The 127969-nt window shown below is 46.1% G+C and overlaps 1 protein-coding gene across 2 annotated transcripts; it reads right to left on the bottom strand.

Moving 5' to 3' along the window:
• Positions 1–66544: 66544 nt before the first annotated feature.
• LOC135909446 (Na(+)/citrate cotransporter-like) lies at positions 66545–126925 on the bottom strand. 2 transcript variants are annotated; one of them, XM_065441405.2, is made up of 16 exons: positions 126804–126925; positions 125148–125356; positions 117637–118016; positions 113063–113487; positions 112241–112390; positions 107368–107483; positions 104839–104981; positions 101251–101398; positions 95101–95223; positions 90637–90756; positions 87995–88069; positions 85955–86050; positions 82427–82607; positions 81322–81483; positions 70033–70170; positions 66545–67765 (listed from the first exon to the last, which is right to left on the bottom strand). In XM_065441405.2, the coding sequence occupies exons 1-16, from the start codon at positions 126843–126845 to the stop codon at positions 67574–67576; spliced, it is 2700 nt and encodes an 899-aa protein (XP_065297477.2). In that variant the 5' UTR covers positions 126846–126925; the 3' UTR covers positions 66545–67573. The 2 variants fall into 2 exon arrangements, with proteins under 2 accessions (XP_065297477.2, XP_065297478.2); XM_065441406.2 differs by having other exon boundaries at positions 125305–125356; positions 126804–126857.
• Between the last annotated feature and the right edge of the window lie 1044 nt (positions 126926–127969).

Below are 127969 nucleotides of genomic sequence, written 5' to 3'. Positions count from 1 at the left end.
ATTGCTACGATTGGGTTAGTCTCATTTTTCTTTAATTATTTACTTCTCTCCACCTTGCGGGTTTCCGCAGAACCATTACGTCATACCATAGCCGGTATCACAAGGGTCTTCTTGTCAGAAAACTTCTCTGGAAGTTCCACATATGAATAGAAGGCGCCACCAGAGTTCGTATAATCAAACTTAAAAAAAGAAACTCCGAAATTGTGTTCGCAAAAGGAAATTGAACAATACGCGCGTTGAGTTTTCCAAGACTAAAACCCGGAAACACTGAACGCTAATTACAAGAGCTTCTCACCGCCCCGAGAGAGGCTGCAGCGCAACAGCGCTTCCATTTTTCGAGGCCTGCCAGCGAAGATAACCGATCACGGAAGTGAGAGTTACATGCGCTAGATGGCTCAAAGCGATTAATAGATAACTGCAAACAAGCATCAAGCCAGTGATTCTTAGATAACTTGTCGGCAAACATTTTTCTAATGCTCTGCTTTTCCGGCAAAGCATTACGGGCTAGCGACCCTTAATTTGGCTTATAAATAGTATTAGTGACTGGCTGTGAAAAAGAGTTACATGTTCGTTTCCCCATTACACCACAGCGCGACGTTTTATTACGCACTTCACTTGCGGAAAACAATGGCAATCTGATTGTGAGAGTTCTCTGATGAAGGAGATTTTCCAGGAATCTGGAAGACCTGTAGAGCATACCACATGCAAATAAGAGAAAAATCAACTGTATGCATTTGGATGGCTGAGTGACAGAAGTATAAGCGTATTTGAGCTTAAAACCACAGTAGGTCAGCCAATAAATTGCACACTTGGGGATAATTTTCAAGACACCTCGTAGGAGGTAATGTGTGGCAAAGTAAAAAAAAACGAATGTAGGATTGGTTTGCCCCAGTGGTGACTTCAGTACTATTGCAGATCTCACAGACACGTTGGTTAGAAAACCAGGTGAAAAACACATACCTGCATTACGCTTCACGTGTGCTGTCTCGTTTCCTTGTGCTCATCTTGGTCCGAGTAGTTTTCTAATGCTAGGGCAAAAAAAAAAGATTGACACGAACGAACTAGCCTACTTTCGTACGTTGCAAGCACTGCGTGCGTTTAAAGATGGCTGATTAGTACCTGTGCACTACATTTTGCTTTATGTTGTTGAATGACATAAATAGACTATTAAAGCTTAGTCTATTGCGTTTACGGTTGTATGTTGGGCAAAAAAATGTGTTCTCGCTCGCACAGGAACAGACGAAAACCACATCAAAAAAAGCCAAGTTTCTTTCTTGTACCCAGATACAGACCTATTTGTCAGCGTCTTGAGTGGCACAATATCCTTTGCAACATTTATCATTGCGGCACAATCAGCCTCGGGCACGTTGAACGTTATTTCTCGAACGCTGGGGTGCACCTATTTACGAGGATTGGGATCGTGTGTCACCTGCAGCGTGATGAATTTCGCGTCCGGCATTTGTAATGTTCCCTACACCGGTGCGCTATCTATGCGCATAAGCTGTGGAGCGTTGTCGAGTGTGCTTAAAGTTATCGTCGCTAAAGTCAAGCTCGTGCGCGGATGTCATGAGTGCATCAGCTGCCTCCTTTCCTGAGATGCGTTTCCTAAGGATCGTGCATCCACTCAATATGAGGCTCACAAAGCTGTGCTGCAATTCTGATCCACCATGGCACTGGACTCTCGTCTGTAATACTCGCTCTCTGAGTGTGGCTGTGTGATGTCTTCTGCTGTGCCTTCCATTGCTGGTTTAATTTTCCTTTCTTTATCTCCTTTCTTTTCTCTTTCTCATTTTTTTTTACTTCCTCTCTAAGTGGCTGAACGTGGTGTACATTTTGGGAGACAACTGCTAGCCTGCTTCTCTACCACTCTTTCTAGTGTTTATGTATGTTTACATGATCAATAATGATAATAATAAGTGGTGCATTTTGCCACAACACTTTCCCGTGTGGCAGTCAGTCGTTCAGTCAGTCGGTCGGTCAGTCGGTTTTATCTTGACAGGTCAGTTGCAGACGTGATTCCTACCCAAGAAGAGGCCAAAAGTTAAAAAAAAGAAAGGAAGGGCTTGCTATATTTCAAATCTAAAAGATATTACTTTCAAAAAATCAACTGGATATGCCTAGGTAAGAAACATTACGTGTTACTTAAGCATGAAATTGTAATAATAAACACAAAATATGAAATAGCTCATCACTCATTACAAATACCGATATGATACACACGTAGCTACGCAGGGTAAAATGAAACAAATACGCACACTTCCACCGAAACGGTTTTAATCGACGCAAGTCGCAGGAGCTAGCATGCTCTAATAACCTCATCCTTTATTCTTCGTGTCTGTTAGCACTTGCATTCTGAAGCTTTTAGTTTCGGCCGAAATATGCATACGCTTCAAATTTATCGGCTGCTGGGCATGGCATTAAAAAAAACCTACCAAGTACCTCAAATCAACGTACGTATATGAAAAAAAGCGTACTAGAGCCTATCCTAGACAGCAATAGCGGCTCCGGCATCTGGGATGTGACGTTGCGCAGCGGGCCGAAGTGAGAGGCAGTGCTACATATCGAAGCGTACGGAAGCCATGGAAATTTACGACCTTTATTATGCGAGGCGTGCTCGGGCACCCAACGACTCTGCTTCCCAATTTCGTGCTTCCTTTTCCGCGTACGCTGCAGCTGGCACTTCCTGACCGCCTTGCTTGCGATCGCACGACGCTGCTCGCCGACACACGCTCGACTAGCTTGTTTATTGTGACCCACGAAAACGGGATGCAGAGGGAGAGTCCGTGTAGACGTAATGCAAATGCGAAGTCGTGGAGACACTCCTGCGCGAGCCGGTTCCCCGCTGTGCCGGACACACTAACATGGAAAAGGGATGGGAGCGTTACGTATACTTCTACGGAAGGCGTATTTTTAAACCAGATTTTGAGCACTTGCCTACTCTCTCTCATCAGCAATGCGGCTCGTGCCACAAAGTGTGTTGATGTAAGAGGTAGTTTGAGAAGTAGGCAACGAAGGTTCACGGGGCACGATTTTCCAAGAATGTGCATTTTTGATCTATTCAGTCACGATGCTTCTAATTTATTCGCTCGCTATGTAAGTCACCAAATTACTACAGAGTGCCACTTTCTGTTGAAGGCGCCCTGGTTTTCCGAGGGTTAACATTTTTTTCGCAGATCCCGTGTACCGTATACGTTTGTGGCCGACACTGCGTGCATACCTTTATACCCTTATACGCGTAACGTTTGCTGGAAAACAAGCAGTTTGCAATCATTCGTCACACAATGACGAGACACTGTAGCGCTTAAAGCTACACATGAACATTGTAGATCAAAACAAGTGTGCGAAGCGCCTCGGAAATTTCATGCGACACATCTGTAATTGAAACACCTTGACGTTGCCGATTGCCTCAACAGTCAATAATCTCAACAAGAAATACCCTATCCTACGTGCACAAATGTTGCCGCGCTACAGTCCCTTCGTCATTGTGGTGGTGCAATTAACTAAAGTTTAACCACAACTCTGACGTTTCTTGCCTTACCACTTTCCCTTGCTTCATATGCTGCGTTACGTAGCATTGCTGAAAGTTGGCAAATCCTTAAACACTATGGTCGAATATATAGCCGATGCAATGCCGTGGACATCATTCATGATACTGCGCATTTTCACAGCTCTATGAAGCACTAACGATTTTCTGCTGTCAATATGTTGATGCGCAAACTTAAATGTTATTTCTCTGCATTCACATCTACTTACGTTAGGTGCTGCAAAATACGAAACTCTTAAAAGCGGCGGATATTTGTTGCGGCTGTCATGCTTACGTTACAAAAATAAATTCAACTTTTTTACTGACGCAATATGGGCCGTATAACGTAAAGCTATTCCAATCCAACCTCAAATTGACGGAACCAACGACGCAAGCATATAGGGTGGTCACTCCCAGCGTTGTTTGAAAAGGCCAATCAAACGCGCTTCTCGTTTATAGGTTGTTGCTTTGTTTTGCTTTCCAAGCGAATGACATTGAATAAATTGAGCAGTTCTTCTTTTCTAACTGGTTGAGAAGAGGCGAGCAGCACGCTCAAGTGGAGAAGGCTTCGACGGGGCCGAGCCACAGCAGTGAAAGCCGACAACCAGGTTAGGAGGTTGGTTCCTGTGACGGCGATTGGTCCACTTCCTCTTAGCTTGCGGTGGCTGGTCGAAAATTGCGGCGGCCTGCAAAGGAAGGTTGGAAGTGCCACTAAAACGGTTTCTCAGCAAATTATAGTTGGCAAAGCACTGTCGTATATGGGCCAAAAGGTCTCGATAACGATATACGGCCACGCAAAATATTTTATTGTACGCAAATAAATCCATGTTACCCAGCAGCTCCGAGTGGTCAGTGGCACAGTGATCGGTGGGCAGCCATCTTCTATTCCTTTTGGAACGGGGCAGCCTCCGGATATTCACAAAAAAATACAGTTTTGTTAGTCATGTCAATGCATCTTTAACACGCCCAAGTTACTTTGATGAGGTGGGTATTCGCGGTTTTGTCAAGTCGCGTGACAGCCAGGCAAATTGGACGCAGCCCGAAAAAGTTTGACCAATAGCAAGTGGCCAAACGACGTTTTGTTCGCTAATGGCTAAAAAGGCATCGAATCCGCAGTTAATATTTTTCTTTAAGGTTGGTCTAATCATGCATAATTAGTGCCCGCATATTATATCAGATGGGCGTTTGCGCGGCTTTCGTGAGGTTGCGTGACAGACAGGCGCAATAGGTGGCGGCTCCAAAATTTTTTGACCAATCGTGGAGGGCGGATACCAGAATTTGAACAGAAAAGTTTTGAATAGCTTTACGTTATAGCGCCGATAAAAAGAGAAGTCGGCGGCTTTAGGTGGCATCGGCTACTCTCCGTTAAACGGAAGTCAAGATGAAATCACCAACAATGTGCCGAAGTACACTAAATACAGTGAAAAAAGCAATGACACATACAAAATACGGTATACAAGTCCAGAAAGCTGGAAAAGATATTACATAAACATGCAAAAACGTGTACGAACATGCAATGCTCCATCTACACACTTTTATTGTAGCCACGTTCATCGTAATTTTTAACGCAGCGCAAGACCTTTGCATGCGTACTTCATCCGCCCGAAATAATTCACTCACATTTACACTACCGTGATGTAAACTGTCACGTTAGCCAGCAATGTAGTCTTGTACCACTGGTTTCCCTAGCTCACCCACTCCTAAATTCGAAGTCAGTTTTCAGCATTGACACTGGAACAAACTCAACAGGTGAAAAGTTGTCCATGCCTGACACCAATGTGAATCTCTTAGCCAAATTATTCGCTTGTATGTAAATTGTAGGGATACTGTTTCATTTAAAATTTATACTAACCTGCTATTTATGGCCCGTGCCGGCACTGGTCGTGTTATGCAAACTCTATTCATCAACACTGATTTCAAGTTGCAGGCTCTAATACGCAGAAGCAGCGCAAGTTCCAGCGAGCACGAAACTAGAAGTTCTATTTTTTAAGATTTTCTCCGTTGAAGTGGAAATTAACTTTTAAAATTCGGCAGAGACACCTAACATTGCTTATGTGTGGAAATTCTGCAGCGCTGTACCATTCATAGACCTCAGAACACCATGAACGCGCTCACCTTACACACTCATGACGTCGCACCACTTCCTCCCCATTGGCTGCGCCATGACGTGCCCAGTGACGCACGCACTAGGCCACACTTTTAATCAGCCAGAAACACGAAGCCGCCGCGGCGTTGGAGAAGCCTGCTCGTTTCGCTGCCCGAGGGCCCGAGTTGGATTCTCACCCAGACAGAAGGTTAACAAATTTTCTTTTCAAAGACATTAATTTATTTGTTTAGAGGAACCTCCCTGAAAAATTTCACCTCAATCCGAGCATCTTTACGTGTTTTTACTTCTTTCGCCGCCGGCAATTTTTGGTAGCATTTTTCTGTCATGCCGACTATGCCGACGGATTTTCGCGTAATGAGGCATATAATGATTTCGCATTATAAAGGGTGTACCTGTTTCAATCACACCTTGTGTCTTCCCGTCGCTATACCAATATAAACGTTGATTGCTTCTTGAATGGTGAGTTTCGTGGTTTGCTTCTGTATATGGCTCACCTTTCGGGGCCTCAATGAGTTGAAACATCGTTCTAGAGTGTTTTTTTTTATTTAATGCGATTAGCATTCTTAGGGCATTTAACAAACTTTCAGGGAATATCTATCTATCTATCTATCTATCTATCTATCTATCTATCTATCTATCTATCTATCTATCTATCTATCTATCTATCTATCTATCTATCTATCTATCTATCTATCTATCTATCTATCTATCTATCTATCTATCTATCTATCTATCTATCTATCTAGTAGTTGACGGTGTCTGGCCAACCTGCGCTACGCATTCGGCCATGGTCAAATGGGTAGCGTGTCGGGCTGATATACTGAAGGCACACTGTTCAAAACCTAGCTAGACGAACTCAGGCACCACTCGTCATTGAATCTCTGACGCCGACATGGGTTAGACCAACTCGGGCACCACTCGTCATTGAATCTCTGACGCCGACATGGGTTAATGCGGGTGCGGGACTGGATACGTGGAATGCGTACGTACTGGTCTTCAATGACTATCTTTCTTGCTGACATGGAGCACTGTGTGTATGCCACTCGGTCCGTGCTGCCCTTCAATCAGTCTCGCTGATACAAACTTGAGTCACGGGGTATGCGCTAGTAGGTGTGTACCACTCTTCAGCGAACGCCTTTAATGCCAGCTTCAATAACTGCGTAATTTAAACTCAGAATTTTTCCGTTGCATAATGACAAAAAAGTTCCTGTAAATTTCCTATCCTCTAAAGATCCTGTGGATCCCATAATCATGATTATGTAGGCATTGGTAAACTCATTAGTAACTTTAAAATTTACTTATCGTCTGGCTGTGGTTCATTTACGTCAAAATTACTGAGTATGACGGACGTGTGCTCCTGTGTTATCCTGTGCAATACCTCTGCTCAAACTTTAGAGTGCTCCACGATTCCCAGAGTTTGTAACGCAGGGAAGTTGGTTCCTGTCTATACGTCATGTATTGCACATCTTCCAAAAGATTACAGACCCGTCTTACAAGCATCCTATGTACGCTTTTTTAGCACGTCATTTATTATCATTTATTCGAATTTATTTATTTATTATCATTTATTCGAAGGTAATGTTGTTTTCCGTCGCTTCGATGTACTCTATTGATTTCATACCACCGAATGAGATAATTACCCTTTATTAATTAATCAACGTCTCAAATATTACAATTAGATGAAAAGGGTCAATGATAAAATTGTAGAGCGGCATAAAAACTCCCGATACATCTTTCTGTTGCTCACTACGTGCTACATAAAAGTTTTCCTTTCCGAGCGTGAGAGAAGCCCGCGAATGGACGCAAAATTGCTGCGCGACTGGCCGCTCGAGGCACTTTGCGTGTATTCGCGGGCTTCTTTCTTGCTCGGAAAAACTCTTTTATGCGGCGCGTATTCAGGAACGGAAATCTGTATTTGGAGTTTTTATGTCGCTCTACAATTTTCTCATTGACACTTTTCATGTAATTGTAATATTTGAGAATTCGATTAATTAATAAAGGGTAATTATCTAATCAGGTGGAATGTAAAAAATAATTTGAGTCTCTCCAGGCGACGGCAAACAACATTACATTCGCTCTGTCTAGCTACGTGGCACTTGAACATTTTTAAACTCTGGCCAAAGTTGGATGGGACACCCTCTATACAAAACGCTTGTTCCAGCTAAATTAAATTTGCAGCGGTGACGTAGAGGTAGAGCATCCGCCTCGCACGCAAGAGGACCGCGGTTTGAATCCCTGTGCCAGGCAATTTCCCACCGGATTAAAAAAAATATCCGAGTGTTGATAAAATTGCATAAACAGGCCTAGAGTGCGGCCTGATCCCGGTGACCAGAACCGGCACTGCACTCCCTCACCCGAGAAGGATTAGCCACCCTGGTGCAGCACTTGGCCACAACCTAATGTATGAATACAACAAATTATATTGAGCATGCTCTATATGGGACGCCCGAAACCATACCATTTCTGCAATTATTGAAGACGTCCAGAATCGCACAGCTCGTTTCAATCTATCAAGTTACTCTCGGCACGCCTGTGTATGATCAGTGAAAGGGACACTTGCCTTACCTGAACTATCTTTGCGCCGTAAATTATTTCGCTTTCTTTTGTTCCCCGAAATCTATCATTATAAAGCGATTCTAAAAGCCGTTCTTTCTTTCCGCTCCCGTGTATGTATCATCCCGTTCAGACCCCAACTACAAAGTTGGTGTGCCATCTTGCCGGACTAATACCTACAGCAAATCTTTCATTCCGAAGACTAGCAAAGAATGGAACCACCTTCCCGCTTGCATCGCCACCACCACCGACACCAACAGCTTCGAGACTGCCATTCACGAACCCTTTTGTTAAGACGTCTTTTTTACTTGCTACAACTGTATTTGTTCTTTTACTATGCAAACATTTCTTATTTACCACTCCTTCCTCTAATGCCCTCGGACCTTGGAAGTGCGCGAAATAAATAAATAAATAAATAAATAAATAAATAAATAAATAAATAAATAAATGCATTTCTACGATACTCGGTGGATTTGAACCCGTGCCAAGCAAGGACACACTAAGAGCTCCGATAGAGGGCGCCGAGTGTGCAGTGGGAAGCAGCGTGCAGTAGGCAGCAATGCCGCGGGAGCGTAGCCCAGCTGCAGTTCGAGCAGCCGATTTCGTGATGGGCGATGTCTACCAGCCGAACGAACTATTAGAAAAATCTGGAATTTCTCCCGTGTTGGCTAGAGCTGAACCCACTCCACACCGGTTCCGCAAGGACAGCAGCCCGATGCTTTAGCAAGTTCCTGCACAAATTCACTAGGTATGTGGTGCAAGACTGCGAGTCGGCCTAGTTGGAACAAATTCATCTTAAAACTTATTGTGCGCAACAAACAGGGACGAAGAATAGAAGAAACACAAGGACGAGCTCGTCCTTGTGTTTCTTCTATTCTTCGTCCCTGTTTGTTGCGCACAATATGTGGTGCTTTTCAATCAACGCATTTCACGCCAACGTTTTAGACAGCTGCGTCATGAGTATACACTGGGTTTACGCCGCTCTGCAATGAACCACTCGTCAACTTGGATCGCTTATTATGTGCCACTGCGTGTGCGGCCACGCGGGGATCAATTTTCAGCGTTCGCACGCACCGGCGCGCTACGAGTCTAGTTTTAGAGGCCGCGGGCGCACTTCCCGGCTGCGCCAGTAGATCGCACAGCGCGTCCAGAAAAAAAAAGCGCAAGAGAGGAGTCTGGCTGCCGCATGACGCGTTTCCGAGCGCCATGCACCAGCGCGCTTCCGAGCCCACGCGCATGCTGTGCGGCTACGGCGCTAGAGGGCACAGGGCGTTCACAGGAGAGCCCGAGAGAGGAATCTTGCTGCACCCTAAGAAAAGTATACACCTTTTGGGGTGCATATTTGCCACACAACGATAATCATCATCTGTCTTGCCGGCATTTCCTTTCATGAAAACGCTGCGCTCGTTACTTTCCTATCAAGAATGCTCTGACATGCTGATAACGCGCATGCTGTTCGCGACTTGGAAGTATCGGGCTCAGGACGACCATCTCGTGGTCATGTGAACCCGACTGCTGGGGTAGCGGCCATCATCCGACTCACCTTGGCTTATCTTCGGGCGGAACAGGCCGCCTTCGCCGACTATGTCGAGTGGTAGACTGGGATCGATACAGGGAGGTATCAGAAAGCACCCTATCCAACTTCATGCGGGACCCGTCCCATTGCCTTAGGGCGGCATTAGTTGAGGCAACACGTACGTCGTGGGTTGATGAATCGCGAACCGCTCCTGATTTGCAACTTTTGCGGCTCTGGGCGTCGTGCTGCCAAGCATAACTTGCATCAGAACGTGACCCTGCATAAAATACCCTTCGGTTAGAGGCCCAATGCCTTACTGCAGTAGCTCGGCCCCATGAATACCGCTTAGAACGTGGCCGCTGGATTGACTGGTGTTCTTCTCTCGGACCTTCGTCGTCCAATGCCTCTATTTCGCGCACCTTCCGAGTAATGGAACGTGGTCGGTGCCCTCCAGAACCCACAGCCTGCGCCCTGTTAGCATCGGGCCAGACACCAGCAGTATTTGCAGAAACTGTCGCCCAAACTTTTTTTACGGCTTTGCACGCAGCACCGCCTCCTTTCGTTGTTCAAAACTGCCTTCCCGTGGACGCAGGCACGCCGCCTATGCTCTCCGATATCGAACAGGCCGAGTCCCAACTCAACAGTGTATCGACGGACTCGTGCACCAACGTCGATGCGTGCGCGCCCTATGCCATCAAATTTCTACTCGGCTGCTTCACTGGCCCGGTACATAGGACATGAAATAGACAATCCAGCATCTACGAGACCCGATGTAGCTCCGTAAAAGCGGGTACAATCAATTGACAATAAGCCTCTTGGTTATCTGTGTAACCCGGTTCCTCGCCAGGCGAATGCCAACGTTTCCCGCCTTCGTCACGCCGATGATAATCAAGACGATGCGTCTCTTGTAGCATACACTGATGCCAGTGTTAATGACACCATGATTCACACAGCTCTCGTGTGTCCATTGATACCAGAGGCAGGTCAGAAGTGCTCGTATGTTGCCGATCCTGCACCACCGGCCTATCTTGCCGAGCTTGCTGCCATACGAGACGGCTTGGTCGCGCTGCTATCTACTGTTCAAGCTGCTCGATACTCTCAACTCATCATTCGCACAGACTCTACTCAAGCCATCCACGAAATACGTAAGGTATCTCGCTCCACTCTATTCTCAGATAACATTCACCATCTTGCTGCCAGTACGAATATCCCCATACGCGTCCAGTGGGTGCCTCGAGCAGCCCTGCCGGGTCTCCTTGAAGCAGACATGGCAACCCAACCACAGATTATAACATACCCACTTCCACATTTCCCTGATGACGCGTGTGTATAACTGATCCGCGAAAAGGAAAGCCTGCGACGTACCACGCGATCTCTCATGCCTCCGTGTTGGTAAGATCTCCCTGGTGGGTTAACGCGCCGAGAGGAGGTTACGTTAAGGAGGCTACGTGTCGGGATCGCGCTCACCCCGTCTGTGACCGCTCTCTGGCCACAACAGTACCATGGTCCTTACGGCTCATCGTGCCCATTTCGTAATACAGAAATCCAAAATGTGACAGTGACACACCTACTATGGACGTGCCCGGGACTTCACCTAAGCCGTCTCCGCCACCACCGGGCAACAGGCCTTCGGCCTGGCCACCCACCCGACCTTGAACGTTGGATTCATGGACCACATCATCGTTCACTCCTAGATGTTTTGCACGAGTTGAATCTGTTCATGTACTCTTAACATCCTTTGTATTATGCCTAAGGGCATGCCTTTGAATTAAAAAGAAAAGTAGCGGGCTCACAGCGTTAAAGAAAGGAAATACGGGCAAGACAAATGACGATTATTGTTGCGCGGCAAATATACACCACAAAGGGTGCAACTGTTTTTAGAGTATGCAGTACACGCCTCATTCATAAGGCGTTTCGACGGTGGCAATAAGTCGGGCCGCTCTATTGCTTCAATGCTAAACGCGTTATTGCCGACAGTAATAGTGAGACAGACTGGCAGTTTTTTTTTCTTATTTTACGATACGATTTTGAGCATATTGCTGCACTTGGCTTTATTATCCTTGATGCGAAAAATATTCTATAGCTTCATTTTATGTACGGATGGCCATAAATATTACAAACCTGCACTTCTTTTCACAAATTCCATGTTCGTTTAGCTTTACGCGCGTTCACGAGGATAAATGTCGCGCTGATGTGTTTTGCATGGCGAGACATGACACATAAAAAAAACGTGGCGTGCACACCAATAACAAGTCTGGCACTTTCGTCAGACTTGTTATTGTTTCGACGTTAGTGCCAATAACAAGTCTGGCACTAACGTACAGCGTGCAGTTATAATCAACAAGCACCGAAAATAAAGAAAGCAGCTGCTCGGAACACTCGATTTATTTGTTCTTCTGCTGCGAAATGCAAACATAAAATGAAAATAAGATAACGTTATATGTAGCTAGATTGGAGCAAGTCTATTGTTTCGTGTACGTTAAAGAGCCCTCAATGGTCATAATCAATCTTCATGCACCCCGCTACAGCATACCCTATAATTTACTTTCTTAAACCCCACAATTTATTTACTCTGTGCAGCACTCAATCCCCAATACAGGTGTGCGTACAATGCATACTTAAATTGTGGGCGTGGCCCCCTCTTCGCAGTGCAATGCCCTGAAAAACCACGTCACTTCAATGCAAGGAGCACGCGCCCGCGCATTGTAGAATGTTTGCCTAGCGACAAAACCAACACGGAACGCGCATCACGGTTCTTACGACTGCGCCTAGTTTCGTTACGCGAGCGCGATGATAGCTACACGCATCGAACGAACAGCGACGAACGTCCCACAAAGATTATGCATGCAGCGGCAACCAGTCATTGCTGCAACCGCGTCTGTTCGGGTTGACGACCCTATTCGAATGGCAGCTCGAATAACGCGTATATGCATACGTAAGCCTGCGCTTGAATGGGGCATTCGTCGTGTCCTGGGGAGTGAAAGGAGTCATTACCGCCAGTCCAGGTGTATCAGGCTTCACGGTTAGGCAACACTGTTTCGTAGTTCGGCCCACGGGGTTATAGCGACGCCGATCCGCACCCGATTCGTACGGAAATTGGCCGAACAGCGCCTTCTCTTTCACGTCCCACTCCGTTCTCGGGACTTGAGAGGCCCCACGGGGCAGCTGGCGATGACGAAACGGGGCTTGCGCAACGGCGTGTTACTCCGGTTCGGATCGGAAAGTTCTACACCAAAGGAGGTGCGTAGATTACAGGACCCCCTCGCGAGCCTCCTAACGCGCCCCTATCGAGGCAACATGGCTTTGAGGCCGCTGCGCCAGCCGCGCTCGGCGCTAGCTCTCCTCCCGCTTGTTGGAGCTGTTGCTGCCCGGGCTCGGGGCCCTACTATGTAACGGCGTCATGCTCTGTGTAGTGGAGGGCTGTTTTTCACGCATGGGTGCTGCGCGCCCTTGTGAACCACTTTTGGCGGTCACTAGGATGGCGGCTGCAATGAGAAGCCTTCTCACGTAGACAACCAAGCGGCGAAACACGCGTCTGCCGGTTGAAGTATTCCAGATTCTCGATACCTGCCACTCTATATATGTTAAAAAAAACTATTGCTGCAAACTTGTTAAGGAATTGCAATTAGCTTGACTTAACTTCTGTAGTTATAGACTATATACTGGTGCTGAAGTTGAGAGAGAGCGTAAACTTTTATTTCAAATCAACACGATTTGAGTCCGGCGTCTCTTTAGTGGGTCTGGGCACCCGCCGCGGACGCGGTTCCGAGACCTTGTCTCGAAGCGGCTTCCTCGGCTCGCTGGACGGCCCAGAGTTGTGCTGTCAGGTCACAGCTGAGCAGTGCGGTCATCCAGCGTGACCGGAGGCTGGCGGTGGAAGAGACGGAGGGGTCGGCACTGTCCGACTTGTTTGTTAGGTCCCGACACTCCCATAACATGTGATTTAGTGTGGCAACCTCGTCACACGATGTGCATCTGTTTGTAGTGTACATGTCTGGATAAATGGCGTGCATGAGTCTGGGGTTTCTGTAAGAGTTTGTTTGTAATTGCCTGAAGTGTACTGCTTGCGTCCTGTCTAACTTAGCGTGAGGGAATGGATATATGCGTCTTTGTAATTGGTAGTGTGCCGTGATGTCGTGAAAACTGGTCATACGATCCTCCCATGCGCAGACGTTTGCAGTACCCCGCGGGGGCTCTTCCTCCGATGCTGCTCAGTGAGTCAAACCTCGAGCAATGCCGTGAGCCGCTTCGTTGGAGGTGCTCATTCCAGTGTGTGCCGGGATCCATAGCAAATGCCTTCGGTTAAGGCGGATCCACACGACGGACCAAGTCCGCGGGCCGCTAGGTCACGTGATGCGACGTCACGGCCCGCCGCGGTCCGGTCCGGCGCAGAGCACATCCACACGGCGGACCGCCACAGCAGACGGCAGAGCAGACCAAACAGCTTAACTCTCGGCCAGAGTGTTATCACTGTTATGATTCCGGCTCGAGTCCCACAAAGCCGTGAACTGCTCAACGAGGCATACAAAATGAAAAAAAATCATCCTCGTCACTCCAAGAGGACACGGTGTTTAAAAATATATCTGCTGCACGCACGTGTAGGCGGAACGGCGGACATGAAACGACTGGCTTGACTGGCTTTTGCTGAGCCGAAAACTAGATTGAATTTGGCTAGTACACTGTAATTCAGCTGAAGACACTCTGTTGCCGGACAACATTCGTTGGCTGCGCCAAAATCACTGCGGTTTGCATGCGGTCCGCCGCCAAAACGGAAGCGGGAAAAGCCTCGGCGATTTGTTGGACCGCGAGGGCCGCGGTCTTGCGCGGGCCAACGGTGGTACGCACGAACTGGTGACGTCCTATCACGTGATGCGCGGACCGCGGTCCAAAAGAGCGATTTGGTCCGTCGTGTGGATCGGCCTTTATCAACGTCGGCCTCTCCCTGGTGTACGGGATGTCGCTGGAGTATCTGATACGCCTCTCGCGAGATGCGCCCATTTGCAAAATTGCGAATTGCCGTTTGCGAGTCGCAGATCACGTATGTAGCTTTGGTTTGTGTGAGGGTCAGTGCTATGGCCGCTTCCTCTGCCGCTTCGGCATGTGCCGTGTTCACGGTGACGCTCGTGAGGTGGTTGCCTCGGTGGCTAGTAACTGCCGCCACGAAACTCTTCCTGTCTCGATAGGGGGCTGCGTCGGTGAAGACCGCCTCCTTGTCGTTAGAGTAACTTTTGTTCATGTGTTTTGCCCTGGCTTTACGCCTTCCCGTGTGGTGTTGGGGGTGCATATTGCGAGGCAATGGGGGTACGTATAGTTGCTCGCGTATGGGTCTTGGAATGTCTACTTTGACGCCGTGTTGCGAGTGGTATGCGATGCCGAGATATTCAAGTACGTGTCTGCCCGGGCGGGTCTTGGATAGGCACTCAAGTTGGGACACTTGTTGCGCCTACACGAGTTCTTCGAGCGTATTGTGTCGGCCTAGTTCTAAGAGCTTGGTGGAGCTCACTCCAGGCGCAAGTCCCAACGCACATTTGTACGCCTTGCGTATAAGCGCGTTGAGCTTGTTTTTTTCCGCAACCGTCCAGTTGTGAAACGCTGCCGTGTACCTTATCTGAGAAATGACGAAGGCTTGTATGAGTCGGATGACGCTGCCTTCGCGCATGCCCGCGTGTTTGCTGGTGATGCGTCGAATGAGCTGCATCGTGCTGGTGGCCTTTGCCGTTATCTTGCGAAGTGCTTCGCCATTGCCACCCTTATGCTCTATCATCATTCCTAGTACCCGGATTTTCTCTACCATCGGGATGGGCAGGCCGTTCGATGCCGTTAATTGGATCTTTTACTTTTCCAGGGGGGTGTAGCATTTAGGTCGGCGCCCCTTTCTGACTGGTCTATATAGCAGCAGTTAAGATTTTTCGGCCGAGCAGGCGAGTCCCGTGCCCACGAGGTAGTTTTCTACGCATTGGATGGCCTGTTGTAAACGTTGCTCGATCGCTCCGTCGCTGCCCGCTGTCGTCCAGATCGTAATATCATCTGCGTATAGCTTGTGATGCAGTCCTTCGATTTGAAACAATCGGTCGGGCAACCCCAGCAGGACGAGGTTGAAGAGCATTGGAGAGATCACCGAGCCCTGCGGTGTGCCCGAGCTACCGATGTTGATTTGCTCTGGCTGTAGTTGTCCCACTCGCATGCGAGCGGTTCTTCCCGTGAGGAAGTCTTGGACGTAGTTGTACGTGCGCAAGCCGAGATTTAGCTTGTCTATTTGTCGCAATATGGCATCGTGGCGAACGTTATTGAAGGCCCTCTTCAGGTCCAGCCCGAGGATGGCTCTCGTCGAACGCCCCGGATTGTGTATGATTTGGTGTTTTAGTTGCAGAAGGGCGTCTTGCGTGGAGATATGTCTTCTGAACCCAATCATGGTGGGTGGAAATAAGTCGTTGTCCTCGAGGTAATCCGTGAGTCTATTGAGAAACGCGTGCTCCATTAACTTGCCCCCGCAGGACGTGAGGGAGATGGGGCGCAGGTTCTCCAGCTGTAATTTCTTGCCGGGTTTCGGTATCAGTGTGATATTTGCTTCTTTCCATTGCCGGGGTAGCTTGCCGTGCGCCAACACTCGTTAATGCAGTTTGTTAGTTTCTCGATCGACCCGTAATCGAGATTGCGTAGTGCCCTATTGGGTATTCGATTGCGGCCAAGGGCCGACTTGGTGTTCAGCTTTACGAGGGCCGCCTGGATTTCGGCAACGGATAATTCCTCGTCTAGGGTGGCGTTGCTTTCTCCTGAGTAGTCTGGATATATTTGCGGTGGCGTTCGAGATATGTAAAGGCATTCCGCATCCGGTAGGAATTGTTCTTCCGTTCCCCCGTAAGCGTGCATTATTTTGTATATGCCTTGCATGTGTGTGGTATTGGTGTTGGCGGGGTCGATCAGGTACCGCAGTATCTGCCGCGTGCAACGCGTGGTGAGTTGACCATTCATCTCCGCGCATTTCTCTTCATTTCCCATTGTTGATGTTGCAGGTTAAGCGCACGCTTTTCTATTTCTTTGTTGAGCTGTGCTATCTGTTTACGCAGTCTTCTATTGTGTCTCTGCTGTTTCCATCGGTGCTGCAGGTCAGTTTTCGCTTCCCACATGTGCAGCAACCGGGAGTCTATTGTCTCGAGCCCAGCTGTCGACGGGATCGTTTGCGTCATGCGCTCGATATCCCACCGCAGTTGGTTGGTCCATTGTTCTATATCTTTGATGTCTTCTATCTGTTGCTCATCACGATGTTTGCGTAGCCGATTCCAATTGGTGATCTTCATTTGATGACCGACATTGTGTTCCTGCGAACCGCCTTCTGCTTCTATGGAAATAATGTAGTGATCGCTCCCCAAGTCTGGCATGGTGTTTGTACAAGTGACTTTGCGTGTGTTGCACGTGAAAGTAAGGTACGGCGTCGTGTCAGTGCTTACGCTGTTGCCCTGCCTTGTTGGTGCCGCGGGGTCGGTTACCAGCTAGAGTCCGGCGTATTGCACCGTTGCCCATAGATGGGTGCCTTTGGGATGATCGTGCTTGTAACCTCACGCCGTGTGCGCCACGTTAAAGCCCCCCCCCCCCCCCCCAATGAACAGCTGTTGCCCCTTGGCGATGTCGACTGCCCGTTTGAAGAGGACATGGAAGCGGTGCTGGCGGCCTCTGGGACTGCTGTAGACGTTGAGTACGAAGATGCATTTGCGGGTCTTGCGTGGTGGAATTAATTCTACGAGAACGTTTTCGATGTATCTGATTTTGGTGTCGTGTTCGATAGCTGTGTGCGCTCGCTTGACCAGTGTGGTGACGTTTGGTTTCTCCGCCTTACCTGTTATAGACTGGTGCCCCGTGAGTTTGGCGGGACCATTCGTTTCCTGCTGAAGTTGAGAATTTATCATTTTTTTTTTTGCAATGGATTATTTCGGCCAACAGAAGGTAGTGTGTAGCTGCGGTATCCGGTCTTATTGAAGCCCTCCAGTAGCGCGTTGCTTGGAGAGTTGCTTAGAAATAAAGGTTATCTCTTCTTTCTTGCTCTCAATTATTCGACGCTTCCGCCACACATATGGTAAATTAGCCGACACGTAGTGTACGACTAGCAGCGTAAATGAAGCAAAAATCTGCGTATCAGCGACGCTAATGCTCAACTAATTTACGAAGTTATGCCCCCCTTTGCTGTTTGCCGCTTATCTCTTCAACTGCGCACACAGTCGCAGGTTGACGCTAGGTGAAACAACACCGACGTTTTTGCTCCATCAGTCGTGTCTCAATAAAATAACGAGTGCAAAGCATTAGCCATCTCAGCTCCTTTTACTAATCATGGAAAAATAGCAATAGAAAAGCATGGTGCGAGGTCTATCGAATTTTGTCACGCCGGGTGTCCGTTGCTATTGCGAATTTTCAGTTCTACTTCTTCCAGCAAGAGCAAAAAAAAATATTTTGCGGTGTAACGAGAAATCAAAATGTGAACGATCATTTAGACGTTTACTACGCAAATACTTGTTTACTGTAAGGGTCCTAGCGTCGTGACGCTTCAAAGTAAGCTTTTTGTTTGGTCAGCAGCTGTTTATTACGATAAAGTGGACTGCATCAAAATGGTGAGGGCAGCCGTATAAAATTTTGTGGGGTGTCATAATTAACGATGTTGCGCAATGAGACGAAGGGAGAGGACTCGAGTGAGAAAAAAACACAGGATACCTATCGTGTGTGTGTTGTTTTCTCGCTCAACTCCTGTCCCTTAGTGTCTTTGCTCAACAGTGTTAATTATACGGAATCAACTAGCCCATTGCGGAACTTTCCTTAATTTGGGGTGACATAAAATACAACAATGCCGCAAAGAGCGTCATTCAAGGTGGGATAACTAATGCTCTTTGTAAATGGAAAATACGCTGCTTTTATTTTATTTTTGCTAGAACAATATCCTTCCGGAGAGGGTTGGTCTACCGCCAGCGATAGCTGTGAGCTTGAGAGCTGTTTTGCAGAGCACGAGACCGAGGGCTCGACTTCCAGCGGCGAGGGATGGCTTGACGGGATGGGGGTGACAAAAAAGAAAAGCTAAAACAAAAGAACATCTGCGCACTGTATTCGGGTCACATCTCACATATACTGTGGGCAGCTTTACAAAGCTAAATATTCATTAAACGGAAATCAATATTTACGTCGGCGCATAATAGCTATAGTGGGTCTGACAGCCGACGGGGGTAGCCGATATCCCAGTTCACAGTAAGGGAAATTAATGGAGCTGGGCAGGCCATGTAATGCATAAGGGCAGATAGCCCGTGAACCATTAGAGTTATAAAATGGATGCCAGGGAGGGGAAGCGCAGTCGAGGATGATGGAAAATTAGGTGGGGTGAGGAAATTAGGAAATTTCAAGGCGCAAATTGGAATCAGCTAGCGCAAGAAAGGGGTAATGCAAGATCACTGGGAGAGGCCTTCATCCGGCAATGGCTGTAAAAATAGGCTGACGACGACGACGACCACGACGATGATGATGATAATAATGATAATGAAAGTGAAGTTCGAGATTGTGACGAGCGTGCCTTCTTCTTATAAGATAATAAATATGACGTCATGCCGACAAAGTTCATAATGCCATGATAGTGAAACAATTTTGAGCTTGAGAAGAAAAGAGATAGAAAGAACACGAGGGATCATGGACACAAGTTTGTCGCTTCGGTACAACGTGAAGGAATTACACATTAGCAATTTTTTAGATCTTTAAAGAAGCCATTCGTATTCACATGGTTGTGCAACTTCCAAGCTGGGAACAGAGCAAGCAACTTTATTGTCGACTTTGAGTGTGGGCGAAGAATATAGCAAAAATATAAAGAAAGAGAGAGAGAGAAGGAAATGAAAGACAGGGAGTTTAATGGCAGCCAAAATTCTGATGAGCGTTCCTGCTTAGAACATAGCCCTCCAATGACAAATCTTCTCAAGCCCATATATAATCAGACGCAAACTGTTGAGTTTGTGGATATGATTTCGGTACGAATTTATGTAGGAATCTGTTGTGTGGTTGTACGATTTGTAATCTTGGTTCGATTATATCCGGTGATGTTTGACATTTCACGCCGTCCTATAATACACTTGGTCCTTATCAGCGCAACTTCAAGTGTCCGGTTTTCGAACAAACTATGCAGCTTTATCGGTCAGCTATAGTGATAGTAAATTACAAAACAGATGATCACAAAGGAACCTTAATGAATCCTTTAGAATAAAATAAAAACAGTAATAATTTGTTGTAATGGAATATAATCTGAAGCTACTTTAGTACCCATTTAATTCATGTTCCTTGAATTCATACTGTTGCGCATACCTGTGAGAAAAACGAAGACCAGGAAACGGGCTTGCGGTCCCAGATTGAAAAAGAGGCAAAGGACGACGTTCAGTTCTTCAACCAGCTGGCTGCTCTTTAGCTCACTTTCGCGACCTAAAATAAACGTCCCCCTTTAGCCGTAAAGGTGATGAACGTTCTCCTTCGCGCGTAATGGTATCTGCCTTTTGGGGATCAGGGTGGATGCCGTCCTTATCGATGACGTGCCCAAGCACAAGGGTTTGGCGTTCCTGATGCAGTTCAGGACAATTTTCAGACGCGAGTTGTGTTCGGAGAAGCTGCGGCCAAAGATGACGTCGTCGAGGTCGCACATGCAGATGTTCTACTTCAAGCAGCGCAGAGTAGCGCCTATAAATCTCTGGAAAGTTGCCGGAGCAATGCACAGTTCAAATGGCACAACATCAAATTCAAAGAACCCATCAGAAGTTACAAAGGCAGTCTGTGACTTGTCCTCAGGATGCATCGGAATTTGAAAGTAACCGGATCGTAAGTCTACTGAGGAAATGTAAGAGGCAGAATGAAGGCAGTCTGTTGCGTCGTGAATACGTGGAACTGGGTACACGTACTTTTTGTTACAGCATTCAATCGGCGATAATCGACACAAGATCTCCAATATTTATTTTTTTCTTAGCGAGAGTCACTCAAGCTGCCCACGGATTGGCTGACTCATGTACGACTCCTTTTTTACCATTTAGTGCACTTTCTTGTTGATAATCTGCCGCTCTGATTGTAAAACGCGATATGGCTTTTGTTTAATCGGATTGGCTGAACCAGTGTTGTTTGTATGAGTGTTGGAGACGCCGGAATTTAAGTTATTTTGTTCTTCTGCGCAAAGTCGAATACTGAGGCGTGCTTTGAAAGCGCACCGACTAAGTTCGGCCTTCACTCGTGCTGAACGACTTATTTACCATAGAAGAAAGGGCCGTTTCGTAATTGCGGTCGTCCGGTTCCTCAGTCAAATCTGTAAGTTCAGCCATCGATAAGGAGGCGTGTTTGCGGATGAAGGCTAAATTCAAGACATCTGGTAGTATCACGGGTTCCATAGGACAGTTTACGGTCCATAAACCAGCACGTGCACCTTTGATCGACACCACACAATGTGGAACCAACACATTCTTCTTCACACAGTTAATGTGCACATATTCTACGGTAGTATGGAAACTGTCAGAATCGGCGCCATAACAGAACCGGAGCACAAATGGTAGACGATGCAGGTACGACCGTATCGGAAACAAACACACAGTGTAGTTTCCTAATCTTTAGGTTTCTCCTGAAGTCCTGACGGCATCCTACCACCTATGAATGCCTTCCCTGTGCGGCAGTCAGCAGTGGCACTACAGTTGCGCAAGAAGTCCATGCCCAGAATAAGATCATCGGTGGACCTAGGAATAATTGCAAACTGTCGTAGTAACATGGCCTCCCAACAACACGTCAGCACTACACGCACCAATAGGTGTCAACGGCTTACCACTGACTTCACAGAACTTTGAAGCTTTAGCCAAATTTAAACACAACCTTTCGCCCTAACACCCCTTTAAAAGAGACACTCGTAACCGAAATTGTTGTTCCTGTGTCCACCAAAGCCTTCACAAGCACATTATCCAAAACAACGCGCACTTTGTTTCTAGTGCAGCACAGGAGGAATTCCTGCCAATAGCACATCTCCAGCGACCTTATCTCCATCGGCCGCGGTAGCTAGTATTTCGGTGACGGAGGGGACCGAGTGCGACGCAGCGGTCAGGGAGAACGAGGAGCACGAGGACGCGATGGTGGCGTCAAACCCCTGTCAGAGGCCGGGGAGTGATTCCGGGAGCTGCTCGGCCAATATTCGTCGCCAGACGATAGGTGCGCTGGCAACGGGACACCGCGGGTCCGTTCGAAGGGTCGTGAAACTTGGAGGGCTAGCCATACCACGTGGTCATACGGTGGTTGCAAAACCCCGATATATGATCCGGGGCACCGCAGGAGTAACTCACCGGGAGAGGTCGAAACCTTGATTGTTCGCCGATGAAACTAATATTATCATTTTCCCTCGTGTAGTGGGTTGGTTTATCGCGTGTGACATGACGATACATCGGACGTGGCGAAGACGTGCATTGAGCGCGTCGGTCATAGGACGGAGTCAAAGAGCGTGTTGTCGTCCTTGACTCTGGGGCGTAAGTCCCTCGCAGACACTCTGTCGGATGCCCGAAGGAAAGTCGAGGCAAGGGTTCGTGTCCACACTGGCAACCATCGTAACGTCTGTCAACCGACCAAACTTTGGCGTAATACGACGCACATTGAGCGTTTCAAATGTTCTGCAATGCCGAATGACATCGGACACAGATCATTGTGTCCGACACGAGTACGGACTACCTCGTGCGGATTTAACACTTCTTCGATATATGTAGTGCATGTTTCACCTGGTAGCGGCGCCCATTGCAGCAGTGTCTGCTCAGCACGCTTCTTTTTTGCGGCTGAGTCCCCAAAACACGCGTTTAGCTCGTCATCAAAAAGTTCCCACGTCGTGAGGGTGTCCTCGTGGTTCTCGCACCACACGAGTGCGGTATTGGTCAGGGAGAACCCCACATTGGTGAGCTGAGCGGCTGCATCCCACCCGTTGAATTTGCTCATTCCTTTGTACTGGCCGAGTGACTCGGTGGCATCTTCTTCCGTTTTTTCTCCGAAGGTGTGGAACTCAGTAGTACTGCAGTGTAGTGCTAGGCGCTGCCCTTGGAGCAGCTCATTCTCCGGGCATGTCGAAGACGGTCACGGCAGATGGCGGGTAAGTTGACGGCGTCGACGAAGCGGCAGCAGTAATGGCTTCATTATTGCGAGTGCTTACCGAGCACCTCCACCAATCCGTTATGCGCGAATGAGACCGCTTGTCACCTTTACGGCTGAAAAGGGCCGTTTATTTTAGGTCGCGACGGTGAGCTCAAGAGCGTTCAGCTTGATAATGATGACGATGATCATGATGACGACGAATTTGATGTCTTTGGCGCATAACCACTCACGGGGATATGCCAAGAATCGGGCAGACATTACATATGTGTTCAGGTAATAAATTTATAAATCTTTGATGTTGATGAATAAATTAGAGCGAGGAAAATTAAAAACGATTCAGTAGACAGTCATTCAATAAAAAAAGTATATATGATATAGATGAGGCAATAAAAGAAGAATGAAATTAATAATACGGTCAAGAATGAAATCGGTTCGATTCAATAATGAATTTTTCTAAGGTGATGCATACATTCCTCTGTGAGTGCCCAATCAGATACGCTCCGAAAGACAGCAGTACCGGAGTGTTCGATGGCTTGCCCAGCTCTCTCTCTGTAATTTCCACCGTCATTTTTCTCAGGGAGGAGAAACGCCAGCATTCCAATAAGTAGTGGTCAGTTGTTTTTAATGAGTTGCAAAAATACCACAAAGGGGAAATTGACAGACAAGATCGGTGCACGTATAAATTTGGTGGCGGGAGTCGACAATGTCGTCTCGTTAGTGTCACTTCCGTCTGTCTGGTTTTGCAATATTTCCTGCTCCAAGGCAATTGTAAGTGGCGTAGTTCGGAGGATGATGTTAAATTTGCTTTTGATGTTAAAAGGATGTGTGTTGTAAACCTGACAGACGTGATAAAACCAGCTTGTTGAAGAACTGAACGTTGTCCTCTTTCTCTATTCCAATCCGGGACCGTAAGCACGTTCACCGGTTTTCGTTTTCCTCACACATATGTGTAACAATACATTGAAGTAGAAGATGCTTTTCTGTCACTTTTCTACAATAATACCAGCCTCCCTATACCTTCCCCTGCTCTCTTTATTTGTAGTTATATTATTTACATCAGCTCCTTTCAAAATTTTTTAATGTTTTGGTGTTCACATGCTTTAAAACGTTGTGAATTTTTAGTCTTTATTTGAATAGGAATTCACTGAAATTGTGAAACTTCCCTCTCAAGTAATTTCTTTAGGTGAGCGTTTTATTCGCCCCGAAATTTTTCTGTTGGACTTCAACACATGACCAGTTTTACAAAGAAAAATGCCTTCGTGAGCATAGTCAGAAACCTGAGTACTTTCTAAACCTCGAGCGTTATGAAACAGCGGCAAAACGCCCACTCGGTGAAATACTGTAAGAAAGGTGGTTTCAGCGAAATTCAAGCGTTACGGTAGTAGAACTCGGCCCAGCAGAATTACGTAGACGGCCGACTGCTCATCATATTGCAACAAGCTGGGTGGAGTTGGTGGAAACCAAAGTGCAATACACTCTGACGAAGGAACGCCTACGCTGTTTCTTTTTTTCCCCGGCCGGAGAGACTATCGGTATCACGCAGATGCAGAGCAATGGAAGTCCGTTGAGCCGTATATCTCACGCGTTCTAGAAAACAAACAAGAAGGGCGAAAACAAACCTGTCTCGAGACGAACGAGGACTGGGTGAGCCCACTGACCGGGTCCCCTAGATTCGGCCTTCGGGCGCAAGGACAGCTCGTGCTGCCGGAAAGAAAAAACGTGTCCTGTTCGTCGTTGGATCGGCGCTGATATCGCGGCCGGCATCGCCTAAACATCGCGTGCTCGAGCATGATGAAAGAAGGCGAACCCTTTGACACCGATTGGCGGCAGCGTACGCGATGAGGTGGCTAGCCGGCCACTGACAAGCGCTCGGGCCGAGACAGGTGCACCTGCACGAACGAGAACGACGATGGAGGAGACCGAGGAGGAGGCGTCTTTCCGGTTGATACAAGAAATGCAGAAGCAGTGCCTCCACCAATATAGTGAGCTTAACACTGACGATGTTCACTGAAATGCCGTGACTCGAGTTTGTCCTTATGAACTCAATACCCAACGAATGTAGGGGAAGCATAGCAGAAAGGGGCTGTTCTTTTCTGTTGCAACTTAGAATGAGAAAAGAAAAACGTGGACGAAGAGAAAATTTGCAGCTTGTCGGAGTTGAGCCTAGACGTTTCGGACTACGCCTGTGATGCTCTACAATTCAGGTACCGCGGTGCTCGCCATCCCGTTCTCTTACTTCGATATCACGTCCTGGGATCGTCAGTCAGAGCCACTAATGGCAATCGCAGCGGGTGTAGAACAAACATTCGACAGCAGGCGCCCCTTTTTTCTTGCTGGCTCATTTCGCCGACGTGGCAGTTGTTTGCTTTCTTTTTGCTGCGGACACATCTATTCTCGTCATATAAACTCTCAACCACTGGTCAATGGACCACGCCCTCACTAAACCTAGGTGACCTGCCGATTCTCTGCGCACATCCCTGCGTACAAGCAGGTTTATTCTTACACGCAGAATGCACATTTCAGGGCCATGTATCCTGAAAACTTCTCTAAGACCAGCCAAATTGGCCGGCAGCAGATAGTATACTATCTTTCCTTCTTCTATGTTTTGTTAATAATAATAATATATGCGGTTTAACGTGCCAAAACCACTTTCTGATTATGAGGCACGCCGTAGTGGGGGACTCAGGAAATTTTGACCACCTGGGGTTCTTTAACGTGCACCTAAATCTAAGTACACGGGTGTTTTCGCATTTCGCCCCCATCGAAATGCGGCCGCCGTGGCCGGGATTCGATCCCGCGACCTCGTGCTCAGCAGCCTAACACCATGGCCACTGAGCAACCACGGCGGGTTATGTTTTGTTATGCAAGCGTATTGCATTTAATTACTGTAACTACTTTAGCGGAGTGATCATGCAGCGATACGGTTTACAACATCATATTGCCTTTTAATTTCCGTAGTTGTCATTTATGATCAACTGACCGAGGACATTTCTTTATAAGTGCACTAGTAGATCGCTTAAACGTTTCCTCCTTAACACAAGCCGCGCTTTCGAAAATATTAGACATCATCGTGTTGCAGCCCATACCGCAGTGACCTCTTTGTCACTTTCAGCCCTGGCCTTTAAGAGCGAGGGCCTGTCGATTATCTGCGCACAAGTAGATGTCAACGTCCCGAATCGCAGTAGGTCAGCCGGATTAAACTCTCTCACCATCATCGCGATGCCTTTCGGCGCCACTTAGGGCTTCCATTCTTAGCAAGCTCCCAGAGTGATGGTCCGGGTCACTTCCGGTCCAGCGGCGCGCTGCATACGAACTAGGGGGACATCTGTGTAGCGCGGCAAAGGACCCACACCAAGCAGGGCCGAGAGCCTGCCCCATCGATCGGCAACGATCTCGCTCCAATTCCGAGCGGTCGCCTTCGCGCAAACGGAACCGAAAGCGGAAATGCGAGCGTGCACACACGCGCACGCGCAGCCTATTTTTAACACCACGCGCTCACCGCCACCTTGCCTACACGCGCGCACGTAATACCCCACGTCGAGCAACGCGCACGCGCTTTCGAGACTCCCCCCGAGGCGCCGAAGGAACCCGCCCTCCCCCCCCACCCCCTCCCCGCCGTAAGGGAGAGCGGAAAGAAGAAAAAGCTCACTCGTCCAACAATGTTGTCGGAGCAAATGAACGAGCTACTGTACAATAATGTATGTAGCGCGCGTCCAAGTTCGGCCGGCGTGCTCGAGAAGCTACCGGGCCTTTGCGTGAACAAAAGCCGGTGTTTTGGCGTGCCCGTGTTATGAGGAAGTAATCGCGTGAGTGCGTGCCGTGAGGCGGTGGGTGTGATCGCGCTCGGCTATTGTGCATTCCCCGCGTGGTGTGCTTCCGATGAACGATTTTTGGCGGCTAAGAGGAAACGAGGCTTGCCGCGGCTGATCGTTGTTCACCGGGAAACGAGCGCAGCGCAGATTACTGTTTTCGTCGGAGACACGGCGGGGCATTTGACTTGCAGACGCCGTCGCCGAGAGGAGGAACGATGCGGATCCTCCTTATCAAGATGCATCAATCTACCCACGTTTAACGTAGGTAGGTCTACGTGGTAGAGGGACTCTCTGTGGTACAAAAAAAAGAACAATGGTGGACGAAATCGGCCGGTTTGTTTCGGAATCAAAATTAGGTTGGTTGTGGATATCTCTTGGTGTCATTGTCGCAAGTCGTAAGGAAGGAGAGATGTGGGTGCGGTGGTTGAAAAGCATTTGTCGTTGGCGCAGGACACAAGCCACGCGATGCATCGATTTCCTTTAAGGAGTGAAGTGGCGGAACTCTATCAGGGCTAAAAACAACGCCGCTCCTTTGAGAGCTAGCAAATGTATCGAATGGCGTATTTTTCTAAGCGTTTCCTTTAGGAGATCGAGCGTGCAATGAACTGGCAGCCTCAGGAAGATGCGGGAATGGAGTTGCACGTACGTGACCCCGAATGCGGTAATATTGACTTCGCGACACGCATGAATAACTCATTGCCGCAGGTATCGGGAGCATTGCGTAACTTGCTCATGCTACGCAATTTCTTTCCCAGCGCTGTCATCCAGGCAAGTATGGAAGGAGGACAGAACGGTAAGAAAAAAAAAACATGAGACAACCAGAACTTTAGGAAGGAACCGGTATGCCTATGCGGGCAATACTCGTACTGGTGCGGTAATAGTATACCCGGAAATAACTAGAGAAAGAGCGGCAATTTGCTTGCTGTCGTGTACACAAGGAACAGGAGGCCCTGTAGACTTTATGTGAGCTGCAAGAATGCTTGTGATCCAAGTTTTGTTGTAGGTGACATTGTTTTTTTTTGTTCATATCAAAGAACTTGTAACGTGATCCAGCTACAGGCATGCGGAAAAGAGCGAACTATAAATCATTGTTATTCATTCTATGTAATAAAGCTAATTCTGCTGTTGATGCGTTATGCGGGAGAACGCCTCGGTATAATGTACGAGTTACAAATGATAGCCTACGCATCTTAAGCCTTTTTCATGATTACAGAATTGTTTTATTTGCAACTGTAATGTAATTGTTGTAAGAACTAGACTCTTAGTAATCGCGCTTATTTTTATTATTCATATGCAATTATAAAGAAAGTTCGAGATTCTAATGCAACAAGTTACAAATATTCAACTTAAACATTTTGCAGCACAATATATTTTACGCAACTCGCTGCAAAATTGGATGCCACAACCAAGAAATAAGCTTTCATTACCAATAAATCCCAGTAATACTACCATACACAGACAAATATTTGTGCGAAAGTTCCAATGGGATGCATGCTTCATTTAGTGGAGTGAAACTTAATTGTGTGAAAAAAAGTGCTGCTCAGAATTGTTTTGATCCAGATGTCAACAAAAAAAAGTGTTGACGAAAAATACATAAACATAAGCGGGCGATGAACTACATAATCTTCTAAAACTTTAGCGAAGGATAAATGCGTGGCTACGTCACGTAACAGTTGCTAGAGCCCTTGAGATGTTTTCTCAATAACGCCATCATAATTGCGGCGGGGCGATGAGCTGGTGGTAAACCGATTGGATCAATCTTCTAAAGAACACGCTCCTATATGATATACGCCTTTCATTTGCGTTCTATGTTTTCAGGGCCTGTATTTGGCAAACTTTGGTCATCAGGGTCAGTGCTTTGTTGCCTCATGAGACATACCGCTATTCTGATGCGATCTCATGTAATTATAAATTCAGAGACCAATTTCGTAGAAACGGGAGCTCAAGATCATTGCAGCCATTGTTGCGCTTGTGTTAGTACGTATGCTACATTCAAGAGCAGTTACCTCTCGTCGAAGTACCTCACTCTGGAAACACGCAGATGCACTGATAAGTATGAGGGATGCCGTTTCATAAGCCGCAGTTGTATTCTACTGCACACGTTCCGCCACGCACGTATCAACCTGCCTCACGCATTCAAATTTTTTCACGCGACACATGTATCTGCTAATAGTATTATACACTTATGAGCGCGAGCGCATAAGTAGAGGTTGGAGAAATAACTTAGCTATTGTTGCACTTTCAGATCCCTGAGTGAAAATTATTAATTTCTAGGGAAGGATAGAAAGAAACGGAAAAACTCTTTGGAGCTCTTCATCAAGACGTGAAACTGTTGGCGTCAGTGCGACGTGAACTTCTTTGTATTACATTGTATGTACATCACTTTCTTGTCTATGAAAAATGCGCACAGTTATCAAGTTTAGCCCGGATATATTTTGAGCACACCTGAATCATTTTCCTATTTGTAAACAACTAATAAGCGATGAAGAGTTGCTGAACAATCTACGACGTCACCAAAGCCCGGAACGGCAACTGGTAGTCGCGCCACAACTCTTTCTTGTCATCACACTTGCTCGTTTGCGGAGCCCCCTGCGGATGGTGTGATTTACCTGACGAAAATCGCACCACCACCATCTAACTATCGATTTCAAGTGAACATTTCTTTGAACTGCCTCTTGAAGCACACCTATACTGCATCTGGCACACAAGATCGCTTCTCTTTTACGGCCACCTGCGCTGCTTGCCGTCAGACGATTTATTCGGCAGGCAATCGAGGTTTTCTGAGTTTCTTATTCTAGTCCGAGGATAACGTGATTTTTCATGTGCCTTACCATGACCCAAGCGCACCTTACGGCCAAAGTTAAGCCAATGGTCTTTCCAGACATATGTGAACTTGCCACGTCAAGGTAGATTCACACAAAAACTACCATTTTAACTTAGCAGCCTCCCTGGCAAAGCGGTGGCACCCGATCTGAATCGGTGATCAGAGGCACTGTTTCATCAGCCACAAAGCTTAGTTTCTGGGAAAAACGCATGAATTTACTTTGTTTTCTTTGTAGATTATATGCGAAAGGTGGACTGATATCGCCCTTTCTTTTCATAATATAAGGTTGTGGTGTAGCGATACCAGCAGTAATGGAGGACTGGGCAGCCATTGTACATAGGGAGTATAAGCGAATATCTGAGCAAATAGCAACAGCAATTTTCAGCTACTATAGTTATTCACAAGTTATAAAATACCGCTTAACAGTGAGCATAAGAGCGGAGACACAACTACTACACTATTATTAATTCCGTGTTTGTCAGAAGTAATCAAAGAAAAAGATTCGGTAACGTTACGTGCAATTATTAATCATTTCGGGGCCATCATTACTTGTGAGAATCATACTACGCTTCGCCACAAGTATGCCACTAGGAGAAGAACAAACAATAAAGGTAATCTATAACATCTGATCGTTAGAAACTCTAATTTCAGAACATGTCAATTTAGTACAGCACAACGACATGATTCTTCCTGATTTTTTCAAATGTCCATGCGTCGCGCCAAGCTGTAGGTATGCCTCTGTGCGGTATTGAGCGGCACAAAAATGATCCTCAGATATTTCTTGGCCATAGTTTACATCGTCATGATGACAAATTACGTGCGTGCGATAAACCCACGCTGCTTCGAATGCCTTTATTTGTTGCCGAAAACTCCTCTGAGAACTTTCTGCCTTTTATCGCCTGCATTTCTTATTTAGACTTACGAAATCTGAACTTCTGACCTCACTCAGAAAATTTGGACTAGGCAAGGCTAATGCGTACTTTTCAGGCAACTACTGGTTGGACATGACATTCGCGTATGAAACAAGTGTAGATATTAGTTTCAATAAATGATTGAACACATGAACACGCAAAGTCAAGGTGATAATAGTGACATGCCAAAAACTGAACTATAAGTGCAGTAGCTTTTCTAGGAAACAATTAAGAGTTCGGAACTTGTAGTGAGACTTTTGAAGCACTGATGGACTGTCTTTACTTACGCCAAGTGTACCTTCATCATGAGAAAAAAAAAAGAACACTCAGTGAAGACAGCATCATCTCCCTAACATGGATCCCGGCCCATGCGGGCCCTGTCCACCCACACCTCCCCAATCTCAACGAGGTCACCCACTCCATTGCGCGAGGCCTAGTCAACCGCGCCGGAGTCACTGGAGATGAGTTGGACACCAGGGACAGTCTGACAACTTATAACGATCTTGTTAAGGCCTTTTACCTGAGTCGCCGAATCTTCCCCCCGCCTCACCCAAAGTTCAGCCGGGCGCAGGCTACCACCCTGCGTCTACTACAAACAAACACGTACCCTTCACCCGCCCGCCTCCACCTTATATTTCCGGACGTCTACACTACCCCCAACTGCCGGTGCTGTGGAATTCACCCGGCTACGCTTTCGCATATGCTATGGGAGTGCCCAGCACAGTACGCACAGACTAACACCACGACTCTCTCGTCGAGGTTGCATGAGGCTCTGCGGAGCTCCACCCTCGACGACCAAACCTGGGCGACCCAGCACGCCCGCGAGGCGGCGGCGAGGCAAGCCCTCGACGTCCCTTCGTGGGAGGCGTAGGCCCGGCCACCATAAAGTGCTGGTTCTGCAATAAATGTTTATTCCTCCTCCTCCTCCTCAGTGAATAAAAATGTCTGAAAGCGGAAATTGCAGAACACCTGAAGGGTCAACAAGTTCACAACGTAACTAAATAGAAAAGCATACAATGCCGGCATTCTGGTGATGTAAAGTACGGGGAAGAAACTGGGAGGATTACAAAAAATGTCGGGACTGTCAGATTTCTGAACCACACTGTATGCGACGACAACTTTCTGTGGTAGCGCAGCCAAAGTTACGAGCACACGCTGGCAGGTGCGAAGCTTCTTGTTTGGTGTTACTCAATGCCAAGCATTGCCAACGTTTATCTCGTGGTTTACAGGACCAGGAAATCCTGACGTGGCCACCAGAAAGCCTAAACGAGGAAGAGCATGTAACGGAAACCGTTTTCCTAAGCAATATTTTTATTTGTTATGAAACAAACCTTGGACAAAAAAAAAGAAAGATTACAGTCACTTTAGCTGTCTAAAGAGCATGAAGGCGAAAGCCTGCGCACTCACGAAGCATTCCCTAAATTAATCGATATTCTCATTCGAATCCGTTGTCACTTCCTGTTACTCGTTTTCTCCCACCAAAGATCGGGGATTACAGTGCCCTAATTAACTCTAACATAATTAACTGTGGCTTAACTGACTTCGCCATAATTGTCATCAAAGGACGTCGGTTCGAGTGCCTTACTTAAGTCAATATTAATTAACTGTGACTTAATTAATACCAAAGGAAGTGGGTTCGAGCGACCTAATTAACAGCAATGGTTGTGGATTCGGCTATCAATGGCTTCGCCAATAATTTTGCTACCATTGAATTTTGGTACCGCAAACGCCGGGCGGTCAATTTTTTTATAACGCCGGACACCGGATTTTTCGACCCATGCGCCACTTATGACTTTCGCCATAATAAATAGTAATTGGCATGACTTTTTTTTGCGCTAGGGAGCTTCCATGCAGTTAGCATTGGTGGACTACACGCAGATCCGCAGTAAAAAAGAATGTGTCCTTCGGCTGTGACGCCGCAGAAAGTTGCTACCAGGCATTTGTAGCGCAGAACGTACATCCATGGAGAAGGCTTAAATTGTCAAAAAACAGTTACTGCGGCAAAATTACTCGTCACAGCCGTACAAAGAACTTCTAGCTGACCTCCAACTTGGAGCTGGTATAATGCTGGTGAGAAACAAAAATAAAGGATTTACTGATTAAAACAATAGAGCACGCAGGTTGTTGTCCGTTCGAATAAGACATACGTAAGGTAACCTTTATATAACCTTTATGTTATCATCATTCATTATTACGTGTCAAAGCAAATTCGGTGCTGCGACAAACATTGCCCTGCACTTACGTTTGACACCGATCCGCCGTCGCACGAAGACCTTAACTCGCCGAACGAAAAGCCTCGCGTAACTCCGCTTAAGAGCTACGCTGTAAAAACATTGGGCAGTTTCACCCTAAAGGTCAAGCACTGAGAGCGTTATTCAGATTTAGCGTTTCATTGAGGCCCCTAAATTGGTGAGTACGCGAAGGCAGCGTGGTGCTACACATCACGGAAATCAACGACTTCCGCGCAACCGAAACAGCACCCTGGTATCTCACGACGCTAGTGTGATCAGGAGCGCTGGAACGAGCGTTGCAGGCGTCACACCTCGATGGTGTACAAGGTGAGACAGAAGGAAAGCCATCACAGTTTGCAGCTTGAAGTGCACTGCCACGCTCACACCACTGTACAGCCCACGGTGTGGGCAGCACAGGGCTGCAGGGTTTCTGCGCACAACGCTGACGCGATCAACGGAAGGCGGAACGCTTCCCTGGCTTCCCTGCAGAGCCGATTGAGTGGAGCGCTGCCAGTTCCTCCAGAACCTCCAGGTCCTCGCGTAAAAGCTCTTCCATGTCTGGAAATATCAATTCTTGTTCCGTGAACTCGACGCTAGATCTAGGTTACGTGTTGTGGCGACAATGAGCAAAGGGACCGGCGTCTAGGAGCGTTCGCTTGCCAAGGCGGGCTGCGTGACGAAATGCTCCCTCAACTTTTTCCTTCCTCCATGCCTAAGGGCATCGACAAATGTCAACCGATAGTACTAAGACTTACCGCGCGCCCGGACGTATCCTCCGTGCTCTGAAGTTTTCACCACCAGTTGGCACGTCACTCCTTGCTTCAATCGCGTTGCGCGATGCTCCCTCTTAACTTTTTCATCTCTCCATGGCTACCAGTCCCCCTAGGTTTTGTCGTTTTTGCAGATAACACGTTCCGCGTCTCTTCAGACCATCCGTGCGTCAGCGGCGCATGCGCCGACAATATCGGAGGAGAACAACCATGATGGCACCGACGGGCATGGTGAAAACATGCCTCGAGCGTCCCTGTATAACCCAACGAAATAAAGTGCATTTCGTAACGTCACAGAAGATATCAGTGTTCACGAGAGTACCAACGCAGGTCGTTGAAATTGTCTGTGTGATTCAGAGCCGAAAATGGATGTCGCCAGATTATCTAATGCCTTGTGCATATATTCGGCACTCTATGAAAGAAACAGAACGGGTACCAAATAAACGCGACCGTGGACTTCGGTGCCAGGGAATTAGGTGGACTGACGATATTAGGAAATTTGAAGGCGTTGCAGGAAGTCGGCTTCCGCATGAGCCAGAAGGGTCACCTGACTGCCTCGCCTGCAAGCAGCGCTCCCGTGCGTCAGCACATGGTACCACAATTACCACCGGTACCGTACCACCGCGTGGTTTTTACAGCTGTGTTATAGACGGCATTACATTGGGAATCGGCCCCCCCAAGAAAACGGGTTTGACAGCCACAAGAAATGGCACTTAGTTCCTAAAGAGTGCTAAACGCATTAAATATCAAACACTGCTTACTGTGCTCAGTTGAACACGTCGTGGCGGCTCGGGGGCTCTAACGCTTTTGCTGCGGAACACTATATGCGGGTTTATTTCCCCACCGTGGTAACCGCATGTCGACAAGGCGGAGAGCAAAAATGATGGTGCTTTAGGTACGTTGAAACTCTCACGTGGTCAAAGTTAACCTGAAGTGACGCTTCGGGCCTGTCTCGTAATCCATGAGTTGCCTAATTTAATGTTTTCGGTCTATACTGGTATTAGAGAAGTTTCTTGGTATTTTGTCTGATTTTCGCCCTTCTTGTGTCCTTTCGCCCTTTTTTCTCTCTAAAATATGCCTTGCGGCTACTGCAAAAACTTTAGCAGCATTACGTATATTCATTAAGCTCTACACCGTGCAATTACCTACGGACGCCACCAAATATTAGGAAAGCCATTCAAAATCATGTGTCTTGCCATCGTGAATCTGGCCTCTAAGCGAAGATTGTGGATTCGTGTTCTTCCAAGCGAATTTTTCAGGTTTTCTACTGTATGATCAGAACCCGACGTTGGAGTTTCATGAACAGTTTTATTACAAATAAAATGTAAATGCATAACGCCATTTCTGAAGAAGTGTACGCAATTAAGTGCGAGTAGCCATATAAGTAAGGTAGTTGGAGAACACGATTATGCATGCGTATTCCCTCTGTTCCGGGCGAGAACTATCTGGCATGAATTGGCTGTGTCAACTTGAAATAATTTCGGGGCCTTATCTCTTCGTACTGCCAAATAGGAAGCTAAATATTCGGAACTTAAACAGCCATCAATGTTGTTATCCAAGCCACCTCAGCGTACTAATTCTACCTGCAGTGGCGCTGACATCCTGAGTGAAGCCTACTTTTTTTATGCATAAACCTGTGGTCCAATTTTATTGCCATAGCAGTTACAGGGGCACTACTGCGGCGGTATTCTGCAAGAGTCCACCTAGTGGACCGTCCATTTCGGCCGCTGCTGACTGGATAGGGCCGCTCGTCTTCTCTCTCGTACAGCTGCATCCAATCAGCAGTGGTGGCCCCTACAAAACACCCCCTTCCCACGGTGAATTTTCACCGCTATCGTCGTTGACGCCGTTGGCGTCGACGAGGCGTTCTTTACTGTCGATTCTCTATGCTAGAGAGCTAGATGACACTATATTCAAGCGCCAAAGCTGTTCTACCCAAGTTTTATTTTCTTTACTGATTTATTCATAGGATCTCAGTGATTGCTGTACACAAAACAAAAATCACTAACCATTTCATTCACCGCATGTGCCCTTTAACTTAAATGAAAAAAAAAATGGAAATCATTACAAGGGCTTAAAATAGAAGGAAATGAGATTTCACTGGTACCTAAGCCCGTGTCTAATATTTCACTGGGCGCTCACTATTGCCACGGTTCTTCTATGTGCAAGGAATTTGCTAAATTAACGCAGACAGTTTCCTGTTTGCCTCATGTACGGAGGTTTGATTTCGTCTCGGGCAGCGTCACAATTAGTATGCTACGTTTCAGACATCAGGCGCAACGCTGTGGAAGCTACGCAAGAAGTTCGGGAGCGAAAATGTATCACTCCGCACATTCCGTCCATGCCTTGCTGCACGCCAAAGACGTATGTTCGCTCGAGCGTACACGTGAGGCTGCCGCGACGGGCTGCCAATAACAAAACTCGGAGAGAAACGTATTGAAAAACAAATTGACATAGAACAACTCATTAGATAACCCTATACCACAGTTTGCTTGTTTATAAGGATTCAAATGTTTTTTTTTTCATTCTCTACTGAGCTATAAAGAACAGCTTGGCACAATTACGATCAAAAAGATAAAACTACTCGAAAGTGCGAAAGCAGCCACTGCAAAAACTATGTCTCCCTGGCCTCCAGAGTTGCACCTGATCCCTTATATGGAGTACATAACGTCGAGGTCTGACGCATAAAACGCCGCTATCGTTCTCAGAGACCTGGTAGCCTCCAGGACGCCGTTACTTCGCCCCAAAATGCCGTACCCACATGTACTTACAACAACGTCCGAGGAGTTCAAAAGCAGCACTGAACCTTGCTATGTCTGTCTGCTTTGCCATTCGGGTGAAACTGGCACTTTTACATCTGAGCCGTATACCTCTATCCCCCAATGCATCTGCGATGTCAGTGGGCAAAAATGTCGGCCGATCCCGGAGGTCGTGCAATACCGAGCCGACCCGCGGCGGAGGTGAAGCAGACCTCAAGCACTACACCCCTAATAACATTAATAATAACTCGTAACAAATGAAACACGTCCATAAGATTTCCATGTGCTTTTCGTGTTTGTGCGCCGACAATAACGAAAGGTGAGCGTCGGCCGATCAAGGTCAATACCGGGGCGACCCGCGGTGGAGGTGAAGCAGGCCGTAAGCACACCGCCCCTAATAATAATAATAATAATAATAATAATAATAATAATAATAATAATAATAATAATAATAATAATAATAATAATAATAATAATAGATTAAATAAATAAATCGAGATGCATTGTTTCTACTCGCTACAGACACGTACCCAAGGGGGAGCCCGGGGGGGCCCGCCCCCCCCACATTATGACGCATACTCCCCCCCCCCAACCTCCCCACCTACGCCACCACTCCTCACAGACATTCCTAAAGCGCCGCCACATCAATGTTGAGACTTGACAGCTATTCGGCGGTCAACATTTTGCTGCCTTTTTCACTCCTTTTAGAGTTATCGGCGTTTCTTGGGATGTGAAGGCCAGTTTCCTACCCGATTCGGTGCCCGGGCGATTAATTCGACATGCATTCAGTTGTCACCGTCTATTCAACGGTCACGCGCATCGTTGATACTTCGTTAGTTCCACCTTCTTCGTTTAGACTGATCCAGGGACCAGGAAGGGGATTCAGTTCGTTGTCAGGTCGTCTGTATGCACGTGGAACGAGTTGCAGCCAGAGAAAATGCCAATTGCGCTTAACTTTTCTTTTTGTTTCATTATTTCCTCGAGTGACGGCTCCCCGTGACGCTGACAGATCCTCGGAACGATATACCCGGGATATGGTTTAGATTAGCTGGAAAATCAAATAATGCGAGACAGCGTCCGTCATCAAGCCCTGCAATAACCCTTAAACTCATAGGCAATATGATTGTCACCCGTTAACTCGTCTGGTTTTTCCCTAATTGTACAGCTCTTTTCGAGCAAAATTGCCAACTGGAAACAGGAGTCGCAACGATTTGGGAAATTAAGCGATCTACTAAGGGAGAGAGCCAAGGCAACAGCCAAACTGGAAGGAAAAGCGAGAATTAACAAATTTAACCGTTGTTTCTGAAGCCATTTATAGATCAACATATTTTTATTTAAAAAGGAAGTAGTGAAAACGTCTCCGGAAGTAGAGGACAATTTCGTCTGCTCTGAATGACGCTTCTAAGTTATCATTATAACCGCTTAACGTAGCACTTCCCTGCTGTGCTTGTGTAGGTTTTGTTCTAGTCTTCCGAGGTGGGCGCAGTACGTCACGAGACGTACGTTTGAGGGATTGCCAGTCGTTTGTGCGCAGGCGCGAGTGAGAGCGGGCACGAGAAAAAAAATTGGAGGACGCTTAAGCTTCGCCTTCAAGAGTGGAACGCGACAGCGTTCCCGTCGACCCGCCAAGGGGTGTAAGACAATGGGCTACAGGGCAGCCATCACTTACGAGGCGCCCCACATCGGACGCGGTGAGCGTCGAGCCATATGGTCGAGCAACGCGGCGTTCGGCGCAGCAACGAAACGTGCGCCTGAGCAAGCGGAACGAACCGAAGAACTCGGTATCTCGGAGGGGGAAATGATGCACGCCAGCCAAACGTCGTGATCGGCACGGGCAGAGAGATAGACAGATAGCGATCTAAAGAAAGGAAGGACGCTTGATTCTGCAGAGGGAGCAAGGCGAAGCGTTGTCAGGGGAGAGAGAGTCCGGGCCGCGAACTGCCTCGCACCGGTCCTCGCAGCTCCAATGCGCGCGTGGCGCGCCATCTGTCCGGGCAGCGCCGTACATGGAGAGGAGGGGGTCTTCTGTGTTTGCCGCAAGATGGCTCTGCGTGTGCGGAAAGCGCAGAAGAAATGCAGCGGAAACGCACTTCGCTACTCGTGTAATTGCGACTTCTGTAAGTTACATGTTCGTAATTACCGATATACACCGCAGTATAACTTTCCACGGCTCGTTTCGAAGGCAACACCGCATTCACTAGAGGCGCGTTTGTACCGCTTGGAAGCATCGAGCTCGTGGCTGAGTGGTAGCGTCTCCGTCTCACACTCCAGAGACCCTGGTTCGATTCCCACCCAGCACATCTTGGAAGTTGCTTTTTATTTATGAAGTACCTGCCGTGATTTATCGCTCACGGTCAACGCCGCCGACGCCGACGACACCGGCTTTTCTGCGACACGAGCTCCTTAACGCTATCGCGTTAAAAATCTGGGGGCTTTTGCTCCCTAAATATATGACTCTGCCTATAGGCACTACAGAGGAGGTTTCTTTGAGCGCGTTGTGTTCGTTTGTCCCCAGACACATCGGCGTTGCGGAGTGCGGTCGAAACGCTCAGCCGATGGCTGCCCGCGTGGTGAGGTGTTGTATAAGTCGCGGGTCTCTTTTTTCGTCGCGACGATAGATTGGATTTTTTACAAGCACATGTAACCGGCAAACGGAGGCCTCAGGAGAGCACGTGAGGTTGTAAAAATTAAAGCAGGTGGCGCAGGATCTCCAGGGCAGCCAAGGGGTAGCGGGGGGATCAAAGCTGGAAGCAGGGCGGCCCGTGGGTTGGGGCCGCGGAGGCCGAAGCATGCCAGAAGATGTCCGCATAAAAAATTGGCTTTCCGCGATAGCCAATCTGATACACTCCTGGCATGCGCAGGCCACGGCGAGCCCCAACACACGGACCAGTCCGGGTTCTAGCTTTGGTGTCCTCGTTGCCGCTGTGCTGTCCTGGAGGCGCCATCAATAATGCGAAATAATGACACGTTGCTACGATTAGTAAAAAACACGATTGAATAAATATAATTACGTCAAGCCGCCAACTTGTGACGCTAAGTTCAGCACTACCGCACCCCATGACATTTTTCAATATATGCGGCGCGGGCTCTACTACGGTCGCTACTGCTCCCACAGAAACATCTGTGATGTTATTTCAAGGTACATCGGCGTAAGGCGCGAGAAAGCTATGATCCGGCACGACTGACTTAGCACGAGCGCCGCAGCTGCGAGACAGTCCGTCCAACGGAGCGGTCGCCAAATCGGTCGTCAATTTATATCATACCTATTTTACAGCGCCGGCAGCCAGCGTCCGAGCGTAAACAAACTCGACCTGACTACCACTATGCAATTCCCGCATGCCTAGAGACGAAAACCTACAACACGCGCTAGGAAACTACGGAAGAAACCTCCTCCGTAGTGCATAGGCAGAGTCATACATTCAAGGAGCAAAAACCCCCAGATTTTTTTTCTCGTGCCCGCTCTTACACGCCCCTATACATTACCGGCTGGCGATCCCTCAAATGAATTTCTCGTCAGTACGTCGAGAATCGCAGCTTCCTGCGCCATACGCGTTTGCACGCGACTGGCGGCCACGCATCGTCACGCAACTTGCCAAATAACAATACGAGTCGCTTGTGGCACTTGTTAGAGCATTAAACGAGCGATCCAATATAACTGTGATTGTTCCGCAAATATATATTTCTGTATACTTCTTGCAGAGCTCATTAGAAAAACACCGCTATAGTCGGATACAACTTAAGCCTGCAATGAAGCCCCGCCCACGCCCTCATAACCGTCAGCCACTGTTCCTCCGCGAGGCTACAAATAATTCGTACTTCAAACTCTTTCTGTTACCCAAATAAAGCGGTAACTACAAAGATAAAATTATCAGCGCGTAATTTTATACCTCTTTCCTCGCCTATTATAGTGGAATGGCGAATGCCTAATTTTTTATTGAACTGAAAACTTCAGTTGGCAGTGAAGTTTCATGAGTAAAATGGGTGTAGCAGTGAAATGAACTGCACCGCAGACTTTGAAGATTCTACACGTTTTATCCATGTCTTTTGCACACCCCATTGCTTCCGCCGATGAAAATACTCTTACAGCAGACGCTCCGGAGCTATCAAGTACGACGCCATTTTGAAAAGACCGCATGACGACGATTTTGTTTGCTTCTGTGATTGGCTGGCGGAGTTATCTAACTCCACGTGGTCCGTGTGCCTTTGTTGCCAGCGGCTTTTTTTTTTCATTGCTATTCTACTCAAGTAATATTTATTTTACACTTTCGCTTCTTTACTTGTTCTTGGCCGTGATCTTTCTGCGCTTCCTTTCTGCGCGAGTTAATTTGACGTGGTTCTTTGTTTGCCAAGTAAAGGAGAGGTGTATCGCACAGGCCTACCTGTAAAATACGTCTTCTTTCATTTCTCTTTTGTGGGTTTACGCGTTTTTATGGTGAATGGTGGGCGTTATTCCAATTTGTGCTACTAAAGGTACCCCCCTCATTTGTATAGAAAAGTTACCTTGGATTGCCCCATCCCCCTCCCAAAAAAAATCCTGGGTTCAGGCACGTACCTGCACGTGCCTGAACCCTGCACGTGCCTGAATCATCGAGTCAGGCACGTGCCTGACTCGCTGATTATGCTAGAATCGTTTCTGAACAGCATATGAACTTACGAGCAGGAGACGTTGACATATACGCAAAGTACAAAATGTATGTACCACAATTCGCTCTTGACTCGCAAGAGAGCAATGCCACCGACTGTGAGAATGATTGTGCCGTACTAACAAAAGAGGAATTTTGATATCCACTGTCTATATATCTCCAGGCACATCCAAGTGTGTATTGAGAAGTTCATGACCACGCGCTTTGCATGGGTTAGCCGTGATAAACTTCGCCTGTGATTATTGTTGGTGACTTCAATGTGGACATTCAAAAACCAGACAAAAAGTGGTTCATTCAGTTTGTGCTAGAAGATTTTGCTTTGAAGTGCCTCACTCATCCACATTACTCAACTGCTCAACAACGGTCGTGTATGGATTTAACTTTGGCCGAAATTCTGTCTAAGGTTGTAACTGAACCAATAAGTGTATATCACAACAATTACAAAGCTATTGTCACTACCATTACCAAATCATGAAAATAAATACATGTACCCCATGCATGTCAATATGTGATGTCTCCTTGCATATCAAGAGCTCCGAATCTGCTATTGTATAGGCTACGATAAATGGAAAGTAACACGTGATTGTTCACGACGATAGTAGTATCTTAATCAGAGCAAAAATGGGTTTATCACCGAAACAGTTTCCCAAGAAGCTGAGTATTGGTTCTAAAACCAGTAACACAGAGATACCCGCGCACCAGTATGTGTACGGCAAATATAAACCACGTGAGTATCATACAGAAAGTGTGAGGAAATTGTCTGTTTCCCTTTCCTATAAACTAAGGCCTTATCGTGCCCCTCCTGGGATGGCGGTGGACCGGCTTCGGTTTCGGTACATCATTTTCACCCCTGCAATTTTTTTAAACTCCTTGCGCTGCAACAGAGCTGGCCAGCAGTTCACGAGGAGCAAATGACACAATCCTGAGTGGACGTCTGATAAGATGCAAAAAAATACCAGTCGCTACATATATTTTTATATACCGGGTGTCTGACGCAACTTGAGCCAAGGCTTTAAGAGTGAAAGGCGCGTCGGAAGCGGATGCAACTGAACGCATACTATACGCAATAGCTTGTAGTAACTCGGGTGTTCTTTCCCCATAACTCACTCATTGATTAAATTTATTTGCCCGACTTTTTAATTATTGGCTTAGAACCCCAAGTAGGGGCGCTATAACGTAAAACTATTCCAAACTTTTCTATTCCAATTCTGCTATCAGCCCTCCACGATTGGTCAAAAACTTTTTTCGACCACGCCCACTTCACCTGTCTGTCCCGCGACGTCATGAAAACCGCGATACCTCGCCATCTGATATGATGTGTACACACTGATTATGCATGATTTGACCATTAGCCTTCGGCTATTGATAAAAAGTTTTCGGGCTGCACCCACTTCATCTGCCTGTCATGCGACGTCACAAAACCGCACAAACTCACCGCGTCAAAGTGACGTGTATGCGATAAAGATGCATTAATATGCCGAACAAAACTGAATTTTCTTCGGAATAGCCGCAGGCTGCCCCGTTCCGAAAGGAATAAAAGATGGCTGCCGCCGATTGCTGAGACGCATGGCTACTCGCACCTGCCGGAGAGCATGGGTGTATTTGCGTGTAATAAAACTTCTTACGTGGCCGTGTAACATTTTTGAGCCCTTTCGGCACGTTTACCACCTCATTTTGCCAACTCTTCTTTGCTGAGGGTCAGTTTTAGCGTCATTCTTAAGCTTCCGTTGCATGCCGCCGTGATTTTCGACCAGCCACCACAAGCTAAGTAAGGGAAAGTTGACCAATCACACACACCAGCACCACCCTCTTCATCCGGTTATCGATTTTCAGTGCACTGGCTCTGCCCCAGTGAATCTCTCTCCACTTGAGCGTTCTCCTCGCCTCTTGTTAGCCAATTAGATACGACAAGCCGCTCCGTTTAGGCAATGTTATTCGTTTTTAAAGCAAACAAAATTACCTCCTATGAGCGAGGAGAGCGTTTGATTGGTCTGCTCAGACAACCCTGCAGGTGACCGCCCGGTGCTTGCGTCAGTGGTTACGCAAATTTGACGTCAAGAGATTGGAATAGAAACATATTTGAATGGTTTTACGTTATAGGGCCCTAGGATACGCAGATTTGTAGAGGACCTTCAGAAACCACCGATCGAGTTGTTTCCTGTATGACATGTCTCACGTAGTCCTTTTTTCGATGTTGCAAAGAAAGCTCGACGAAATATGAAAAAGGTCACATGGCGCAGCGCTTGCGCAGCGGCATCGCGCTGCTGTCAAGCGTGCGTTCGCTGAACAAGGCTGGCTGCATGGCGTCTGGCGACGAGGAAGTGGCATGTGTGTTTAGAAGAAGTTTGTTGCAACCTGAGACGATGCGAATACTGAGTGACAATCACGGCACAATTCCACCAGGACGATAAGATATACACAAAATGAATCACTGTATACACGGCACGTTTTCAAAGTAGTGTCCGAGTCCTCACTCACTAACATATAACCACATAGACCCACGGAAAGGCATAGTTACACATGAACTAATTGTCACATGTTATGAAGTTTGTAGGCAGCTGGGCCAACGGCTCCCTTCGGATGACGGCGCAAAAGCGTGCTGCTGGCCAAGAGCTGCGGAGGAGGGCAACATTGACGAATTCTTCGTCATTAAGGAGAGGGTAGCAGTAGTCGTAATAAAACCTAATAAGAGCTATAGATTAAAGGTAGTACAGGCCTACGCTCCAACCTCTAGTCATGATGATTGATGATGAAATAGATCAGTTTTGTGAACATGATGAATTATCCATGAGATAAGGTCAAACTCAGTTTACTGTGGAAATGGGCGACTTCAATGCAAAAGTGGGGGAAAATAAACTGCTCAACAAGCAATTGCTAACTACGGCGTCGATTCTAGGAACACTTGAGGAGACATGTTGGTAGAATTCGCGGAAAGAAATAAGCTGCGAATAATGAACACCTTCTTCAGGAAGCGTAGCAATAAAAGGTAGACCTGGAAAAACCTTAATGGTGAAGCAAGAAATTAAATTGATTTCATACTTTCTGCCGATCGTAGCAAAGTGCAGGGCTTAGGAGTGCTATGTAGGGAAAAGTCCATTAATGTTAAGTTAGTGAGGTATAGGATTCATCTCAATATCAAGAGAGAAAGAGTAAAATATATCAAGATGAAACAGGTCAACCTAGACGCAGTAAGAGCAAAAGCAGACATGCAGCCTTAGAACAGAGAGATGAAGATGACATAGTGGTAAAAAATGAAACCGTAACTAGGCTGGCTTCAGAAGCAGCAATTGAAGTGGGACGTGACGCACCAAGGCCACCTATTGGTAAGCTTTCCCAAGTAACGAAGGACCTAATAAAAGAACGACAAAGAATGAAAGTGTTCAACTCAATAAATCAGACAAAATTCGAAGCACTGTCAAAACTGATCAACAAAGAGAAATTAAGGGATAGTCGAAATTTTAACCTACGAAAGACTGAGGAAGCGCTAAAACATGTACGCAGCATGAAATCAAAAAGAAAACTTGGCCTAGGACAAGCCGAGATATATGCATTGAAAGAAAAGCAGGGTAATATTATCAGTAATTTCGAAGGCAGTAAAAGCTGCGTAAAAATTCTATACTGACCTGTACTTCAGGATTCAGGATAACTCCTTTCGAATCAGTAATGAACAGGATACAGAGGCCCCTTCTATAAGTGGTGATCAAGTTAGGAGGGCCTTGTAAGACATGAAACGGGGAAAAGCGGCAGGAGAAGATGGAAGAACAGTCGATTTCATCAAAGATGGAGGAGACATCGTGCTTGAAAAACTGATGGCCCTCTATACGAATTTTTTCTAGACCTCAAGGGTCCCAGATAACTGGAACACTGCAAACATTACACTAATCCTCAAAAAGGAGATGTTGAAATATTGAACAACTATAGGCGCACAAAATTACTTGCAGTATTGTATAAAATATTCATCAAGTTAATTTCCAGTAGAATAAAGACTACACTGTAATTCAGACAACCACAAGAACAGGCTGGCCTCAGGAAGACATACCCTGCAATGGATCTATTCCACGTCATCAATCAGGCAATCAAGAAATCCGCAGAGCACAATCAGCCGCTCTATATAGCTTTGATAAATTACGAAAAGGCATTTGATTAGGTAAAGATAACAGCAGTCATACAGGCATTACATAATAAAGAAGTACACGACGCTTACGTAAATCTCTTGGAAAATACCTGTAGAGGTTCCGCAGCTACCTTAATTCTCCACAGGAAAGATAGAACGATAGCTATAAAGAAAGGAGACAGACAAGGAGACACAGTCTCTCCAATGCTATTCACTGCATGCTTGCAGGAATTCAAGCTATTGAGCTGGGAAGACTTAGGACTAAGAATCAACGGCAAATATCTCAGCAACCTTCGATTTGCAGATGGCATTGTCCTGTTCAGCAACACTGGGGACGAGTTACAACAAATGATTGAGGACCATAACAATGAGAGTGTAAAAGTAGGCTTGAATATTATTATGCAGATAACAAAGATAACGATGAATAATGAACGATGAACGATGAATAATGAATCGCCAGTCAGCCTTTTGAGTCGATGAGGGAGTACGCTTACCTAGCTCAGTCACTCCCAGGGTACCCTGATAATCAGAAGGAAATTTAAAGAAGAACAAAAATGCGTTGTAGCTCATACGACAGACATTGTCAGATTCTGACTGGAAGCTTACCATTATCATTAAAACGAAAGGTGTACAATCAGTGCATTCTACCGGTGCTAACATATGGGACAGAATCTTGGAGACTGACAAGGAAGCGAGAACAAGTTAAAGACGGCGGAAAGAACGATGGAACGAAGAATGTTAGGCGTAAAGTTAAGAGACAGGAAGAGAGCGGTTAGGATTAAAGAGCAAACAGGGATAGCCGATATTCTAATTGACATTAAGAGAAAAAAATGGAGCTGGGCAGGTTAGATAACCGGTGTGTCATTAGAGTTACAGAATAGGTGCCAAGAGAAGGGAAGCTCAGTCGATGACCACAGAAGACTAGGTGGGGTGTTGAAATTAAGAAGTTCGCCGGCGCCAGCTGGAATCGGTTGGCGCAGGGACATCGCAGGGAGAAGCCTTCGTCCTGCAGTGCACATAAAATAGGATGATGATGATGATGATGATGATGATGATGATGATGATGATGCTTATCGTAGAGGACACAACTCGATCGGCAGCTTTTGAAGGTGCCCTACAAATCTGTGTATCATACTTGCGGTCCTTAGCCAATAATTAAAAAGTTTGGTAATGAAACTTTATTATTGAGTTATTTGTGGAGAAAGCGAAATGTTGCCCCAGTTATTATAGACAAGTGCGAGTAGTATGCGCTCGGTTGAATTCGCTTCCGACGGGCCCTTAACTTTTAAAATCTTGGCTCAAGCTATGTCGAACACCCTGCACATGCAACGTACCTGCTATATAATTCAACAGCTAAAGTTACTCAAACCGTCTCTTACGTGCCTGACTGAATCATGGCTCAGAGTATTGAGGATGGCAACTTTTAAACAAATGTCATAAGAAACAGCTTTCACAGTTCACGTCTTTTACCTTAAATCTTCACAGCCTATTTGATGTGCAAAACAACAGCAGTTCCCAAATCTTAAATGGATGCAATTTTACTGGTGCGGCTTCTTTCTGACAGTGTAGTCGCCCCTGTATAATGTCATTAGCGGCCCTACATGACGCGTTGAAGCTTTTCAGGGCGCCAGGAATTTTAGCGCACCAGCACATGTCGCGTCCGTGCTAGTCGGACCCGTGTATAGTCAGAACACCCCATCCGAGACAGTTCAAGGGCCTTGCTATCGCTGTGAGTGTTGCATCTTTCGAGTGAAAGTGCCAATTTCTCGTCGCTGCGCCCAAGCATGTGTTTCTGTTACTTTTAGAGGTACTGTCCGTTAATGCAAAATACTTTTTTTTTAGTTACCTGAAGCTCACATATAAATATTACCTAGCCTTAGTCTTATTCAGACAAAAGCAGCCTCCGACCACGATCGAACTCGATCACGGTGCGTTCGTTCCATATCAGTCTACAGCTATTGACGTTATTTCATTTAAACCCAGGAAGGTGAAGCCAAGGTCACAGCTAAGCCTGAAACAAATTGCTTCATTTGAACGCATTTTATTTTGTTGGCAAACAGATATCCGCGTTAAGTAGTTTTTTTTTTGTTTTCTGCATATAAAAATGTTTGTGGGGGGGGGGGGGGAGGGTTAATTCACAAAATTTATGCATATATAAGGGCCACTTTTTATTGAATGGTCCCTTTCAATAATGGTATGCCCGACATCATGATTGGCTGGCATACGTTTTTGCGAAGTATTAGCTTAGAACATTTCTTGTGAAGATGGGCGCGGATGTATAAATATAAACCGAACCACCTTGCAGTTCACACGTGCATTCTATAGCTTAGTTTATAATTACCAAGATACTACTGTAAAAAATCGATCGAACAGTAACTTTGACTCGAGCAATAATAAAAAGAAACTGGTCTACCTGCTTTCCCGCACTTCTTAAGGCCACTTGTACACCGCTTAACCACAAGAATGAATCTGTAAGAAGGCATGCGTATTTAATCGATACCGAGCTATCTCTAGTGCAGATACCACCAGTGTCATGTGTACAAGCGAGCAAAGATTTCTCTGACGTTCGTAACAGGCGAAATCAGCACCGTTCTAAAGCAAGACAAATTCACACAACCAGTGACACGAAAGCAGCAACCTCGAAACAGCTGGTTTCTCGCGTCGCAGAGCACGAGTTATTTTGAATAGCTGCACGCAACGCGGTCACAAAGAGGGGGCGGAAACCCACATTTTACCTCCGGAAACGTCCGCTGCCTGTTCCTCATCTTCTCCTCAACCCCAAACTCGGCAGCTACTCAATGCACGAACGAAACTGGACCATCGCTGCGGAGGTAGGGCCGGGGGGGGGACAAGGGGAAAGCTCCAGACAAACTCGCCGCTTGAGAGTTGCCGACCGGACCAAAACGCGAGAACGGGATACCCGTTCCGGAGGAACATAGGGGCGCCTTCGTTGCGTGTCAGCAGCACGCGCAAACGAAGCAGAAAGAGGAGGACCGAAAAATTAAACGAAAAAAAAAGAAATCACAGGAAGGACAATCAGTGAGCAGCAAGCGCCCACTGGTTGGCCGGAGGAATCCAGACCGACGAGCGATCGCCGGCAGAGGGCGCGAGGAACGGCGTCAGCGTAACTTCACTGCAGACGATCGGCCGCCGTGCGCACGCACCCGAGACAAACACCGACAGCCAGCGTCCTTTCGCTTTCTCGTTCTTCTGGATTCCCATTCGTTACTGCGATCTCTCCACCGCCACCGGTCTCGTTCTGGGCGCGTCCCCGATGCCGCCGTCAAACCGGAAGGCGTCGGACAGCACACGGGCTGCTGCGATAAGGGCCTGCTCGCCCCCTCCCCCCTCTACGCCTTCCCCTTCACAACTTTCTCTGCCTCGTTCGTGTGTATTACGCGCCGGGAATGCCACGAGCGAGGGGCGAGGGAAGGCATAAAAGAGGTTAGCCTAATGCCACGCATCGCGGTCTCGAGTCAGGGGGAAAGAAAAACCAACCGCGGAACCCAGCGTGCGGCCATTCCACTCGAAGACACCAGCGTCTGCGGTGAGATCCTCCAGAACCCTGTCGACCGGAAGCCAGGTGCCGTCGCGAGGGCCCCACGTGTAGTGTGGACTGGATAACGCAGTGGACCGCCTCGACGTTCGGCGACTGAGATTCCTGAAGAGTGGACTTGCTCTTGTAGACATTCCCTTTGCCTCAGGAACGCGATGGTCTGGAACAAATACCTCGTCCTTTTTTTCATCCTCCTGTTCTTGCTGATGTTGGTGCACTTCGCGGAGCCGTACCATCATCACCACCATTTGTGGCTGATCAAGCATAAACTGAAGAAGCTGCTCGTCCTCAAGCATCTCAAACAGTAAGTAAACGCGCAAGCACCTGTGGGCAGACAAGTCGTATTTGGGAACTATAAGAGGCTGGAAGTGTTTCTGCTACAGAAACAGGTTCGCTATATATGCAACCTAAAGCTGTCTTATGTTAAGTAAGTTCCATGTGCCTTAGATGGAGAAAGACTTCAGCCGCTGCCTAACGTATAGGCAGAGACGTAGGGGTTTGTTGGGTTTCCTTAGAAATTGTAGACCCTGGGTTTCGGGCAAGGCGCTCACGCAATAAAATCCTCAGCTTTTATATTTCTCAAAAATACTGTACCGAATGGCACGATTGCGCTTGGAGAGGGCTTCGGTGGGTGACATAATCGCGGTTTTTGTTTCAGTCAATCGAAACTTCAATACAATGATTAAGATATAAGAAGTTTATACACATATTTCTTAACGTTCGATTTAATATTTCAGAAAAACTGAATACCGACGTTAGACAGCACTATCCCTGCGCCTACCCATGGCGTCGTCGTATCTGTGCTATCCGCTGCTCGCCTTATTCCTGCCGTCTGTCATCCGCTGTAGAATAGCGGCTTACGGATGTTTCTAGTGCCGAAGCTGCAACAATATTCATCAATACTGGCAACGTCAAGCTAATTAAAGGGTCAGCGTTTTCTGTTTACGGCAACAACTGTCATTCATCACTTGATCTTTCGATTCGCTCTAATACGCAGTGCACTGCTTCGTCCAGTGAGTGCATCAAACGTAGCCAACCTAAAGATAAATTTTCCTCTACAACATTATCAGACGGTGTTCACTAGTGCATAGTATACATGTGTACTGTGTGAAACAGTCAAACTCGCTTTAGCTTGTTGTTGTTGTTGTTGTTGTTGTTGTTGTTGTTGTTGTTGTTGTTGTTGTTGTTTCGGTGCTGGTTTGCTGGCGAACAAGAGGTAGTGATTTATGGAGCTTATCTTACCAAACAACTGAGGGGCTATAAGAGACACGGCGGTGGAGGGTTATGGGTAATTTGGACCGTACGGGTTTCTTTAATGTGTTTTATAGCATGCACGTCACGTCAGTAGTCCTAGTCTGACCCCATCAGAATATGGCAGCCGCGATCGGGATTCGACACGGTGACCTCACGCGGAGGAGCGGAATGTCGTAGCCACTAAGCCTCTACGGGCGGCCGCCAGGTGGACTCCTGTTAGTGAGCAGGTAGGAAGGCACAGAAACATAATGTTGCGGGTTCCTCCGCGCCTGTTACCAGATGCTGGTGCGAAATATGTATTCTTGGACATGGTAATAGCATTGATACAGTAAACATTTCTGTATGATAGTCATAACATTCAAATGTTATACAATGGCCGTACCTCAGGCAACCGAAGTAGTTATACTACCTTCCGGACTGTAGTAAAGATTTCCGCTTTTCGATGGAGGCGAAATGCGAAAACACCCGTGTGCTTAGACTTAGGTGCACGCTAAAGAACCCCAGGTGGTCGAAATTTCCGGAGTCCTCCACTACGGCGTGCCTCATAATCAGAAAGTGGTTTTGGCACGTAAAACCCCATAATTTAATTTAATTTTTGTAATAAAGATTTAAAGAAGCTGTCATTACCGCGATCATCGATTTCTGCGCATGAGTCGGTAGCGTGAAGAGGCAAACTGATTTTTGGTGCCAATAAGCTGTAGCACTATACAGTTGCTTGGGTGGATGTTTCACTGTCAGAATATGTCATTGCCCAATAGTTGCGCTTATTGTTTGCGATATCTTGTAAGAAGAAATGCCTTGGGAGCACGTTATCCATGTCTGAAAGAGGTAAATAATACATTGCCTAGTAAGCTTACTTGCGCATCACGCATTAACAAAACATGTGTTCCCGGATATTGTGCCATGAAGTGCGTTAATTTTGTTCAGCGGTCGACTGAATCGACGATTGAGTCGGTTAAGGACGTACAGTCGCGTTCAATGTGCTACCACGCTGCGGTCGAGGTCGAACGGGCGCCACGATAGCATGGCGGCGCCGACATACGAAAGATTGTTGAATAAATAGCAGTTATTGCAACGGTGTTCATTCCTTGAAAATTTTTTTCGCTTGTCGGCATTGCTTTTCAGTCTTGGGGCTTCTTCAAGCACAGCCAGCGTGTTGCAGCTTATATTAAACGCGACCGTGAAAAAAAAAAGAAAGAGGCAGACACCTGCCTTTGTATCCCTCAAGGTACGCAAATTTTAAGGCTTGGTGCGCTTGTCGGTGCCGGTTGCCACACCAAGAAGTAAACCTGCAGTAAATTTATTAACTGTTATAACTATTCGGAATTCCATCGATCAAATTGAACTGCCTTAGTAGAACGTTTAGAAGGCGTATAATAAACATCGTAGAATAAACGCATATCATTAACCATTCCAGGCGTTCTCTATATTTTTTTTTGGCGAGTCCGTAGACATTCTCTAGACAGCAAGCAGAGTGTTCCACGTCACTGTAGCTGGTAAAAAAACGAGTTTCGAATGCTTTTGCATTATAGCGAATGCGGCCTAGGTAACTACTACTAGGACATGTGTCATCCTAACCCTTTTTGTTTGTGGCCTAGTTCGTTCTTGTACCTGGTTAACGTTTAACAGCGAAACACACCAAGGACACGGCGAGTATAGGAGACGCACGCGTTTCTAAACGCTGAAAAAAAAAAACAGCGTCAGATACCTTCGCGTCCCAAATGCCATTGCGCAAAAACTACAAACTCGCCTTCGTTGTCAGCGTCGATTACGTGGGCGCTTTGTCAACGCTTTTCCCATGCTAGACGAGCACTCGCCTCCAGAGGAACTCAATTCGGTCGACAAGCCTAAAAACGGCCGCCACGTAGATCGCTGTTTGCCGTCACCACGCGAAGATCCCTCTACAGTTGCAAGTTGAAGGTAATCGCCCGTGTGCGTCACCTGCTCGTCTAGCTCTTCGGCTGTGGGCGCTGTTCAACATTCATTATGATATTTAAAGGCCGTGTAGTTCGGTACAGTACGAACAGTCTCTATCGATGCAATGATACAATTACTTAACAGCCTACCAAACCGATATGGTGTGGTTTCTTTACTTTCAATGCAAGGGTTCGTGTTTCTGTCAATGAAACGTCTGTTCTGAACATTAGTCAAAATTAAATTGCATCTAAACATAAACGCCATTTCGCTCAAATCACGTAGTCAGTCTCAGAATTTTAAGCTAAGCTGGTTATGCCAGAGCCACCTGAAGGCGAGCTTTCCCGCGTTGCATTTAACCGTGAGCAAGTGATTGAGACGAACTCTCAACGGATGGTTCGCGGTTACTTACTTTTCTTTTTTCTTGAGACCAATGTGTACGCCTTGAAATAATGCGTTAGTGCGAAAGAATAATGGAGCCACACGAACACGTAAATTGAGTTGACAACAATTGTTCCAAATCTCGCAATACGTAAAAGAAGCAAGCGAATGCCAACTAGGTCAAATGACATACTACGATCTGGAAAGAAAAAAAAACAAAAAGAGAAGGTTTGTTCAGTCAAGGACGGCGGCAGTCACTGAAGCGGAAACAATGACGAAGTAAACAGTGTACGCAATCTTAGGGAACTACGGTCTACCTTCTATTTAGGTGCGTATTGAATGGAAATGAAAGACGGATACACAATGTATACACCAGCGGTTGCATTCAAGCGCAAAAGATGCGGCGCCACTCGGGAAGTACTAGTTGGATGCAGCCGCTTAGCATCCGCAGGTATTCTCAGTTTATTTATGGTTACTTCCTCACTCAATGTCTTCCGACTCGCCAAAGCCCCCCCCCCCCCCCCTCCTCGCGCACACACACAGATGGGTAAAAATACCGGGTTTAATATTGGAGTAAGGACAACCGTCAGGTCTATCTACAAGCGCTATCCCAATCCGTCCCAAAGGGCTATCCCAATTCATTCATGCTGGAGTACAGCCTTCAATACGCAAACAATAAAAAGAGGAAGAAGAAACGGCTCGTATGGGTATGTGTAAAAGGATGTACGACTTTCCTAATCTCTGTTGCACGAAATAAGCTTGTTCTCACTAAAATCGCATAATTTGTTAATAGGCGCACACTCCCGGAAGTAAGCCCCGTATACGCGTAACTGCGCATGCAATCTCGCATTCGGATTAACAGCGTCCTCTGTAACGCAAGCAGCGCTCATTTCCGAGGTATGAAACTAAGAGCCTATAAAAACTACGCATGGCTGGCGAACGTGCAATTCTACTAGGCTCCTCTATCTTGATTAGCATCAATCTTTGCATCATCGTTTCCGCGCTGAATGAGGTCGGCTATGCAACGCGCCTAAATCCCGCTCGAACCAACGTTGTCTGATAAAGCGCAGATTTGATGCTTGTACCGGTGGCCCCATTTGTTGAACTAGATCGATAAGGACCTGCTTCTTTGGAAGCGTAGTATTCTGGGAAGCAGGGCTTAACCAACACTAGCGCCGGTTACGACCAGCTTCCGAGAACTGCATTTGTTGGTGACGTCGAAGCGAGAAACGCGGTGTCCCCATTTTTAGCTACAGTGTTGCTGCCCGCGCGCCTGGGATAGCCTGGAGATATTATGCATGTGGTTACCTGGTTCCTCGTATTTATTCTGGTGTGCTGCATCGCGCCCATTTTTATCCATTCCTCTTAGCATGCATGCGACCGCTTTTGCTTACGGTTTATTTATTTATTTATTTATTTCATGTACCCTCAGGGCCATTGGCATTGGAGAGGGGAGTGGTTACAGGCATACAAAACAAGAAAAATAGGAAATGTGATACAAGGAATAGGAGTATTGCAATAAAAGTTAACAAGTGTGTCTACTCATACAATATTAGCTAAGGCGTTCTTGAAAAGCTGGTAATCTTTGATGGTGGCTGTCAGTGCGGGAAGGTGATTCCACTCTGCTGCTGTACGAGGTATAAATGACTGGAAGAAAGCGTTAGTTCTACAAAATGGAACACCGACCTTGTAGGCATGATCTAATCGAGATGATAGGTGACGTGGGGGAGGGATTAATTCGCTACGCAGGTGTGGATGATGAAACATCTTATGGAACAGACAGATACGAAACGCTTTGCGACGTGAGGCTAGGGATGGTAGATTAAGGCTTGATTTCATTGAAGATATGCTAGCGGTCCTGTTATAGTTGGAAAGAATGAAGCGAACCGAGTTATTTTGGACCATTTCTAGTGAATGTATTAGGTTTTCATGATGAGGGTCCCAGATGGATGCGGCGTACTCTAGTTTCGGACGTATTAATGTTTTGTACAACAGTAGTTTGAGGGATGATGGCGCTTTAGAAAAGTTGCGGCGGATGTAACCGAGCATACGATTAGCATTGTTAATTATGAATGTGATATGTGCAGACCAAGTGAGAGTGGAAGTGATGTGTACACCAAGGTACTTGTATGAGCTTACCGATTCTAAGAGGACATGATCCAAGGAATAAGTGGGGATACTGTTGCAAGTTCTTGATACACGAAGAGATTTACATTTTGTGATGTTAAGTTCCATTAGCCATGTTTTACACCACAATGAAATAGCGTTCAGGTCAGTCTGAAGAGCGGTTACATCGTCACTGCTTGTTATTTCTCTGAAGATTACGCAGTCATCCGCAAATAAATGGATATGAGAGGAAACAGAAGAAGGCAAGTCGTTGATGTAGATTAGAAAAAGAAGAGGCCCGAGGACAGAGCCTTGTGGGACGCCGGAATGGACAGGGTTTGAGTGGGAGTTAAGATTATTAGCTGACACGTATTGCGAGCGGTTTTTAAGGAAACACTCAATCCAAGCAAGAAGTTTGGGGTCAATGTTCATGAGCTGTAGTTTGTGAAGTAGCAGTTTGTGAGACACTTTATCGAAAGCTTTGGAGTAGTCTAGGAAAATGCAATCCGCCATTGAACAAGTATCAAGAATTAGGTGTAGCTTATGTATGAAAGAAGCCAGCTGCGTTTCACAAGAATATGTTTTTCGAAAGCCATGCTGTGAACTTGAAAAAAATGAATTGGACTCAAGAAAGTTAGCAAGCTGTGAATATAGGATGTGTTCTAGTATTTTACATGGGATACTGGTTAGTGAAATAGGCCGATAATTGAGAGGAGAATGCTTGTCACCTGATTTATAAAGTGGAATCACCTTACCGACTTTCCAATCAAGGGGCAGGTATCCTGTGTCAAGTGACTGTTGAAAAAGTTTTGCTAGTAAAATAGATGAATAAACAACAGTGCTGTGCAAAAATTTCACGGAAATTAGGTCATGGCCAGGAGCAGAGGACAGACGCAACGATTTAATCACGGTTTCAATGCCACAGGGTTCAATTGTAATTGGAAACATAGCCTGGTAATCATAACAAGGTGCAGTGGGTGGGGAAACATTACAGGTTACAGAAAAGTTTTGGATAAATGTTTCATTGAGGACGGATGCGATATGATCACAGGGTATGGCATTCCCCGAGTTATCTACAAGAGTTATGGTGTCATCATCTTTTTGATTAATAACGCGCCAGAATTTCTTGGTATCATTTGTTAACATGGATGGCAGTGTGTGACATAAAAAATTGTTTCTGGCGTTTCTTAGCGCTGATACATATTCGCTTGAAGCCAATCGGTAGGCGCTCCAACGAGCTTCACTCGAGGAAAACTTTGCCGACCTGTACAATCGACTCTTTTTATTTGATAACCGTCTTATATGAACATTATACCAGGGAGCGTCTGACTTGCTAGTTACGATGCGAATGGGAATGTACTTGGGAATGTACTGTCGTCTACAGTCACGCATAGCGGAGCTGTCCCGGTGTGGGGGGTGTGTCGTAAAAACAGAAAATAAAAACATACTTCAACGCCCACGATGTATAGTAACACCCGTTATTGCTTTGCACCGAGGGAATTGGGCAAGGAAGTTGGTCGCGCACTCGATTCGAAAAGTTTTGCTTTCCGGCAACGTTTCCCGTCTCGAAGATTCATGGGGTGTTCATAACTCTCCCTTCCACTAAATAATGAAAGATGTGTCCCTGTACATAATCGTTTTTTTTTAAATGTTAGATCTAGCTGGTCCGAATAAAGTCGTTGCCGAGTCTGAACTGCAGAATTTCATATTGGAAAAAGTTCTATTGAAAAGGTTGCGCTCACTACCGCTGAACAAGACATTGTCGGCGTTTATACTAAGCCATTTTAATCACTGTTTGCGCGATAAATAAGGGGGAGCGGGGTGGGGTGTGGGGGCGCGAGGAACATCAAATCCTTTTTTGCACACATCTATTCATTCCCTGTTCTTTCTGTGAAACTAAAAGTATTTAGGAGGACTGTTTCTATACCACTTCCAAAACGTGCTGTTCAACCAAAGCACCATAACAGCCAATGTTACACATAGAAATAAGTTAAAGGTGTAAGTATTGGTTTGTAATTTAGTTTTTGGCACAGATTTATCGCAGGTGCCACAAATGTCTCACAGTGGCACTGAAAACAGCACTATTCTCTTTCTTGTCTTTCAAAGAGCCATCAGTACTGCAGTTTTCTTTAAGGGGCGTGTGCGTGTATGTATTTGGTGGGCGTGGGTGGGTTGGCAATGGGCTTCAACGGCTGTATATTTAAGACTAATCTCATGACTTACGCTCCCAAAATGTGAGCATACATTGAGACGTCATTCCAACAACAGTATTAAACCCCATAATATTAGTGCAGCGCTATAAATTTCGAAGGTCCGGTACTACCGGCAGAAGACAACGAAAAAAAAATTCACCCACGATTACGATGTTTCCTAATGCAAAAGTTGAGGGCAGCTCTATATGTGTTTTCATTCCGCGATATATTGGCTGGCATGGACAACCTGTCTCGCGCGGCACGTTGCAAACGGAGCGGAGTGTGGCACGACTGCCTCGCGAATCGGGAGATCACGAGAGGCGGCGCGTGGGTGACGTGTGGGCGCTCTTTACAGCAGCCACCGCAGACAGACCTACGCTCATGCAGCGCTTTCCTTTCATACAGACGACGTGCGCTACCCTGGCACCATCTCGTAGCCACCGTCGCCGCAAAGCCGTATTGCGCCGCACTATCTTTCCTTCTCGTGCTTTGGCTATGCCCTCCTCCTCCGCTTTCCGCCTCGTGGTTCCGCTAGACCCTCCTTCACCGCTGTACGCCTCGCGCTCTCTTCACTATCGCCATCTTTCATCTCCCGCTGCGCTCCGCGTTGGCTCTTTCATCCTTCGCTGTGCTCGTTCCCTCGGCTACGAGAAGCAACGCCCATGCTCGACGCAGGAACGGGTGCCTAAGGGCTGTGCTCTAAACATTTCACATTTTGTACTATCTCTAGTTAAAGGAATCTATACTTCTGAGCATTTCTGCAGGGCTTGCAGTGACTACACATGTCGCAGTAACGTTGCTTTCTTCTGTATCATATGAAAGCGCAGCAACAAGTGAAAAAGAACGTTATTCTACTTGCTAGAGCGCTTTAGGTATCTGTAGAGGAAGAGAGAGAACGAAGGAAGGAAAGACAGAGAGGTTCAGTAATTACGTATCTGCAGTTCTGTCAGCAAGTGCTGGGTGAGTTGGTGCCACTAAGAAAAACGAAACAATGAAACAAACGCACACGCAAGAAAAATGTAGCAGACAGGAGAGATGCGTGCGTTCAGCATTCGTCCTATGGGTTCTTTGTTTATTGCGTAGGCGTTTCTTTCCCTGATTTCTGTCTTAACTAATGTTGTAGTACCGTGTACTGTTCATGTCCCTCTCAGAAATATATTAGCTACGTCATTGTTAGCCTGGACATTCTACACGCACTTCTTACGTTTCAGCCTCAAGAAACTGCACCTATGGCACCGCCACGGCTAGACGTCCTCGTGGAAGCCAACACACAGGAAAAATTTCGCCATGAACTTCACTTCATCACCTTCGGTGCTGCCATGATGCCAACCGCGCACAGACAACGGGATACGGACGGTCATCGCCTGCCTAAGGAATTTGTAAATCACGACCTCTCATAACATGACTTTCCCTCCTTGATTAAATATTACTCACCCTCAACACAGTGTCTTCGTTATTTTTTTTTCCCCTTGTTTACATCACAGGAAGGATGCAAGCCAGTCAAGGAAGTAGCAAGCCAACGCTTGAGTTTCTACGTAATCTCTACTCTGAACACCGCTCGGTTGCGGGAAACTTGCATGTACTCGCTTAAAGTCCTCAGTCGCTTGAAAAACGCGTGTAGCGGCTATGAAGTTGTGCTGGGGAGCTCAAGGTCATGGGTTTGATCCCGGCTGCGGTAGCCGCATTGCGATGGACGCCAAATGCAGAAACGTCTGTCGAAACTCATCTCGCGATGAATGCCGACGCAATATGATTTGCATTGAAGCAAGGTAACAACACACCGAATTATTAAAATATCCACGTCTGCGTCGCCGACTTCCATTTTCCGTTACCGACATCGTCTTCACTGCTGTGTAGCTGAACGTTCGTCGTGCCCGCATGTTGCACAAGCGCTGTTTCAGAGATCCAGATACATACTACACGGACGCTAGCCCGTATCCCTCGTCGCCATGTTGCGGGCCCAAATACACACTCGCCGTTGTCAACCAGGGGAACCTGGTAGCCTCTGCCTCCATCCGCGCCACATGCAGCGCAGCAGCAGAAGCAGCAGCGATCGCTCTCGCACTTCGCGACGCCGAGAGCAAGGGAAGATCCGCCCGCGTCCTTACGGATTCACAAGCGGCGTGTCGTTTATACATGAATGGAACACTCCCTATACAAGCCATTCGAATCCTAGGTTGCTCACTAGAATGGACCCACGGTATCGTCTGGTGCCCCGGAAACCAAGGCCTGCGGGGCGACGAAGAGGCGGACTGCGCAGCTCGAGGTCGAGCGGCAGACCACACCGTTCTTCAGCCCCCGACAGACCGACGAGCGATCACGAGTTATTAACGACAGGTCAGCAAATACTACAGGACCAACGTATCGGAAGAACGCAATACGCTCCCCCACACAAAGCTCTCAATAAACTCCTGGCAAGGCACTGGCGCCGCCTGCAAACTAACACATACCCACACTTGTCTCGTCTACACGCAACCTCCCCAGAAAGTTATACGTCCCGGACATGTCCCTGGTGTAGCAACCACACAGCGACACTCGCGCACATAACACACGAATGCACCGAGCGTCCGGGCGACGCAATTTCGGCACGAGTCACAACACACACACTCACTACGTGGTCTTGGGAGGCGAGACTCTCCGAACTGGACCTGGGAAGCCAACTGGCGACCCTCGACCAGGCCCGGCGAGCCGCGATCGCCAGTGGAGCCCTGTCAGAGGGAACCACCCAGGAATAAACCGCGCAACGGTTTCTTCAATAATAAAGTTCCTCCTCCTCCTCCTCCTCCTCCTCCTCGTCGTCGTTGTTGTTCCTGGTGTTGTCGCCTTCTACTTATGGCCCGTGCCCACGAGGGGGGATTAGCCATGTTTCGCAATGAAAACACAATGTTAATTACTTGCTTCCCGTTAACTTAATGGTCAATACTACCTACACATAATTAACCTTCATTATACATTCTTTTTCTTTGACCTTCTTTTTTTCTTGAAAGTGGTGTCATGCCAAGTTCTGACGAACTTGCCAGATTACAAAAAAAAATTGGAGGACGCTTAAGCTTCGCCTTGAAGAATGGAACGCGATAACATTCAAACATCCGTGATTGCTTCTCACGGTTCCCTTCAACGCCAGCTTATGTCACCGCAATATCCGCCGTGAAACGCTGGCGGCGAACGCTATGCACGAAGGTGAACTTACCGGTAGAAACTCGGCCTTTTGGGTGGGCTGATCCTAGAGGCAGTGCCCAGCCGTGCAAAAAAAAAAAATAGATCATTTTAAGGCTTTTGTTATTGTTTCGCAACTTTTAATATTTCAGTTTGAGAAGATTCAAGGTAAAACGCATGCTCTACGTCGGTGTGTTGTTTCATGAGATTTGTTTTAGGGCTGTCACTCTCAAAATTTCGAGGAATAACTTTGTCAAAATTGTAAGACAAGGTATGCGCAACTTTAGTGATGGAATGGTGTGGCAATATAAGCCACACATACCGCATATCATATACCAAGACGTGGCAAGACATATACTTACGGAATTTATAAGGGAACCTTCGCTCACGGTGACGCCGGCGCCGGACGCCGACACCAGATTTTTTGTGACACGGGGCCCTTAACGCTATCAGGTTAAATGTGATCTAATCTTCATAAGTAGGAGGTGCTTAACATGAGAGTTTCCCTGTAGCAAGGAGGTACTCGTGCACAATGTGACACACTTCCTTTCGGGCTTGACCAAGGGTGCACCAAAGGTAAATTATTAGTCATCGAGGGAGCAAGGCCCATAGCGTTGCTTTCGGAATTATATTTTCGGCAACAGGTGAGAAAATGGTTCGTTTATTCTATACCCCTCCCCGAACCCCTTGACGCACAAAGGTTCGATGATGTAAAGCCACACCTACTCGTGTTCAGATTTAATTGCGGTATTCTACATCATAATAGCGCAATCGAAACTTTGCGTTTCCAAGAGGGACACAGCCGAACGTCCCAGGGGAAGGCTAAATGTCCGTAATTTGAAGCAGGAAGGAGAGGCAATTTTTTTTTTTACATAGGGCTTGTTGTTTTCGGGATTTTCACACTGCCAGACGGGTAATGTTGGGTATAATGAAACTCGGTCCATGTAGCAGTGCTTATGCCCGCCTGTCTGCAATCTCACCGAGTGCATTAGTCCGTAGCGTTGATTATTCCAGAAAAAAAAATGAATTTCACATGCGGTGGAATGAAAAGGTGTAGCGACCGGTGCAGAAGTGAGTATTTTGTGCTTTCTATTGACATAAGAACCGAGCGGCAGCCTGCGAGCAATATTGTGTTTGTTATTATTGTTATATTAATATTATTTTTGTATCGGGCCAAGCAAATGGCCATGAATTCATCTAAAAAGAAAGAAGTATAATCCGGAAGACAGATAGGAAAGCTCCACGATAGTGTTTCTTTCTAAGCAAATGCCTATCGGCGATTTCTCGTCCTGCTGTGAGGCTTTCATGGACGCAACGTTGTATGAGGGAAAATCTTCCACATGTTCAACTGAGAGGCCGACTAGTGCTCGATGCCCGCTCTGATCCCATTTTGTTTCCTTCACTGCTGTCTCAACACCTGGATGCTCCTGATGACGATTTTTTCAGTTCTCCGTAGCCGCCATCTTCGATTTTGATTTGCCGACTTCTCCATTTCATGCCTTTTGTTCTGCTTGTCCATTCGGGCAACCAACCCAGTTGCACAAATTCATTGTGGAGTATAGGCCAAGAATGTTCACACACCTATATAAACGAGAAGAAAGGGGGTTACCCGGGGGGACCGATTTTTATTAGTCATATCATGAAAATCCAACAAACACTGACACCAAGGACCACATAGGGGAAATTACTTGTTTAATAAATGAAATAAAGAATCGATAAATTAATGCAAATGAAAATGGACGAAAAAACAATATGCCGCAGGTTGTGGTCGTTCCCCATCTGCGGCAGGTTATTTATTTAGCTACTGTTATTTCCATTAATTTATTGTTTCTTTACTTCATTTATTAGGCACAACTAACTTCCCCGGCTTTCCTGCACCAAATTTTTCGCGACGCGCACCCTCGCAATGCGTGTCGCTTTTGCACAGATATGGCTAGCCTTACCCACATGCTCTGGGGTTGCCCCCTGGCGCCTGCGGCCAGGACCACCAAGAAAGACTGGGACCGAGCTCTACACAGGTCGGACCTTGCATCACAACTCTGGGCTGTCCATCGGGCCCGCAACGCGGCGGAGGGGCATGGCCTCTCTGTCCCGACGTGGGAGCGGCCCGCTGCGCGCTAATCGCGCGCACCGAGGGACCTCAATAAAGTTATCCATCCATCCATCCATCCAAACATCCATCCATCCATCCATCCATCCATCCATCCATCCATCCATCCATCCATCCATCCATCCATCCATCCATCCATCCATCCATCCATCCATCCATCCATCCATCCATCCATCCATCCATCCATCTGTCCATTCATCCCTATGTTGTCCTTTGTATCAGTGTTTGTTGGCTTCTAATGACACACCTATCGAGTGTCACATGCGCAGTTGCTCATACCCAATTACCCAAGTTGTGCACTGAGGCACAGACCCCGTGACACGTGCCCACATATATATAGACACACATACACACACGAGACAGAAGTTAGAAATGAACAACATGCCGAAAAGGCCCCGAAGCTCCCGAATAAAGCTGATTGCATTACATCGCTCATGCACTCGGATTTAGGTGCACGTTAACGAACACGAGTGGGTCAAAGTTAATCCGGAATTGCTCATTACAGCATGCCTCATAAACAAATTGTGGTTTTGTCGTCTAAGGTCACCTCATTTGTAAACGTACTTGCGGACCTCCCTAGTAGTTGGTACAATGGTATTGCTGTTACGAGGTCTTCATAGCACCGGAAAGTCGTATGAACATCCTAAGCCAGGCCGGTAAAAATTGACTGAGCACAACATGCGAGCTTTGCTATCTGTATTTTATATATACGCAAACAACAGAGGGTTAATTTCGTGTGAGCCGCGTTAGCGGTGATACCCACGCTGCAGTCGCTGTTGCGCACAAAGCGCGCCACCTCATTTTTCCGATACCTTTCCTAGATTCACCAAAACCACGCCTTATGCAGATTCTTATTTAACCTGAGTAACTGTGTTGCTGTTGGAGTTTTTTCGCTCCTTTCTACCGTACACAGTGGCCCAATAAAGAGGTAGGTTCGTAAGTCGTAGTTGCGGGACTGTCCGATTCATTATCGTCCCTACAACATGGCGATATAGCGTGCCTTTTTTATGCGCCACAGTCACTCGTAATCATTGTGTACTCATGTACGCATGGAGATTCTACTAAAAGCTTAAGAATCAAATACAGCACAGTATAAGGCACTATTGCGGAAAGCAGTGAACCATACCCGACGTGAGATTTTGTTCTTTATATGAGCGCTGAGAAATTGCAAGTAACTGGTTAGAATAAAGAACAAGAAAGCAGACACATTTCGCTCGCCAATTTGCACAAAATTAATTTTTTTGCGAGGGAAGCTTTTTTACAATTGTACTGGAAGAAACAACGTTGGACTAGCAGCATGCTGCGCTTCAGTTTCCTTGCACGCGTTGACACCATGCCACCCCAAAATTCATTTACACTTCTCTGAAGTTCATTTGTCGCAAGTTGAGAAACGCGATGTTATGTTCCAGATATACGCTTGTCGCACAGCCATGCTGTGCGAACTTTGTGTCACCTGAAGGATTTACCCAATGGTGCTATAAATGGGCTGCGAGAATTAGTGCTTGCATTTATGCTTTACACTTTGTTACGAGAGCTCATATGCGCGACGTATGATGGTTACTAATGCATTCACCCTTGGGACTGGCATGACCACTGTGCAAGACAGTGCTATGCGTAATCAAGTTATATTTGTAATGAGATGCGCGCAAGTTTCGCACAGGGTTGCCTAAAGCGAAGCCTTCTTTGTCTCTTCCCCCTACTTTACGGGTGCAGGCAGCTGGCTACCTTCGTTTGCCAGTACCAAACCGAGGTGACCTGAGGTGGCAGGCGGTGCTCGAAAATGGGGACGGGAGCTCCAACACAATCACGGTGTGCTCGCCGTGCCACTAGAAATACTATTTTTTCTTGTGCCGTTATCATCATTCCAACGTCTTCAATTTTGGTCTTCATGACGTTGCCATTTACTGAAAATTATGCAACGTCACCGCGCTCTGACCATCGTTCCGTCGTGGTTATTTCACCGTTATCGTGGCGTCATCTTCGTGTCGTCGTAATCATGCAGTCTTCGTCATTCCGTAGTCGTCAAATCAACGTAATGAAGGCGTCGTTATAATGCCGTGGTCATTCTATCTTCATCGCGTCGTCCTCGTCATTCCTTCGTGGTCGTCACCTCGGCGTGATGCCGCCGTCATTCCATCGTTATCATACCGTCTTCGTCAAGCAATCATACTATCGTCAGCAATCCAGCATCGTCGTCCTATAGTGGCCTGGTCATCGTCGTGCCATCGTAGCGATTCCATCATCAATACAGTGTCGTCATGCCATCGCAGTTGCTTTTCATTATGTGCGATGCGCATGTTCAAGCGCCACAAGTTTATTTCAGCCCGAAGAGTTTTCTGGTTGTAAATTCGTACAACTTTGTAGCTCACTCTACAGCTGCAATTGATGACCAAGTAAGAAGAGCGTTCTTCGCAAGCGCCATTATGGACTTCGGAAGTGAAAAGTGAACCGACCAGCCAAATTTACGAAAATTTGGCAGGATGCTTCGTCTAATTGATATGAAAACACGTCGAAAATTTCAAAGCTCTAACGCAATGGCAAAAAGGGTTAATAATGTCCTATTCAGCAAGTGAGCGTGTCACCTCAGGAAACCTATAGTGAAAGTGCTAAAGACAGAGAAGTTTATTTCTGAATAAATGTCTTCTGGACACTCTATATAATTAGATAGTGGCAGCCGCTTGCACTTAAATTCCTTTTTTGTAGAAGTAGAATGACTTGAATTTTAAGTTGTTTTTCTCATGTTACTGCAATCCAGAGATCTATATATTTTTCTTGGTAGAACCAATTTAGAAATGAAGGACGTCGACAGATTTATTCCTCACAAATTATCAGCCTAAAACAATCTTCCAAAGTGTTTTTGTCATTACAGTGTCGAAGCAATAGCTCACCTAAAAGTGCGAATTCGCCCAAAAGTGCAAACGTAGCATCACTTGTCACAGTCCATTCGATCAGTATAATCGTTTTCCGTGTTCTTTTTAAGATTTCCATATGCCATTATTGCAGTCATATTACCACTGTACATTCAATTTTCAGTTTGTAATTAAGCATCTTCGTAATGAGCTTATAAAAGCAAAAAAGAAACTCATCACACGAACCAAATTTTGAAACACCAATCTTCCTCGACCGGTACTTCGTCCCATGCATCGATGATGGATGGATGAATAACTTTCGTGAGGTCCGTCGGTGCGCGCGATTAATGCGCAGCGGGCCGCTCCCACGTCGGGACAGAGAGGTAATGCCCCTCTGCCGCGTCGCGGGCCAGATGGACAGCCCAGAGCTGTGCTTCAAGGTCCGAGCTGCGTAGAGCTCGGTCCCGCTCTTCCTTGGCGGTCCTGACCCCTGGCGCCAGGGGGCAACCCCAGAGCATGTGAGCAAGGCTAGCTATAGCTTGACAAAAGTGACATGCATTGTGAGGGCGCGCGTCTGGAAAGATTTTGTGCAGGAAGGCCGGACATCGGCAGGTGCCCGTCTGAATCCCGTAACAAGGAGCAAAAAATTGAAACATAGCGTGGGACGGTAACCGAAACAAAATCTCGGCGGCCTTTGTGCAGAGCTTATGCTTGATTTTGTGTCTGTTTTTACGCTGTCCGCCACCGTTTTTGTCAATGTGCGCTTTTCTCACCAAACGTGCCACCGACAATAGATGTGAGAAGTCGATGTTGCAGTATCTGCATGGCAGAGCCGTTCTTGTTTGTAATTTCAGTTCCATACTATGCCGCGAGGCAACCCACGCAAGCAAGAAATTCCTTGTTGGAATATATATCCATTCCCTGTTGGGGAACGTCCTCGTTGGAATATACGATGAGTCGTTAAGCTAAGGTTCTGTTAATCGTCTCGGTTTAATGCCGTGCAAACAGACTAATTATGTGTGCAACTGCACTTTACGTCCCAGTTATAAGATTGTTCACCACCTTCTGCTTAAAACCTTACACAAGCTTACGTGGCCTCGTTGTATGCGAAGAAATTCTAGCCATGACTTTCAAGCAAATCTGTCGTTTTGCGAGTGGTGAAGGAAGAAACATTGCGGGCAACGATCTATGTTCAGATACTTGTGAAACTAACGAAGCGTGTTTGCCCCTTCGGCATCTCTGAAGAACAGTGATAATTCACTCACCGCCACCGCGTGACTCACGCGACCACAAAGACTCATTTCATTGTGCCCGGCGAGATGTTGTTCGTCCTTTTTATATGTCCTTTGCCCTAGAAATCTCCTTCGGTCTTTACTTTTACGCGTGAAAGTTACCTGGAAGACCTACTACTTAGCATACTCAGCCAGATTCCAATGCCAAATTCGGAGGAAGCACCGAAATAGCTCGGTCCACATGCTACCCCTCAGCGACTGTAATGCGGCACCGTTCTGTAGAATTGGCTTACAAACGACATTGCGAACCTGGCAATTGCACATGTGCGCCGGTGTAAAGACAGGCTCAGCATGTCAGCACCTTTCAATAAAACAGACTTCTGGATAGGACCAGTTTCAATAACATAGCCCGAGTAGATCCTGTTTATTATTACACTGTCTCCAAAGTCGGGACTTAGTCTCGACTGAATGATATTCGGAAAATGCGCATTTTAGTACTACACTGTCTCTGGGATCAATGAACTTTGCTACGTAAGAAACCGACCGAAGGACAAGCAGGAAGCCTAAGAATGGTGGAGGTACAGGCAAATAAATCTGCGTAATTAAAAATAAAGTACCGTCAAGCTGCTGCGGGTCTAGGGCATATATATGTAATTGTTCATTAGCTATGAGCAGGGATAGCGAAATAAATGCAGGCATAAACGGTAAACTCCTAAGTTCTGCATTCTAAAAACTGGCTTAACCGTTGTTCACGATGGTTATGGGTGGCAATCATAACATGACAAGTAGCGTAAGCAAGCCGTGCAGCACACCTAGCTGTGTGCATCCAATATTTTTCAATATATTTGCAGGTTTAAAAGTAATGCCACAAATTTATATACGAAACGCGAGAACGCAGGACGTGAGCTGGAATGAGTACAAGAATACTTCTAATGAATAAATTTTATTACAAAGCAACCGCTGGTATTTTGACCATAAGAATTAGTTTGCCAAGAAATTTCAGTAAGTTCGCGTGAGAGTTTGCGCTCTGGTCGTGCTTTTAGAAAAAAAAAACTATGCATCTTTAAACAAATGAACGTCCACTAACTTTTCGAAAATTGTTGACATTTTTGAACGGACGCTTTAACCGGTCATGTTTCATGCTACACAGGAAGCGTCAATGAGGTACCGAGAAATGCTACCGGCATCGCAAGAGTGTAGTCACAAGAATGTAGACTTGTAGGACGCAAAGCTTCAGAGGAGCCCGAACGCAATATTTAGGAGCCGTGAAGCAACGAACAGCGCAAGGCGTTGTTTTAAGTAGAATAATCATTTGCTGTCCCACATTGCAGTCGTGATTGCATACGGTCACGTTTCTGTGCGTACGAAGACTACGCATACTTGTAATGAGTGCAGTATGTCGAGAGCTTGCATCCGTAACGTCCCGTCGTTTCGTGTCTACTGCAACGCTGCAGGTGAACCATAGTGAACGCCGCTTAATTGACGCGAGAGAGAAAAAATCTAAGTCACCTTCTTTTTTTTTTGCGGAAAACGTTTTGCAGCACACACAGTTGAACAAAAAAAAAGCGCAGCTATGCAAGCATTCCCAACACACACAAAAATTAAGAAAAAGCAGGGGAGCAAGCAACAGTAAGGCTATACGGCAAACAATGTTTGGCAGATTGTACATTTTCGTGTTCTGTATGGTTACAGCTAGACAATTGTTGAAGGCTTTACCATTTAGAGACTTTTCGCTCATATGTCTTTCAGAGTCGCGGCAGCGAGAAAAATGTGCACACTCAGTGCCTTCCTTCCAATGCGCAGTCACAGTGATGATTTGCTGCGACACAGATGCGACGAAAAGTAATGATAGCAGAACATTTTCAGAAGCACACAAATAATTGAGTCGAAATAAATATCCCCAACACATAACCAAACAAACATTGCTGAATGCCCCGTATGTCCTTGCGCACAGACTCAGAGGGCGCTGGTGATGTTGAGGATGTCATCGAGTGTTGAGGCATTGAATGCCGAGATCGTCGTCGTCGGTGGTACCACTGTCGCCCAAGCGGGAAAATGGCCCAGGTCGAACAGGGCGTTGCCGACGGTCAGCAGCGAGAGCAGCTCAAGTACGATAGTCACGATCTTGACTGGAAAGCCGATTTTAATCTGCGGATAGATACAGACGACGAAGGGCTGATGAGCTGGAACGCTCTGCGTTATCAAGAAAAGATTAATTCTCGATGTGCACATCCACAGAGGCTGTATTATCTTAGCAAGCAATGCTACACTGATAACTATTTCAATACGATGACAAGCAATTTTGTAAAGAAAGAGATGCCTTGGTTTAATACAAGCTTTAACCTGTTATAAGGAGATCGCTAAATATATACATAAAGAGCTTTACAGAAGAACATAGGGAACTGCAAATTAGAGAAACCAAGGTAAAGAAAAACTGTCCTGGTCTAACCTAAGTTTATGCAGTACTTGTCATGGCCATATATATTTATACCGCAGTAAAAAGTATCTCTCAGTTATCTGTTCTTCTTCTTTACACAAGTGATGTACGTTTTAGTATTACATTATGAACTTAATTGATAATTAAACAAGTAAAAGTTTGTGAAAGTGAAATTGCAACAAGTCCATATACTCTTTAGGTGACGCAACCTTTTGGTTACGCCTGTACGACATTTTAGTTCGTTTTGACCTTTTCGGACAGATGAATATTTTTCAGTCGAAAAATATTACATTTCATCTACCTTGAGGTACATTGTCAAATTCGCCATAAGGCCATATAAGAGCCATCCAATAACTCCGGTCCGAAATGTTTGTGGAGCACTGCACTTTACTAGCCACCATCGACGGAAGTGCTCCATATGAAGGAATTTAATGACATAAATAGTATAGATGAGAGGGGTGACAGTGCAATGCCGGAAGGCGATAGCACGAGGGAGTGAGTTGGCACCCTCTCCGCAGCAAAAGACTCTCTCCACTTTACTGCTTTCTCAGCTATCCGTGCCGAGAGCTCACGTCACGTTTGCGTCACGATTTGTACTTCGTCTTTCGGTCTTCTTTATTTCTTTAGGTTTCTTGTGTGTTTAGTTACACTGCGGGACGCCTTTCTGGTGAAAATTCCAGGCCCTCTTCGCGATGCCGCTAGATGTCCTTGCGCATCTGGGAGAGACTTTACGCGGTAAGCGAAATTTAAGTCTTGGAATCTGCACTGGAAAGAGTTTGTCTACATTACTGAATGGTTTGTGGGCTCTCGGCTTATTTTTACGACTTCTCGTTTTTTTTAACTTTCTATAGCTCGGGTTATTACGCTTCTCTTGTGCTCTTTTTTTTATTCTCATGAAGCCTGCCATACATATGGGCAACCCTTTTTAGTTAGATTCCTTTACATTGTTGATCGCCTAAATATGTTTAGAGCGCCCTAACCTGCCGAAGAACCCAAGGCAATAAGGCTGGCGAAGTTTATGAACATAAGGTACATGGTAAAGCATACTTACAAATTAGAAAGAAGCGATCGGGAGGAAATTGTTTCGGCATGTGAAGTTTCAATATGTGTACGCACACGCTCACTTTGTAGTAAAAAAGTTTGGCTTACTGCTTAGCAAATGCTCACGTTATATATTCTGTAATGCTAACCGACTTGTCGCAACTTTTTTTTCTGTGGTACGAAAGCCAACATTTGAAACTTTCAACACTTGCTCGAAAAAAAATTACGCACCCGTAGACGCTGATTTGTTCACAAGTTATAAGAGACAAAGCGTTGCGGGTCTTATTTTAAAGTGTTTTACAAGAAACAACTTTTCAAAGTTATTTCAGAAGTGTTTGTATTATTTCCGACTTTTCTCCGAAAATTCAGCTCTTTTGGTGAGATTCAGAATTGCAATTATGATTTTGTCTAGATCACAGCATTTAATCTGTAACTGCCCACTTTTGAACAAGATGCGCGGTAATATAATAATAATTTTATTTCTTCAATGCTGTCTATTTTGGCCGCAGTAATCAAAATTCATAAATATAGAAAGAGAACACGGAGAAACTGGAAACGTTTATTTCTTGCATACCTTGCGTGCTTTCCCTAAAAAAAGTAATCTTTCATGTACTTCTCCTAGATTACAAAAACAATTTTTTTTTCGTTTCAGAAAAAAAAACAGTAATTAGCTTGGTTTTTACGATCACTAAAGGTGTGCGATATGGAAAGTAAACAAGGTCATGAATACCGACCTCGCTTGTACCAATGTTTGCCGCAGAGCTCTATTTCGATTTAGGAGGCACAAGCTCGTAGAAGGAAGGCCTTCCTTTCAGGTCGTTAGCGTAACTGCATGACTGCCAGTCGGCGCGTCATATGACTAGTACTCAAATATATTCGGGTACTGGCGACTGCAGCGGCAGACAACTAGGAGAGAAGCTTGCAGCGCCCTGCTTACCATCTCCCAGCAAGACATGCGTGCGTAGTCGAAGAGCAGTGCATTTCCGTAGCAGGACACTGGCAGCAGGAACACCATCGAGGCTCCCTTGGTCACCGGCAGCAGAAGCAGCAGAGGGTTCCAGTTGCGCTCGCTGGCCTATACGTAGCATCAAAAGGAGGTGTAGGAAGAGCGTCAGTTGCGGGCGTAAGAACACACGCTGCACAATTGTCGATTCCTATCAGAGTGCCGTCTTTTAAAAAGGTCCTACAGGCTGCAAGCTGACTTAAACGTTTATAAAATTTCATTAGGTTTGACGTTCCGTTTACACGTCCGACGTAATGGGAGCATGGTGACGGCAGAAAATTCGGAATTTTATTTGCGCACCTTTGCTTACTCCACGAGTTTGTGTATCAATGTGAAATATGTAGTTTATCGTTCTGACTAAACAGCCTACCAGCGATCTACAATAAAAAATAACCGCGCTTCAGCAAAGATCAATCAATCAATCAATCAACCAATCAACCAATCAATCAATCAATCAATCAACCAATCAACCAATCAATCAATCAATTTTAATACCTGGCCCAGGAACAACTTGGTGGTCTGGACACTGGTAGCCGTGAGAATTGGTATAATATACATACAGAGCCCGGGAAGCGTCCGCAATATTTGGCTCTGTACAAGAAATAGGCCTTGTACATACATACATACATACATACATACATACATACATACATACATACATACATACATGCATACATACATACATACATACATACATACATACATACATACATACATACATACATACATACATACATACATACATACATACATACATACATACATACATACATACATACATACATACATACATACATACATACATACATACATACATACATACATACATACATACATACATACATACATACATACATACATACATACATACATACATACATACATACATACATATAGCATAACATAACGATATATAACATATACGAAAACAACATTGATCGACATTTCTGGAAATGTGGACGCCAAGCCATTGGTAACTCTTACGTGGCATAGGGTGGATATATAGATGCATCAACAAACAGGAATAAACAGTAGTGATGTTATAAGATAACAATTTACCATACGGGTGTGCGCAGGTTATGAAATACACATGCGTTTCTGAGGTCCCTCGTATTATTACTTGATGTGCTCACGGATCCCTGGTCGTGCATAAGGATACAATCTATGTCGGGCGAAAAGGTGAGCTTGGAATTAAATGTAATTCCAAGGTCATTAACTCCGCCCTCCAAAGTGAGTGTGACTTTGCTTAGGTGTTTAAGGAAACGGAACTAACTTCTCTTACTTGTAGACGGGATTGCTTTAGTCTTTCGGACATCTAGTGTTTGTGCTGCACGGACCAATCAGCAAAGGCTTGGATATGTCTTGTTGAAGTAGAATGTAGTCTCAAACGGTGCGAATTTCTTTCGATATCTTCATATCCTCCACGTAAACTAACGATAATGAGTTCTTTATTGCTTTGGATACATAATTTGCAAACAGATAGAAGACAAGCGTTCCAAGGACAGAGCGCTATGGCACACCACTGGTAGCTATGTACGTCCTTGAGGACTCTCTATTTGAGGTGATATAGCACTGTCAGTCTTACAGGTAGTCATGCAGCAAAGATAACGAAGGTGCGGAAACACCGGTTTTGTAGAGCTTTCGGAGCAAGAGGGCATCACGGACTTCAAACGCATTGCTTAAGTCACAGTAAGCAGCGTCCAGTTGACTCCTGCTCTGGGCCACTTTTGAATCGGGGGGTCATAATTTTGTTGAGTTTCGTTGGTGCTGAAGGGCCCTGTAGAAACCCATGTTAGTTTTCCAATAAATAAATAAATAAATAAATAAATAAATGACTCAATCAATCTAGGGTGGTAATAAAGTGCCCAGGAACAATCTTGAGGGTCTTGGTGCTGGCGCACTCGGCAGAACAATGCACATGAAAAACAGTGCACGCCTACACACACACATATACGCATACAGACGCGCGCACAAATAAAAAAATATTTCGCGAATACCGATTTTAACAGGCCATAACATGTGCACACGAAGAGAATAAAAAAAACAAAAGGGGAGAATACCGAAAAGGATTACGGAACGATGGAACACACAGCATATGAGGGTTCTTGCTGAGTTATCGCAATTGGTTTGCAACACTTTTCAGGAAAATACTGAAATTAGGCATGAAGATATCCAGGCACTATGAATGGGCGTTATTTGTCGCCTGCACTCTAGATAGAGGGTCTGTGAAATCGGAAGGCTGAAAGGCACGTTGCTTCCTTGTGCTTTTCTGTAAAATGTAAACGTGCACATTAGACGGAAAATGCGAGCAGCGTATTTTTTCATGCATTAACTGGTGAAGAAAAAGAACATCCGATTTGTTGCCTCTATAGGTGGGCTTAGGTAACGTGAGTGTGTGTGTCCTGTCCTATGGAAATGGGAGGCTTTTTACAGAATCGATGTTTAAATGTATATGTCAATATTTTTTTGCACACGTTCGAGAAGTTCACAATTTGACCTACAAGTGTCACCACAAGCGATGGAGGCGTACAGAAGAACTGGAAGGCATACGTTCTTATATAAAGTTACAAATTGCCTAAATTATTTGAAGTCTCTCGTCAACCGATATAGTGGACGCTGCCTCGTCTTGTGAGCGTGGGGTGAGAAACCCAGAGAGCTATCGAAATGAACTTCAAGGTCCTTCGTTCCCTGAACTCTAGGCAGGACAAGGTCTTTAACGCTATAGGTAATTAAGGTGCTCTTAGTTTTCCGCGTGAAGCTTACAATTGTTGTTGTTGATGCTTTTATGACCAGCTTGTTTCCAACGCACCATGGCGCAAAATTCGCAATGTCCTTCTGAAGAGCGGCGCAATAATAAACATTTTTGCCGCTTTAAAAGAGTTTCGCGTGATTAGCATATAACACAACTGAAGAGCTTTGAATGACTGCGGAAATGTCGTTAATGAACAGCAAGAAAAGAATAGAGCCCAGGACCCTTGAGGAACTCTAATTGTAACCGCATAAATTTTTGAAGGGTGACCCTTTACGCTAACGTAGCAGTAGCGGCCGCGTAGGTAGCTTCTTATCAGCGCTGTGACAGAGTGGCGCAAATCAAGTTGTTTTAGCATTTGAAGGAGTATTTCGGGGCATACAACATCAAACACCTTACTGAGGTCAAAATAAATGACCTCCAGCTGTCCTTTCTAATACACTGCTTGAGATGCATGCATTATGAAGCTAACGAGGTTGGTAGTTGTTGAGCGTCCCGATATGAAGCCATGCTGCTGAGGAATGATAGTATTTTTAATAGAATGAATTATTACGTGATGAGTTGACTCGAATAATTTAGATGCTTTTCATAGGAGAGAAATAGGCCCGTGGTTACTCGCAGCAGTTCTTAACCCTGACTTAAAGACGGGAACGATGCGTCTAATAATAATAATAATAATAATAATAATAATAATAATAATAATAATAATAATAATAATAATAATAATAATAATAATAATAATAATAATAATAATAATAATAATAATAATTCATTGACCAATCATATATTACCGCGCCCATGTACACCGTACAGATGGTAAATCAGCGAAGTTGAAATGTGCGGCCCTGACGTTTATCCTTGGGTTTACCCCGACGGCTTCTTAAACTCTTCCTCATTTATTGGGTAGGTCTTTGTGTTTCTTAATGAGGTTACGCACACGTTTCGCTTGGGTTTATAACATTGCTTATTTGAAATGCAACACATTGCGCTGCGCATAATCACCATTATGGAGGAGTGCAATGAGCGGTTCCCAGTGGCTTCATGAAAGTGTTTCCGGATTATCTTACGCATTTGTGCGTCGTAATGCGTTAATCATGGTGTTTATGACTCGGTTATGCACTGCATTTACCATGTAACCCAGTGTGTCCGCACAATTCATTTAATTAAATACAGGGACACATTTTTGAACCTATTGAGAAGTCGGAGAGAGACTTCTGCGCACGCACTGGGCTGCGAGAGAGAGACGACGTCACTATCGGCGTAGCCAATGGGGCACCACACCTCTGCTGCGAGATAATTGTGTCATCATGAAATAGTCTTAAGCCCGTCCCCCTCTGAATCCCTTCCCTGCAATAAAACGCACATAAATGTATATGTTTTAAATGCTTAAGCATTTATATGGCTACCCAACGAGAAATTTGTCCGTTGGTCCCGTAAGACCGATGCAATGGCTCATATCCCCCATAAACAATGGCTCATACTCTGGAATTAGGGATTCTATGGTTTGACTGCCAGTGTTTCGCCTAGGCACATACTGCTTCGGCATAAAAAAAATAAAAAGGAAAATGGCAGTTGGACAATGTGTGAAGCAATTACAGAACAAAGCAAAGCTCGGAAAAGAACAATTACCGAGCTATGAAAACATTGAGATCATGAAAATAAGCAAGAATGTACTCCGTGAATTGTTGAGTGTTTCTGATGACAGACATGAACATGAAGGAATCTATGTTTTTCGTTAGCTTGGCGAGTAATGTGAAACACAATACAACTGAGAAGTTCGGGGCAGGTGACAATACCGAGAAGCAGTTTGAAAAAAAAAAGAGAAAATCAGCGCGATTCCGTCGGCGGCGAAGTAAGGGCAATGTCAATAATCGAACAGTGCTAGAACAAGCAGCAGTGTCCGTGTAAGCAAAGTGGTGATGATATATGTTTAGAAACATTTTCTGGAGCCGATCTACAATGTGACCAGGATATAGAAATATAATTTCGCATGACCTACGCGTATTCGTGCCGAGCAAGACATATTGTTATGGAGAACTTGCGGAACGTTGTAGGAAAACTGAATTCCCTCGACAGTCTGCAAACAGAACCAAGAGAGCGCACACTCCACATTGCAACGTGTTTACTGTGAGCAGAAAAAGTATAAGGTTGTATGAAAAAGTACACCGAGATCATTGATCTCACAAACCTTATACAATGACACTGAATGTACAGAATAAGAAAGATAAATGCTTGCTCTTTTGCGCGTGAAGGTATTGACTTTGGTGTTAGCAGCATTCAAGGTGAGGCTGTTATCTTTGCACCGCGTAACAAAAGAAAGAGGTCAGAGTGCAGGATGCGACTGTCATAAATAGTATGACTTTCCTGTTCATCGGCATACAGAAGGAAAGAAGAATTCCAAATAGTAGAAAGAGCATCATTAACAAAATGTTTTAGAAGCAGTGGTCCTAATCGTCCTTGCGGTACGGCGCTAGTTACGATGTTAAAAGAAGAGCTTTGGCCGTTGATGTTAACATAAGATGATCGATCACGAGGATTGACAAATGACGAGTCAAGATCAAAGCGCATTAGCTTGATCAGAACCAGTTAGTGTCTCACTACATCAAAAATTTTGCTGAGGTCACAGTAAGTGGTGGCAACTTACCCCATTGAAGTACTGGCGCGAAGATCTGTGCCATGGAACTTGCGAGATTTCTAAATGTGGAATCCATGTTCATACGGAATCAATGAGTCATCGAGCTCAAAAATCTTAGGCGCGGCAGACATCGAATTCGAGACATCGGTTTTACAGCGAGACTTTCAATAAAAAAGAACACCAGGAGTTTCACACATTTCAGGGAAAGTGGATGTATTTATAGAGTCAATAAATACAAATGTTAACATGGGGCAAATATACTGTTCTAGGATTTTAGAAATGTGGAGGGTAGGCGATCAGGAACACAGGATACAGAAAACTTCAAGCGCTAAAGGCATTCGTAGATGAGTTATTCATCAAAGAACACAGCACTACATGTAGGAATCGTCATGTTCTGCTGACTGACACCAGCGCTGAAACTTAAAGCTTTATATAGGAATGAAAAATGGGCATCGAAAGATTCGGTGACTGCTTGGGCTTCTACTCCGCTAGAGTCATGCAGGCGAAAACAGTCTCCGCGCTTACTACAGGGCTTGCGGATATCGATTCTTTCATAATTCCGCCGGTCCATCAGAGGTGCTCTCTTCCAAGAAATCATTGTGTCTTGATCCTTCTTACAGAGGTGTTTGCAGAGAGTCCGAAAGAAGAGAAATTCTTCCGTCTACTCAACAGGCACACGATGTCCAGATTTTAGGCCTGCGCGATCTTTCCCTTTTTATTAGTTCTTGGGTTTTATGTGTCGATACCAGTATGTGATTATGAGGCACACCGCAGTGAGGGACTCCAGATTATTTCTGACCACGTGGGGATCTTTAATATGTCCCAATGCATGAGACATGGACACTTTTGCATTGCGCCCCCATCGATATGCTGTCTCCGTGGCTCCGATTTGATGCTGTGACCTCGTGCTAAGCAGCGCGACACCTTAGCCGCTAAGCCACCGAGTTGGGTGAATGACTACAGCTACATAACGCATTGCCATCGTCGAAACCAGTTATGTATGAGTCGTACACTTCAGCGGAACTTCTTATTCACGCTTCCCTAAGAACACTCGGCGACATCTAGCGATTCCACCGCGAGGTCTGCGTGTAACTTCCGAAATGCATTGCACACCGTTGCACTCGAATGCTGGGACCAAAGCGAGTCACACGATCTTTATACTTTAGGGCAGTTATAAATTCATATGACAAGCAGTGGGGATATTTAGAGTGTCGAGGTCTATACTGATGAGTGTATTTGCGCTTACTAATCAAAATAAGCTCCGTAAACTGATCCACTTGGTGATCAACATTGGTTTGGTAAGTAACCGGGGGCCAATCGGTGATGATATATGTTTAGAAACATTTTCTGGACCCGATCTATAAAGTGACTAGGATCTAGAAATGTAATTTCGCATGACCTACGTGTATTCGTGCCGAGCAAGACATATTGTTATGTAGAACTTGCGGAACGTTGCAGGAAAAGTGAATTCCCTCGACAGTCAGCAAACAGAACCAAGAGAGCGCATACTCCACATTGCAACGTGTTTACTGCGAGCAGAAAAGTATAAGGTTATAAGACCAGATATAACAGAAAAAAAATTTACAAACCAACATAATCACCGCGCATGAAAGCAAAGCGAGATTATCCATTTATGCCACTGGAGGAGCTCTGTCTCAAAGCTGACACGGATAGAGTTATTTTTAGAGACGGATGAAACTTATCGTTACGCACAAGGGAAATGTCATGACGAGAGGCATCTATGACTTGAGCATTCGAGAAGATGCAAAGGTCTAAGACGTTACTACAGGAATTGGCGATCAGGTCGTGCAGGTGAAGGGAACAAAAGGACAGAAAGTCCAATAACAGGCTGCATTAATTCTCTATGTATTGTTTTCAATGACAATATCTAAAAGTGTTCCAATCAATTCCACGTGTATTAATACCACCAAGAAAGGTTACTTCTGCTTAATATAGCATGATACTACATTTTCAGTAGACGACATGACCTCACGAAATAAAATAGCGGTTTTGCTGGTACATAATAATAATAATAATAATAATAATAATAATAATAATAATAATCAGTCAATCAAATATTCAATATAGTGCCCACGAACAGCTGCGGAGGCATCGTACTGGTGCACTTGAAAAATAGTACGCAAGAGAAACAGTAAAAACAAGACATGTGGTAAACAAAAAAACAATACGAGATGGAAAAACAAATCGGTAAATAGAAAACGAGGAAGCGGTCGTAAAAGGGAGTCAATCATACATGATTATCTACATTTATAAAAAAACCCACCAAATGAAATCTGAAATATGTCATACAGGCAAAATACTTATTACATGCTTTTCGGAGTTATTGCATGCTTCTGTGGCCCGCGAAATTGCATATGACTCAGAAACCTTGTGCAGTGTGCAATGTCATGCACCCCTTTATAAAGGGACAAAAGTTCGGATTTATACGTCTTAATTGCAGAGGTATCATAAGAAGCCAACAAACACTGACACCAAGGACAACATAGGGGAAGTTAATTGTGCTTAATAAATAAAATAAAAGAAACGATACATTATTGGAAATTAAAGTGGATGAAAAAACAACTTCCTACAGGTGGGGAACAATCCCACAACCTTCGAATTACGCGTGCTATTTTGATTTATTAAGCACAAGTAATTGCCCTATGTTGTCCTTGGTGTCAGTGTTTGTTGGCTTCTTATGACGAATAAAAATCGGGCCCCTTGTTTAACCTCCTTTCTTCTCGTTTAACTGTAGAGGTGTGAGTTAAGGTACATTTGATAGGGTTGAACTATGATCGCCTGAATGGCAAAGGCAGTGCTTGAAAAAATACAGTGTATTTTGGACGCGTTCAACGATGTCAGAATTGGATTTGCATGTTTCAGCACAAGCTGCAGAGACATACCGCAGTAGTGGAAGGCACACGGCAGAATACAGCTTCAGAAACGCAACAGGGGAGTGGAACTCGTGCGATATACCACCAGCAATATCAAGATTGCGAAGGACACGTTCTTTCGCATATTTAGTGTGCGAAGAGCAGCTTAGCGTTTTACCGAAACACGAAGCAAGATCTGTCACTTCATTCATCCTGAGCAGTGGAGTATCCGGAAGGGTGTACGGAAATTGCGCGTGGTGCTGTTTGCGGTTATAACATAAGTTTTGGAAGCAGTTAAGAGTGGCTTATTGTATCGGTTCGGCAGTGAAAAAATGATTTTTTTTTTTTTTGGAGATCAACACAGTCCCGAACAATGTTAGTTTTAAATAGCTTTTAAGTCTTCAGTATATGCAAGGAATGCAAAGTGTCGAATTGGTAATGAAATGTCAGTTATGAACAGTAGGAAGAGAAGAGGGCCAAGAAGAGATCCTTGAGGAGTTCTACTAGTGGCCTCATAGCTAATAGAACTCTGTGTTTTAATGCCAATGGAGCACGATCTGTTTCTTAGGTAATTTTATACCTGGGCACTGATAGAAGTAGGTGTGTCCGTTTGCGTGATCTTTGTAGTAAGGAGATAATGGCAAACTACATCGAACGCTTTAATTTGGCCGAATTGAGGAGCGTCTATTTGGCCACTATCATCTACCACGCTGGAACCATGGGTCATAAATGTGACTCATCGTTGTGGAGCGTCCAACTACAAAGCCATGCTGTATATCTATCAAAATGTTTTTAGCACCGACAAAGGCAGGAAATACAATACCGATTCAAAGATTTTTGACACAGCGCTGAGTATAGATATAAGTCGGTAGTTAGTAACTGCACGTATAGCACATGATTTGTGTGTGGGCACTACCCGGGCTATCTTCAAAGCGCTAGGACACATGCTAGACTTTAGGGGAACCCTTAGAGATGCTTGTGAGAGCAGGGACAAGTATGCTTCCGTGCATCTTAAGCAGTGCGGGAGGGATACGATCAGCACCACAAGAAAGGGTAAGCTCTGGCGTTTCGTACACTTAAAAACAAGGCCTTCATTGAGTGCTAGCGTACATACTCTACCAGACTGAGAAGGAAGGTTACTTAAGGTAGAAAGATCTTTTACACTGAATATGGAACCGAAATGTTCCGCAAATGCGTCAGCAGTATTCGAGACAACATAGCGCTATGCATCAACAAGACATACATCCTCGGCGCTCCTTTTAGATGAATGAGAGCGCTCGTAGCTCCAAAAATATATTCAATTATGTGTCATGCTAGCTTCAACACGTTCAATGAGGTTGTAGTGATCACAGTTATAATGAAATTTGCAAAGACAACGACAGCACCTAAGTTCAAGTTTCCACTTAACTAGGCCTGTCCTCCCCCCCCCCCCTTCTGTGTGCATGGTCTTTCAGTTCTTTAGAAAACCAATGAGACAACCTTCACTACTCCTACTACTACTCCTCCTCCTCCTCATCCTACTACTACTACTGCTACTACTACTACTACTACTACTACTACTATTGGTACTACTACTACTACTACTACTAATAATAATAATAATAATAATAATAATAATAATAATAAACAGCGGAGGATGCAGCCCCCTCTATATGTCCCCTGCTGGACAAAGGCCTCGCTCCAACATTTATAATTCAATCAACCCTGTCCTAAGTCAGCTTGCGCTATTCTAAACCTGCCAACTTCCCAATTTCTTCACACCACCAAGCTTTCCACCATCCACTTTCATTCGCTCAATACAGATTATTTTACTACTAGACCAACGGGTATTGGGTCTACAAAACAGTAGACTTTTATTCGATATAATAGTACCTAAATTAAGGCACTGAACACTTTTTTTTTCATACATAGCGTTTAGCTGTCGGTCATCACTTGGTAATATGTATCGTAGGGGCTTCAACCCATTTTTTCTCCTTCTTTATATTTTATACTTCGAATCCGAATCCCTTATGACCTATGGTCCTAGATAAAAGTACTATTTCACAATATCTCTGTGCCCTCGGCGTTCTAGAATTCTCGTTCTCAGAAAAATTATTCAGAGCAGTAACATGTTAAAAGCCAGTAGCATGACGGAAGCGCTCCACGCCGCACTCTCTAAATAATGTGATCACTGCACCAGAAAGGAACGCTATTCATTGTTGGCAGGAATGCGCTATTCCTGTGCATCAAGGACGATCCTGTATTGACTTAGAACTCAAAGGCACAGCAGCAATAGAATTAGCAGTTTTTTAAGATGAATACAAAGCCCAACACAATGTCAGTCACAGAAGTTGGTGGAAAATGGTAGCTAGAATATACAGCATACGAACACTACGACAAAATGTTACTTGACGAAAAAAAGTATTCGGCAGTAATAAAGAGATAAAGTTATACATGTCCCAGTGACGACTGCTTCTTGTATTCAGAGAAAATATACCACAGGCCACGTTATTTATTAAAATTCTCCAACTTTCCAAGGTATAATGATAATGCGCAACTGCACACAAGTTCTACTTCATTTGGAAGTTCACCTGTTGAGAATAAGAGCCAATAGGGTGTCATTACTCCATGTCCTAGCGTCTATTATAAGCGAACCAATTTAAATCCCAGATGAACAACAAAATAGAGCAGAAATAAGCCACAGGGCGATCTACGATGCTGGACTTCATCTGTAGCTCCCTTGTGTACGCGCAGCTTTGGCTTAGCGCCAAAGCTGCGCCTGGACAAAGCTGGCGCTCGGAGGAGCTCGTCTGGGAGCAACCGGGACGCTAGTGGTACTTTTTTCCTCCGGCTTTGAGGTACTAAAAGCACAACAGGTGCCCAGTGTATGCCGCACAGCAAGCTTTAACAGTCTAGCCGTGCAGAGCGTCTACGCACCCCGCAGACTAAGTGCATAAAACTGTGGCGTGAGCCCGACCAGCACGTACCAAAGAAACCATGGGGGCCATGAGATGGAGCACGCTGTCGTGGCTGCTCTTCATCTCGACCAGGAAGCACTGGATCGTGAACAGTAGCGCCACGCCCAAGCTGGGGTGTATGTCCGCCGCCGCTGACACTAGTTCCAGGCGCAAGGCGCTCACCTCACCGAGCTAAAGTTGCAACAAGAACAAAACATAACAAGCACACTGAGGATATTCGTGCGAGAGAGCTTTTCTCCGAGTAACATTTATCTTTAAGCAGAGACGTCAAAGCCAACTTATACATGTAGCCTACGTATTTGCTGAGCGTTCGAGAGCCGGCACAGTTGAAATGGTGAAGAGAGCGGCAGCACAGAACGCTCGCTTCTGGACACGTATGTACGCTCACCTTTGGCGGCGCAGGTCAGCGTTGTGACTGCTTGCGCTCAACAAGTTACCTGTGTCGATGTATGGGTTTCCCTGGGTGAATGACAGCGAACTTCTTCGATAATTAAGCGAATATTTGCTGCAGTTAACACTACCCGTAAAACTAGGACCCGTCCTGTTTTCTTTATATGTCCTCGACTTGTCTCACGCTACCGCCCCCATAAGGAATCATTACCAACTATCCTTGCTGACAGATCCATTGGTCAATAAACTATGAGCCTTAGCTCGTGTATTTGTGCAATACACTGCGATCGCTTTCAATGCTTTTACCTTTTTTACCCGCCGCGGTTGCTCAGTGGCTATGGTGTTGGGCTGCTGATCACGAGGTCGCGGGGTCGAATTGCCGCCCACGGCGGCCGCATTTCGATGAGGGCGAAATGCGAAAACACCCGTGTACTTAGGTTTAGGTGCACGTTAAAGAACCACAGGTGGCCGAAATTTCCGTATCCTCCACTACTACGGCATGCCTTAGAAAGTGGTTTTGGCACGTACAACCCCATATTTTTTTTTTAAACTGCTACTGTTTATTTTATCTTGATGACAAAACTATAAGCAATGAAAACACCGCTGTGTGCGGCAAACTCAAGGAGTGGCGTTTTTCAATGCTAGGTGAAATGAAAATTTCTGTTAAATACTCCTAAATTAGAAACAAAACACAGGAAAGCGCGACGGGCGCAAGGCCACGTACCTTGAAACAGAGTGTCATGGCGCATCCGGCTCCGGCGAGCAGGAATACGCCCCAGGGAAAGCGAGTCTGGATCACGTCGGTCGAGACGATAGCCGGGGCCGCAGAGCCGCGGGAACGTCGCGCAGGAGCCATGAACGCAAGTGACGTCAGGCCCACCATCATCGTCTGCGAGCGAACCGCGCTGCGCGGTGACATGGGTCAGTATTGGTGCGAATGCTGGAATTGGGTAGCCATCTATCTGATGGAGGAAATCTTGTTCCTCTCGTGGTGACACGACGGGAAAGTGCCCTTATTGCGTTGTTAATTTTTTGTTGATCTTCCATTCTCGAATATTTCATATTATATCTTGTGTCCTCTTGAAATTCTATTTCGCCATTGCCTACTGGCATAAAATATTTGTGTGTGCCGCCCCTGTATATTATACGCCAGTATATGTTTTCTGTGTCCCATATATACTCAAGGCCCATATTCGTAGCTTTTAGCCTGGGAGCCATTCCCTAATTGACTGGGACGAACAAAATATTTCTAAAACATTCATGCATTTAACGCACCAAAGGTCATGTAAATAGGGTGAAGGATGATCGCGCACAGCCCTGCTGCATTTGTGCTCTATCGCTGCATAGTGCAGGAGAACGGGCTTCCAACGTTACCCTGTCTCTTCCCGCATACGAAAAGGGCGACATACGGATCTTTCCTACGGAGCAGAATTTATGCAAATCAACAGGGCATGACGACATTGAGGCCGGCAAATGGTGGTGCTTACAGAGGGAGTGACTTCTGGAGCTTGATTACAGAAAGCAACACAAATGATATGAAAGGGACCTATAGGATTGCGGGAGTAGGACGTTGCATTACACATTTACACAACCTGCCCCGTTCATAATGCAACTTCCATGGCAGGTAATCAAACCATCGGATTTGTACTCAGTAACAGAACATCAAGGACAAAAAGCCGCAGCCTGCGGTTAGCCGGAGATCCATCGTGGTTGAGCTGAATGTCGTAAATATATGACAAAATTGCTATAACGGAGATTATGAAGGTGAGCCAAAATTGTCGTCCACCTTGCCTGGTGCCTAATCGTAACTTTAAAACCGGGTGAACCTGAACATAAGACAAGCTGCAGTAATTATTATCTTTTGCAAAGCGCATATTTATTGTTTCGGCAGCTCTAACTATAACTAAATCATGCATAGTAGTGCTGCACAGAAACTTGCACGCATCAGATCAGAACGGCTGAAGATATTTGTGCGTCTAGGTTTGCTGCAAAACATTCGGCAGCGCATTTGTCGAAAAAATATACTATTTTGGCAGAACCATGAGAAAAGTCTCGATGGTTTGAAATGGTAGTAAACCACAAAGTTCATTGTGGAAGCCGATGTATGCATTAGAGCATTGCAGGCAAAGCCTGACACATGTTTTAAAAACACCAAAACCATAATTTACATAACCGATTTTGCACAAGACCACTCATTCATTGGCTGGCATTCGGGCAAACAATACTGATGGCACCGATCAGGGTGATAAGCGATGCTCGCTACGGGCAAAATCAATCGAATAGTGTGCTTACACAAATAACTTCGCAGTATACCACAACTGACACTAAATAATTGTTTCATGCATTCTATAGCTAATACCATTGAGTTTAGACGTACCATAGTCTGAACGTAGGGCGGTACGCTTTATAAGCATATGCCGCCGTCATATTAGAATCATCACCATCAGCCTATTCTTTGTCCCACTGCAGTGCCAAGGCCTCTCCCTGCGATCGCCAATTACCACTGTCTTGCGCCAACCGATTCCAACTAGCAACCACGAATTTCCTTATTTCATCGCACCGCCTAGTCTTCTGCCGTCCTCAACTGCGCTTCCCTTTTCTTGGTACCATTTTTGTAACCCTAATGGTCCAACGGTTATCTAACCTGCGCGTTACATGACCTGCCCAGCGCCATTTTTTTCTCCTAATGTCAAATAGAATATTGGCTTTACCCATTTGCTCTCTCATCCAAACATTTATATTTCTGTCTCTCAAAGTCACACCTAGCATTCTTCGCTACATCGCTTTTAGTTCCGTCCTTAACATGTTCTCAAGCTTCTCTGTCGGTCTCCAAGTCCCTGCCCCATATGTCAGCACCGGCAAAATGCACAGATTGTACACGTTCCTTTTCAATGATAATGGTAAGCTTCCAGTCAGGAGGTGACAATGTCTAGCGTATGCGACCCAACCCATTTTTATTCTTCTATGAATTCCGTTCTCATGATCCCCCAATTACTGTTACACTGTGATTACACTATTATGAGCGTGATGGCGAATGAGCGCCCACACTTGCTCCGTTGCTGTCCCCATGGGCCCCTCTCCTCATCGCCGTGTGCTACCAGGAGACATGTCGGCATTACACCGGAAGAAGACTTCACGTTGACGCTGTATTCATATGTGAGAACGTCATCCACTTCCGGTCACCCGGAGTACGCGCTTTTCGGCCACACGCTGCTGTAATCACACACACAGTGCAATACATATTACACGAGGTAAAATTACTTTATGACGCGCCACACGAAAGCGAGACGGCAAAATAATGGTCGGGTCTGTGATTGCATTGCAATGCCGCACTACTTATCAGAACTGATGTCTCTGATAGATGGACAGCTCGAAAGCTTTTACCCTGGTGTCTATACGTGCATGATTATGTTGGTGCTGCAGGGTATGAATGGGGTTACGCAAAAGCCCGAAATGAGCTCCTTATTGTTCCTTTTTTCATTTCCTTGGATTAGCATTGCTTGGTAACTTTCCCCACTTTCCTGTTTCTCCGTCTGTATCTAAACCTTTTTCATCCAATCATGCACGTTATCTAGTAGCTTAGATTGCTAGGTACGCACTCATGCTGAATAGACATCGGGAACAGGGCACGGCACCGCAGAGACAAGATGATCGTCCTGGCATTCAGCACACGATAGGCATTTATGTTTAAAGTGTTCAAATATCCGAAGTAGTCTAGGGGTGCTTTAATGGAATGATTTGTATACTTCTCAGTAAAGTTGACTTAGGACACTAGGCACGTAATTATTATGGCGAAAATCAGATGTTTCCGTAACGTTACTGCTTATGCTCAATCTAGGTTAAACGTGCCATCATAAAACGAACTATCTATAGAGTGTCTGCATAATTAAAGACATGACATGTTTAAACACCACCCACAGATTACCAATAATAACCAGCAGTGAAAGCTCTTGCTATAGAAAATGAAGACAAGGCGCGGTTCCTTGATACAGGCAGGTTTAGGTTTCTTTACTCAAACTTTTTGTACATGTGAGTTTGAACAAAAAAAAACAAATGCTTTTCTTTAGCCCGACCCCACTAAAATTGCATGCCTCACTTGCTGCATGTTTCAGCAGCTAATTCTTCAGTGTGATTGTGGCACCTTTCTCGTGAAAGCGCGACCTGTATCCAGCACTGTCCTTTGCATAAATCTGTCATTAGGCACGGAAATACGGAGATAAGATTATATGGAGGCACGCCAGTGTGCGCGTACCTAGTGTTGTTGATGTTAATCCAGTCCTGGTCGACAAGGGAACAGTTGACGTAGGCCGCCATCATCATTATGGCCACGGCCTCGTAAGACTTGTACCTGTTTGGGGCCGGTAGAACGCAGCGGTCAGTGTCACGAATGGTTTGTTGAAGAAAATACCATGCAGAAGAATATCTTCCAGAAACCGGCAAGGAAATTTAGCGCTAACAGAAGACAACTGATAGGGCAAGAAGAGACACACTTTTCTTACCGTGTGAGTTAAGTTTCCGCTAATTTGCCTCTTTAATCAAGCAAGACCAACTAGACCACCAATTATTTCTTCAAGAGGCAATTTAGAATGCCCATAATTATATTTATAAAAACTCCCGTAAGTCTAGGAAAGTGGTTACGGTAGTGGCCATGAACACTTCCTTGTCACGAAACAGTGTTGTTACTGAAGAGCTAAATATCGGAATGTTAAAATGCTGCATAAGCACTTGCGTAAAAGCAAAACTTAAAGGCTGCAGTGCAACATAACCGTCGGTCAGCCCCTGTAGTAACAAACACACCAACACTTACTAACTTTTCAGGCAGCCTGGCAAAGCTCATCGTCCCCGCTTTACCATTAATTCGACCTCATTGCTAGGCTGTACAATTTGCTCGCTGCCAATGAGAGGTGTGGCACGCTCTCGGTTTTTCTCACCCTGTTTCTAGCACAATGTCCAAACCATTTTTAAGACTGCGTAACAGTATTGAAGAAAAAATGAGCAGAGGCACCTTGACTTGAAGATACGTGTCACATTCAGCGAAATATAAGAATTTTAGCCTCTTTACTTGAGTAGCATTAAAACAAAATGTAGTCATGCCTAATTCTTTTTATGATTTCTAATTGTAGCAATTAGAAACAAGCATATACTCTTCTGTTGCGAGCACCATTTAAATATATTTCCCGCCGTAGTATACGTATGTTGAGATAGTTATAAATTAGAACTATGTCTTGAAGACAGAGACTGCGCCAAAAACCCTCGGACTGTCCCACCAATGAATACTTTCATGGTGATAGTTTTGTCCTCAGATGTCACGTGGTGGTGACGTTGAAGAACACAGTGGCAATACTGTGAAAGACAAAACTAACTTGTATTGGGCGAACCTGTGCCCACAACAACAGGCTACACTTATAGCACAACGATAGCGGCGAACACAGTTGGCGATCGTCGAAAATCTGATGAGCGGTTCAAGCTTGTCGGCTTTTATACATCAGTCGTCGAATGTTCCAGAGTAATCGCTGGGACCCGCGTGCCTTTCACAAAGTTCTACATTATTCGCATCGCGCAAACATGCAATCAGATTACATAAGGTTCGGTCGCAGACAGCGCATGGAACCATCGATAACATTCCAGAAACTTCCGATACATGCAGGCGCGTCCTGCGCTGTGCGATAACATTTGTTAGACGGTGAAACGTCTCGCCCGATAAAGACAAGTACACGTGTCAATATGATCCTGTGGCGACTGCTGCTGAGAAACTTCTGTCACTTGCCACACTTATAAATTATCCCATACAAGCCACGGCGCCCGACAGTCTACAGCAGCTGCAGTAGAACCACCGTGGCTCGGTGGGGCTATTTCCAGTGGCCCCACCTGCCGCCGTTTGAAGAAATCACAGGAGCGGCAAACGTTACCTGGTAGCGTCTCTTCACGGAGTATCAGCACCTAAATTATTTCGATACCGTGGTATGGACGATGATGGTCGCTGCAGATTTTTGGCGGTTTTCTCGTTGGGAAAAACGAACATGTTTATCATGTAGACAGTTTAACACAGTGCCACAATATGTTCCCAGCGTATTTGTACACTTTCCGTTCATATTTTGTGCGTCACGACTATTGGCGCCCCCCAGGCTGTTCTATGCTTAATCTTTCTCTTATGTACACCGTACGCCAGAGGTAGAAAAACAAAATCTTTTAGCTGGCACTATAGACTATCACACACGAGAATAGTGCGACACATCCATAATCTAGACGTCAACGTTTTCCAAGGCTCTTTCTGATGTATTCGTTCACTCACCCTATTCTCCTGATTGCGGCATACTTTTCGTGGCACGGGTCTGTGTCGTTTTGGTACTGTGCCGCACCCTGCAACCTGAGGAAGTAATATTAGGCACTTTTAATCTCGCATCTGAGTTCTTCGGCCAGTGTTTTCGATATCAGAACTTGGGGTTCTTAGAAGTACCGTAGGCACAAATAGGGTAGTCGTTGTATTATATTACGAAAGTCAGATTACTCTTGTTTTTGTTTTTTTTTGGTTCTCAGTGATTATTCAGGCTAATACTAATACTTGAAATAATAACACTAATTTCCTTCAAATCAGTTTAGCGGTTGCCTCGTGAAGGTATTTCTACGTTTTGCATCTATTTGAACAGACAATAGCCAAGGAGTTTTATAGTAAAACGGTTAGATAGCTTCGCTGTATAACGAGTTGCTCGTATTCGCATCTATCTGCGAAGGTTTTCGTTGCGATAGCAATTACATAAACATGCCAGCCGAATTTCTGCTTTCGCTTTCATGTAGCGCATAAAGTCCAAGGACGATAATATCGTCACCGCGCGCTGTATGCTGTATGTGCGAGTAAAAGCTTGCCAGAGTTAGCCGAGGATGGCGGCTACATCTCGCGCATGCGCAAAGCAGGGAATCGGAGAGGAAGCCCGCCGTGTTCCTTCGCGCGTAAGGCACTATGGGCAGGGGAAGCGGGGGGGGGGGGGGGGCGCATTCTACTCCGGCGGCTGCGGCACGTGGAGCGTCTGCGCTTTGGGGCGCGGGCCCTATCTTGAAAGCGATCTGCTGTGAGTACAAAGATTACGTGCGCCCATGACTCATAGATTCGTGTGCGCTGTGTTTTTGCTGCTTCGCGTTGCAGCGAGAGCCAGCAGGGAGGTCAACTCGCTAGCTGCTGGTGCCGCGCTTCATCAACTCCAGCGTTTTGACAGCGAGTTTCCGCAGTCAGCGAATTAGATGCGTTCATGTTTGCTTCAGCGCGAGTGATACTATGCTTGCTGTTTTACTTAGTAAGGAAATGTTTACAAGTTTATTCCATCGAAAAAAAAAACTACTATCGTTACTTCGCATAGCTGTGAACTAATTTGTTGTCGCAATCGATCCTTCGCCTTTCGGGCTAGCTGCAGGTGCCGCGCTTCATCAACTCCAGCGTTTTGACAGCGAGTTTCCGCAGACAGCGAATTAGATGCGTTCATGTTTGCTTCAGCGTGAGTGATACTAAGCTTGCTGTTTTACTTAGTAAGGAAATGTTCACAAGTTTATTCCATCGAAAAAAAGAAGAAACTACTATCCTTACTTCGCATAGCTGTGAACTAATTTGTTGTCGCAATCGATGCTTCGCCTTTGGGGCGAAACTGCGACTTTTGTTTAAGAGGAAGCTTTAGCTCGGGTGCTCCTATTTAAATACATGTAAAAGGAGAATTCGTTTTTCTCAGCAACTACTGCACCAAATTTGATGAGGTTTGTTGCATTTAAAAGAAAAACTTCAGATATAGTGACTGTTTGTTTCCAATTTTCCAGTTAGGTCCTCAATTTTTATAAAAAATTGACAAGAATGGAAACTTTTCAAATAACGAAACTATAATGTTTACAACTCTGCAACTCAGCAACCAAAAATGATAATACAATTCTGTGAGTTGCATATGATAGTACATCTAAAACCGTCAAAGTCTGCGTGTTACACATGTATCTAAAAAATTTAATAATATGGAAATACAGCTTTTGCGGAATCCTCGTAAACAACGTAGCAAATTCACGTAATATATAAAATGACCTATCGAATTTGTCCGCTTTGAATGATCTAATGGATTCCCTTTACAGAACCACGATATCTGCTTTTGATGCAGAGCTATGAATATGTAAACTTCGTGCTTCTATTTTTCTAAACTTTCAGAATTTTGAAAATTTTTAAAATAAAATTCAGGACATAAATCGGAATTCCGCTTCCAACACTCACTAGAAGCTGACTATCTCTCTCAAATGCAACACATTTCATTAAAATCGGTCCAGGGGTTATCTCAGAAAAACGTTTTTACGTTTTACATGTTTTTCAATAGGCGGCGTCGGAGTTGCGCCCGAGCTAAGGCTTCCTCTTAAGAATACGAGGCGCTTGCAGAAAGTTCGACACTAAAGCGTAATGTACAACTACAACGGAAAACAATTAGCTCAAGTAACCAATGCACGGAGCAGGGGAAATGGCGGCTCGCGACGCTCTTGTAGCCGAGCAAGCCGGTGACGAGAGTGCCAGATCCTATCCATGTTTCAAGCAGGAGTGTCTGACACTCTCGTTACCGGCGTACTCGGGAACAAGAGCGCCGCGTGTCGCAATTTCCTAACTTCAGTGATCGGTAACTTGCGGTAATATTTTTTTTCCAGCGCAGATGCGCAAAAAACGAACCAGACGACTGCAGTAATGAAGACTCCGTTTTTAGCCATTGTGTGCCGGACTTTGGGGTGAAAGTCAAACATCTGGGTCAACTTTTCGGAAAACTACGGTATCAATAATCACTCTCATGCAGTATATTTATCCTGCGCTAAAAGCCTCCTTTATGTTGTGCTTCAGCCATACCGCAATAGATGCCGCTTGCAGAGTTCCGGCTTTGTAGAAAGGAAATTGACGGAAGAGAGAATGAGCGCGTTCGTTTGTCAACTCACGCTCTGGGCACAAATCGCCTGCAGAGATGCCACCACAGGAACACTGCCGAAGCGACCACAGACGGAGCCGAGTACACTGTCCAGGTCACGTAGTTGAGCGTCGTCCCTCCGTTGTACGTCCTGGGTTCACGATATTCATGCATCTATAGAGAGCATTTACCAAATGCATCCAAGTCACTACGGGCATGGTCCAAAGCAGTTCAGGTATTATCGCACTCAATAGTACTTGCAACACAGCCACACGACTGTCAGTTCTTTCGATAACATAAATAACAAGTGCCACTTTTCTTGTAACCATGCAGGGTGCTACCAGTAATCGATACGGTTTCCAGCAATATTCTTGTGTAGGACCTGTCATGCGGCTATAAGCGCACGCTATACGCTATATGGCTGCATGGTAGCTCACACTACGCCTCCCCCTCCCCACCAAAAAAAAAACTGATATTCATGTTGTACTGATCGCGATAGTCCACTTCGCCCTGAGTTGCGTGCGCACAGCTCGAGGACTTTCAACAGTGGCTTTCACATCTTCCCCTCAAAGAAATGAATTTTATCAAGAGCACTTGGAGACAATCGCTTACTATAAAGTACACATTTTCGACGGTACAATGAAATGATTATTTGTCAGCTCTCTCGTCTTTTTTGTTTCGTTTTGCCTGTTTTTCTGTATATATTCATGACATCTTCCATTAAACTTTAGTTGGAAGTTAGCGCCTGTCCCGTTCGTGTTCATTTGTGGTTTTTGTAAATTCTGCACTTATACAGTATCAAATACGGATTACCAACAAGCCCGAACCAACGCTTTACTCGTTTACTGGCTCCAGGCGCCAGCCTGGCGTCGCTGACAATGTTACAGAATTTCACTGTACTACAACATCACCCAACGCTCATTTTCTTCGGGTCTTATCTACGATTTCACCTATCGGCCAGATCGAATCTCGCCACCTCTCCTCCCCTCTGCTCTCCCTCGTATTCTCCGCGCTCTGCGTGGCTGCAATTTACCACTGTCTTGTCACGTGGAGAGGGCCTACTTCGCATGCGCCCTTCTTTTCTATTTTCAAAGCGATTAGCATTCGAACGACCGTTCACATACTTTCCGGTAGCGTTCTGTCTATCTACTGGTGTCTCTAATAGCTCCCCTCCCCAACTTGGGTCACTGGGTAATGTATGCTCTGATTGGTTAAAAGCATGTGCTGTGGTGCTGAGAGCGCCGATTTTGAATCCAGCCGTTGGACCAACTTGGTCACTCGTTATGTGGCACTGGGTATGGGCCGCTCTTCAGTGCAACCTGTGTGTTTACAACTTCACTGTCTATGTGCCAATGGTATGTGCCGCTTCTTAGCGACAAAATAAATTATATAAAATTTATCTGGTGCTGGGCGATATCACACTCGTGTCATACATATTCCGGCAATCTTGTCTGAACATATAGGTACACACACGCCACGCATGGACTTCGTCACGACACCGCTAGAGGGCACAGCATGTCCAGCGGAAAGCGCGGGAAAAGAGCCCGGCTCCCTATACGTCCCATACATGAAACGTTTTGGCATTGACGATACGGTGCGTCGCAAATTCCAATCGCATTTGTGCGGACATTCATCGTGACATGGTTTCTGCCAGAAATTTTTATGACCAGGCTTCAAAGTAGTCACGTGACGTTCCCTCCTTGTCTTGTTCCTTACATCTTGAGTTCCAGCGCCTAAGCGAAGCTACAGCAACTGTTATTATGTTCCCTTCAGTGCCGGTGTAGAAAGTTGTGTTCGTGACTTGGTTTTACCAAACCTGTTGAGGGTTGGTAAGGAAGAAACTGTGGACGCTCAGCATTGTATGAACTGGACCCCTCGCTTATTCAAGGTTGCTTCAGACTGCTTCTATAGGCTGAAGATTGCTACAGACGACCACTCTGCCGAAGGCAATACCATATTTGACAGAATCTTAAAAAAGGGTTTTGTTAGCAATTGCAATGCGATAGTTTCTCCTTGATTGCAATGCTTGCCGTGAATAATTAACTTCTGCTTGTACATTGAGTCCTTGATTTAATAGTTTACATGAGAATATGCCGCTTCACTCATTACACAATTAATGAATATTTCATTACGTTGTTTGCTTATTTCTTTATCCTACTTTAAAATGTCATATGCGGAGCATTGAGTTAAGGGGAACATAAAATGATAAACGTGTCCGACTATTACGATACTCCATAATGCGAAATTTGAGAAAAGCTGTATACGCGTTGTCATTTCGCGATATGCCGAAGAAAAGAATTTGAGACCGAAATCACCGCACCGACTGGCAGGGGTGCAGTGCCATCAGCGCCTTCGCAGAGGGAGGGGAAGTATGGGAACGCTCGCACGATGAGCGGCACCAATCGGCACCAACTTCGGAAGAAGACGACGACGAAGACGCGAGAAGTGGCACGAGCGTGAGAGGAAGTATGCGAGCGCTGCCATGACGAGCGGCATCGGAGCCAGCTGTGGATGAAGACGACGAACGGGCGAGCAGTGGCAGGAGTGCGTTCACGCGCTTACGCATAGGGACGGCGACGCTCAACACAGAAACGGTCGCCTAAGAGCTGCGCTGTAATAAGAGCAATTAGTTTAGCAAGCAGGGTAAAATCAATAAATATTGGCAAAGCAGCATTGCACCAAAGAAAAGGAACTTCAACAGCATCTGAAGACAAAAGGAGACAATGTGTCGCATATTTTAAGAAGAAACTACTTTACACAAACAAGAAAGGGCGAAAATTGTAACAAAGTACACCAACAAGAAAAATAAAGTTAATTTAAACGTTCAAGAAAAAGATCGCGATAATAAAGGAATGGAATGACATGAGAAAGCTCATTCTAAATTGAAATTACATGAGGCGAGGGAGGCTCCTTAAACGCGTGGGTCCTTCCAAAGATACGTTGAAAACTCAAAAGATTATAAGTTCTTCGTGATGGTATCAATTCCTGACAAAAAAAAATTGTGAATTCTTCGGTCTCCACCTACCACGTGGGACACATAAGACGGTAGCGGAACGGAGAGTTTCGAGGGGCTGAAGTGGAATGTTTAGTTTTACATAAGTAACGCTAGAACTTCAATCGTGTTTACGTCGAATATACTCTGTTGCCCTGTTTTCAGCACACTATGTCTTATTGATGATATTTTTTCTGGTTCATCGACCGCACTAATGACGCAAATCCAAGCTTTCGGTGAACATGCGTGTGATACGCGCCTTGATGTGCTTGTGTCAGTAGGCAAGCTGAGCAAATTACGACGGACATAACCAAGTGTTTGAGATGTTTTCGCGCACATTGCAGTGACATCTGTTGACCATGACAGGTTGGATTCAAAATGCACACCAATGTACTTAAAGAAGCAATACTGTGGTAATATGGAATAAGAAAAGTCAGAGTTTAGGAATGAATGAAAGTTATTTATATTTTCGGAATTGACTGCCATTTTCCATGTTCTGTCCTCAAAGCTCGTAAAAGAAAGATAATTTTGCAGAATCAGGTTACCATAAATAAATTTGTTCTGTGGTAGACAATACAATCCCCTACGAAGAGCCGAATTTTGGGTGATAAGTTATCGAGTAAGACATTCATAAACAATTTAAAAAGTTGAGGGCCAGAAAGACTACACCCTATGGAACACCAAAAGAAACATGTGTAGCGGGCAAGCACAGTTATAAACGTAGTAGCGACAAGTTTACAGAAAGCCGCAGAACCAGGATATAGTTGACGAATAAAAATAAATTTTGTGAACTTTCTGCAAATAAACCACACTGAACTACACAATCAAACCCTTTCGAAAAGACAAGGAAAGTACAATCGTAGATTCCCGCAACTGAGTATCGCAAGAAAGGCTTTTTCGGCAACCATGCTGAATCATGAAAATTTTGTTTTAGTAAAGTTGTATACCCGTAAAAAAATAATACCTAACGCACGCAAGAGAGATGGAACAGTATAGTGTTCAGGAACGTTTCTTCTTCGAGCTTTAAACACGGGAAAAACTTCTGCCATCCTCCAATTCACATGTAACTGGCCATTTAATAACGATTGATTAGGCCCCAGACTTAAAATTTGGCTAGATAATGGCAGAGTGTTTCTTAATGTTTTGGAATTCAGAAGATCAGTGCCTGCGGACATAGATAATTTGAGGTTTCTTGTAAGATCGCAGCTCCTTCAGGAGCAACAGTGTTCGGTTGCATGTGACGATACTCATGGTCGGTAGTAAGGAGTTTGATTGTGAGAACATTTGATTATGAACACTTGATAGAAAATTCGCAGAGCCTGCCCATTAAACTTTGTTTTAACGGTCTCTGCAGCGCGTTCCTGCAAAATCATGTGACTCTGAGACGATTATCGATAATTCAAGCTATGGTGTGACTAAAGGGGATATTATCGGGGTCCATTACTAGACAGTCGCAGTACTTGTGCAGTGGTCTCTGGCAATCGTGTAGAGCAGTATACTCACTGGCGCAAGAAATGGAGCAGGTAGTAGCTCTGCTGGGAGCCGCGAGAGGTGCCGCTGCTGCCTATGTTGGAGCCGTACACGACAGCCGCCATCATGGCCTTGAACAGCGTGTTCCGTTCATCCCTGAAAAATGCCAGCAACACAAGCACACCATCAACGACTGCACATACTGGAGAACATTCTTGCCCTTTGTCTACGATCAATTGTCAGTTGCATGCGCGCATTCGTGCGTGTGCACGTACGTGTGTGTTCGTGTGCGAAAGAGATTGAGAGCGTGTATGTGTGTGTATGTATGTTGGTGTACGTATGCGGGTGGGCGCGTGTGTGTCCCTCGGTAAAAGAGTGATAGTAATCAACAGCAAGGAGTTCAAACCTTATCCTACTAATAAACGCACGAGTCTAGCGGAATATCAAGATGATGGGAACAGCGGAAATTGGGTGTTACTTCAATAGCCGACTCAAGAATTTACTGCAGCTGAGTTTCAAGTTTTCAATACACCCGCATTTTTCAAAGGTGGGCGTGTTTTAGCGCGATAGCGTTAAGGGCCCTGAGTCGTGTAAAATCCGGTGTTGGCGTCGGCGGAGCTGTCCGTGAGCGTAAATTTCGGTATATAGTTAGGCATATCTATATGCCACGTCTTGCTGTATGTCATGCGTATATGCGCGTTATATTGCTACACCATTCAATCACTAACCTCGTATTGTTGACAAAGTTATTCTTCGGTATATCGAGAATGACAGCCCACAAACAAATCTCATGAAACAAAACAGCCACAGTGGGTGCCTTTTATTAGGATGGTTGCTTGGGCTAGTTGGTAATTCATGATCAAAAAATGGCTGTGGCTTATCTAAGGTTAAGCCCAGCATGCGAAGCATACTAGCCTTTATTTTAGTTGTTGAACCACTGTTCAGCCTGGTGAACTGCTGTTGCTTGGCTATGTTTGGTTCGGCTAGGCGAAGAAACAACTCATGCGTTACTCTGCTTCGCCTTCAAGAGCGGAACGCGACAGCGTTCCCGTCGACCAGCCAAGGGGTGTAAGACAATGGGCTACGGCGCAGCGACTACGCGCCCCGCATTGGACGCGGTGAGCGTCGAGCAACGCAGCGTTCGGCGCGGCAACGAAATGTGCACCTGAGCAAGCGACGCACGCCTGAGCCATAGAAACAGCTCGTTTCTAAGGCAACACCGCATTCACTAGAGGCGCTTTTGTACCGCTTTGAAGCATCGTACTCGTGGCTCAGTCGTAGCGTCTCCGTCTCACACTCCGGAGACCCTGGTTCGATTCTCACCCAGCCCATCTTGCAAGAGTTCAGCAAAAGCCACCTAGAAAATCAGTCTCTGTAGGACGCCGCAACCTTCGCTTCTCATTCCAACGAGCAGCTCTGTCTCCAGGAGGCATCTCACCTCGTGAGTGTCTAGCAGAGGCAAGCGCAGCTGCTTATATACCGCCGCGACGCCGCGAGCGACGGCGCGAGTTGGAGTCCCGTTTCTCCTCTGTCGTGACGTCACGGTGTCACGTGGTATTGAAGGCGACACCGCCGCGCCTGAGGAGCTGGGTTGAGCTCTCGTAATATGCTTCGCATAAAATAACATACAGTGCGAAGGACAAGGACAGTGATAGACGACATACACAGCGCCTTTTATGTTAAATCTTCTCAGACTGAAACACTAAAAGTGCGAAACAATAACAGAAACCTGAAAATGAGTAACTTTCTTGGCGCGGCTGTGCACTACCTCCGGGATTGGCCTACGCAAGAGGCCGCGTTTCTACCAGAAACCTCGCCCTCGGGCAGCGTTCGCCGCCAGCGTTTCGCGGTAAATATTGCGATTCCAAAGCAGCACTGGACGGGAAGCGCGAGAAGGAGACAGATATCTTTGAATGCTATTGGGCGTTCCAGTCTTAAAGGCGAAGCTTAAGTGTTCTCCAAGTTAAAAAGAAACTACAGCAAAGAAACTGTATACATGGCAATGATATAATGGAAACCGTACGCTCTTAACTCTTTCCCTACCATGGGGAAAATAGGTGTTTTTGTAGGTTGCGCCAGAATAGGTGTTTTTTGTAGGTTACGCCAGATTTCTTTTTTCAGAAGGCACTACTGCACTCAGTATTTTATGTACTACTTAAACATAACGCAGAATAAGCAATTTTCACGCATAAATTCTTATTACCAAGATACATGTCATAAAAAAGATATAAATAGCCAAAATCAAGATTGTGGGATGAAATTGAACGTTTGTTAAGAGACGCTTGTATCTATTAAACGAAAATATAACAAAAATTATGAGCTGTACTACATGTTCTGCCGTCTAACTGGCACTAGCTCCGAAAAAATCAATTTTTTTCATTGACCAGGTATCCCACTACAAAAATTTAAGCGCAAGCACTACAGTTTGGCGTGCTGCAGGCTACGGCCGTCGATATTTCGGCCTGGCTTGCGTCATCGTCAGTCTGTCAGAGTCAAAGTCCGACGAAAAGGTGGCATCCTCAGAATCACCGCTGCTCGATCCACGGATGCAGTCAGCCATAAACGCAGCAGAACTGCGAGATATTAGAGGGGCGCGCGCCGCTCCCGGAGGCGGTCATTTTTCCTTTCTGCTTTGACGATCGCCGAATTTCGGATCGCCCAAAAAATTAACGCTTGGCGGGCAAAATGCGAACTGCTTAGAAAACAAAAATGCAGCTCTCCTCCTTCGCGTCCTACGGCGCAGTGTCCATGAACCCGGCGGAAAGTCTCGAAAGCGGCGTTTCAAATCATCGATAGCGGGCGGCCATTTTTGCTTTTCACTTTGGCGAGCGCGATAACTTCGGAGCACGTTCGAAAATCGCCGCCTAGGGTAAAAAGTCGAACTGCTTAGGAAACAATAGAATAGTTCCCCTCCTTTACGCCAGATAGCGCAGCGTGTCCGTGAGCAGCGCGAAAAGTGTCGAAACCGGCGTTTCAAACCATAGTTAGCGAGCTAACGATGCCCAATGGGCGCGGTACGGAAAGAGTTGAGCAATGGGTCACGACCATGGATCATACATGCCTACACGGCCTAGATGTCAAATTACAGGTTTCCCGTTTTGTCCATCCCATTTCCTTTCGCCACCTTTCTCAAAAACGGAACCGAAGAAGGGTGACAAAATAATATAAATATTCTTTTATACCTCTCTCTCACCCTGACTATGGCTATTTCCGAGAGATACGGCAACACCACCTAGAGAAACGTTCGCTATTAGCTAATAAATACAGAGCCTGTACAATGCAGCCTCGGAGAGCGTCGCAGTTCAGTTACACAATTCACGTGCACACATGTGGAAAGAAATGGCGGGAGGCCATGGATCATCATTAAGCTTCAGACGACTGCAAAATGTGCTACACAACATCCAACACAAAAAAAATCATTTTCGGTATGAATGATTCAGCAGCATTGCAGCAATAATGCCTTGAACTGCAGATAGTTAGTGGCAAACAGATATTGGCCGAGGAAACAGCTTAACCTTACAACACCACTTGCGAGCTAGTGTAACAAGGCTGAGAAGCATTAAATTGCAGTCAAATCTCTGCTGTTTCATTGCCGTTGTTTTGCGAATATTCATCATGTATTTGCGTTTTCTTTTACGGGCCTTATTGAAGCTCGTCAGGTTGTTTTCCTTACAGCTTCTTGTGAGAGGGCCGTCAAAGCACTACATGAGAGACCAAGCTGACGCATCGTAATGCCAGAATGGCGTGTTGTAAACAACGGGCACGTGTTGACAGACTATAGGCGGGAGACCGTAGCATTGCACAGTCGAGGTCGACAGTGTAGCGCCTAGCCCTGTCAAGTTTTCATTCTACAAACTTACGCGGAAGCTTTTATACCACATCCATGCTTCAGGAAAGCCAGATGGAACATTGAGCAATCAACCCTGCCGCCAACTTTGTGGTGCGAGTTCCGCACCTCAAGTAGGCCGCACCTTAGCAGGCCGCACCTCAAATAACGGCGTCCAGAAAGCACCCACGTTATAGAGACGGAGTCAACTCTGCAGAAGGGTTGAAATCTGGGCCAGTTGGTACATACTTGAACGAAAAAACCAGTCGAAAACACAAAGCACAAGAGGAGAGGTTCACACCACAACGACTGGACGTTGTGGTGTGACAGTCGTTGTAATGTAACAGTGTTGTGGTGTGAACCTCTCCTCTTGTCCATTGTGTTTTCGGCTGGTTTTTTCGTTCAAGGAGTCAACTCTTATGGCATCCAATGACAGCATGGTGGAACTTTCTGTACCTTGAAATTGCAATTGAAAACGCTTAAGACGAATAATAAATTAAGCTGGAACATCATCAATGCAACAAACTTGGTGAAGCAAAAAAGTCGTGGTTTCGCCATAAGAACGAAGCAATAAATGCGATGGGAATAAGATATAATATTACACGAAGTGTAAGAACTGTAGCTGTAGTGGCAGCATGAATGAGCTGTCTAACTAAAAACGAGCTGTTGCACTAGGGTTATTCTCTGTTTGAATCCTGTCATCGGGCAGTTTCATTTATGTTTATTAATTAATGCCAATGTCTTTCATAGCAATTACCCCCAATTTTCCCATCGGCTATCTTTCCTGAACCGGTCCCGGAGGTAGTAGTACGTAGCCGCGTCAATGAAACAGCATTATTTTCTTCTTTGAGCTCTGCTAATGTTTCGCACTTTTAGTATTAAAGTTTGAGAAGACTTAAGATAAAGACATGAGCTGTCAGTGTTTTGCTTTTCCTTCATGCCATTTGCTAGTAGGCTGCCATTCTTAACATCCTACGGAATAACTTTGTCGACAATGTAAGACCTGGTACGAGCAACTTTGATGATAGAATGGCGTGGAAACATAACCCGCATATACCGCATGCCACATAGCATGGCATGGCGTATGGCATACATATACCTAAATATATACGGAACCTCACGGCTACGGCGATGGCAAAAATTCACTTGGAGTGCCCATATAACTGCTGCCAGGATGAATACAATAAAAATAAAAATATCTGCTTTCGTTCCATCCTGTGAACGTGGATGTACAGCGAAGCGGTTGCCGACGTTAGGTAAGCACAACCGATGTTAGACGACGTTACATAAGCATTTCCACCACAAGCGTCGTACGTCACGTGGGCACACACGTGTTTCCCAGCGAAGCACGCATCCCCATTCCCCTATATCTCCGCCAAGTGCAAGTGCATTATTGAACTAAACGAATGCGTAAAAGTAAATGGCGCCAGAAAAATCCTTAAAGTACGACTTACGCAGAAGCTGCAGACATGATAATTTCAAATTGTTATTGCAATATACGAGAAGACAAATCGGTTACGCGGAAACTGAGAGACAGCTGCCGTTTGAGGTCTGTTAGAGCGGCCGCGGCCGCTAGATGGCGATACCGTTAAAACAGTGTACATCCTCAATCTTGTAGGCCCTCCGCTTAGCGCAAGTGCGTTATTGAATGAATTGAATTTTTCAAAGTTAAATGCCCAAGATAATTTGTAAAGTAAGACTTACACAGAACCTGCGTACGCGATAGCATATGATTGTAATTCGAGTATGCAAGATAATGTAATTCTGTTACGCGGAAACCCTAACACAAAGCCTTCCAACTGCCATTTGTTTTTGAGTGAGGACCGTGTACAAGGACATGAAACACCCCCACCAACTAGAGGCCACAAGCTTCGCCGTAAAACCTATTGAGTGAAGCTTCGACCGCGCGCCCGCAACAGCCACGCTAAAGAGCGCCCCCCTCCCTCGACAGAAGAGGGCGCGCTTCCGCCCTGCCTCTCTCGCTCGCGCACGCGAGATTGAGTTGCGTTCGCCGGCTCACCCTCTCACGCTTTCACTCGCACATGAAGCATACGGCACGCGGCGACGATTTTATCGTCCTTGGACTTTATACAGAACCTCACGGTGACGGCAACGGCAGAAATGCGCCTGAAGTACCCATGCATGCAATTGAACAAAATAACCCCTCCCCCCAATTTACTACGACGTCCATTGAAGGGCGTGTGATCTTTCAGGGCGCAAAACCCCATAATTCTAACTTCGGATTTGACGGTAATCTCTCATATTGGTTTCGCAGAGTACGTCGCCTGTAGGCGCTTGACAATGTTCATGGCAAAGCGCACTCGATACTCGTTGAGCGCCATACAGTGACTGCTCACCGGATGTAAGTGGTACACTCGCTGAAGATGTAGCGTCGGTAGGCGAAGTACGACAGGTGCTCGCTCGACTCCATTGACTGCCGCTGCTGAGCCGCATTGGGGCTTGCCCCGCCTCCACGGCAAGGGCGTTGGCCTGGGTCGGCCATCCCTGTTTGTGGACATATACCCGCATGTCGGCACGTAAATGAGGCGCCTCAAACGTGAGGAGCGATACCATGCATCCCCAACAAATACCGCTACCGCTGCATCTACCATCTTTTCTTTGTAGGCTTTGGGCGAACTAGTGTGACAGGATTAGTGTTTCGTCTTTGCATCGAACTGCCTATTTGCGTTGTTTCCATCGTTTAACTGCCTTTCTCCTCCGTTTTCTTTTGTTTCTACCTTGCGTTCTTCTTCTATGGTCACTCCTGATTTCAGAATATTTCCTTTATTTATTGTTTTTGTTATTTAGTTATATCGCGTGATCTCCCTTTTTATTTATATAGTTTCTCTTTTCCTTTCTATTTTTACTGATATAGTCCAGTAATTTTATTTCCTTTTTTATGTATGCGCGCGCCAGCAGTCAGACTTTACGATTGCTGCATGGGCCCGTTTATTTATTTATTTCGCCTCCGCGCACTCTATAGCGTTGAAGAAATATGCATGCAGAGACTTGAATCATAGGAAGCACGACTTAGGTCACAAACCATTACTTGCATTAATTAAGCTAACAATGTGAAGATGAAATTTGCGAAGGAAAGAATGAATCGAACGCAGTGCTGTGTTTACTAGGGTTTGCTACTTTCCTGACAGAAGTTGTATACGATTCACGTACAATCAAAATAAATAAGTAAGGATAAAAGCTAACGCACAATTGTGCAAGAAGTACGTATGAAATTTGTACAGGAGAGGCACCAAGATTTGAAAAAAAAATTGTACTTGCAGAGTCGTACTTGCTTGTTATTTAGTCCCAGTTGTTGTGTGTCTGCGCCAGCGCTCAAGCGCGCGCATGTGTGTGTGTGTGTGTGTGTGTGTGTGTGTGTGTGTGTGTGTGTGTGTGTGTGTGTGTGTGTGTGTGTGAGTGTGTGTGTGTGTGTGTGTGCGCGCGTGTGTGTGTGCGCGCGCGTGTGCGTGCGCGCGCGTGTGCGTGTGTGCGCGTGTGTGTGTGCGCGCGCGTGTGCGTGTGTGTGTGTGTGCGCGTGCGCGCGTGTGTGTGTGTGCGCGCGTGTGTGTGTGCGCGCGCGTGTGCGTGTGTGTGTGTGTGCGTGCGTGTGTGTGCGTGCGCGCATGTGTGTGCGTGTGTGTTTGTGTGTGTGTGTGCGTGCGGGTGTGTGCGTGTGTGTGTGAAGTTGTGAAATGTTTTTAGCGACCCAATATGTTGAGTTTGTTACCATCGTTGGTCGATAGGAAGCCTAACGCAGCGTTTGTCACGTTAGTGCTCGACACAAACGTAATTCATGTAATAAAAACAGCGAAAGGACTAAAACCTCGCCACAGAGAACAATTATATTAATTGTATTTTCAAATTAAAGTTCTACTATACCAAAGAAGTCACCTCTACAGTGAGGACAGGATTAATAAGTAAGACAGGACGCAAAAACAAAAAAGCGGTGATGATACTTCCTCGATGTTCCCGCACTAGGTCGCGGCGTCCTCATTGATTTTGACTGTGTCTGCCGGGGTCGACTTAATTCCTTATCGATAAAGTTGGCCTACCATTGCACTGTAAAATATTCAAAAACTGATCTCAACAAGTTTCAGGAACTTTTACGCAGCCACTACGTCTCACAGACGAATAAAACAATTTGGAATGCATGACATCACACTGATCTATCAGCGCTTAGTTTCCGTAAAGAAATTCAAATAAAGGAACTCTGCGAATTAATTTTATCACTTCCTAACAAAGTTTAGTGCCACTAAATTAACGAGAATACCGTTTGGAAAGTACATGTTACTAGTGTAAATTGAATAGTGTTTCCATTTGGTGTCCGTTTCAGATTGTCACACAAGGAGAGAGTGAACGACTGAAGTACTGTTGCATTAGGTTTCTTTTGGCATCCATGTATTAAATTTCACGCTATTCTTGCAAAAAATAAATCTAATAGGTACGGAGGCCAGTATAATATTTTTAAAAGTAAGTTTTCACACCAACCACCACAGTTTTGTATGAAGTTCATAAAAACTACACGGCAGCATCAATGCTTTACAGTGTTCCGGTGCAATGAACTTATCGATGCCATTCCTCCCATGCTGGTGTTGGCTGCTTATCGAGAAAGGCGCTAATTTAGCGCGTTTTGAGCCACGTTACCGGTGCAGCGGACCCCGCCATCAGCCGCGCCTCCGACGAAAACAGCCAGGTGAACGGCCATCGCTGGCGCATGCTCGATCATTGTCTAGGCTGGACGCAGCCGTTGGCGTTCAGCGCGTCTCTGCGCTCCTTATTAAACGTGGCTGAGGTTTCCTATACGACGACCTCCACAACCGACACTCTGCCTTTCTGCTGCCTTAGCGATTTCATTAGCGTCGTTAATAGCCACTAAGTAGCCTTCCAAAAATTTCTTAACGAATTAACCTATGACTAAAATTAATATCTCACCCCCATTTTATTTCTATAAAAACATATGCGGCTTCATTGGTCGCTACTTGTAAATACATACTCAAGAGCTTTGTAGTGAGCCTTCTGAATGCTTAAAATAGTGGTTCCAGACTAAACACGATCATCAGATGTGATATCCCCTCAGAAAATCAGGGTTGTTCTTTCCATTTCATATTTGGACAGCTCGCTCGCCACGAACAAGGCAATATTAGTCTATATTTACACAATTAACAAAAAACTTCCAGGAAGAATTAAAAACAAAATGTTGAGCAAGTCATCTTCGTAATCACTTAGCCATATTTAGCCAGAAGTGGAGTGTTTTGGGCCGCGAGCTGGTGACTTTGTCCATTAGAGGGTTATCAACGCTGAAATGAAAAGAATCTGTAGTCTTCAACACTCTTTACCATGGCGTTTCCTGCAACTACTTGAGGGAACTGTGGTGCTGTGATCGTCCAGCCACCCCGGCAATGGTCGGTAGTATGTTAATTTGTATTATCTTCGTACCTAGGGCTTCAGACGTTGTTGGGGATTTGTTTATTACGCTTTATCCAGGCCTAAGTTTCAAAGAGGTTTAAACATTTTTTTATGCAGAATGTAATGGACTCTGCAATCATGCATAATTGCCACTAATTGCAGTGGTTCCACTGGTTCATATGTCCGGAGCATAATGACTTCAATATCGGGCTTCTGTGCTAGAGGTCCTGTCTTCGGATCCAGTTGTCGGACAATATTAATGTTTATTTATATATTTGTAACGCAGTACATTCTTAAAAATGATCACTTTGCAAAGTCACTTTAGCCATCTAAAGCCAGAAGGACGAAGTTTAAGCAAATTCATGCGCTGCCCATCATCCCCATGCTGGCTGGGCCGCCCTATTTGGGGGTGCCGTAGACATTAGGGATACAGTTCCGTCTGGCAATTCTATGAAACTCTCTGCTCTGAACACAACTCAGGAAACGTCTGGCATTTATCGTCAATCATCGCAGTTTGGCCTAGCAAGTAACACACTTACCGGAGGGCACGTTGGCTTCAACAACGTGAATGTAGATCTCGTCCACGATGCACTCTACGGTAGACATCATGAGTACGGTGACGCAGAAGGCATCCAGCAGGCACGTCATTGTCACGGCCACGGCTATTACGAGTGCCAGGATGCTGCATAGCAGAAGTCATACAAGGGGTCCACTTGGCCGAGTGTTGCGCAGTGATGTCGAAACAGGGAATGAAGAAAATTTGGCCGAGATTATCGCATTTACGAAATCAGCGTTAAACTATGGAGGCATTTCTTCCGGGGAGATTCTGTGAAGGAATCGCTTCGCGATAGCAACGATTTGACAAAGAAATATGGTACGTGATAGGATGAACGGGAGCACTTAAGGAATAAGGAGGGCGTACAGTCAATGTTTTCCAGTATTTAAACCAAAGTTTTTGTGTTGGCTCAACAGAGTGTGCGTCCAATCGAACTTCTCAAGTGGAGGACTAGAAGGTGGCGGTGGCGTTCTTCCGAATGCAGCTGTGGGTAGCACCTTCAGATTGGGTTTGCCTTTGCCGCCTGCGACATTGCCAGTCCCGAACCACGTAATTAGAACAATTGACGAGCTGCATTGTACGCAATAAGTAACGGTTCCAAAAATAGGTCAGCCTTAAACTGCTCTGTGCACGGAACGCTCGCGCGGCGAGCGATGGCGATCTTCCCTCGCCGCGGTACCCCCGTGGATATGGCATGGCTATGTTGAAGTCCAGGTCACAGTTTCGACTCAGTCAGCAGCGGCAACATTCTGATGGGTACTACATGCAAAAATGCTAGCCTACTTTGATTTACGTGAACGTTAACGCACTCTTCATGATCAAAGTTATTGCGCAGTCCTTACTAGATTGCGCCTTCTGACCATGTCATGGTTTCTCACACGCAGGGCCTTCGAATTTAATTTAGTTTGTGATTTGTTGTGCGCAGCAACCATGGTAGTATAGCAGCATAAATAATTGTTTCGTATCAAAAAACTTGAGTCACGCACCTTATTGAACCTGGAGCTATTATGGTATTGGTTAAAATACGTATTCTCGTCACTGACATTGTTACATTAGGCTGTTACAAAAATACGCCTCCGTTTATGTAACTCCCAGATCCTGTTAGATGGGCTGCCCCAACAAAATGTCACCATGCAGGAATTAAGAAAATAACGAAGGGTCTTGTGCTAACGGCGATTACAAGGGTGAATCAGAAAGCCTCTGCCGCAATTTTTTATTGACGAAAAGAAGGTAAAGTACAGTTTATTACAAAATCTACTGTAGCGGCGCGACTATCGCTTCCAAGGAAGGCAAAGTTCTATTCTCGTGCAGGTGGCACGAGAATAGAACACGCTAGCACGCTCAATCTGAGCGGCCGCAGTGTCGGCTACTAACGAGATCAGCTGACAAAATGACTGGCCGGCTTAAAGAAACTACGGCTACGGCGGAATACCTCGTCGTGCCGCTTCCCACAAACTGGTGATCCGGACGACGTAACCCCGCGATGCCAACGTCAGCGCAACGACTCTACGCGATGAGTGACGTGGCCTCACGCGGGGCGGCAAATGTCCCGCGATTGTAGGGTGTCCGGGAATTCTACATCGACATGCCGGACGTCGGGTTTATCAAACTAGAAAGCCATTTCCTTCTCAACAAGGTTCCAGGCTCCGGCTGTCATCCCCTAGCCCCGACGTCTACGCGCAATTGCGGGCAGCCATCCTTGCTCAGTACGTCACCTCAAGCGCTCACTTGCAGCCGCTCTCGCCAATTGAATCTTCTCGACCCACATCGCCTGCGTCCATCCTTGCCGATTGTCAGCACGTACTGGCCCCAGCATCAAACCTCAACTCAGTCTGTGAGCCTCCTCACCCTCTGAAAGGCACCTCTCCCCCGGCTCCACTAAGTGCAAATTTCCCTTTTACAGTCACGGCGACGCCACAAGCACAACTTTCGCGATTGCTTCAGTGAACAAGACAACCCTGATGCTATCGGCATTCACCATTTCACCGTAAGCAACAGCAAGCAAGCCTTCCGATATTCTGTACTCACACATTCCGCGGATGCATGGCCTACCAAAGTTTTGCAGAAGCAGCTCTGCCATCTGGTTTCTTCAGCTCGAGGATCACTTCTACTTCAACAACATGAGTGACCAACAGTAGCGTTATCTCCACACAAGTACCGAGCTTCCAGATGGTCTGCTTTAGGACCTCAGACTTCTGCAGACATCTAGGAATACCTGAGGCAGGATTCGCATTACGGTATCACTGTGGCTGCGCTTGGCTGACAACCTACGCTGCCGGTTAACATTTGACAAATCATAACGGTTGACACTAAATATCTCTCCTGCCAGCTGTGTCACACTTATTTCCCATTTAAACAATTTCACACAACTGTCCCAAGCGAGTGATCTACACAGAGAGCACAGAATGCGTATAGCTTGTAGATGTAACGCACTTCACGAGCATGCTCGTGAGAGTATGCGGCTTCCGTGGGGTTTATGGACTAGCAAAAAAAAGGTCTGCACCGCACGCACCTGTTGATCTTGTGTCCAGTGTGACTGAGTATGAGCAGCGCCAGGCGTGTCGGGAGGCCGCATTCTTCCATGGTCAGCACGAGCAACATGGCGCACAGGAAACTCATCTGGCGAACCTGCGCAGCGTTGAAATCAATAGTTTAACAAAATCCAATCTGGTTGGGAAGCCATAAAGTTCTGAGCATTACGCAGGCTACCCTTTCTAGACGTAGTGGTAGAATGGGACAGACAGCGCTTATCTTTCGAAGTTAACAGGAAGGACACGCACACAGGCTGGTATCTTGATTTCACTTCTGCAAACCCTGTGCGCCACAAGCGGTCCGTGGCATTCTCAATACAGAGAGTCCAAACAAATTGTAGTAAGCCAGACGACTTGGCTTCCGATTTGGCTTGCATTTGACACGAGCTCGATGCGTGCAGCCAACCAGAAAGCTTTATTGCTTCTTCGGAAAAAACAACCTCACAACATAATGAACGACGTGATGCCTCCGGCCAAGTTAGCGCAGCCACTCCGTATGTTCCCGTCATCGTTGAATCTTTGGAGCGCGTGTCTAGCGTGAGTATGACGTGCAAGTCTCCCATGTTCCCTGCGCAAGTTACATCCTGAGCTTGTGAACGTCAAGGACAAACTAACAAAAGAACAAAACCGGGCGTTGTATCATCATCATCATTAGCCTGGTTACGTAAACTGCCGGGCAAAGGCCTCTCCCATACTTCTCCAACTACCCCGGCCATGTTCTAATCGTGGCCATGTTGTCCCTGCAAACTTCTTAATATCATCCGCCAACCTAACCTACTGCCGTCCCCTGCTACGCATCCCTTCCCTTGGAATCCAGTCCGTAACCCTTAATGACCATCGGTTATCTTCCCTCCTCATTACAGGTCCTGCCCATGCCCATTTCCTTTTCTTGATTTTAACTAAGATGTCATTAACTCGCGTTTATTCCTTCACCCAATCTGTTCTTTTCTTATCCCTTAACGTTACACCCACCATTCTTCATCCCATAGCTTGTGACGTCGTCCTCAATTAAAGCAGAACTCTTTTCATCAGCCTCCAAGTTTCTGCCCCATACGTGAGTACTTGTAAGACACAGCTGTTATAAATTTTTCTCTTGAGGGACAGTGGCAACATGCTGTTCATGATTTCAGAATGCCTGCCAAATGCACCCCAGCCCATTCTTATTCTTCTGGTTATTTTAGTCTAATGATCCGAATCCGCGGTCACTCCCTGCCCTAAGTAGAAGTATTCCCTTACCACTTTCAGTGCCTCGCTACCTATCGTAAACTGCTGTTCTCTTCCGAGACTGTTAAACATTACTTTAGTTTTCTGCAGATTAATTTTCAAACCCACCCTTCTGCTTTGCCTGTCCAGGTCAGTGAGCATGCATTGCAATAGGTCTCCTGAGTCACTAAGCAAGGCAATATCATCAGCGAATCTCAAGTTGCCAAGGTATTCTCCATCAACTTTTATCCCCAATTCTTCCCACTCCAAGTCTCTGAATACCTCCTGTAAACACGCTGTGAATAGCATTGGAGAGATTGTATCTCCCTGTCTGACGTCTTTCTTTATTGGGATTTTGTTGCTTTCTTTATGAAGGACTACGGTGGCTGTGGAGCTGCTATAGATAGCTTTCAGTGTTTTTACATATGGCTCATCTACACCCTGTTTCCGTAATGCATCCATGACTGCTTAGGTTTCGACTGAATCAAACGCTTTTTCGTAATCAGTGAAAGCTATAGATAATGGTTGGTTATATTCCGCACATTTCTCTATCACCTGATTGATAGTGTGAATATGGTCTATTGTTTAGTAGCCTTTACGGAATCCTGTCTGGTCCTTTGGTTGACAGAAGTCTAAGGTGTTCCTGATTCTATTTGCGATTACCTTAGTAAACACTTTGTAGGCAACGGACAGTAAGCTGATCGGTCTATACATTTTCAAGTCTTTGGCTTCTTATGGATTATGGATTGTCTTCTTATAGATTAGGATTATGTTAGTGTTCATCCAAGATTCCGGCACGCTCGAGGTTATGAGGCAATGTGTATATAGGGTGGCCAGTCTTTCTAGGACAATGTTCCCACCATCCTTCAACAAATCTGCTGTTACCTGATCCTGCCCAGCTGCCTTCCCCATTTGCATAGGTCCCAAGGCGTTCTTTACTTCTTCCGGCGTTACTTGTGGGATTTCAAATTCCTCTAGAGTGTTCTCTCTCACATTATCGTCATTGGTGCTACTGGTACTGTATAAATCTCTATAGAACTCCTCAGCCACTTAAACTATCTCACCCATATAAGTAACAATATTGCCGGCTTTATCTCTTAACGCATACATCTGATTCTTGCCTATTCCTAGTTTCTTCTTCACTGATTTTAGGTTTTCTCCGTTTCTGAGAGCATGTTAAATTCTATCCATATTGTAGTTCCTTATATCAGCTGTCTTACGCTTGTTGATTAACTCAGAAAGTTGTGCCACCTATATTCTAGCTGTAGGGTTAGAGGCTTTCATACATTGGCGTTTCTTGATCAGATCTTTCGTCTCCTGCGATAGCTTACTGGTATCCTGTCTAACGGAGTTACCACCCACTTCTATTGCACACTCCTCAATGATGGCCATAAGATTGTCGTTCATTGCTTCAACAATAGGGTTCTATTCCTGAGTTAAAGCCGAATATCTGTTCTGTAGCTTGATCCGAAATTCCCCTATTTTTCCTCTTACCGCTAACTAATTGATCGGCTTCTTATGTGCCAGTTTCTTCTGTTCCCTCCTCAAGTGTAGGCTAATTCGAGTCTTTACCATCCTGTGGTCACTGCAGTGCACCTTACTGAGCACGTCCATATCTTGTATGATACCAGGGTTAGCGCAGAGTATGAAGTCTATCTCATTTCTAGTCTCGCCGTTCGGGCTCCTCCACGTCCACTTTCGGCTATCCCGCTTGCGGAAGAAGGTATTAATTATCCGCATATTATCCTGTTCCGCAAACTCTACTAATAACTCTCCCCTGCTATTCCTAGTGCCTATGCTATATTCCCCCACTGCCTTGTCTCCAGCCTGCTACCTTGGCATTAAAGTCGCCCATCAGTATAGTGTATTTTGTTTTCACTCTACCCATCGCCGACTCCACGTATTCATAGAAGCTTTCGACTTCCTGGTCATCATGACTGGATGTAGGGGCGTGGACCTGTACAACCTTCATTTTGTACCTCTTATTAAGTTTCACAACAAGACCTGCCACCCTCTCGTTAATGCTATAGAATTCCTGTATGTTACCAGCTATATTCTTATTAATCAGGTATCCGACTCCTAGTTCTCGTCTCTCCGCTAAGCCCCGGTAGCATAGGACGCGCCCGCTTTTTAGCACTGTATATGCTTCTTTTATCCGCCTAACCTCACCGAGCCCTATTATATCCCATTTACTACGCTCTAATTCCTCCAATAACAGTGCTAGACTCGCCTCACTGGATAACGTTCTAACGTTAAACGTTGCCATGTTCAAATTCCAATGGCGGCTTGGCGTTGTATATAACTGCAATTATGTCTACATTGGGGAAACTGGCAATTTTAGGGGCACCTAAAGGAGCACATGAACGATGTGAAAAAGAAAAAGTCACTTCCAATGCACTCGCCGAACACGCAGAAGCCAATCAACACGATTACAACTGGAGCCAAGCTTCCATCATCACCCAAGAAAAAAAACTGGACGAAGCGATTGTATCTGGAATCTGACTATGCAAACCACACACATGGTTAATCGAAACCATGGCAATCTCCCGCCATCATACTCAGGATGCCTGAAGTCATTATTGACGCGTATTTAAGCTGCAGGCTTTATGCCTCTAAGCTCAGTAAGCAAGGCTTCCGTGTGAGAAACCGAAACGTTTAAGAATATTTAGACAACCCCATCTTGGTCGGCGTTTTCTTCCTGTTATGCTGTGCAGCGTTGTTCTCGGTTGTAGATAGAATATAACGTTTCCACGCAGCTAAGAAATGTGTGATTCGTCTTTCTTTTTCTGTTCCAAATGTGCATCGCTCACTCGCGAGAAAGCGCTGCTGTATTTTCAGCTACCTACAAGTGCTGCTGACCAAGTGGTAATCTCATAAGGTTACCACCACTGCCACTGACACTGCCATCGCTCAGATGCCACGGAAACGATGGTTAGCACATATATTTGTCTCATCTTTTCGCTAGTGACGTAAGACCTCACTGTGGCCTTAATTAGATGTTTTGTATTGCGTTTCTTGCTTTATATTTCCAATCAATATTTTCTAAACAAGGAGCGCCATACGAATCCGTGCATGTGCATGCCTAAGCATTGAATTGTTGAGATCATAACGTAATATATCGTCTAAAATTGACAACTTACGATGTCGCAAGGCCATTTGAAGACATAATTGGACCAAATTTAGGCAAATTCACGTATTTCTCATTTTTCAGTTTGGGTGAGCCGCCATACTTGCGGCTACCATTTAAACCAGAGCCGGAGTTCCCTCTGGTAAATTTTGTGCGAAATTGTATGCTGCCTACGTCAGACCCTCGGACTGCGACGAAAATCATGCGGTCATATTAGCACCAACAGACGCGCACCCGTCCTGCCAACTCATTGCTTGCCTGAACATCACAAGCGCATCTTCGCCCTACCCACGATAGCGTTAAAACGCATTTGAAATTCACATTTGTACTATATCCAGGGTCGATAGCTTTATAAAAATCTTGGTCACTTTGGCAAGATGCCACTGAAAGAATTTAGCTGAAAAGTCAATGAAAAAGCATTTGCATTTTGTTTCGTTGCACAATTAGTGAAAATTCTTTTCTAAATATCGGGAGCATAAATTTAGAGAAAAATCGTCCATTGAAAAAGTTATAGAGCGTTGTACCGTGGAGTACGGCAGTGCGGCGGCTCGCGCATCGGCCAGCTCCAGAAGTGGCATGCACAGGAAAGGCAGCAACGAAGCCATGGGTGCCGCCACCAGATCCATCGTCAGCGACGCCATGAGCAGCAGGCCCACGCTGCTGGCGCGCCACGACTGCGAAGTGGCAAGGCGTGGACTCAACGGAGAAAAGCATGGAGCCGTGTATTTTCTTTTTTAAATATAGGTGTATTTAGGAGCAGAGGAACAAAGCCCTGAAAAGAACAACGCCGAAGCGATAAAAAAGAACCCAGCAGTGAGTTTCAGGGAGTAGGTCAGAGGTCGGCGCTAATAAGCCACAAGTTCACAATACGAGTTCACGAGCTGAAACATAAGCCTATGCCCTCCCGGTGAGAAAACGAAGCTAAAGCAAGAATGAAACCGTAAAAAAACACCACGATGCTCCATACATCATATTACAAAAACAAAAAGATACAACGAACATACAAGAACACATCTATAGAATCATGGGATCTATATTGGCGCAAGTGCCGCAAACGTCGATGCACATATTTGAATGAGTGTAAATAAACGTAATTAGACGGTTCAAGAACTTCCAATTGATTTGCATAATCCATAACTGCGATTCGAGATTCGCGACATGTTACGTGTGTCAAGTTGGGATTGGAAGTATACTGTCTCACCTCGATCCACAGTAAAGCGAACAACGAGAGAAAACCTGACCCGGCGGTGTTTGCAAGCGTGCACTCTAACGCCAGAGTATTTTCTTTTTAGGGTGGTTCGGTGCACTGCGAGCGTGCCCCACGAGACGTCGGATCGAGGACGCACCTTTTCGGCCGAGTTTGGGACAGCGGCCAGCCAGAGCACTAACAGAAGCAGCGCCATGGTGGCCAGCACGCGAATGCTGCTCTGCACGCGCTGCGTGTCGCCGGAAAACAAATCCTGCGCGAGCCAGAAGCAGTCCAGCTGCACCAGCAGGTCGAAGAGCGGCTTGAGCGCCACACCGTCCCAGAGGCCGCGGGGCCGATATGGCCGGCCAGTTCCAGCGCCGGTGTCCGGTAGCTGCAAGTCCGTCGCGCCAGCGTCAGCAGCGGAAGCGGCCTCTGGGCCCATCGCAGCCTCGCCTCCGTCGGCGCGCGGCCCGGTAACGAGATCGTAGTCGACGCCGACAAAGGGTGCGTACGACGCAGCTGCAGCAAGGGCCGCCGCCGCGGTTCCGATCGGGGACAAGAGCGCGCGTGGCGACTCGAAACCTGCAAATGGCATCGCCGCACGACGCTATCACGCTGCGGTCCTGACGGTAACATGACATTAGGGTGTGTTCGTACGGGTAGGGTATATAGGGTATTAGGGTAAAGGGGGTATATAGGGTATTAGGTATTAGGGTATATAGGGTATTAGGGTAGGGTATTAGGTTATGTTCCTACGGGTAGGGTATATATACAGGCTATTAGGGTATATTGGTGGCTGTCGAGGCGACAGCCTCGACAGCCACGAATTCATTTAGAATGTGCGACGATGGTCACTTACATGCCAGTGTAATGTAGGCTGCGTGAGTCACTGCGACAGTCGTGGCAAACGCTGCCGATATTGTAGCTACCAAGTTTTTTTTTTCGTTACAGGGGAAATGCGTTTGCAATCATTAAGCAAGTCTTGTTTGATTGCCTTGTCGTCAAGCTTGTTCTCGCCGGCGGCAGTAGGTAACGTGTAGGAGATTATGGCAAACAGGTCTTTTAAGTATGAGTTTGCATGCCGTCTTGCCAGCAAGTACTGCAGGCCATCGTGCCTTCTAGCGGAGCATGAGTATAATCCGCGAGTTTCTTCATGCTTTTGTTATGCCGAGTCTTAAAAATGAAGATTTGTGGTTTTCTTAAAGTTAGGCACTGGCAGGCACGTAAGACCACCTGTGCAGATAAGTGAAGTGGCATGGGGGACACAAAGTGACACAATAATTATTGCTGTGAGCAGCCCAATTGACTAAAATTGAATAATTAACTTTTTTGTTGACTGCAGTCACTGGGTATGTTTGTATTGAAAAGTTAGAGACAGTCGTGTTTCTCGAGAGTATCAGATTGAAGAATTCTTCTAGCGTATCTGCGCTCCGAGATATCCGACTCCAAATTTTAATTGTCGTTCGCATGATTAAGCATGCAAGGGAGTGAGGGTCGGCGCAAAGCTCCTCCCTGATGTGACACGGCTCTTGCGTGCGGCGTTTAGGCTGACTACAGGGTGGAGGCATAGGCAAAGATGATAGCTCTTCCCCTTCACCTCTCGGCTGGCGAAATCAAGATATGACAGCACCCCGTTGTCAGACTAAGCGCCGCACGCAACAGCCACGTCACATCAGGGAGAGCTTTGCGGTGATCCTCACTCTCTTGCACGCGTAATCATGTGAACGACAACTAAAATATTGCATCGGATATCTCGGGGTACAGACACGCTTGAAGAATTCTTCCAACTGATTCTGTGCGACTGTCTATAACTTTTCAATACAAACATACCCACTTAGTGCAGCCAACAAAATGTTAATTATTCAATTTTAGTTGATTGGGCTGCAGACAGCGATAATTATCCTCTCACTTTGTGTCCTCCAGGTCACATCGCTTATTTGCACATGTGGTCTTCGCGTGCCTCCCATGCCTAATTTTAAGAAAACCATAAAGCTTAATTTTTGAACACCCTGTATGATGTGAAGCGGATAGGGGAACTTACGGCTGGCCACTGCTCAGCGCTTACTGCTGTATTTTGTCGATTTCTCGTAGCTTTTTTGTATTCGGGTAAAATGAACCACAGGAAATATAATTAGTTCCTAGAGCTTCATCTAGTGTCCTAACACTTCGTTCTCCCAACTCCTCAAAGAAACCACGTCTGGAACCCCCAGTGCACAGATGTCACCGATGTAATGAAAACTCTCCATGCTGCGTTCCAGAAAGTCGAGTCTAGTTCGCGGTTCCGGTTTCAGTTCAGTACGGTTTCATCACGGGTGTGCGTAAAACCAAAGACTTGCCATGGCTAAACTATGGGGATGTGTTGCGATCCGTAGGTGGATCGGAAAGCAGCATGACCGGTTAAGTGAGCGCAAGCTGCTGAACACGAGGTGCTACATAAGACGCAAAGGAAGATAAGGACGCCGTCAGGGACAATCAACAGAGTAAGGCCAAAGTGCAAGCGCTTGCGTAGTGGCGAAACCTAGTCTCACGGAAAATTTTCCGTAGTTTGCGTTTCGGTGTTGTATTCAACTGAGCTTCATGTCTACCGTTCGCTGTTAAGGGACGAATTCCATCACCTGTTATGCAACACTTTGCAGGAATCACGCCATGGCAAAGAAAAACACAAAAAAGTCTGTGGTTAGCATTTATGCTTACCACATTAGCTTCTGAAATAAGCAATTCGTAAAAAAGTGAGGGATTTACGAATACATGCGCACGGAAATAAATGTTCCTTGCGATATGCAAGTAGCTATGTATACCCATCACAGTGTCTCTTGATTCTAAACTCTTTACACATTAGGCTACAGAATATTTCTCGTTAATTATGCGCTTCAATGACCTTATTTTGCTCCACTCAATACCAGGACGACTACATTAGCATGTCTATTAAAATCTGTATCAAAGTAACACAAATGAGACCATGTGTACCCTGTAATGAAGTGGGTAATTAACCAAATTTCGCAACAAAGTCGGTCGCTACGCATGTCTGCAGTACCTGGTGCGCTTTGCAAGTGCTAAACTCTTGTACACTGACGCGCAATAACGAAATTGAAGGAGACGTGCTTTCTATACAGTTTAGATGCGGTCTTAAAGCCAAAGAAAATAATACGCAATGTCCTCGGCAATTATTTTACACACTCTTGACGCCTCTTCCGGGACCAGCACATAATTTTTGTTTTGCTGAAAATTTCCTCCTTTCTAAGATGTACGCATGCGCTGGCGAAATATCTGGTCTGATCCCCGCCCCCTCCTTCTTTGTCTGGCTTGCGGACGTGCTGCTATGGCATGATCGCTTCTCAGCGTGGCCACAGAAGACTGCCTGGCGTGGAAGGTCCGAGTTCTTTCTATTATTGTGGCATTACCTATACATACATGTTTGCGAGTGGTCGCGGTGTTAGCGCGTGTAACGTGGTCTGGCTACCGGTTCATCTCGGCGGCGCCGGGCTTCCGTGACCTCGCTCTCACGGTATGGTGAAGTTATTTCGGCAGAATGGAGTGTTACTGCAGGCACGGCCCGCCTCATAATGAGCAGGATTCACATTAAACAAGGTAACACCACTCCGCAAGAGTTTTGTGGTAGCTCTTTTTGCAATGAGCCGATTTACTTATGGATGGGATCTATACAGTGTTGTTGCCGTGTTATTGCTGCCGTTTTCTTCCGAGACACGTAAAACTCGGGAGCCCATCAAGCTCTGCTGACCGCTTTCTCGCGATGCCCCTCACCTGTTTTGAGATGAAAATTCGGTTCATTCATTCATTCATTCATTCATTCATTCATTCATTCATTCATTCATTCATTCATTCTTTCATTCATTCATTTGCGTTGTTCGCCTTTGCAAGTGCTCATCCGGGGTTTTCATATGCATGCCGTGCGTGAATACGGCGGATTCGTTGCTGAAACACTGTTGCGCCTAAAATGTGTGTGGGTGGCAAGCAGGCTATACCGTTTTGCAGGAAAGAAGCGGGCCCGTGTTTTTGACAGAAACTTTTCCTGAGTTCCTGAATATAGAGAAGTCAACCCGTGCCCTTGTTTTTTGACAGAAAAGGTTGATTGTAAGCGTAACTACATAATGACACATCAAATGAAACGCAAGCTGTAAATGTTTTTTTTAAATAATGCTGTGTTGTACATGCTTGCGGATATAGTGCGCTGCCTTTACAACAATACATGCTTACCAGCTAGCCCATCATTATATACTCAACGAATTTAACCTGAAAGCATCGGCTAGTCTGTTAGTCTTATCCAAACGGCAACAGGGCTAAGGATAAGGACAAAGCGAAGATGCATAAAAAGACCATACGAATGGAAACTTGTTTGTGAGCTCTATTTCTGTGGTAGTATTTTCCCTTTGTAATGTATTTAAAAGCTGACTTTTTCGTAATGCGTCCCACCAGATTCCGGCTACACTTACACTGACCACGGCTGGGAAATCCCGAATCTGACCTTGCGGCGATGGAAGTCAAGGCACCCGGGATTAAACTGCAAAGCGATCAACTGCAAGAACGCCTTGACACCATGCATTTCGGATTAACTAAAGGCCCCTAATGGAGGCAAGCACGCACGCGACTGGTGGCACCCACTGAATGCACCTTCACGAACGGCTCGACGAAAACCATAGCCTCCGAGAGTGCATCGGCGTAAGGTAGCCGGTGCGATCTCGGAGCTAGGCCACGAACAAAGCGTTTGTGTACCTTGAATGCCAGCGCTCGCCCTCACACCACTGGGGGCTCTGGCTTTCTCGGGATTCTGCCACGCCGACTCCTCCCTGTTGACAATCTGGGGAGACTCCAAGCGACTCGGTCGCGGCGTAGAAGACGCGGAGACGCGGTGCATGACGGCCCCTTCGTCAGCTCGGCCTAAGAGCGCGTCGGAATCTGCGCCCTGCAGCAGCGCGAGTGCGCACGATGGTCGGTGCCTGGCGGATGGCGAGACGAACGCGGTCCGCTCGCTCATCGAGTTTTCAGGGCCCTGCGCGGTCGCGGCTTCGACGGCGGAGGGGCAGTCACAGTCCTGCTGCGCAGGCGACTCCGACTTCTCAGCAGCTGTGGGGGACGGTCTCTCCCATCCACGTCTGAAAGAGCGTTAATGTAATTTATAAGCTATGTGGTTTTTTACTCCAGTTGTCTGTTTATGTCCTACTCTCTGTACTGTTAAACATATATCTCCTTTTACAACCTGTATCTTTCGCCGGTTTTCTTATGACATAGATTTTTCTGTTCGTTGCTAGAAAGTCCTGCCATTCACCTTCTGCGCATTACACTGCTCTGTTTTTAGGGTAAGTCAATGAAAAAAAAAACACGTTTAAGAACTTCACCGCACACCTTAACTGAATCACATATCCTACAGGGAAATTTCAAATGCTCCATGCCCACGAACATACAATACCCCCGCAAAGGTTTTATATATGAATTCTCAAGTGCAAGGATCCCTGATAATTCTATACAACGTAAATTAAACACATTTTTCTTTTTTCTGAGGTGCATTGAAATTTTTTTAGTGTTACGCTTAAAGTAATTTAATCAGCAATGTGGTCTCTTTTGTCGTTGTATTAGGTTAACCTTGAAAAAGCCAGAACACAGTTGAAGCGGCCCAAGTTTGGCGAGCATATATATTGCGCGTTTACTTTGCCACGCAGCTTGCCTTCTAGCAAGGGTGTCTGTGATGACCCACTTAGGGGGCAAGGGTTCGTGTACTCAATGGTTCGGTTGGTTCTCTTAGGCGGAGCCTCCGAGAACCCAATTGAGGACAAAGCCGTTGGTTTGGACGCACACACAAAGACTTTTAATCAAACAAAATAGGAGTCATAAAGTAAATAGCAGGAAACAGAAAGCATGCCTAAAATACACACTCAAGCAGACATTGCGGCAAGAAACACACCTAGGGCTTGCATGAGGTTAACGAGGGCGCGAGTCCGGGCTTGCCACGAGGGCGGGGAGGCGTCACAGTCTCGACGCGGCAACGCGGTGAGAAGCTGGCAGAAGGAGTGGCGCCGGTCTCAACAAAGGTCGCGGCGTAGGCTGACCGACCGGGCGCCGGGAGCGCGCCAGCTCTGGCTAGGCGAGGTAACGCTGGCGGCTGGGTGGCAGGAGCAGACGGCGTCGGCGTTCTGGCCGGGCAGCTGGCGTAGAACACGGGCCCGTAGCCCGACTGTTCCTGTCTCGCCCACGGGCGCAGAAGCTCGGACGCCGGCCTCGGGCAGCAGGCGGCACGAGAGACGGGGCGGCGTTCTGGCCGGGCAGCTGGCGTAGAACTCTGGCCCATAGCCCGACTGTTCTCGTCCTGCCCACTGGCGCAGAAGCTCACCGGCCTTGAGGAGCTGACAGCACGCTCAGGTAGATGGGCGACGCACAGGAACAGGTTGGCAGGAGGCCCCGGTCTGATGAAGTCCTGGTGAGGGTCCGGAACCCGACGGCCCGTCTTCAACGCCCGCTCCGGTGGTTGACCTCCTCCTGCCATCGCTTCCTGGGACTCTCCTGGCGTCTCCCCGGCGTCTCCCTGCGTGTCCTCTCGCGTGTGCTCTCCGTCTCCCTTGCGCACCCCGCTTTTTCTTCTCGTCTGGCCGATTTGGCATTCTCGGATTGGCTGCCTGATGCCCCGTGGTCTCTTCTGATTGGTTGCTTTTCTTTTTGTTGTCTTTCATGCGCCGCGCGTTCTCGTGCCGGACGCTCTTCGGCATCGTTTTCCTTCTTCCACCTCGACGCGCGTGCACTCAGTGTCGTCTGCTCCTGACCGTACCGCTCACCGCACCATGTCGCGCACCACACATCACACGACCCCTTTTTTAAGTTTTTGTGAAGAAAAACTGCCGCTCAGTGCGCGACATAGTTCACAACAGTACAGTCATGGTCTGTCCACGAGATTGCGCACAACACTACAGTCATGATCTGTCCACGAGATTGCGCACAACACTACAGTCATAATCTGTCCTCGAGATTGCGCTGTATGGTTCCAACGCACAGTTCACTGAGCACGCAGATGAAACCGTTAAAGGAAAACACTAAGTCAAAGAAAGCGCACCAAGTAAAAAAAAGCAAAGAAACTAGCATCAAACTCTAACAGCATGGCATTGCGACGACATAACCTTGCTATGGTAACAATAACGTCTAGAGGCGTAGGGTTGTAGTTCCCCCTGTATTCTACCCATGTAGTCCGCCCTGCGAAGTTCCGCACGTTGACCTTCTTGAAGGTCATCACCAAGGTTAATTGTTTCTGTACCCGGGCACTCATTTGTTGTGAAGGAAGGTATAGGGGTGTCTGTCTCGCCCTCCTCCACCACGATGAATGATGCTGACTGTGGGGAACTTTCCGGTTCACGCTCTTCATAGCGCTTCAGCATGTTAATATGGAACAGTTTTGTGGTATGTCACAAGTCCAGCCAGTAATCAAAGTTGCTTTACTTTCCTGTGACCAAGAAAGGCCCCTTCCAGTGCATGAGCAGTTTGTTGGCCGTCGTTGGAAGCAGGATAAGGGCACGGTCACCAACTTTCAGCTGGCGTATCTTGCTCTTAGGATACGTTCGCTGGCAAGTGTCTCAAGAGCGTACGTATCTTCTCACTGCTTCGTGGACTCCTGGCCAGTAGAAGGATTCTAGAACACGATCTATCGTTCTCTTGATTCCTTGGTGTCCTGCGATCAGGCTTTCGTGCGCCAAAGTGAGCACTTGACCACGCAATGTTTGGGGTACTACCACTTGTTGGGTCGCTTTGCCCGAGTGTAGCTGGCAACGACGATACAGCACTCCCCTTACTGCTTCGAATGAGTAGGATGCTAATCCTTTGCCTTGGAACACTTGACCCACTTTGTTCCTACAAGATTCTAAGGTCTTATCTTCGTTCTGGGCCGTGGTAAGATCCTTCCAGGTTATTTTCAAGGCGCTGATATTGATCGTGGATGTTTTCGGCTGTTTGTCTCGGCTCTTGATGCTGACCAGCAAAGCATCTGGGGAATGGTTTTCTCCCTTGGTTCTTTTCCCACTTGCTATACCATCTTCGATGGGCTTCTTCAGTCTTTTTGTCCAGGTTTTATCTGGATCATGAAGTTCTCGTGAGCCTGGCACATTTCCGATAATAACATCGTATAGCGGAGCTGCCATACGCTTTACAATCGCTGTACCAGAAAAATAAGGTGAATTAATTTCAACCTTGGCCTCGGGAATTTCAATGCGGCTGCCATCCGCCAGGACAAGCTTAGCGGTGGTACCTGTCAGAGCCTTGTCTGGTACGAGGGAACGACGCACGACCAGCGTGTTGCTTCCCGTATCTCGCAAGACTGACGCGGTCTGTCCGAAGACGAAGCCCTTTAGCACTGGCATCTTGCGTGCTACAGTCCTTGTGGGGGTCTTCACCGTGTTAGCTATGTCTTGTTCAACGACTACTGCGTTTGAATCTTCCAGGTGCTCTTCCGGCGACAACAGGCAAGACGTCCTTGGTGGATCATTTTTCTTGGTGCAGGCTTTGACATCATGCCCGAGCTTACGGCAATACCCGCAGTACGGCTGCCTCAGCTTAGATCGGCAGTCTGATGCCCCGTGACCCAGTTTTCCACATACGAAGCATCGCATTGGAACTCTCTCAGATGGGCTTCCGGTTTTCTCCGTAGGGTTACTGCCTTCCGATTTCTACCGGAACACTAACAAATTGGGCTGTCTCTGAGCCTCTAGGAAATTATCGGCAGCTTCGGCCATGTCATCTAGCTGGCGGTAGCTCTTCTCGCGCAGGAAGAGTCCTAATCGATGATGACAGTTGTTCAGAAATTGTTCCGTCACCACTAGGTTGCGAAGTGCCAAATACTCCTTTTCGGTTTTGGACATTTCCACCCACCGATCAAAGAAACTCAGTAGCCTAGTTGCGTACTGCTTTCCAGTTTCGCCATCTTGGGGTTTGCTCTGTCGGAACTTCTCCCGATAGCCTTCCGCCGTAAACCGAAAACGCTGGAGCAACGCCAACTTGGCTTTATCGCAGTCGAGGGAGTCTTCTGGAGACAGACGTCCAAAGACTTTCAGAGCTTCTCCGCTCAGGCATAAACTTAGAGCCGTGGCCCATTTGTCTCTAGGCCATTCTTGTCCGGTGGCGACGCTTTCAAACCTTTTTAAATAGGCATCCAAGTCGTCCCGGTTTTCGTTGAATCCCGGCATCAAACTGTGAGGATTTACGCTCAATGGTGCACTCCCTCCTGGCCCTCGGTCAGCTGTCCTTGCAGCGTCCGTTGCCGCCATTTGGAGGCGCAACTGAAGCGTTCGCTCCTCCAATTCTAGCTGCCGTTGGCTCGTCTCGCCACGATTGCCCTCAGCTTCCCCGACTTTAAGTCGTAACTGCAAATTTTTCTCCTCTAATACAAGCTCCTGCTTTTTAGCCTCGCGCTCCGCTGCCCGCTCTTCTCGCGCACGCGCTTCCTGCTCGTTCAGCCATGCCCTCAACTCCGCACCTTCCAGCCCCATGCGCTCGGCTAGCGCTAACAAGTCTCGTGTGTTAGCCATAGTTCCTAGCCGCTAGAGAAAAAAGATCCAAGCGAACGGCTTTGTCCTGTCGCCGACGCCAATTTGTGATGACAAATTGACAAACAAAAAGAAAAGCAACCAATCAGAAGAGACCACGGGGCATCAGGCAGCCAATCCGAGAATGCCAAATCGGGCAGACGAGAAGAAAAAGGCTGGTGCGCAAGGGAGACGGAGAGGACACGCAGGGAGACTCCGGGGAGACGCCAGGAGAGTCCCAGGAAGCGACGGCAGGAGGAGGTCAACCACAGCAGCGGGCGTTGAAGACGGGCCGTCGGGTTCCGGACCCGAGCCAACCAGGACTTCACCCGACCGGGGCCTCCTGCCAACCTGTTCCTGTGCGTCACCCGTCTACCTGAGCGTGCCGTCAGCTCCTCAAGACCGGTGAGCTTCTGCGCCAGTGGGCAGGACGAGAACGGTCGGGCTACGGGCCCGAGTTCTACGCCAGCTGCCCGGCCAGAACGCCGACGCCGTCTGCTCCTGCCACCCAGCCGTCAGCGTTACCTCGCCTAGCCAGAGCTGGCGCGCTCCCGGCGCCCGGTCGGTCAGCTTACGCCGCGACCTTTGGTGAGACCGGCGCCACTCCTTCTGCCAGCTTCTCACCGCGTTGCCGCGTCGAGACTGTGACGCGTCCCCGCCCTCGTGGCAAGCCCGGACTCGCGCCCTCGTTAACCTCATGCAAGCCCTATGTGTGTTCCTTACCGCAATGTCCGCTTGAGTGTTTATTTTATGCATGCTTTCTATTTCCTTCTATTTGCTCTTTTTAGTTTGATTAAAAGTCTTTGTGTGTGTGTTCAAACCAACGGCTTTGTCCTCCATTGGGTTCTCGGAGGCGCCGCATAAGAGAACCAACCGAACCATTGAGTACATGAACCCTTGCCCCCTAAGTGGGTCATCATAGTGTCAAATCATAAGCGGCGTATTTGATACCAAAATGAGAGCAACGTTGTGAACTCTGATAAAGAAACGCATGCCTCGTATGGAGAAAAGAAAGGGGACCTTTAAGAATCGTGGACACGTTTGCTTGGCGACGACCATTTACCGAGCATTTGTGAGCCTTAGTCCCTGCTTTCAAATATTATAATTCTGAGATAGAGTGGTTACTCACTCACACGAGAATTGTTGAATGCTTATCGAATATACGAAGGAAATCACACTAGCGGCGCATTGCTCACATCGACAAGCGGTTAACACCGCCTGTTTGAAGAGAACCGCAAAGAACTGAAAGTGCCTCGAGTGCTCAGTCGCACGGAAATTTCGCGCATATTCAGAGCCTTATTTCACGATTGGAAAAAGATTTTTATGTAGCACGTATTGAGCAACAGAAAACTGTATCGGAAGTTTATCATGTTGCTCTAGAATTTTCATGTTTACCATTTTCATATAACTATAATATTTGAGAAGTCAATTAGTCAATTAGGCGGAATGCAAAACAAGAAATCAGAGTAGTCCCAAGCGACGGCAAACAAAATTACCTTGGTTCTGCCCAGCTACGTGGCATTTGCATATTTCTAAATCTTGGTGCATGATAGTTGGGACACCCTGTATACGTACAAAATAAACGCGTAACGAGTGCGAACATGTCCCGTGCGCTTGGTTAAGAAAAGTGTTGCCGTTGTATTATTGCATGTCCGCTCTGTGAACTTACTGTAAAGTGAAAACGCTGTGCCAATAGATACGCGTCTTTTAAGCTATAGCGTTTGGACCGTTTATTATGATGAAGTCAAAATGGCTAAGGCCCCGGAGGGGCCTACTAAGAGCCTTGGGAAAGTTCTTAGTAGAGCACTCCGAGTCTCGAACGCATGGCCCACGTTCAGCGTTTGGGGCGCCGTGTGATAGGAGGAAATCAGTTATCGGCTGTCGCTCAGTCAAACCACAGCGGCTGTCCTTAACGAGTGGCTTAACAGTGGCACAACTCCAGTTTATCTCAGAAGCAGCGGGCACCTAATCGCTTGTACGATGTCCTCCATGTACAAGATTAAGCAAAAGCTGGTTCTAATTAGCATTCAGCCACAGGAAATGATGAATTCAACTTTTCGCAGGTACCCTAGGCTGCACCATTTTCTTAACGGAAGCTATACGCAAGCCAAGAAATAGCCACAGCGCTAAATATGGAAATGCTTATATTGTCACGTTGTCGTGACGGTGAAAGACTTGACCGTGATACAACGTTGAGTCACAAAACTAACTCTCTGTTGTGCGAACCTGTACCCACGGAAGCAAGCTATACTATGGCACAACGACAGTGGTGAGCAGATTCGTTGATCGTCGAAACCTTATCTACAGGTCAAGCACATGAGCTACTTATATATTACTCAGCGAAGATTGCATTGTAATCACTTCCAGAATACACAACACTATCCGAGTCGCGCAAGCAATCTGATTAAAATATTCAGCGACAACATAGAGCACTGATGAAAGCGACGACAATAGTCGAGAATGTTTCGACACACGCAGGCGACGCTTTGCGCCGGGCGGTAACGCTTAACATTTCTTAGACGGTGAGGTAAGCCATGACGCGTGCCAATATGCACGTAGCCAGAAATGCTGTCCATCACTTTGGAACCACTATATTAAAGCACGCGCGAAGCCCGTGCATACGTTGTATCGTTTAGGCGTGAACAAGAATATCACGCGCGATAAGGAGCGTAGGTGCAAAACGCAATGTTCTTGTCCCCTTGTTTGTGCCTCATCTTACTCGGTACGTACTCTGCGGCTAGTGCACCTGTCCTAGGTGCGTCGTCCCTGCGGCCCTGCGAGGCTTGCCCAACTGGCAAGGTCGGTGAAGTGCTTTTCGCATCGTCTCTTGATGCGGGTGCACTGGCAACAGACTCGCGCACCGAGCCCGTACTCGCGGTCTGCTTACTCGAGAGACTACGATGGTGACGAGGATTTGGCACTGAAGACCTCTTGGGCTTCTGTAGGCAAGAACGAGAAGGAGCAGGCGCGTAAATAACTTTGAAATGTGTTAGGGTACGTTTCATTGAGCCTTAACCTAAAGAGAAATAAATTTCTGAAGATCACTGTTACACTTCGCAGCTACTGATACCTTCAAGTGCGTAGAGCCGCCGGTACCGGCTCATTGCCATGTTTGATGAATTCTCTAACTCTGACTCATTCGGCCAGCTAAATGGCTACCACCTTTTTCTTCACATTTATGCTGCGTTAACGTAGTGTTATGTAAGGCTGCCAAACAGGCGCATACAACCGGTGGGCTATTAGAGCAACATAAGAGCTGTGAAGGGAAGCGCAACGGTCGAAAAGTGTCTACGGGATTATGTTATGAGACAAAATTTCTGAAATTTGCAGGATGGAGCCAGCTCATGCTGAACTGGGGCATTGCATATCGCTAGTAGAGGAATTCCTGCGGCGACCATAAATTAGACTATGTAACGCCGGAGAATGCAAAGTAAGGACGTATTTCATTGATTTCACGGTTTCGTGAGCTCGTCTTTTATTTTCCGGGAAGATTAGTCCGTTCTTTTTATTAGGGCGAAAGCCTCATATGTCTCATCGGTCAGTCGATGTTGAGGAAAAACACGTCCACGACGCGAAAGGTACAAAAAGTCTTTGTACCCTCAACCTTTAGTGCAAGTCGAACCCATGACCTTTGGTGTTAATGAAGACGAAGTTAATTAAAGCACCCGAGCCCACGATATTTGGTAGGAGCCGAATCCATGACCATTGGTGCAAGTAGAACCCACAACCTTCGGTCGGAGTCGTACCCATCACCTTTGTTTGTAATTAAGGCGGAGCTAATTACTGCACGGGTAATTATTATACAGTTAATTAAGCTACTCAAACCCACGACCTTTGGAGCTAATGACGGCGAAGTTAATTAAAATACAGTTAAGCTAGAGGTAATTAAGGCACTCGAACTCACGACCTTGGGTAGGCGTCGAACTCTCGGCTTTTGGAATAAAGAGGGATGACTAAGCAAAGTACACTAAGCGAAATAACGGGAATGTCTAAGCGAATTAAGAGGGTTAACTAAGCGAAGTAGACTAAGCGAATTAAGAGGGATGTGTACGTCCGGCGTCCGTCGATAATGCGTCGGCACTCGGGCTTTGCCCTTCAAGTCGGCTTATAGGGATAACGCAAGGTACCCTGTGAACTTTTCTTATTGCTGTAGCTGAGTTTCGAGATCAGTGTCTCGTCCTCGACGTAAACGCGGTTCTACGATTCCGTACCGAGAGGCGATTCTGCGTTGCGCACACTATTGTCTTCAGTCATGTTGCTTTACCTTGCTAGTGACGCGACCAAACTTAACAGCCGTGCGAAATGCAGTGTATGTGCCTGTGCAGAACCGCAGCGATGAATCTCGTCGCCACGCGGGGACATGCCGCTTCTGAACTCAACACCTACCGCGCGTGACTCCGATGGCGACCGCTGACGTTGGCCTTCCATGAGGAACGCAGGTCTGGGATGTCGCCTTCTCTTCGGCCTTGCTCGAAGAACACGCGCACTGCTGCTGCTTCTTCTTTCTCCTCTACGGCGGCAAGCACGGTGGCGCGCGGTGCATATTTATGATCCGCAAGAGCGGCGTTTCCAACGCTCTTCAACTTTTTTGGGGCGTAAGCATGACGGACGCTGTAGGAAGTGATGGGATGTCCCATGGACTGTCTTTTTTTTTCCTTGCAGAGGCAAATAACGAATGAAGGGAGTGCTAAATGTCTCGGTTGTCCTATTCCCGGCAGCGTAATAGACCTAATCCCCTATCAGTGACATTTATGCCACTTCTTCATCTTTCCCAGTTATATTTGCACTTACCGCTAGCCTCACATTTGTTAAAGGTATTAGGGATTCAAAGTGGGTAAACACTGGACAGCCACTGGGCAGATATCACTATATCCTTTCCACGGTATTCAGTGCTGCTAAGCACAAAGAATGGTTGAAAGGAACTAGAGCATCTGATTGGGGCTGATTTCGGAAAGTCATGAAAGACACAGTGAATGGGGAAATTGAGGACTTGGGCGCCTGGGTTGAGGCGACCAAGCAGGACGGTTCCGATAGCGGAAGCAAGAGCAGGAAGGTTCCGATAGCGGAGGAGGGTTTCACTGTGGACTCTAGACTGTTACACATGTGGGAAGCACATGCGAGTCTCCTTCGGAGGTGAAAGAAACAAAAACATAATGGGGTCCTCCGTAGGAAAGTGGCCAAACTAGAACAAAATATCGAAACCTACACATTGGACTTGCAATGCAAACAATGGGGCAGATTTGTGACATGATGAATGGGCAATTCGGATGCAAAAGAACATGGCAGTTGTCGAGGCACCTTTTAGATCCGGCGGCAACCAAATCGGCACAGAAGGGTCAAATCGCTAGTTTTGTTCATCAGTATCAAGGCAAGACTGGGCAGTTCATTCAAGAACTCCGAAGTCATTACATAAACGGCGAGGCGGGCAGTTGCTTGCCGGATTACTCGGGAGAGGCAAACCTAGAATTAGATGCGGACTTTACCGTGGCGGAGGTGGAGATTGCAATGGGGCAGCTTCGTACTACGTCGGCAGTGGGTCCGGACGGGGTTAC

The sequence above is a fragment of the Dermacentor albipictus genome, chromosome 3 (assembly GCF_038994185.2).
Source record: "Dermacentor albipictus isolate Rhodes 1998 colony chromosome 3, USDA_Dalb.pri_finalv2, whole genome shotgun sequence".
Classification (NCBI taxonomy): Eukaryota; Metazoa; Arthropoda; class Arachnida; order Ixodida; family Ixodidae; genus Dermacentor; species Dermacentor albipictus.
This window is presented reverse-complemented; position numbering and strand designations above follow the sequence as displayed.

Excerpts from the sequence above, each read along its gene's own strand:
- LOC135909446 (XM_065441405.2), bottom strand. The coding sequence starts at position 126,845 with ATGGAAGGCCAACGTCAGCGGTCGCCATCGGAGTCACGCGCG. Across the intron at positions 125,357-126,803 it reads CGCCATCGGAGTCACGCGCG|AAGCCCAAGAGGTCTTCAGT; the intron begins GTAGGTGTTGAG and ends TCTTGCCTACAG. Across the intron at positions 112,391-113,062 it reads TCCCAAACTCGGCCGAAAAG|TCGTGGCGCGCCAGCAGCGT; the intron begins GTGCGTCCTCGA and ends GCCACTTCGCAG.